At 42.8% G+C, this 131,978-nt stretch overlaps 12 protein-coding genes, 1 long non-coding RNA gene and 2 pseudogenes across 25 annotated transcripts; 8 read left to right on the top strand and 7 right to left on the bottom strand.

Annotated features, from left to right (window-relative positions):
- Positions 1-2,855: 2,855 nt before the first annotated feature.
- LOC115204301 (sororin-B) lies at positions 2,856-6,521 on the bottom strand. The gene is made up of 5 exons (XM_029769759.1): positions 6,176-6,521; positions 5,660-5,727; positions 5,473-5,541; positions 4,850-5,356; positions 2,856-3,684 (listed from the first exon to the last, which is right to left on the bottom strand). Exons 1-5 carry the CDS (start codon positions 6,207-6,209, stop codon positions 3,604-3,606), a joined length of 759 nt encoding a protein of 252 aa, XP_029625619.1. The 5' UTR covers positions 6,210-6,521; the 3' UTR covers positions 2,856-3,603.
- Positions 6,522-10,847: 4,326 nt separating this feature from the next.
- On the top strand, positions 10,848-18,298 carry LOC115204300 (zinc finger protein-like 1). 2 transcript variants are annotated; one of them, XM_029769758.1, is made up of 9 exons: positions 10,848-10,999; positions 11,266-11,382; positions 11,499-11,610; positions 11,719-11,912; positions 12,173-12,248; positions 12,473-12,679; positions 12,890-13,013; positions 13,208-13,417; positions 18,254-18,298. In XM_029769758.1, the coding sequence occupies exons 2-8, from the start codon at positions 11,281-11,283 to the stop codon at positions 13,392-13,394; spliced, it is 1,002 nt and encodes a 333-aa protein (XP_029625618.1). In that variant the 5' UTR covers positions 10,848-10,999; positions 11,266-11,280; the 3' UTR covers positions 13,395-13,417; positions 18,254-18,298. The 2 variants fall into 2 exon arrangements, with proteins under 2 accessions (XP_029625618.1, XP_029625617.1); XM_029769757.1 differs by lacking the exon at positions 18,254-18,298 and having other exon boundaries at positions 10,849-10,999; positions 13,208-14,067.
- A 3,212-nt stretch (positions 18,299-21,510) lies between these two features.
- On the bottom strand, positions 21,511-26,601 carry LOC115202623 (phospholipase A and acyltransferase 3). Its single transcript, XM_029766712.1, has 4 exons — positions 26,593-26,601; positions 23,139-23,262; positions 22,608-22,876; positions 21,511-21,957 (listed from the first exon to the last, which is right to left on the bottom strand). Exons 1-4 carry the CDS (start codon positions 26,599-26,601, stop codon positions 21,844-21,846), a joined length of 516 nt encoding a protein of 171 aa, XP_029622572.1. The 3' UTR covers positions 21,511-21,843.
- Positions 26,602-26,838: 237 nt separating this feature from the next.
- On the top strand, positions 26,839-37,067 carry ganaba (glucosidase II alpha subunit a). Of its 2 annotated transcripts, XM_029769747.1 has the most exons (25): positions 26,839-27,132; positions 27,370-27,465; positions 27,645-27,753; positions 27,926-28,053; positions 28,205-28,384; positions 28,688-28,753; positions 29,477-29,543; positions 29,830-29,926; positions 30,088-30,184; positions 30,482-30,653; positions 30,766-30,886; positions 31,069-31,304; positions 31,434-31,560; positions 33,188-33,267; positions 33,499-33,639; positions 33,747-33,843; positions 33,973-34,074; positions 34,175-34,418; positions 35,208-35,272; positions 35,434-35,510; positions 35,628-35,702; positions 35,830-35,943; positions 36,046-36,158; positions 36,251-36,351; positions 36,567-37,067. In XM_029769747.1, exons 1-25 carry the CDS (start codon positions 27,113-27,115, stop codon positions 36,674-36,676), a joined length of 2,835 nt encoding a protein of 944 aa, XP_029625607.1. In that variant the 5' UTR covers positions 26,839-27,112; the 3' UTR covers positions 36,677-37,067. The 2 variants fall into 2 exon arrangements, with proteins under 2 accessions (XP_029625607.1, XP_029625608.1); XM_029769748.1 differs by lacking the exon at positions 28,688-28,753.
- Positions 37,068-38,613: 1,546 nt separating this feature from the next.
- slc25a45 (solute carrier family 25 member 45) lies at positions 38,614-57,589 on the bottom strand. 8 transcript variants are annotated; one of them, XM_029769751.1, is made up of 8 exons: positions 55,139-55,383; positions 54,755-54,867; positions 53,900-53,989; positions 53,757-53,800; positions 53,575-53,646; positions 39,894-40,082; positions 39,557-39,809; positions 38,614-39,251 (listed from the first exon to the last, which is right to left on the bottom strand). In XM_029769751.1, exons 3-8 carry the CDS (start codon positions 53,934-53,936, stop codon positions 38,968-38,970), a joined length of 879 nt encoding a protein of 292 aa, XP_029625611.1. In that variant the 5' UTR covers positions 53,937-53,989; positions 54,755-54,867; positions 55,139-55,383; the 3' UTR covers positions 38,614-38,967. The 8 variants fall into 8 exon arrangements, with proteins under 8 accessions (XP_029625611.1, XP_029625614.1, XP_029625612.1 ...); XM_029769754.1 differs by lacking the exons at positions 54,755-54,867; positions 55,139-55,383 and adding an exon at positions 57,093-57,589 and having other exon boundaries at positions 53,900-53,964; XM_029769752.1 differs by lacking the exon at positions 54,755-54,867.
- Positions 57,590-63,484: 5,895 nt separating this feature from the next.
- On the top strand, positions 63,485-71,267 carry frmd8 (FERM domain containing 8). The gene is made up of 11 exons (XM_029769746.1): positions 63,485-63,707; positions 64,043-64,130; positions 64,272-64,439; positions 64,931-65,032; positions 65,322-65,380; positions 66,878-67,044; positions 67,157-67,372; positions 67,488-67,611; positions 67,810-67,959; positions 68,080-68,308; positions 69,622-71,267. The coding sequence occupies exons 2-11, from the start codon at positions 64,043-64,045 to the stop codon at positions 69,732-69,734; spliced, it is 1,416 nt and encodes a 471-aa protein (XP_029625606.1). The 5' UTR covers positions 63,485-63,707; the 3' UTR covers positions 69,735-71,267.
- Positions 71,268-71,471: 204 nt separating this feature from the next.
- vps51 (VPS51 subunit of GARP complex) lies at positions 71,472-79,444 on the top strand. The gene is made up of 11 exons (XM_029769745.1): positions 71,472-71,669; positions 73,918-74,047; positions 74,175-74,321; positions 75,078-75,297; positions 76,190-77,111; positions 77,250-77,465; positions 77,617-77,700; positions 77,810-77,944; positions 78,112-78,233; positions 78,399-78,486; positions 78,590-79,444. The coding sequence occupies exons 1-11, from the start codon at positions 71,472-71,474 to the stop codon at positions 78,848-78,850; spliced, it is 2,523 nt and encodes an 840-aa protein (XP_029625605.1). The 3' UTR covers positions 78,851-79,444.
- A 651-nt stretch (positions 79,445-80,095) lies between these two features.
- On the top strand, positions 80,096-85,371 carry LOC115204293 (delta(14)-sterol reductase-like; annotated as a pseudogene).
- znhit2 (zinc finger, HIT-type containing 2) lies at positions 85,318-87,757 on the bottom strand. The gene is made up of 2 exons (XM_029769744.1): positions 87,576-87,757; positions 85,318-87,485 (listed from the first exon to the last, which is right to left on the bottom strand). The coding sequence occupies exon 2, from the start codon at positions 87,399-87,401 to the stop codon at positions 85,509-85,511; it is 1,893 nt and encodes a 630-aa protein (XP_029625604.1). The 5' UTR covers positions 87,402-87,485; positions 87,576-87,757; the 3' UTR covers positions 85,318-85,508.
- Positions 87,758-89,633: 1,876 nt separating this feature from the next.
- LOC115204290 (39S ribosomal protein L49, mitochondrial-like) lies at positions 89,634-90,761 on the bottom strand (annotated as a pseudogene).
- Positions 90,762-96,010: 5,249 nt separating this feature from the next.
- Positions 96,011-97,498, top strand: faub (FAU ubiquitin like and ribosomal protein S30 fusion b). Its single transcript, XM_029769742.1, has 5 exons — positions 96,011-96,095; positions 96,526-96,607; positions 96,724-96,865; positions 97,008-97,063; positions 97,201-97,498. Exons 2-5 carry the CDS (start codon positions 96,533-96,535, stop codon positions 97,324-97,326), a joined length of 399 nt encoding a protein of 132 aa, XP_029625602.1. The 5' UTR covers positions 96,011-96,095; positions 96,526-96,532; the 3' UTR covers positions 97,327-97,498.
- Positions 97,499-97,823: 325 nt separating this feature from the next.
- On the bottom strand, positions 97,824-102,859 carry uqcc3 (ubiquinol-cytochrome c reductase complex assembly factor 3). Of its 2 annotated transcripts, XR_003880345.1 has the most exons (3): positions 102,608-102,859; positions 99,999-101,283; positions 97,824-98,090 (listed from the first exon to the last, which is right to left on the bottom strand). XR_003880345.1 is itself a non-coding variant. In XM_029769743.1 (2 exons), the coding sequence occupies exons 1-2, from the start codon at positions 102,722-102,724 to the stop codon at positions 101,146-101,148; spliced, it is 255 nt and encodes an 84-aa protein (XP_029625603.1). In that variant the 5' UTR covers positions 102,725-102,859; the 3' UTR covers positions 100,621-101,145. The 2 variants fall into 2 exon arrangements, 1 of the variants encoding a protein (XP_029625603.1); XM_029769743.1 differs by lacking the exon at positions 97,824-98,090 and having other exon boundaries at positions 100,621-101,283.
- A 5,084-nt stretch (positions 102,860-107,943) lies between these two features.
- cnih2 (cornichon family AMPA receptor auxiliary protein 2) lies at positions 107,944-118,538 on the bottom strand. Of its 3 annotated transcripts, XM_029769740.1 has the most exons (7): positions 117,839-117,927; positions 116,477-117,124; positions 112,622-112,690; positions 112,159-112,206; positions 110,997-111,109; positions 110,232-110,375; positions 107,944-109,969 (listed from the first exon to the last, which is right to left on the bottom strand). In XM_029769740.1, the coding sequence occupies exons 2-7, from the start codon at positions 116,555-116,557 to the stop codon at positions 109,942-109,944; spliced, it is 483 nt and encodes a 160-aa protein (XP_029625600.1). In that variant the 5' UTR covers positions 116,558-117,124; positions 117,839-117,927; the 3' UTR covers positions 107,944-109,941. The 3 variants fall into 3 exon arrangements, with proteins under 3 accessions (XP_029625600.1, XP_029625601.1, XP_029625599.1); XM_029769741.1 differs by lacking the exon at positions 116,477-117,124 and having other exon boundaries at positions 117,839-118,538; XM_029769739.1 differs by having other exon boundaries at positions 116,477-117,924.
- Positions 118,539-119,480: 942 nt separating this feature from the next.
- wdr74 (WD repeat domain 74) lies at positions 119,481-122,936 on the top strand. The gene is made up of 10 exons (XM_029769738.1): positions 119,481-119,630; positions 119,848-119,954; positions 120,106-120,230; positions 120,567-120,630; positions 120,779-120,922; positions 121,036-121,137; positions 121,440-121,596; positions 121,931-122,073; positions 122,197-122,250; positions 122,359-122,936. Exons 1-10 carry the CDS (start codon positions 119,570-119,572, stop codon positions 122,539-122,541), a joined length of 1,140 nt encoding a protein of 379 aa, XP_029625598.1. The 5' UTR covers positions 119,481-119,569; the 3' UTR covers positions 122,542-122,936.
- A 3,404-nt stretch (positions 122,937-126,340) lies between these two features.
- Positions 126,341-130,631, top strand: LOC115204285 (uncharacterized). Its single transcript, XR_003880344.1, has 2 exons — positions 126,341-126,583; positions 129,872-130,631. It is a non-coding gene; the product is annotated as an uncharacterized LOC115204285 (long non-coding RNA).
- Positions 130,632-131,978: the final 1,347 nt, after the last annotated feature.

The raw sequence follows: 131,978 nt of genomic DNA, 5'->3' as shown, positions 1-131,978 counted from the left end.
ATTTTCTCAAATAAATTTGCCCTTAAGTTATGTATACAATTCAACTGTTTGGATTCCAGTGCTTAGGAGATTGACATAAAGTGAATGCACCAATTTGTAAGTCGCTCTGGATAAGAGTGTCTGCTAAATGACTTAAATGAAAATGTAAAAATGTACTGGTTATTAATGTCCAGCTTGCTATTGATCTGCCTGCCCCTATTGTATCACTGCAAAAGACACCATGACAACGACAATTAAGGAAAGCGTTGAGAAAACCATTGAATTACAATAGCATGTTAAGCAACCACATACCAAGAAACATGATTGTTCGCAATTAATGATCACATTCAATTACCATATCACTAGACCCTGACAGTTGGTAAGTACTGAGGGACACAAGTGCTTTCGGGATGTTTGACACCAGTTATATAGACATTCATTTTAATTAATTTCTAGCTCTGAGGTTATAGCAATACAATCCTATTGTCTGTAGTTGTCCATCGCCCGCAGCCCCTTTCCCCGAATCGATTGACAATTGTGTGATACAGCACAGCCCTCCACTCACAATCAATGGCAGTACTGCATTGAGACCCTCCAGCAAAGAGAAGGGAAGGACAAAGCAGTGTGGGGCTAATGTGAGACCCAACCCAAATATAGGTTACATAACTCAGAAATCAAGTGACTCCTTAAGTTCTAAGGACAATCTTTTTTTCAGACACCTAGAACATTGATACTTAATATAAACAAATTGACATTCAGTATCACTGGGCTGGTAAAATGTTTCTTCAAAAAGTATGTAAAAAAAAAAAAAATGAATTACCTTATTGATGGCATCATGCAACAGTTCTAATACCAAACACATACAAAAGGACAAAACATCTACAACTCAGTGTTTCGTACAACCATTATTAGACAGAATATAGCTCAAACTATTTATTATATTCGTGAAACAGAAATTTGCAAAAAAGCAGCCACTATAAGCTAGTCCTTACAACAACAAAAATACAATATACTGGAGTCAGTCATGGAGAAGTCAGCCAATAAGAAGTGTTAAATCTGATCAGATTGTCTTAAATCACTAAAATCTAAACCATCATACAGTTGAAGTCAGATGTTTACATACACTTAGGTTGGAGTCATTAAAACTCGTTTTTCAGCCACTCCACAAATTTCTTAACAAACTATAATTTTGACAAGTCGGTTAGGACATCTACTTTGTGCATGACACAAGTAATTTTCCCAACAATTGTTTAGAGATTATTTCACTGTATCACAACCCAGTGGGTCTTAAGTTTACATGCACTAAGTTGACTGTGCCTTTAAACAGCCCCCCCCAATTGATGTATGGATGACTTAGTGAAGACTGGGTTCGTGCAGATAACAATTTACGTTTGGAATGAGACTGGACGCAAGGTAATAACATCATTAAAACAAGAAGATAATAGATCAGATCTTACAATATATATAATGTTATAATATCTGACAGCGATATTAGGAAAATTATAACGGTGTAATCTGAATATTTTCCTTGGTGCCCCGACCTCCTAGTTAATTACAGTTACACGATTAATCAGTTAATTGCGTAATAATAATTACAGAGTTATTTGATAAACATGTCTTCAAGTTAATGATGCCCAAAGACACGACACTTCTGATAGGCTAATTGACATCATTTGAGTCAATTGGAGGTGTACCTGTGGATGTATTTCAATGCCTACCTTCAAACTCAGTGCCTCTTCGCTTGACATCATGGGAAAATCAAAAGAAATCAGCCAAGACCTCAGAAAAAAATTGTAGACCTCCACAAGTCTGGTTCATCCTTGGGAGCAATTTCCAAATGCCTGAAGGTACCACATTCATCTGTACAAACAATAGTACGCAAGTATAAACACCATGGTACCACGCAGCCTTCATACCGCTCAGGAAGGAGACACGTCTCCTAGAGATGAACATACTTTTGTGCGAAAAGTGCAAATCAATCCCAGAACAACAAAGGACCTTGTGAAGATGCTGGAGGAAACCAGTACAAAAGTATCTTTATCCACAGTAAAACGAGTCCTATATTGACATAACCTGAAAGGCCGCTCAGCACGGAAGAAGCCACTGCTCCAAAACCGCCATAAAAAAGGCAGACTACGGTTTGCAACTGCACATGGGGACAAAGATCATACTTTTTGGAGAAGTGTCCTTTAAGTCTGCTGAAACAAAAAATAGAACTGTTTGGCCATAATGACCATTGTTATGTTTGGAGGAAAAAAGGGGGAGGCTTGCCAGCCGAAGGACACCATCCCAACCGTGAAGCACGGGGGTGGCAGCATCATGTTGTGGGGGTGCTTTGAACAGAAGAGACTTGTGCACTCCACAAAATAGATGGCATCATGAGGGAGGAAAATTATGTGGATATATTGAAGCAACATCTCAAGACATCAGTCAGGAAGTTAAAGCTTGGTCGCAAATGGGTCTTCCAAATGGACAACGACCCCAAACACACTTCCAAAGTTGTGGCAAAATGGCTTAAGGACACCAATTCAAGGTATTGGAGTTGCCATCACAAAGCCCTGACCTCAATCAAATAGAACATTTGTGGGCAGAACTGAAAAAGTGTGTGCGAGCAAGGAGGCCTACAAACCTGACTCAGTTATACCAGCTAAGTCAGGAGGAATGGGACAAAATTCTAAAAGCTGAAATAAATAATTCTCTCTACTGTTATTCTGACATTTTACATTCTTAAAATAAAGTGGTGATCCTAACAGACCTAAGACAGGGAATTTTTACTAGGATTAAATGTCAGGAATTGTAAAAAAGTGAGTTTAAATGTATTTGGCCAAGGTGTATGTAAACTTCTGACTTCAACTCTATATGAGAGGAATAAATAATGACATTTAAACTAATATTTTATATGTAAAAACGGTGATGGAAGAAGCCACAATGAGAGGGTGAGAGCACCCTCTAGAGAACAAATGTGATAAGGGAATGCATGACATACAGGCTTCAATCAAATCCAAAAGCACAAGTTCTGAAATCATAGAAGGACATGACAATCTGCCATGATAAAGATTCTTAGTTTGGACATCTTCTGTCCCAAATTCTAACACTTAAGAAATGAACAAAGTAAAAAGCAAAAAACAAACAGCTATAATCTCAACATCACAGAAAATGCTTTGTAAATAAATCTTACAAGTTAAAACACACCTGATGTCTATAATCCAATTTACAATGATTTAACAATCATTTAAAATATAAAAAGGGTGCTCCTCAAGACAAGATAATGTCCCTGTGACCTAATGAAGTTGTCACCTCAAAAAGAAAATAAATATCAACCTATCAAAGTGACAGGAACATCAGTGAAGATAGAAACTGGCTTTAAGATTACACAACTCGTATTAGGTCACTTTTTAAACCAATCTCACATTTAGAACTTTGAAAAAGCCTACATTTACATTTCTGTATTGTACATTAATCCTGTTTGTTGTTCCCATAGGTGCCATATTTATGCAAATATCAACTACTTTCACGCCTCATCACCTTTGAAATGCAATCATAGAAGTGTAAAAAGTTTACTTTCTCCATCTTGGCAAAAAGGATTTCTAGTTACATGTCAAAGACTTTGAGGATGACCTGAGTTTATTCCACCACCAAATCAAATCCTTCCGCCTCTTCAAACTCTGCATTCATCTTTGCCGCAAGGTCGTCCAGCTCCGCCAGCTGGGTAGGAAGGAAATGGAAAAGTAGATCAACACAAAGGTACATATGCTATAAGGTCTTACACATCTCCATCTTGAAAATAGTTCAAGCGAGCAATAAGTGTTACTTTTCATATCTTGATGGTGTTTGACCCTGTCTGGGGGTATCGTCGGACAGGGCCTTAGTGTCTCCCAACCCCTCCTGTCTCAGCCTCCAGTATTTATGCTGCAATAGTTTGTGTGTCCGGGGGCTAGTATCAGTCTGTTATATCTGGAGTATTTCTCCTGTCTTATCCGGTGTCCTGTGTGAATTTAAGTATGCTCTCTCTAATTCTCTCTCGGAGGACCTGAGCCCTAGAACCATGCATCAGGACTACCTGGCCTGATGTCTCCTTGCTGTCCCTAGTCCACCTGGTCATGGTGCTGCTCCAGTTTCAACTGTTCTGCCTGCGGCTATGGAACCCCGACCTGTTCACCGGACGTGCTACCTGTCCCAGACCTGCTCTTTTCAACTCTCTAGAGACAGCAGGAGCGGTAGAGACACTGAATGATCGGCTATGAAAAGCCAACTGACATTTACTCCTCGACAATCACTGTGGCGATTATTATTATTATTTGACCCTGCTGGTCATCTATGAACATTTGAACATCTTGGCCATGTTCTGTTATAATCTCCACCCGGCACAGCCAGAAGAGGACTGGCCACCCCTCATAGCCTGGTTCCTCTCTAGGTTTCTTCCTAGGTTCTAGCCTTTCTAGGGAGTTTTTCCTGCTTCTACACCTGCGTTGCTTGCCGTTTAGGGTTTTAGGCTGGGTTTCTGTACAGCACTTTGTGACATCAGCTGATGTAAGAAGGGCTTCATGAATACATTTGACTGAACGTACACTGTAGTCTACTATGGTTACGTTGTTTATCAATGTTGTCAACAGTGACCGCAGTAGTATCATATGCCCTCTTCTCACAGAATCACATTATTGGAAACCAAGACTGTTCTCAGGCAGGCGTGGTTATAGCTAGATATGGTCAAGTTGTGGAAAATTTTAGCTAACCCTATTCATAATTGTCCTGACCTGCTGCATAAGTTATCCTAACCTCCTACATAGTCACTTCTGCTTGTCAAATCCCTCAAATCTGCCCTGAGAGCAGTGGGTATCCACTAATGCGATACAGTTATGGTCTAACTTACTTTTATTTGAGGAACCTTCTTCCTCCTCCTCCTCTCCTTTACCACAGCAACTCCAGGGATGTTGACATCTGGCTCAGGAGAAGCAGCAGCACTGTCGTCCCCTTCTAGCAGGGTGAAGGAGCTAACCCCACAGAATGACTTGGAGGCCTCAGGGCCCACCCTGGACTGCTCCACCTTGCGAAGAACCTGGGGTGTCTGAAGCTTCTCAAACCCAAACAGGGTCTCCCGACGCAGAGATGGGGTGGACAGGTCCTGGCCTTGGGGACGCTCAAACGAACAATCCCCTAGGCTTAGGCGGCTGTAGGACCGACGCACCTTCTGTGACCATGCTGACTCCTCAGGGTTCGCTGCAGCTTGGAGACAGGGTGGTGAGGGGGCCAAGATCGGGAAGAGCATGGTGGCTTTTGGTGGAGGAACCTGGGCAGGTCCTGGGATAGAAATTTTGGCCTTCTTCAGACTGCCTTCAGACAATATTTGTTCATTTTCTTTGTTGTCCTCTGAGGGTACCTGAAACAAAAGCAATTGTGCACATATGACTGGGCTGATATGAAATAACAGGACCAAACATATTAAAACTATGCAGCTTATTCTGTAAATGAATTTGCTGTGTTCTTTCAACTCACATTGAATTGTGTTTTCTTGGGTGCAATCTTCCTCACAGTGATGCTGCGTTTCACAGTGTCTGTAGGAGCCTGTGGATTACGGTAACATTATATATGCTTAGACAAAGATGCTTGCAGGATGCAGTTTGACTACGTCAAAAGGTAAATTGAAATGTTACTGGTTGTGTTGACAAAAGGTACTACTTACTGAGTTGGGGACATTTTGATTTGGAGAGTTCAACCGCGCTGACCTCCTTCGTGGCTGGCTGGTAGAATCTAGTATAAGACAAAGAATGGCCCAACCATCAACAATATTGGCTCATTGGCTTTCCTTTATACAGCTAACAATGATGTGAGATCTTTAGTTAGCAACATGACTTGACATGTCCCTTGACTGATAAAGTCAATTGACTGGTAAAGTTGAAGTGACGTTTTTTTTTGTTATCTAAAAACTTGGGAGTAATGTCGAGATGTTGTGAAGATCCAGCTGTATGCCTCAATATGAAGACTACCATCTATTTCCATAATTGTAATGTCCATCTTCGCCATTGATTTGAGATTGGTGCATATAGATAGCTGTCTAACTGAGTCTGCACAATAGGCATCATTTGACATTTTGACTGATTTAGAATAATCTCGCCATTGGAGTGAACCACACATCTGCTAATTACAGACGCACTTCTCTAAATTAAGAAATAAAGAACAAAATAGCAAACATACTGACCAGCCAAAAAGGTTTGATGTGTCTCGTTGCTCATCCTTGCCGTCTGTCCAAGTTATTTACTAGCGTTAATACATGAATTCGGTGGGTGATTAGCTAGCAAGAATACACATGAACGTTATCTGGCTAGTAGCTATCGACAACAAGCTAGCTGACTTGATTAATTAGTAAAACAAATTATTAATTCATCAGCAAATAAATATATCACACAAGCTAACTAGGCAACAAATAACTAATGCAAAATTACGACTGAATAACTTGATAGTAGTTAATTTTGATTTAACTTGTCAGTCCTCAAAATTTTCAAAATTGCCCGCCTGGATGTACCGGAAGTGACATTGGAGTGCAGTTCCTGTCCATTATTTTATCTTTCTTTTTAATTTTATTTAACCTTTATTTAACTAGGCAAGTCAGTTAAGAACAAATTCTTATTTACAATGACGGCCCACCAAAAGACCTCCTGCAGGCGGGACTAAAAATACAAACTTAAATAAAATATATAGGATAAAACACACATCACGACAAGAGAGACAACAAATCAAATCAAATCAAAGTTTATTCGTCACGTGCGCTGAATACAGCAGGTATTACAGTGAAGTGCTTACTTACAGGCTCTAACCAATAGTGCAAAAAAGGTGAAAAAACACATAATAGAACAATTGGTTGGGCGCCCGTAAAACTGCTGCCATTTCTTCCGCCGCCATTTTAGATCCTCCAAACACAATGCTATCTAAAGAGAGACCTAAAACAACAACATAGCATGGCAGCAACACATGACAACATAGCATGGTACTGTAGCAACACAACACAACATGACAACAACATGGTAGCAACACAACATGGCAGCAGCACAAACATGGTACAAACATTATTGGGCACAGACAACAATACATCATGAAAAGCAGTGTTGGGGCTGCGTCAATTCAATCTGGTATCAGAACAGAATTTAACACTAGGCTACTGAATATATTTTCAGCTGTTTATTAATAGAATTAGTCAAGCAGAATAAATGGTAAATACAATCTTCGTATATACGGATTCACTGTAACACCTCGCAGGGCAAACAGAGAACTGAGTGACACATCCTTTGCTTTTCATTAACTACTCTGACAGAGATAGTTCCTTCTCACTGCTGGCCTGTCAGAGGGAGGATGAGCGTGGTTTAAACTTACTCATCCTATCGTTGGCGTGCAGGCTGGTCCCAGCCTCTAGACGCATCTTTGTTGCCAAGCATAGTTGTCTTCTAGCTTATCTTCATGTGTGTACCCGAGAGTCAGACACCCAAGGACAGTGCCTGTTTTTATGCTACAGTTAGGACAGTTTCTGCTTTTGTGCTACAGCTATCATTCTACCAGCCCCTCCCATACACCTGTTCTTGAGCGGCCCCACAACCAGGCATTGTGTGTGTGTGTCACGAGTCTACTCAGCCTACACTCCTACTAGCCAGCAACCCTCCAGTTAGTCATGTCTATTATATGTTGCTCAATCTATGTTAATACAATATAAACCTCTTAGTGCATTACAGTCCGTTCATACTTAGGCCTACATCTACTGTAAATGGTAATGCATCACATCTAATAAGTGAAATAAAACCCAACAGCAGACACAACTGTCAGTAAGAGTGTCCATGATTGAGTCTTGAATGAAGAGATTGAGATTGAGATAAAACTGTCCAGATTGAGTGTTTGTTGCAGCTCGTTCCAGTCGCTAGCTGCAGTGAACTGAAAAGAGGAGCGACCCAGGGATGTGTGTGCTTTGGGGACCTTTAACACACTAGAGCTTGAGGTAGGGTTAAGAGAGCTTGAGGTAGTCACCTCATACAAGTACTTGGGAGTATGGCTAGACAGTACACTGTCCTTCTCTCAGCACATACCAAACCTGCAGGCTAAAGTTAAATCTGGACTTGATTTCATCTATAATAATCGCTCCTCTCCTCTTTCACCCCAGCTGCCAAACTAACCCTGATTCAGACTATCCTACCTATGCTAGATTACAGAGACGTAATTTATAGATCGGCAGGTAAGGGTGCTCTCCATTCGGCCATCAGATTTGCCACCAATGCTCCTTATAGGACACATCACTGCACTCTATACTCCTCTGTAACTGGTCATCTCTGTATACCCGTCGCAAGACCCACTGCTTGATGCTTATTTATAAAACTGCCTCACTCCCCCTATCTGAGATATTTACTGCAGCCCTCATGCTCAACATACAACACCTGTTCTGCCAGTCACGGGGAGAGGGGCATTCTTACCAAATCACATGTATTTTTTTATTTAACCTATATTTAACTCGGCAAGTCAGTTAAAGAACAAATTCTTATTTACAATGACGGCCTACACCGGCCAAACCTGGATGACGCTGGGTCAATTGTGCACCACTCTATGGGACTCCCAATAACGGCCGGTTGTGATACAGCCTGGCCTTTCTTTTGGAGGTGTTCTTCAGAACCTTTTACTTCAGCACTGCACAGATACTAAATTAATGATAAATATGTGATTCTATCTAAATAAATATACAAGTGTATTAGAATTAGACAGATTTATTATTTTATTTTACTAGGCAAGTCAGTTAAGAACAAATTCTTATTTTCAATGACAGCCTAGGAAGAATGGGTTAACTGCCTTGTTCAGGGGCAGTTAGGGGCAGTTAACCCCGGGGCAGTTAACCCCGGGACAGTTAACCCCAAATCCCCCAGCTGATTCAAACTTGCAATCTTTCGGTTACTAGTCCAACGCTCTAACCACTAGGCTACGCTGCTGCCCCAGGGCTTGCAAACTATTACAGACTACAAAGGGAAGCACAGCCGAGAGCTGCCCAGTGACACAAGCCTACCAGATGAGCTAAACAACGTCTATGCTCGCTTCGAGGCAAGTAACACTGAAACATGCATGAGAGCATCAGCTGTTCCGGACGACTGTGTGATCATGCTCTCCGCAGCAGATGTGAGTAAGACCTTTAAACAGGTCAACATTCACAAGGCCGCAGGGCCAGATGGATTACCAGGACATGTACTCCGAGCATGCGGTGACCAACTGGCAAGTGTCTTCAATGACATTTTCAACCTCTCCTTGTCTGAGTCTGTGATACTAACATGTTTCAAGCAGACCACCATAGTCCCTGTGCCCAAGAACACTAAGGTAATCTGCCTAAATGACTACCGACCCATGGCACTCACGTCTGTAGCCATGAATTGCTTTGAAAGGCTGGTCACCCATTCCAATTTGCATACCGCTCCAACAGATCCACAGATGATACAATCTCTATTGCACTCCACACTGCCCTTTCACACCTGGACAAAAGGAACACCCATGTGAGAATGTTATTCATTGACTGCAGCTCAGCATTCAACACCATAGTGCCCTCAAAGCTCATCACTAAGCTAAGGACCCTGGGACTAAACACATCCCTCTGCAACTGGATCCTGGACTTCCTGACGGACCACCCCCAGGTGGTAAGGGTAGGTGACAACACATCCGCCACGCTGATCCTCAACGAGGGCCACTCAGAGGTGCGCGCTCAGTCCCCTCCTGTACTCCTGGTTCACTCATGACTGCATGGCCAGGCACGACTCCAACACCATCATTAAGGACCGAGCACGCCCCCATTCTCATCGATGGGGCTGCAGTGGAGCAGGTTGAGAGTTCCTTGGCGTGAAGAGGGCACGACAAAACCTATTACCCCTCAGGAGACTGAAAGGATTTGGCATGTGTCCTCAGATCCTCAACAGGTTCTACAGCTGCACCATCAAGAGCATCCTGATGGGTTGCATCACTGCCTGGTATGGCAACTGCTCGGCCTCCGACCGCAAGGCACTACAGAGGGTAGTGCATTCGGCCCAGTACATCACTGGGGCCAAGCTTCCTGCCATCCAGGACCTCTATACCAGGCGGAGTCAGAGGAAGGCCCTAAAAATTGTCAAAGACTCCAGCCACCCTAGTCATAGACTGTTCTCTCTGCTACCGCATGGCAAGCGGTACCGGAGCGCCAAGTCTAGGTCCAAGAGGCTTCTAAACAGAGGCTTCTACCCCTAAGCTATAAGACTCCTGAACATCTATATTACCTCAATTAACTCGACTAACCGGTGCCCCGCACATTGGCTCTGTAATGGTACACCTTTATATAGCCTCACTATTGTTATTTTACTGCTGCTTTTTAATTGTTTGTTACTTTTTTGTAACTTTTTTTTAGGTATTTTATTATAACTGCATTGTTGGTTAATAAGGGCTTGCAAGTAAGAATTTCACTGTAGGGTCTACACTTGTTGTATTCGGCGCATGTGACATAACATTTGATTTGATTTTGATTTGAATTAGTGAATAAATCGAACTTTAATGTGGGTGAGGCTGACACGCCCATTAAGTGCGCCAACGTTTCTTTCTAAAGTAAAATAAAATCTAATTGATGATCAGCTCTCGCCAAACCAATCGTAACATGACAACCTAAATTCAAACTGTAAAACCTGACCGTGGACCAGCTGGTATAAAATGTGGGTCCCTGGCTAGAAGGGATCCATCTTTTGTCAAATTAACGTCAGATTAGATTTTTCGAAGCAGGTTAGGATAATTAACGTAGCAGGTTAGGATAATTAGGTTTAACTAAAATGCAAAAAAATATAAACTTTTGACTTTTAATTTGAATAAAAGCTGGATCCTTTCTAAACATTACCGTAGATGTTCCGCGTTTGTGACATCATTATACTGCGACTGCCGGAAGAGACGTGGCAAAATATCCGCTTCTGAAAACATTCGCATTTTCTAGCTTTAGTTATTTGTACAACCTTTTCCTTCAAACGATAAATCATCGAGGAGAAAACTTGTGTGACAGGTAAGGTTCAGTTAACTTACAACTAAAGCCACCCGAAACGCATCTGATGCTCGTGAACTAGCTTAGCTAACGTTAGCTCTAACTATAAATCTACATTATCAATACATACAAGTAGTGTCTTGCACCTATGCAATATGTAATAATCAAACTACATTTGAACCATGAGTAGATTTGCCTTGGCTATCAGACTATTGCTTAGTTAATAGCTATAACGTTAACTAGTTATGTCGTTGCTGAAGCTTGTTTTGGTGATCACTTGTCTACAGAACGACAGACAGACCATGGGTCTGTGCAAGTGTCCTAAGAGGAAGGTGACCAACTTGTTCTGCTTTGAACATCGGGTGAATGTGTGTGAGCATTGCCTGGTCTCCAACCACAACAAGGTCAGTGGATGGGCAGCTCTAAGTACCCAATGTGTCATGTTAAATTAAATATAGACCACATAGTAGCTGTGTTTGCCACTAAACTAAAGTATTTTTTCTACCTGTCTGATCACAAGTGTATAGTGCAGTCCTACCTCCAGTGGCTTCAGGATAGTGATTACAACCCTAACTGTCGACTGTGTAATAACCCACTGATCTCCCAGGATACTGTCAGATTGGTCTGCTATGGTAAGAATGTCAACATCTAGGATATATCCTTATTGCTGTTGCTTGATATTACTGCTGTATGGGATTTGCTCAAACCCTCTGGTTCATTGCTCTTTCTCTCTATCCAAGATGTATTCCACTGGGCCTGTCTTCATCACCTGGCAGCCCGGTTGCCCCTACACACGGCTCCTGCAGGATACCAGTGCCCCAGCTGCCAGGGTCCAGTGTTCCCCCCCTCCAACCTGGCCAGCCCAATAGCTGACATGCTGAGGGAACAGTTGTCCTTAGTCAACTGGGCCAGAGCTGGACTAGGCCTACCTCTGGTGAGGAATATGGGTGGGCTGAGTCACACTAGCAGTCAGGGACATTGAAGAGTGACAAGGGGGATACTGGTTCAAATGCTGGCTGACATTCAGTTGTGTATTATATTAGTGTAAAATACTGTATGTTAGAGCTTAAACAGAATTAACTTTTTAGGACCCCATAAATCAAGTGTTTCTTTTAGAGAGAAGACACATATATTATGAAATAGGTATTCTGTGACAATTCAACTCTAACAGGTACATAATTTCTCCACTGCAAGATTGAAGAACCTGTAAAAGCTATTCAAGACAGCACACATGATGTCACTGATTATGCTGACTGGTCCACGGTTGATGGTAAGTAATTGTTTCTGCTGTTGATACTACCTTATTGGTCCACAGTAAGGGAGCATGTATTGCAACTGAATGCTGCAATACATAATAATATATGCCATTTTATCAGATATGTTTTTTATTTATCCAGGGCGTCATGACATATGCTAAGCTAAATGTTGGAATTGTTTGTTTGAATCTGGGAGTTTACTGTAACATTTTCCTTCCCTTCTCCCCTACTCTGCTAGCACCAGCATTGGAGCCTACTGAAGCTTACCCCACCCACTCCTACGCCTCCCAACCACACCCTAGCCTCGCCCCTACTCCAGTTCCAACCACAGTACAGGAAGATCATGGAAGTCTCCACAACAACGGGGAGATGGTGGCTCATGAACAACACTCTTTGGTCGACATGATCACTGCAACCACCAGTGACACCATCACCCTACACACAGGTAAAGAACTATGAATGGTACCCAGGTTTAGTGGAGCTATCTTAATCCTAACCATTACCAGCCACACAGTGTTGTCATGCCATACATGTTAGTCCAAACCTTAGCCTCAACTCTAATCCTAGTTCCTGACATTTTTGATGACGCATCTGATATTCCTCATGTATCCTCATATATTTGGTTTATTCATTTAATGTGAATTATTGCTTCCAGCATCATCCCCAAGGAAGATCTATGACACTAGGGACTCTGGACACAGCTCTGTGACACAGATCGACTTTGATGACGACAAGTACCGGCGACGACCAGCACTCAGCTGGTTTGCACGGATTCTCAAGTCAGTAGTGTTACTAGTTATTTAAAGTTTTGCTTCATTTTGTTATTACACAGCAAGTACATATTTCCTAGCAAACCTCCTTACATTTGACTTACATTTTATAGATCTGATTATCTATTACTCTGTCTCCAAAGGTAGAGTCCTTTTTCCAATTTCTTTTAACTCTGAAAATGTAACTTATTTTGTGTTCTCAGAAACCGGGCAGGTTCCAAGAGGACAGGCCTGTCCTGGAAGCAGAGGGTCTTCATGCTCCTTCTGGTTGGAGTTCTGGGATTCTTTACCTTGATCATCATTATGGCTAAACTGGGCCGTGCTTCAGCCGACTCCGACCCCAACTTAGACCCCCTACTAAACCCCAACATCCGAGTGGGCAACAACTGACCAGCACCCACCTCCAAGTCCTAGTGAGTGTTGAACATGGGGCCGATATAAGTCCATCTAAGAATGGTAGGACCAGTAAAGGCAGAGAGATACCTTCTCTCTCTCTCAGACATGAAAGAAAAGAGGATGGGATGGTGCATTTTGTCCTGGAAATGATGGCAACCTTACACCCTTCTTCCTTCTTTGGGATAGGCAGGTGCAGATTTCCTAAGCATCTACTTCTCAGAACTAATAGGATATATAACTGACGTGTGTGTGTGTGTGTGTGTGTGTGTGTGTGTACACACTTTCAAACTTATTATTTACATTGCTTTTAGAGCTATATGTACAATTAATTTATATATATTTTGACCCACTCCACATCAAATGAGATTGCAATGTTGGAATGAATGGTGATGGGGAAAACAGATTTTCACAACAGAAATACTGTATTCTATGACACACATGGCTTTTTGCAATATCTGCTAAAACAAAGGTATTTTTGAAGGGGGCATCAATAAGTTCAAGTTAATTGACTGAGTGTGAGGTTTGTGTTGAATTGGAAGAATGCTACGTCTGACATTCACATACTGTATTGTATGGTGATTAAATGAGTCTGTAAATATAGAAATGTAATGACATGGTAGTGTGTGTGTTGTGTTGAACTGGAATAAATGTTTAACCAATTCTCAAATTCTGTATGCAATATACGTTCATATTTTGTGGATAAACAAAATGTACAACAGATACTGTGAGGATATTCAAGTAGTGGTTAACTAATTGGACATTGGTCTTGGTTTAGCATTAAAATGGCAAATGCAGTCTTAAATCCACAAGTGCCCTGTGCTCAGACACTCTTTGATAGAGTAATCTACTTTCTCCTGAGTTTGAAGTGTTACGAAAGGTATTAGTGGGTGGGTGTGTTGATGGGACCTCTAAAATAAGTACAGTGCATTCAGACAGTATTCAGACCCCTCAACTTATTTTCCACCTTTTTTATGTTAGTTATTTTAAAAGGATTAAAGTTGTTTTTTTTTTTTTTTCTTCTCCAATCTACACACAATACCCCATAATGACAAAGCCAAAACAGGTTTTTAGACATTTTTGCAAATGTATTAAAAATAAACTGATATCAAATGTACATATGTATTCTGACCCTTTACTCTGTAGTTTGAAGGACCTTTGGCAGTGATTACAGCCTTGAGTCTTATTGGGTACAAGCTTGGCACACCTGTATTTGGGGAGTTTCTTCCATTCATCTCTGCAGGTCCTCTCAAGCTCTGTCCTGGTTGGATTGGGGGGGGTGTCACTGCATAGCTATTATCAGAGATGTTTCATCGGTTCGGGCTCTGGCTGGGCCACTCAAGGACATTCAGAGACTTGTCCTGAAGCCAGTCATGCATTGTCTTGGCTGTGTGCTTTGGGTCGTTGTCCTGTTGGAAGGTGAACCGTTGCCACAGTCTGATCTTCTGAGTGCCCTAGAACAGGTTTCCTCAAGGATCTCTCTGTACTTTGCTCCGTTCATCTTTCCCTAGATCCTGACAAGTCTCCCAGTCCCTGCTGCTCAAAATGATGTTGACACCACCATGCTTCACCATAGGGATGGTGCCAGGTTTCCTCCAGATGTGACGCTTGGCATTCAGGCCAAAGAGTTCAATCTTGGTTTCGTCAGACCAGAGAATCTTATTTCTCATGGTCTGAGAATCCTTTAGGTTCCTTTTTGACAAACTCCAAGCGGGCTGCCATGTGCCTTTATTTACTGAGGAGTGGCTTCCTTCTGGCTACTCTACCATAAAGGCCTGATTGGTGGAGTGCTGCAGAGATGGTAGTCCTTCTGGAATGTTCTCCCGTCTCCACAGAGGATCTCTGGAGCTCCGTCAGAGTGATCATTGGGTTCTTGGTCACCTCCCTGACCAAGGTCCTTCTTCCCCGATTGCTCAGTTTGGCCGGGCGACCAGCTCTGGTAAGGGTCTTGGTGGTTCCGAACTTCTTCCAATTAAGAATGAGGGAGGCCACTGTGTTCTTGGGTACCTTCAATGCTGCAGAACTTTTTTGGTACCCTTCCCCAGATCTGTGCCTCGGCACAATTTTGTCTCGGCGCTTTACGGACAATTCCTTCGACCTCATTGCTTGGTTTTTGCTCTGACGTGCAATGTCAACTGTGGGACCTTATATAGACCGGTGTGTGCCTTTTCTAAATCATGTCCAATCAATTGAATTTACCACAGGTGGACTCCACTCAAGTTGTAGAAACATCTCAAGGATGATCAATGGAAACAGGATGCACCTGAGCTCAATTTCTAGTCTCATAGCAAAAGGTCTGAATACTTGTGTAAATAAGGTATTTGTTTTTAATCTTTTTAATAAATTAGCAAAAAAATTCTAAAAACGGTTTAGGCTTTGTCATTATGGGGTATTGTGTGTAGGTTGAGAAATTGTTTTTATTTTATCAATTTCAGAATAAGGCTGTAATGTAACAAAATGTGGAAAAAGACAAGGGGTCTGAATACTTTCCGAATGCACTGTATATATGTTTGAGAAGTCACATTTCTGTATTGAAATCAAATTTCTACACCACCTATATCAGTCTGCTGTTAGTATATATCTCTGCACTTTTCTCCAAGTGACATTAAACACGTAAAAAATGTTGAGGAACAAACATCTCTCTTGCTGATGCTTACTCTGCAGAAGACAATTCTGTCAGTGTAACAATATGTAGTTTTTGAGGAATATGTGCTTTTGCTAAAGCAAGCATACACAAAAAAATCCCAACCATTACGTTTTTCTATACTGTTCACATATTTCTCAATTAAAATATATGTAAATACTTCATTTATGTGCTTGGCCCTCCTATGTTGAACATAATAAACGGCTCTCTATCCACCGGATGTGTACCAAGTTCACTAAAAGTGGCAGTAATAAAGCCTCTCTTGAAAAAGCCGAATCTTGACCCAGAAATTATAAAAAAACTATCGGCCTATATCGAATCTTCCATTCCTCTCAATTTTTAGAAAAAGCTGTTGCACAGCAACTCACTGCCTTCCTGAAGACAAACAATGTATACGAAACGCTTCAGTCTGGTTTTAGACCCCATCATAGCACTGAGACTGCACTTGTGAAGGTGGTAAATGACCTTTTAATGACGTCAGACCGAGGCTCTGCATCTGTCCTCGTGCTCCTAGATCTTAGTGCCGCTTTTGATACCATCGATCACCACATTCTTTTGGAGAGATTGGAAACCCAAATTGGTCTACATGGACAAGTTCTGGCCTGGTTTAGATCTTATCTGTCGGAAAGATATCAGTTTGTCTCTGTGAATGGTTTGTCCTCTGACAAATCAATTGTAAATTTCGGTGTTCCTCAAGGTTCCGTTTTAGGACCACTATTGTTTTCACTATATATTTTACCTCTTGGGGATGTCATTCGAAAACATAATGTTAAATTTCACTGCTATGCGGATGACACACAGCTGTACATTTCAATGAAACATGGTGAAGCTCCAAAATTGCCCTCGCTAGAAGCCTGTGTTTCAGACATAAGGAAGTGGATGGATGCAAACTTTCTACTTTTAAACTCGGACAAAACAGAGATGCTTGTTCTGGGTCCCAAGAAACAAAGAGATCTTCTGTTCAATCTGACAATTAATCTGGATGGTTGTACAGTCGTCTCAAATAAAACTGTGAAGGACCTCGGCGTTACTCTGGACCCTGATCTCTCTTTTGAAGAACATATCAAGACTGTTTCAAGGACAGCTTTTTTCCATCTACGTAACATTGCAAAAATCAGAAACTTTCTGTCCAAAAATGACGCAGAAAAATTAATCCATGCTTTTGTTACTTCTAGGCTGGACTACTGCAATGCTCTACTTTCCGGCTACCCGGATAAAGCACTAAACAAACTTCAGTTAGTGCTAAATACGGCTGCTAGAATCCTGACTAGAACCAAAAAATTTGATCATATTACTCCAGTGCTAGCCTCCCTACACTGGCTTCCTGTTAAGGCAAGGGCTGATTTCAAGGTTTTACTGCTAACCTACAAAGCATTACATGGGCTTGCTCCTACCTATCTTTCCGATTTGGTCCTGCCGTACATACCTACACGTACGCTACGGTCACAAGACGCAGGCCTCCTAATTGTCCCTAGAATTTCTAAGCAAACGGCTGGAGGTAGGGCTTTCTCCTATAGAGCTACATTTTTATGGAATAGTCTGCCTACCCATGTGAGAGACGCAGACTCAGTCTCAACCTTTAAGTCTTTACTGAAGACTTATCTCTTCAGTAGGTCCTATGATTAAGTGTAGTCTGGCCCAGGAGTGTGAAGGTGAACGGAAAGGCTGGAGCAACGAACCGCCCTTGCTGTCTCTGCCTTGCCGGTTCCCCTCTTTCCACTGGGATTCTCTGCCTCTAACCCTATTACAGGGGCTGAGTCACTGACTTACTGGTGTTCTTCCATGCCGTCCATGGGAGGGGTGCGTCACTTGAGTGGGTTGAGTCACTGACGTGGTCTTCCTGTCTGGGTTGGCGCCCCCCCCTTGGGTTGTGCCATGGCGGAGATTTTTGTGGGCTATACTCGGCCTTGTCTTCGGACGGTAAGTTGATGGTTGTAGACATCCCTCTAGTGGTGTGGGGGCTGTGCTTTGGCAAAGTGGGTGGGGTTATATCCTGCCTGTTTGGCCGTGTCCGGGGGTATCATCGGATGGGGCCACAGTGTCTTCTGATCCCTCCTGTCTCAGCCTCCAGTATTTATGCTGCAGTAGTTTATGTGCCGGGGGGCTAGGGTCAGTCTGTTTCATCTGGAGTATTCTCTTGTCTTATCCGGTGTCCTGTGTGAATTTAAATATGCTCTCTAATTCTCTCTTTCTTTCTTTCTTTCTCTCGGAGGACCTGAGCCCTAGGACCATGCCTCGGGACTACCTGGCATGATGACTCCTTGCTGTCCCCAGTCCACCTGGCCATGCTGCTGCTCCAGTTTCAACTGTTCTGCCTGCGGCTACGGAACCCTGACCTGTTCACCGGACGTGCTTGTTGCACCCTCGACAACTACAATGATTATTATTATTTGACCATGCTGGTCATTTATGAACATTTTAACATCTTGACCATGTTCTGTTATAATATCCACCCGGCACAGCCAGAAGAGGACTGGCCACCCCTCATAGCCTGGTTCCTCTCTAGGTTTCTTCCTAGGTTTTTGGCCTTTCTAGGGAGTTTTTCCTAGGGAGTTTTTCCTAGCCACCGTGCCTCTTTCACATGCATTGCTTGCTGTTTGGGGTTTTAGGCTGGGTTTCTGTACAGCACTTTGAGATTTCAGCTGATATACGAAGGGCTATATAAATAAATTTGATTTGATTTTGATTTGATTTATCTATGAACACACACTTGTAGGCCTTATATCATGTCATATTGATCATTTTCACATGGCAACATGTCCTCTGAGAAATAATGATGACCCTTGCAAGTGGTCTCTGTTTCCTGAGGTTGAGGTGATTCATTTATTGGTATCTCAGAACTGCTCTCTTCTGTACTGGATCATAAGTAACTCATAACAGAAGCGAGTGATGAAAATGACCAAGTTAAAAACTAGAAAAAAGAGAGAAATGAAGGCGCTCATGTCAAACAGTAACTGGGGCATGCAAAACAAATAAGCTCTGTATCTCTAAAATTAGGAGTGATGAACATGCAGACATTGATTGACTCACAGACTGACAGTAGGGCAATGAAGCCCATCTTGCGATTTCCTGCTTGAAGTGAATACACTGAGCCCATCAGTGACCAGTAGAAACTCACCACCTGAAACAACTGAGTAACAAATAAATATCAGGGATTGTCTTAATATCAACCTGATATCAATACCCAGACAAAATATCTCAATTTTCATATATCAATGATAATTATCAAGTGAGAAGTAGCCACCAGTATGGCCTCTGTGTGGTGCTGGCTTGGAAAGCTGTTGTCCTTGATAACAAAGTGCAGGATGACATCAGCGACCAGTAGGCCTAGCTGAAAGATGCAGAGGAGCAGCGACATGGTTGTGTACAGCCCTCTCTTTGACACAGACAGGGAAAACAGCCATGCCATCAAAGCAGAGGTGTTGCCCTGCTCACAAAATGGATGAGATTAGAACAAGCATTTTCTGTATTTGAATATAAAATAAGGATCATGAGTAACTGGATCTAGGATAAATATCATTATATGATTAGATTTGTAAAGCATCGTCTTTGTCCAGCAGATTGTAAGACATTTACTATTTATGTATGTGTGCATTGATTTGTGTGTAAAAGGAGAAACAGAACATAGTTTACATTCTCGAAGAGGTCACCACTTTCTGCCATGTCACAGACTACTGGTGGCCCAGTCTTGAGAGACCTAGACCGACACTTGCACAATGATAAAGATTCTTGGACTGGATAAAATTGTCCCAACTTGTAATCTGGCAGCACACCTACTGTGATGAAGTGTGGATCTGTCTGAAGGTAATAGAATGTTCATATTCTCCAGCTATGACATCACAGAAACGTCAAGAACCAAGATTCTAAATATTTGACCAAAATAAACATTTTTGTCTTGAATCTTTTCATTGTAATGAACATAAGCCTATTTACAAATAAATAGAAGGCTCTGGGCATGGAAAGGGGGATACCTAGTCAGTTGTACAACTGAATGCATTCAATTGAAATGTGTCTTTCGCATTTAACCCAACCCCTCTGAATCAGAGAGGTGCGGAAGTGATAAGAGAATTATCTAATAAAGGTAAATGAATCAATAAACCATGATGAATTATTAGTCATACAGCAGGTTTAATGAATAATCAATGTAATGATCAATGTAGGGATCGATTAGTCTGATTAGTTCCAGAAAGTCCAGGAACCACTGGAGAGGGAAAGAAATGTGTGTATGCCTTTAGGAGGGACAGCAGGAGACAGATGGTCAAGGGAGTAAAAGCTTTAAAGAGTTCCTAACCTTGAGGGAAAAGAACAGGCTGAGCTCTGGATAGTGATAAACAAGTGTGTGAAGTCTATGGGGGATGCATGTCACCAACAGTTTGTGTGTAAATGCATATGCGTAAGTAAGAACTATATAATGACTGTTTTGTTATCCTGACCTCAGAACGTTCTCTGAATAAAGCTACAGAAACCTTTTGCAGAAAGCTGAGTCCTTGCCTAATTATTTTAACCCATTGTCTTACAAACCTTGGGCATTAGTCAAGGCAAATTGATTATTGATTATTATCATCAAGATATAAAATTCCTATAACAGGAAGGCTGCCTTAATCCACATCCACGTCATCGGCTATAATGTGTGTAGTGAAGGGTCCTCTAAATTAGAAATATGTACTGTAGTCATACCAAGGGTGTAGTTTTTAATGAACAAAATTGAAGACTCACCATTCAGAAGAATGAAAATGACATTTGATTCACCATCATAGAGTTTAATGTGATTAGACAAAAAGCTACCTTTTCATGTGTCAATAAAACAAAACATTAAGAAATTCATCATGTACAATCTGTCAACAATCATGCATGGAATCACACCACATATTTAGGCCTAGACACTGTCTGTGTAACAATACATAGGACAACAGGATAGGCACTCAATCTCCTTATTGTTCTGAAAAGCTGTAGTTTTCCTAAAGAGGGCCAATCAATAAGATTAGCATGTACACTATTGTATCTTTGACAAGAGGCACACTGTCAACTAGAAATGTATGCATTAATTCTATAAATGTATGACATTATCCTGGTGAGCAGGGTTTCCCAAACGCGGTCCTGGTGCCCCCCTCACCCGGGTGCACGTTTTGGTTTTTGCCCTGGCACTACAAAGCTGGTTCAAATAATCAACTCATAATCAAGCTTTGATTATGTGAATCAGCTGTGTAGTGCTACGGCAAAAACCAAAATGTGCACCCAGGGGGAGGCCCCAGGTGTCACGCCCTGACCTGAGAGAGCCGTTTTTCTCGGTTTGGTTAGGTCAGGGTGTGACATGGGGTGGGCATTCTATGTGTTGTATGTCTATGTTGTCTTTTTCTTTGATTGGCCGTGTATGGTTTCCAATCAGAGGCAGCTGTCATTCGTTGTCTCTGATTGGGAATCATACTTTGGCATCCCTTTTTCCCCACAGTCAGTTGTGGGATCTTGTGTTTGTGTTGCATGTGTTTGCACGCTTAGCGTTTCGTTCGTTTTATTGTTTTTGCTGGTTCTCATTTATCAATAAATATGATGAACCCAACTCACGCTGCGCCTTGGTCTCCTCCTAATGACGAACGTCACACCAGGACCAAGTTTGAGAAACCCTGTTCTACGGGGCAACTAGTAGGCGAAGGGCAGAAAAGAAAATGCATGTATCTAATTTTAGACTAATTGACTTACAAATAGCTTACCAAATGTTGGGAATTATACCCCCTGTCCAAAAAATGTTTTTTTGCTGTCTCTGCATTCACCCCAGAGGTAGATGGAGGAGGGTGACTCGAAGGTTCAAAGGAGTATCCTCTTTTGTTTTGACTTCACACAAGAGATGTTTGACGCTGCATTCAGGGCCTTCATGCCAATCTCCACTGCTCTAACACCTACGCCCAGAGCATAATATACCTGCAAAAAGAGATTAGATCATAACAGTAACCACTAAGCGATGAGAAACACCTATCCCCAAATAAACTTGTTTTCAAATGCAAATAGAGACCTCATGTCCTAAACAGAATGATTCTGATTTTTTTTCTCCCACTAATAGATCAGCTCTGATGTGATTAGTGGAAAAAATATCAGAATTGGGCTGCCTGTCTAAACGCAGCCATGTGGGCTTTAATATGTAACATGCATCTTCCATTTTACAAGGTAGTGTCTGATTATCCGACTAGTCTCCTTGGTCAGGTCAACTGTTCCTAAACTGAATACATTTTTATTTAACCAGGCAAGTCAGTTAAGAACAAATTCTTATTTACAATGACAGCCTACACCGGCCAAACCCGGACCATGCTGGGCCAATTGTACGCCGCCCTATGGGACTCCCAATCACGGCCGGTTGTGATACAGCCTGGATTCAAACCAGGGTGTCTGTAGTGACACCTCTTGCACTGAGATGCAGTGCCTTAGACCGCTGTGCCACTCGGGAGCCCATTAGTCCAGCTTGGCAACTGGCACAAACAATAAACCAAGGCATAGACCAAAAGTATTGCTTTACCAACATCACAGGATATGTCATGATATCCTCAGAAGGATATCATGAATGTCAGCACACACACCTGCCGGGACTCTCCCTTCCCATATCTCAGCTCTGTGACAAAGTGTTCACAGTTTCCCCTCAGGATGCAGTAAGGCATCTCCAGGCCCAGCAAGCTGCGGGCATCCCTCAGTATGTCATAAACACTCCGGGGTTTGTGTTTGCCATCCAGCAGGTTGTTGACAAGGAACCTGTCCTTCCCCACTATCTCCTCCAGGCTCTCCTTGGTCACAACGGCTGTGTCACACAACACAGACACTAGGCTGTAGGCACCAGCCCCAGCTGCCTCAGCTTAGGTAAGAGAGGTAGGATCAGTGGGGTGAAGCAGGGGCACGTGAGAGTGGAGGAAAGAGCAGAAAGGAAAATCTTAGGAGGGTGTCAGAATCAGATCAGTGATGTGTACTATGTTTTTCTGATAGAGTTTATATACAATTTTATAAACATAATCATAAGCATATTTTTTCTAGGTCCATAAATCCCTTATATGTGTACTTTATAGGCTTCTCTGTGCCATGACATCCAGTATTAAAGATTAGGAGCAAATTGTACTTACTGGGGGGACAGAGATGGACGATGTAACCTTCTCCAACATACAAGGCCCAGTGCTGATAGGCCCCCCGGAATATCTCAATCAGGTCCCCAGGTTGAGGCTTTGTTTGATATTGACAACACAATTTCTGATTTTTACATTACAACTGGCAATTAGTACACTACATAATCAAGTCTATATTCAATGTTAATTCGGTATTTGACAAAGATTACCCCACAAGCACAACAAAAATACCAAAGCAGGTCTGTCATCAAGTCAAATACACTGCACGTTGTTACTGACTTACCATTATTGAGACAATGTCATTCCTTTTGATAAAATTGTGGCAAAAACATAACATATCCAGGTTTTGATTTGTTCTTGTGTATACTGTATTTATCCAGCATGTGAAAAAAGTTCATACTTGCAATATGCTCCCCTGTTGATTAAAACAGACATGCTAACCTAAAGGCTACTGTGTTTTGCTTAGGCTACTGTGGATCAAGCCATTAATTGGATTTTCACAGTCTATTTTGGGTAGTAAACACTGATCTCTGACTGTTGGAGTAGTACTTGTGAGTTGTGTTGAGCGGACCTCTCAACATATGGATGGTCTTCAACTAGAGTTTCCTTTGTCAATGAGATAATCTATGTAAATGTTTCATGGTAATGAGTGATTGGTGCCTTCCTGGAACCATCACATTCCACTGTTAGATCAGGTTTGGCATTGAAATGATGTAACATGTCTGGTGTAGTATGGCTGGCTTCTTTTATGAAACTTTCTTCTTGCCTGTTATGGACTGTTCATAAAGTGATCATAAAAAGTAACAACAATCCATACCAGGCAAGAAGGAAGCAGCAACGATTTAAGCGCTGCAATACAAATTACAAATGTACATATAATTAGTATTTTTTAAATATATATTGAAAATGTTCAGACCTGAATTTGGAAAGCAAATATGGTTATATCAACTATAGTTCAACTTTATTTTTTCTTTAACCTTTATGTAACTAGGCAAGTCACTTAAGAACAAATTCTTATTTACAATGATGGCCTACCCCGGCCAAACACTAACCCAGACAACTCTGGGCCAATTGTGCGCCGTCCTATGGGACTCCCAATCACGGCTGGTTGTAATACAGCCTGGAATCAAACCAGGGTCTGTAATGACACCTCTAGCATTGAGATGCAGTGCCTTAGACCGCTGAGCCACTCGGAAGCCTATACTCACAACGAGTTTTAAACCTGAAAGCCTTTCTATACAATGTGTGCTCATAATGTTGCTAATGGCTATCCAATAGTAGAAGGAATTCAATTAACCATAATAAAAAGCCATTGTACAACAATCTTTAAAAAATATACATATATATTTCACCTTTATTTAAACCAGGTAGGCTAGTTGAGAACAAGTTCTCATTCACAACTTCAACCTGGCCAAGATAAAGCAAAGCAGTGCGACACAAACAACAACACAGTTACACATGGCATAAACAAGCGTACAGTCAATAACACAATAGAAGAAAAAAAAATAAAGAAAGTCTATATACAATGTGTGCAAATGGCGTGAGGATGTAAGGCAATAAATAGGCCATAGTAGCGAAGTAATTACAATTTAGCAAATTAACACTGGAGTGATAGATGTGCAGATGATGATGTGCAAGTAGAAATACTGGTGTGCAAAAGAGCAGAAAAGTAAATAAAAACAATACCGGGATGTAGTAGGTAGATTGGATGGGCTATGTACAGCTGCAGCTATGTACATCAGTTAGCTGCTCAGATAGCTGATGTTTAAAGTTAGTGAGGGAAATATAAGTCTCCAGCTTCAGCGATTTTTGCAATTCGTTCCAGTCATTGGCAGCAGAGAACTGGAAGGAAAGGCGGCCATCGAGGTGTTGGCTTTGGGGTTGACCAGTGAGATATACCTGCTGGAGCGCGTGCTACGGGTGGGTGTTGTTATCGTGACCAGTGAGCTGAGATAAGGCGGGGCTTTACCTAGCAAAGACTTATAGATGACCTGGAGCCAGTGGGTCTGGCGACGAATATGTAGCGAGGGCCAGCCGACTAGAGCATACAGGTCGCAGTGGTGGGTGGTATATGGGGCTTTGGTGACAAAACGGATGTCACTGTGATAGACTGCATCCAGTTTGCTGAGTAGAGTGTTGGAGGCTATTTTGTAAATGACATCGCCGAAGTCGAGGATCGGTAGGATAGTCAGTTTTACTAGGGTATGTTTGGCGGCGTGAGTGAAGGAGGCTTTGTTGTGAAATAGGAAGCCGATTCTAAATTTAATTTTAGATTGGAGATGTTTAATATGAGTCTGGAAGGAGAGTTTATAGTCTAGCCAGACATGTAGGTATTTGTAGTTGTCCACATATTCTAAGTCAGAACCGTCCAGAGTAGTGATGCTAGTTGGGCGGGCAGGTGCGGGCAGCGAACAGTTGAAAAGCATGCATTTAGTTTTACTAGCATTTAAGAGGAGTTGGAGGCCACGGAAGGAGTGTTGTATGGCATTGAAGCTCGTTTGGAGGTTTGTTAACACAGTGTCCAAAGAAGGGCCAGATGTATACAGAATGGTGTTGTCTACTTAGAGGTGGATCAGGGAATCACCCGCAGCAAGAGCGACATTGTTGATATATACAGAGAAAAGAGTCGGCCTGACAATTGAACCCTGTGGTACCCCCATAGAGACTGCCAGAAGTCCAGACAACAGGCCCTCCGATTTGACACACTGAAATCTGTCTGAGAAGTAGTTGGTCAACCAGGCGAGGCAGTCATTTGAGAAACCAAGGCTGTTGAGTCTGCCGATAAGAATGCGGTGATTGACAGAGTCGAAAGCCTTGGCCAGGTCGATGAAGACGGCTGCACAGTACAATATTTTATCAATGGCTGAGGTGCACCCGTGACCAGCTTGGAAACCGGATTGCACAGCGGAGAAGGTACGGTGGCATTCGAAATGGTCAGTGATCTGTTTATTAACTTGGCTTTCGAAGACTTTAGAAAGGCAGGGCAGGATGGATATAGGTCTATAACAGTTTGGGTCTAGAGTGTCACCCCCTTTGAAGAGGGTGATGACCGCGGCAGCTTTCCAATCTTTAGGCATCTCGGACGATACGAAAGAGAGGTTGAACAGACTGGTAATAGGGGTTGCAAAAATGGCGGCAGATAATTTTAGAAAGAGAGGGTCCAGATTGTCTAGCCCAGCTGATTTGTACAGGTAAAGGTTTTGCAGCCCTTTCAGAACATCTGCTATCTGGATTTGGGTGAAGGAGAAGCTGAGGAGGCTTGGGCAATTAGCTGCGTGGGGTGCGGAACTGTTGGCCGGGGTTGGGGTAGCCAGGAGGAAAGCATGGCCAGCCGTAGAAATTGAAATTCTCGATTATCATGGATTTACCGGTGGTGACAGTGTCAAACTTCAGAAATAGTCTACTGTTGAGTCCATGTCACATGGTATCTTTCTCATTTCATTTTAGACAGTACCATACCCATCTTTTCCATTAATTTGGGATGGACTCCTGGGCTACTTTCAGTCGCCAAAAGTTGCAAATAGAAATGACATGAACGAATAGAGCCGACGTGCTTCCTGTTCTACATAGTATATTTATATCAGAACGTTCCAAAACCCCAACGTGTTTAACGCGCCTTTGCTATGCACACGCGCCTCCCTCGTCAAATTGAACTGACCAATCATTGAATGACTCGCGGCAATGTGGGGCGCATTCAAGATCGAAACGCTAAGCAACGGTTAACAGAAAGCACCATGTTTAGAGCGTTTATTATTATAGCATCCCACTATCATTTCAAGTTAAGGCAATAACAGGAGTTCGTCTAATTCGAAAATGAGCTAATACGTCTACAAGATGGACAGGGTTGGCCCTGACTGTCCCCCAAATAACACATTTTGTTGCTTAGAAGCATCTATGCTTTCTATTTGTCAAATCATCTGCGTCCACATGATTTGAAGGGGCGAGGCTTGAGAGCGTATGCAAGCTGAATCAAGATGGCGAGCTTCATTGAACGGTAGTTATTTCAGAATTCAGGTTCAGTTAGCCTGCTAGCTAGCCATTGCAGTTGTATCAGTCTTTGTGAATATTATCTATAAATGCCGCATTTGGTCAGTTGTCTTTTGTCACGGGTAGCTTGCTATCTAGAGGAAAACTACTTACCTAACTAATCAGTTCAGCAGCAACATGACTTAGCTAGCTGGAATATGATAATTGCAAACGTAGTTAACTGTTTATTTCCATTCTTCCCTAGGATGTGCCTATATCTTGTGCTGTCTGTTTTCCTGAGCATCACTCAAGCTGTGGATCGCAGTAACTTCAAAACATGTGACCAGAGTGCCTTCTGCAGGTGATGGCTGCCTACCATCAATTCACTTGTAGAAAAATGTGTAACAGCAATAACGTTACCTAGATGGACATTTTGAGACCAAAACGAAATAACGTTAGTATGTAATGTAATTTGTGTGTGTGTGTGTGTGTGTGTGTGTGTGTGTGTGTGTGTGTGTGTGTGTGTGTGTGTGTGTGTAGTCGTCAAAGGGCGCTGAAGCCAGGCCAGTCATCATACAGAGCCTTACTGGAGACCCTGGAACTCAGTGACTCCCACCTCACAGTGCAGCTCCTGAATAACAATAATAAGGTCAGAATGAACAAGACCTGCTGCACATGTAAATAAGTTGTCATGGAGTTTGGGTGAAATAACTTCGCTTTGATAATGGATTACTTGGATGGCACACAATGGAAATCCACCATACACTTTGGGTTCTTCCACATCGTGCAAACCGTGTGATCATTTCATTGCCTGTGTTCAGGTGCTTTTGCTGCTCGAGCTGTATCGCCTTCAGGGGAACATGACCAGAGTGAAGATCAATGAGCTGAAGCCCATCAAGCCTCGATATGAGGTGCCTGATGTTCTCATCACTGACCCTCCCACTGAACTGTGAGTGTGTCCATTTATTTTATATATGTCAATATCAGCCCACTATTGATGTCTCACATTCTAGGGTGGTTTTGTAACAGATGTAAAGTATAGAGAAGGTCCATAGTGGGTGTGTTGGCATGGGTGTGATGGCTGCTTCTCTCCAATGCAGTATGTCAGTGGTGGCCCAGGATGAGCACAGGGTGGTGCTGTCTCTGGGTGGGGAGGACTGGAGGCTCATCCTCAGTGCCCAGCCCTTCCGCCTAGACATCATGGAGGGCCCACAGGTGCTGCTGTCCCTCAACTCCCGGGGCCTGCTGGCCTTCGAGCAGCTCCGCATACGCAAGGACACGTGAGTCGCTTATGCAGTCTTGCATGTACAGGACGAAACCATGCATTTATATCACATGGAACAATGCAATTGAATGCGTATACTAGACCTGTGATGGACTTTGACGGAATATTGCCGTGTAATATATGTTGTGTAATTTCATGGAAGGCTTTTAATGAAGGCTTCCACTTGTGCTCTCCTGCTGAATTTGATAATTGTCTCAAAGGTTTTCTAAAATGCACTTAGGTGTGCTGTACTGATCTGTTTTCCTGTCCTATTCTGTTCCTTTCCTTTCCCTCTCCTGTTTCTCACTATGTCCTCCAGTATTTCCCACAAAATAAGTAGCACAGTCGGTAGCATGTGGGATAAGATCAAGAGCGTTTTCTCTAGGTAACTGGTCTTAGCTTGCCTCTTGATGTAATGTTTGTGTGACACCTGAGTTGAACTACTGAAATAGCTTACGGCTGTATTGTCTTATAGTAGAAATGCCACAAGTCAAAAATGAAGTCAACAGATTTTTACTTTTGATCTTAACTTTACCAGAGCAACAATAAATATATGTAAACATGTTGCTGTGTGCAATTTCTCCATAAGTCTGTACAGCCTCTACTGCTCAGTGTAGTGTACATATATTTACTAAGCTTCCCACCACCCTCTAAACTTAACAAATTATTGCATGTCATATTTTATTGTTCAGTGATTTGATTGGTTTACCCACTGATAATTATTAACAAATAAAAAATCTTCTGAATCATTGTCCTGCAAAGTTTAGAAATTTGGGCATATCTGTACCCATTACCAAGTCATTTTCTATGGGCTGAATCCTAACTTAAAATCTGCACATTTTTGTGCAACCCCCACATTAAGATCAATGCAAACATAAATTAAGATGAACTGCTATGTCAACAAGATGCCAGTACATAATGCATGTTTAACTCAATGACAATTATCAAATTGAAAGAGTTTGTCCTTTTAATCGATCACTAACAACATGTCAATCCAGGTGATGAGATGCAGTTTATATTGCTTTACTTGTCCTTCACATTTCTCCATGTGGTTTCTATAGCAATCAACCACTCTTTTGACATTGATATGTATTATTGTGTGATGCAGCAAAAGCCAAACAGACACAGAGGAAGCTGGGGAGAAAGAGGACACAGAGAAGCATGACAAGGAAAAGGTGTGTGGTGTTATATTCCAAAGACCTTATTGTTCTGATAAAAACACTGCATGGGTTTATTGGTGCATTTATAGACCCTGTTCTGTCCATTGTTTGTGTTCAAAGTGTGTAGAGATAACAGGTTGTGAGTAGTAGCCTAGTAGGGTGAGAGAAGAGCTCCAACTTCTGGTATCAATTTGATGTGAACTTTGAACTAGGGTGTGTACATGTAGCACCTTTCTGAGACACTTGAGCTACATGTTTGGCCTCTCTTCTGGTTCTTCACAAAACCCCTCTCACTTTCCAGGTGTCAGAAGGAGAGGAGGAGGAGGCAGAAGAAGAGGTGGATCAGCCAGGAATGTGGGAGGAGACGTTCAAGACCCATACCGACACCAAGCCTAATGGTACGTCATTGTACTGTACACTACAATTCCATAGTAAAACAAACTGTTACTCAAGTCCATTTATTTGTTTTCACCTATTTACTTACATTGACATCATGTGTTTAACATTTTTTATATAAATATAAACACTGCTCTGGTGTAACCTGCCTCCTGTCCTCCAGGTCCCTCCTCCATCAGTCTGGACTTCTCCCTGCCTGGAGTAGAACACGTCTACGGCATTCCTGAACACGCAGACGGCCTCAGACTGAAAAACACAGAGTGAGACTATAAACGGCCTTTGCCCCAATGTCATTTGCACTCAGCTCATCAAAGTGTAGTTTTCAGATTTCTTTTTTATTTATGTAAAGAACAAATTCTTATTTTCAATGACGGCCTAGGAACAGTGGGTTAACTGCCTTGTTCAGGGGCAGAAGGACAGATGTTTACCATGTCAGCTCGGGGATTCGATCTTGCAACCTTCCGGTTACTAGTCCAACGCTCTAACCACTAGGCTACCTGCCGTCCCTTTTGTTGGCCATCCAGTGCTAAACCAGTGATTTCTGTTCCTTTCCTCAGTGGAGGAGACCCCTACAGGCTTTATAACCTGGATGTGTTCCAGTATGAGCTCTTTAACCCTATGGCTCTGTATGGAGCAGTGCCTGTCCTCCTCTCACACAACACCCACAGGACTATGGGTCTCTTCTGGCTCAACGCAGCAGAGACATGGGTGGACGTCAGCTCTGGACAGGTGGGTGTGTGTGTGACTGGATCTCACACACTGTCTTGCCTTTCCTTCTTTGCCCTTGGATCCACTTGGTTTGATCTCTGAATCCTCTTTGTGCATGTTTGATTGCGTTCAGGGCTCCAGTGAGGTCCCTCAAACGGACGTCCGATGGATCTCTGAGAGTGGCATCATTGACGTCTTCATCATGCTGGGACCACGACCTAATGATGTGTTCACACAGTACGCTTCCTTAACAGGTACACTACTTAGACACTCACTAACAGGACACAGGTACACGTCACTCACGGTATATTCTACACATTCACACCAAGCACATTTTAATGTTCAACACATGGTCGGTTTATAGCTCCACTGCTCCCTATCCCAGAAGTGTTACCTTCACTTTAGAAATGACCCTTCTGTTCTCTGGTTGTCGTAGGCACTCAGGCTTTCCCCCCTCTCTCTTCGCTGGCCTACCACCAGTGCCGTTGGAACTACAACGACCAGGAAGATGTGAGTGCGGTGGACCAGGGCTTTGATGAACACGACATCCCCTATGACTTCATCTGGCTGGATATTGAGCACACGGACGGCAAGCGCTACTTCACCTGGGACAACAACAAGTTCCCACAGCCCAAAGACATGCTGCAGGGCCTCCTGGATAAGAGACGCAAGGTGAACTTAATGATGGAAACATAGAATTTTGAAATGGTGTGTGTGGTAATGAGAAGAGAATTTACATTTTTGGCACTCTTCTCTCCCTCCTCCACTCACTGCGCCCTCTCCTGTCCCGGCTGTCCACAGATGGTGACCATAGTGGACCCTCACATTAAGGTGGACAGCAGCTATAAGATCCACACTGAGATTCGCTCTCGAGGCTACTACATCAAAAACAAAGATGGCGGAGACTATGAGGGCTGGTGCTGGCCAGGTAGGAACATGTCAATATGTACACTATATGTACAAAAGTATGTGGACACACCTTCAAATTAGTGGATTCGGCTATTTCAGTCACACCCGTTGCTGACGGGTGTATAAAATTGAGCACACAGCCATACAATCTCCATAGACAAACATTGACAGTAGAATGGCCTCACTGAAGAGCTCAGTGACTTTCAACATGGCACCGTCATATGATGCCACCTTTCCAACAAGTCAGTTCCTCAAATTTCTGCCCTGTTCGAGCTGCCCTAGTCAACTGTAAGTGCTGATATTGTGAAGTGGAAACGTCTTGGAGGAACAGCGGCTCAGCCGCGAAGTGGTAGGCCACACAATCTCACAGAACGGGACCGCCGAGTGCTGAGGCGCATAGCACATAAATTGTCTGTTCTCGGTTGCAACACTCACTACAGAGTTCCAAACTGCCTTTGGAAGCAACGTCAGCACAAGAACTGTTTGTCAGGAGCGTCATGAAATGGGTTTTCATGGCTGAGCAGCCGCACACAAGCCTAAGATCACCATGTGCAATGCCAAGCGTCGGCTGGAATGGTGTAAGGCTTTCTGCCATTGGACTCTGAAGCAGTGGAAACGCATTCTCTGGAGTGATGAATCACGATTCACCATCTGGCAGTCCGACGGATAAATCTGGGTTTGGCGGACGCTACCTGCCCCAATGCATAGTGCCAACTGTACAGTTTGGTGGAGGAGGAATGAATAATGGTCTTGGGCTGTTTTTCATGGTTCGGGCTAGGCCCCTTAGTTCCAGTGAAGGGAAATCTTAATGCTACAGCATACAATTACATTCTAGACGATTCTGTGCTTCCAACTTTGTGGCAACAGTTTGAGGAAGTTCCTGTTTCAGCATAACAATGTCCCCGCGCACATAGCGAGGTCCACACAGAAGTGGTTTGTTGAGATCGGTGACGACTGGCCTGCACAGAGCACTGACCTCAACCCCATCGAACACCTTTGGGATGAACTGGAATGCCGACTGCAAATGAGGCCTAATCGCCCAACATCAGTGCCCAACCTCACTAATACTCTTGTGGCTGAATGGAAGCAATTCCCCACAGCAATGTTCCAACATCTAGTGGAAAGCCTTCCCAGAAGAGTGGAGGCTGTTATAGCAGCAAAGGGGGAACCAACTCCCTATTAATGCCCATGATTTTGGAATGGGATGTTAGACGAGCAGGTGTCCACATACTTTTGGTAATTTAGTGTATTTATGGATTGATAAATTCTAAAACTTATCAGACAACACAGTGCAGGTTAGCATTTTTCATGAATGTTGCCCTGGAAGCAGCTCTGTAGAGTGTTCACTAGCTGGCACAGCCACAGTCATGAAATCTGATTTAAACCTAACCTTAACCACACCGCTAACCCTAATGCCTAACACTAACCTTTTAAATTAAGACCAAAAAGCTAAATCATACGTTTTTCTGAAATAGCCAATTTGCCCCATCTAACGGAAATCGCTCAGTTCTGCCTCCAGGGCAATATTTTGACAATAAATGTCAACGCAGTATAAGATTTGCCTGTTTTTATACTGATTCAGTCACCCAAAGGCTAGAATTGTTTAGAACTGTTATGTATATGTACTCTATATTTTCTTGTAAAAGGGAATGCAGGTTACCCAGATTTTACCAACCCTGAGATGAGGAAGTGGTGGGCCAGCATGTTTGCCTATGACCAGTATGAGGTGAGTAAACCCCGTATCAGTTCGTCTCGCCTCCACATTTTAAACGCAGTTACTTTTTTCTCTTTCCTTCTCCTTTCTTGACTTCCTTTGGATACTTTGTCCTCTTCACTGAGTCAGTTAGCATTGATGTCACTGGTTAACTAGTAAAGCTACTGGAGCCTTGAGCTACTGATTTACCTATACGACCCCAGATGTACTGACACATCTTTATCTCCTGTCTCTCTTCTCCAGGGCTCGATGGGCAACCTGTACACGTGGAACGACATGAACGAGCCGTCTGTGTTCAACGGTCCAGAGGTCACCATGCACAAGGATGCCCTCCATGGACCCTGGGAGCACAGAGACATCCACAACCTCTACGGCTTCTACGTGGTGAGGAAGGGTGTTACTAGGACTAGAGAGATTGTTTTTGGATTAGCTACAGCATCCTTACTTATTTACTGCCATCTACTCTGTCTTCCCTTCTTTCCCTCTCTCAGCAAATGGCGACAGCAGAGGGTCAGATCCAGCGCTCCGGGGGGTTGGAGAGGCCTTTTGTCCTGACCAGGGCCTTTTTCGCTGGGTCTCAGCGCTATGGTTAGACCCTTCAACAACGCCTCCCTCTGGTTACCATAAATGTTGTATAATGTATGTCTTCACTGACCCCCAACCCACTCTTGAAGTGTTCACTCTCTCACACACACGCATTTACCCACTCTCCTCCAGGTGCAGTTTGGACGGGTGATAATGCAGCAGAGTGGGGCCACTTGAAGATGTCCATCCCCATGTGTCTCAGCCTGGGCCTGGTTGGCATCTCCTTCTGTGGAGGTGAGGCTGGCAGGGATTGGTGCTGCACAGATTGGATGGCTCGGTCTATCCTAGTTTGATGGTCATTTTTTAAGTATCCTAATCACTCCTCTCATCCCAGCTGACGTGGGGGGTTTCTTTAAGACTCCCAGTGCGGAGCTGCTGGTGCGTTGGTACCAGGCGGGGGCCTACCAGCCCTTCTTCCGTGCCCACGCCCACCTGGACACCCCGCGGAGGGAGCCCTGGCTTTTTGGCCCTGACAACACAGCTCTCATCCGGGAGGCTGTGCGTCAGCGCTACACCCTTCTGCCCTACTGGTACCTGCAGTTCTACCACTCCCAACGCACTGGCCAGCCTGTCATGAGGTAGGCTCATCAGCCCCATGCAGGGCTTGACAGTCACTTTTTTTTTTGACACTTTTTTTGTTGAGCTGATAAGTAAAAAGTTAAGTCACTAGTGCAAAAATAAACAATCTTCTGTAACACCATAATAACCATTATTATCACTGGTATTGACAATGGAAGGCTGCTCTGATCCCATGTATTATGTCTCCTGCCGTTGTGGCCTTGAGCAACGCACTTAACCCCCCACAAAGTAAAATACTGCACTGATAGGCTACTGTATAAAACCCATATGTGGAGAGCTACTGGGTGTGCAGGTTTTTGATCCAGTCCTGCTCTAACACACCCGAGTCAGTTTATCAAGGGACTGTTGAGAAGCTGTTTTTTGTCTCACAATGTGTTAGAGCAGGGCTGGAGCAAAAGCCTGCACACCCAGTAGCTCTCCTGGCAACCCTGCGACATTACAATTAAAACCAAATACTTTATAGGTCTTAAATTATTCTCTCATTCAATAAACCAGTAATCAAATGGCTATGGTGGGTGACTTCATAGCAAGGTAGATTACTAAGACATGTACATCTACACTGTTTTGATCTAATTTTGATCTAATTTTTTTTACTCTCCATGCGGAAAACTTAACTCTATAATCGTCTTTCTGACCATTTGTTTTACATGCCCGGACAAGCGTTAATGTCGAGCCCTGCCACGTCTATGTTTTGAAGATCTATAGCTGGCACTAGTCTTTAAGAAGATATTAGACAGAGTCCTTGTATTTTGATTCACCTTGGATTGTATTCTCTCTCTGTACTATAGGCCCCTGTGGGTGGAGTATCCAGAGGATATTGCCACGTTTTCCATTGACGATGAGTTCCTGATTGGTAAGTAGGTTAGGGAGAGTGGCCTTTAGATCGGTATGTACTTCTAAACCTTTTATGGTACAATACTTTTGAATACCTAAATGTTTGGATGAAGTTGAGCTCTTCAACCTGGTGAGGATGATGCATTACCCCAGACTACCTCTCCCCCGTGTGTTCATCAGGCAGAGATCTTCTGGTTCACCCTGTAACAGATGAAGGGTCTAGTGGGGTCACAGCCTACTTACCTGGGAATGGAGAGGTGAGTTTTGAGGGGGAAGGCTGACTTGTAGTTTTGCCTGTTGAAATATACCACATGTTCAATCAACCTGATAACTTCTCGTCCTCTGACCTCCTCGCGCTTCTCTCCCCGTCACAGGTCTGGTATGACGTCCACACGTTCCAGAGACATGACGGAGCTCAGAACCTCTCTATCCCTGTCACCATGAGCTCAGTAGGTTCTCTGTTTCTCTCAACTCCTATGGTCTTTAGCCATCACCCACCTCTCAGCACCTTTCCCACAAATAACTCTCCTGCTTTTCACTCTCTTTTCTCTGTCCCACCACCTCTTCCTCTCACAGATTCCAGTGTTCCAGCGAGGAGGTTCCATTATCTGCCGGAAGAACCGTGTTCGCAGGTCCTCATCCTGCATGGAGAACGATCCCTACACCCTCTACGTGGCCCTCGACTCACAGGTATAACCTTCGTTTACACCACTATGATATCACTACCATTGTTGTTGCACCATTTTACTTGCAGGGGCTTTGTCATCATTTAAATGTTTCTCTTTGTTCCAGGGCAATGCAGAAGGAGAGCTTTACATAGACGATGGTCACACCTTTAAACATGAGACAGACAAGCAGTTTATTCACAGACGCCTGAGTTTCACTGGGAACAGCCTCTCATCGAGGTCTGTCCCTCTAACATTATCATTCCAACCAGGCCATGTTCTCCCTGTGTTTCTGTATCGAGTGTAACCTGTCTCTTTCTCTGATGCTGCAGTGACCTGTCTCCTGACTCCCAGTTTCCCACGGCCTCCTGGGTAGAGCAAGTGAACATCCTGGGAGCTCAGAAGCCTGATGCTGTCACCCTCACAACGACAGGTTAGTCATGTACCGTCAATAACCAGGCAACATGGTGTCACGTGTAGAGCCAGGAGTTTCCCCTGAACGTCCTTCTGGTCTGGTAATGTAATGGAAAAATAACTTGTTGCAGTGAAGTTATTTTTGTGTTGGCAGGCTAGTGCAGAAAGTGGTAAGGGTTGTGAACATTAGGGTTTGTTACAATGTGCCTGATGTTCTTCACCCATCCTCCACAGATGGTGGGGAGTCTTCTGTGGGGTTTGAGTTTGACCCGGACACGGCAGTCTTAACTCTTCGTAAGCCAGGCGTGAACGCAGGGGTTAACTGGACATTACATCTGCGGTAACACAGGACACACATATAGAAGTCAAGAGACAAATGAAATGTCTCACACAGACTTTTGGACAAACAAGTAAACATACCACTACAGAAAAGCACACAACCAGATTCAAAAGTGTGGCTAGGATTTGGAGCAGTTACCTGAACCCTGAGAAAGAAACCGCAGGAGAAATGGAACAGGGTTGTTGAGAGTATGAAACTCAGGACCACAAATGGTGTTAGTCAGGAGAAATTCTGCACCACTAACAAGAGGCTGAATTTTTGATACTTAATTTTAATAAATATTTTTTCCAGGGTTGAAATTATGACAATGATGATAATGACTCCCTATAAGACTCTATATGACTAGCTGTGTTAAATAAAATAAATAAATGATGACAATGAATGTCCAAATGTAATGTTTGTATTTTTTTCCTTTCCATTTTTGTTACAAGTTAATGAATTTGCTCTTACATGGGTTAGCAATGTGAATAGACAAGTATGAAGAAGAGATTACCTTCTATCGGACATTATGAAATACAGTGGGTATTATAAGTATTCACCCCCTTGGATCTTTTCCACATTTTGTTGCGTTACAAAGTGTGATTGAAATAAAAAAAAAAAATTGTAATTGATCTACACAAAATGCTCTGTCAAAGTGGAATCTTTTTTTATTACTTAAAATGTAAATAAAAAATAACTAATATTCCTTGAATAGATAAGTATTCACTCCCCTGAATCACCTTTGGCAGCAATTTACAGCTGTGATTTTCTTAGGTAAGTCTCTTAAGAGCTTTGCAGACCTGGATTGTGCAAGATCTGGGAAGGTGTTGAGGATCATGGCTAGACAGCAATTTTCAAGTCTTGCCATAGATTTCCAAGCAGATTTAAGTCAAAACTGTAACTTACTTGGCCACTTGGACCATCCACTGTCTACAGTGTAGATTTGGCCTTGTTGTATGTTATTGTCCTGCTACAGTGTCGATTTGGCCTTGTTGGTTATTGTCCTGCTGAAAGGTGAATTCCTCTGTGTTTGGTGTAAAGCTTAGCTCCATGCCTTTTATTTTTATCCTGAAACTCCCGTCTTTGCCAACGTCAAGCATACCCATACCATGTGGCCACCACCATGCTTGAAAATAAGGAGGCAGTTACTCAGTGACGTGTTGGATTTGTCTCAAGCATAAGGCTTTGCATTTAGGGCAAAAAGGTTATTCCTTTTATTTGTATTCTTTACATTTCATGAAATGTTGATCCATCCTCAGTTTTCTCCCTTCACAGCCATTTACCTGGAGCTGTTTTAAAAGCACCAATGGTGACATCCCTTAGCAGTTTCCTTCCTGTCTTGCAGCTCAGTTCAGAAGAACGACTATCTTTGTGTGTGTGTGGTTTAATACATCATCCACTGCATCATTAACTTGACCATGCTTAAAGAGAGAGAAAATGTCTGATTTGGTATTGTTACCCATCTACCAATCACTGCCCTTCTCTGAGGCTTTTGAAAAGCCTCTTAGTCTTTGTAGTTCAATGTATGTATTGGGGACAGAGGAAGAGGTAGTCATTTAAAAAAAATAATGTCAACCCCTATTATTTCACACAGGATGAGTCCATGTAACTTGTGATTTGTTAAGCCGCATTTTACTCCTGAACTAATTTAGGCTTGTCTAAACAAAAGGGCTGAAAACAACATTTAACAAAAACAGTTGTTGCAAAAGTAAACATTTGTAGAATTCTTTTCACTTTGGTATTCTGTGATGCTCAATCACAACTCAATCCATTTCAATCCCAATGTGTCAAGCAACAACGTGAATAAATCCAAGGGGGTGAATACAATGACTTATGCAAGAAGTAAAATATGCATCATTTTACTAAATGTTTACATGTTGGAGAAAGGGTTTATTTAACTAAAAAAGTCAGAATGATTTGAATTGAGGATTGGTTGTCAGCAATAAACCAACTACATTCCCATTTGCTTCACATTTTGTTTATTACAAAGTTATTATAAATGAAGGCTATGAAGTTCATACAGTATACCAGTACATAAATACACCATGTCTTGGCATAAACGTTTGGTTTCCAGGTGTTTTCATATTCAAGGTTTTGTGTCATGATATAAAATACTGATGGTATCAAACAGCATCATGAGCCCTGTCTAAGTGCCCACATTGAGGATAACACAAAGTGTAAAATTCAGAGTATAGCATGCTAAGCTATACTGTATATACCAGTTCATTTCACATAATGGTTTGCCCATCCAATGTTGGTATTCTTTCCATCATTTGGTCCGACCGGAGAGTATCCAGGAGATGCATAGTCTTGTGGTCAGTCTGCAGGCGGCCGGGTGAGGATCCGCATCAGGCTCTCATAGCTGAGGAAGGTGATGGCGTTGACAGGGAAGGCCCTCAGGCTGTTCAGGAGGAGCCCCTTAAAGAACACTCTCACCCCCTCCTCCTTCAGACTTACACTCATGCAGTGCAGGACCCCCTGGTACACCCGGCCCCCAGCACCGGACATCTGCAGCCGCGCTTTCACCACATCCATGGGTGTGGCAAAGGCCCACGTCACCACGCCTGCGACCCCACCCGCCATCACTACTGCAAATGTGCCTGCAGATACAAACCAAATAATTACCTGAAAATCTGTAATTGCACTAGCACTCAAACCATCAGCAATAAATGGTCAAACACAGACTCACTCTCTCTCTTCTCAGACTAGCATGGCCTTTGAAATGTTAATGACACACACACCAAGTCATCTCTACTGCAGTGACGTATCACAGTTGATCATATCTCAAAGTGCCTGTAGATGACTAACATCTCAGGAACCACATTCATATAATATAGCAATCTTTTCATATGTGCAGCGCAATTGCAAAAAAAGATGGCCTGGAACACATCTCTCTCCGACTGACCTGTCCGTTGGCCTTCTTCAGTCAGAAACCTGCAGGTGATTTCGTAAGGCAAGAAGTAGATTCCATAGCAGGGTACATCTCTCAGGGTAAGAGCCAACCCCCCTCGAAACAATCCCCTTAGCCCCTCCTCCCTCAGGATGACAGTCACACAGTGAATGGGACCTCGATACCCGTCACCACCAACCCCAGCCCAGCCCTTGGTCTGGGACTGCAAGCGTACCTTCACCAGGTCAACAGGCGCAGTAACCACCACCTGGCAGCAAAGACAAGCTTGGTGTTAAAAAGTACACATAACAATGCCATACTTCAGGGCCATTTAAAGCACATTCCATATTACCTGTGCCAGACCTGAGAAACAGCCAGCTGCGAAGATTGCTGATGCCGAGGCAGGGTTGCCTTGGATTCGGTCATTCCGTTGGGACTGGGTGAGGCAGTCTAAAGCATTGCTATAGGAACCAAAGACCACAGCGTTGGTGATGCCAGTAGTCAGGACAGGAAATGTCATGCCCTTGAAGAACCCAGGGATCTGATCCAACAAATGCAAAAATAGTATAGTTAAGGAATTACTGATGGTACAACAATGTAGCAAAAATATAAAAACACACATTGACAAATCCCACTGGGCACTAACTGGTTGAATCAACATTGTTTCAACGTAATTTGTCAACGTATTGTGACGTGAAATCTACGAGGAAAATACATTAGATTTGAAAAAAGTAATCAACTGTTGTTTTCTGGGTAAGATTTCAACCACAGGATTATGTCATCACGATAACCAAATTCCAACAGACAAACCTTGAATAAAATATGTTGAATTTGTAACTTTAAAAGAACTTCAGATCTTCAACGATAAAATCCACTATCAGAAGAAAAAAAACTATAGGCTGGGCAGCACCTCCTCCTGGAGAATTGATCTATCAGAAGCTACCCTTTGGTATCCCATCCAGGGTTTTAACCAAGCCCATCGCTGCTTATCTAGGATATTTGCCACTGACTATTACCAATGTGCTATCATGACATTGATTGTTGTGAGAGCTCCCCTAAAAACGAATAGATTTACTGGACTCTACAAGGTGTTGAAAGCGTTCCACAGGGATGCTGGCCAATGTTGAATCCAGTGCTTCCCACAGTTGTGTCAAGTTGTCTGGATGTCACACAGGAAACTTTTGAGTGTGAAAAACCCAGCAGCGTTGTAGCTCTTGACACAAACCGGTGCACCTGGGCTGGCACCTACTACCATACCCTGTTGAAAGGCACTTATATTTTTTGTCTTGCCCATTTACCCTCTGAATGGCACACATACACAATCGAGTCTCAAGGCTTAAAAAGTTGTCTTTAACCTGTCTCCTCCCCTTCATCTACACTGATTGAAGTGGATTTAACAAGTGACATCAATAAAGGATCATAGCTTTCACCTGGATTCACCTGGTCAGTCTGTCATAGAAAGAGCAGGTGTTCGTAATGTTTTCTGTACTCAGTGAGGTGCATTAAAACTACAGTACCATTCAAAAGTTTGGACACACGTATTAATTCAAGGGTTTTTCTTTATTTTTGCTATTATCTACATTGTAGAATAATAGTGAAGACATCAAAACTATGAAAAAACACATGCAATCATGTAGTAACCAAGAAAGTGTTAATCAAATATTTTTTAATTTAGATTATTCTTGCCATTCTCTCAACCAGCTTCACCTGGAATGCTTTTCCAACAGTTTTGAAGGAGTTCCCACAAATGCTGAGCACTTGCTGGCTGTTTTTCCTTCACTCTGCGGTCCAACTCATCCCAAACTATCTCAATTGGGTTGAGGTCGAGTGATTGTGGAGGCCAGGTCATCTGATGCAGCACTCCATCGCTCTCCTTCTTGGTCAAATAGCCCGTACACAGCCTGAAGGTGTGTTGGGTCATTGTCCTGTTGAAAAACAAATGATTGTCCCACTAAGCGCAAACCAGATGAGATGGCGTATCCCTGCAGAATGCTGTGGTAGCCATGCTGGTAAATTTGCCTTGAATTCTAAATAAATCACCAACAATGTCACCAGCAAAGCACCCCCACACCATCACACCTCCTCCTCCATGCTTCACGGTGGGAACCACAGATACGGAGATCATCCATTCACCTACTCTGCGTCTCACAAAGACACGGCGGTTGGAACCAAAAATCTCAAATTTAGACCATATCAGACCAAAGGACATACTTCCACTGGTCTAATGTCCATTGCTTGTGTTTCTTGGCCCAAGCAAGTCTCTTCTTCTTATTGGTGTCCTTTAGTAGTGGTTTCTTTGCAGCAATAAGACCATAAAGGCCTGATTCACGCAGTCTTCTCTGAACAGTTGATGTTAAGATGTGTCTGTTACTTGAACTCTGTGAAGCATTAATTTGGGCTACAATCTGAGGTGCAGTTAACTCTAACAAACTTATCCTCTGTAGCAGAGGTAACTCTGGATCTTCCTTTCCTGTGGCGATCCTCATGATAGCCAGTTTCATCATAGCGCTTGATGGTTTTTGTGAGTGAACTTCAAGAAACTTTCAAAGTTGTTGAAATTTTCCGTATTGACTGACCTTCATGTCTTAAAGTAATGATGGGCTGTCATTTCTCTTTGCTTATTTGAGCTGTTCTTGCCATAATATGGACTTGGTCTTTTACCAAATAGGGCTATCTTCTGTATGCCATCCTTACCTTGTCACAACACAACTGATTGACTCAAACGTATCAAGAAGGAAAGAAACTCCACAAATTAATATTTAACAAGGCACACCTGTTAATTGAAATGCATTCCAGGTGACTACATCATGAAGCTGGTTGAGAGAATGCCAAGAGTGTGCAAAGCTGTCATCAAGGCAAAGGGTGGCTACTTTGAAGAATCTCAAATATAAAATATATTTTGATTTGTTTAACACTTGTTTGGTTACTACATGATTCCATAGGTGTTATTTCATAGTTTTGATGTCTTCACTATTATTCTACAATGTAGAAAATAGTGAAAAATGGAGAAAACCCCTTGAATGAGTAGGTGTGTCCAAACTTTTGATTGGTACTGTAATTCGGTGGAGACCCGAGGAACCTCAAGAGTTAACCAATACTTTGTTTTTATACTTCAACAACGAAGATATGTAATCTTACGTAGCGTTTTAACAAGCTCATCAATATGTTTTTTACACGTTAAATCCTTGTCAATCCAAATGGCCAGATATTTAAAGCGGGAACCCGATCAATGAGAGAACCATTCGATGAATAAATACACTGAGTGTACAAAACATTAAGAGGTTGGGGTAATGGCATTTATTTATTTATTTAATTTCACCTTTATTTAACCAGGTAGGCTAGTTGAGAACAAGTTCTCATTTGCAACTGCGACCTGGCCAAGATAAAGCATAGCAATTCGACACATACAACAACACAGAGTTACACATGGAATAAACAAAACATACAGTAAATAATACAGTAGAACAAAAGAAAACAAAAAGTCTATGTACAGTGAGTGCAAATGAGGTAAGTTAAGGCAATAAATAGGCCATGGTGGCGAAGTAATTACAATATAGCAATTAAACACTGGAATGGAAGATGTGCAGAAGATTAATGTGCAAATAGAGATACTGGGGTGCAAAGGAGCAAGATAAATAAATAAATACAGTATGGGGATGAGGTAGGTAGATAGATGGGCTGTTTACAGATGGGCTATGTACAGGTGCAGTGATCTGTGAGCTGCTCTGACAGCTAGTGCTTAAAGCTAGTGAGGGAGATATGAGTCTCCAGCTTCAGAGATGTTTGCAGTTCGTTCCAGTCATTGGCAGCAGAGAACTGGAAGGAAAGATGACCAAAGGAGGAATTGGCTTTGGGGGTGACAAGTGAGATATACCTGCTGGAGCGCGTGCTACGAGTGGGTGCTGCTATGGTGACCAGTGAGCTGAGATAAGGCGGGGCTTTACCTAGCAGAGACTTGTAGATAACCTGTAGCCAGTGGGTTTGGCGACGAGTATGAAGCGAGGGCCAACCAACGAGAGCGTACAGGTCGCAATGGTGGGTAGTGTATGGGGCTTTGGTGACAAAACGGATGGCACTGTGATAGACTGCATCCAGTTTGTTGAGTAGAGTGTTGGAGGCTATTTTACAGATGACATCACCGAAGTCGAGGATCGGTAGGATGGTCAGTTTTACGAGGGTATGTTTGGCAGCATGAGTGAAGGATGCTTTGTTGCGATATAGGAAGCCGATACTAAATTTAATTTTGGATTGGAGATGCTTAATGTGAGTCTGGAAGGAGAGTTTACAGTCTAACCAGACACCCAGGTATTTGTAGTTGTCCACGTATTCTAAGTCAGAGCCGTCCAGAGTAGTGATGCTGGACGGGCGAGCAGGTGCGGACAGTGATCAATTGAATAGCATGCATTTAGTTTTACTTGTGTTTAAGAGCAGTTGGAGGCCACGGAAGGACTGTTGTATGGCACTGAAGCTCGTCTGGATGTTAGTTAACACAGTGTCCAAAGAGGGGCCAGAAGTATACAGAATGGTGTCGTCTGCGTAGAGGTGGATCAGAGAATCACCAGCAGCAAGAGCAACATCATTGATGTTTTCAGAGAAGAGAGTCGGCCCGAGAATTGAACCCTGTGGCACACCCATAGAGACTGCCAGAGGTCCGGACAACAGGCCCTCCGATTTGACACACTGAACTCTAACAGAGAAGTAGTTGGTAAACCAGGCGAGGCAATCATTTGAGAAACCAAGGCTGTCGAGTCTGCCAATAAGAATCTGGTGATTGACAGAGTCGAAAGCCTTGGCCAGGTCGATGAATATGGTTGCACAGTAATGTCTCTTATCGATGGCGGTTATGATGTCATTTAGGACCTTGAGCGTGGCTGCGGTGCACCCATGACCAGCTCTGAAACCAGATTGCATAGCGGAGAAGGTACGGTGGGATTCGAAATGGTCGGTAATCTGTTTGTTAACTTGGCTTTCGAAGACCTTAGAAAGATAGGGTAGGGTAGATATAGGTCTGTAGTAGTTTGGGTCTAGAGCAGTGGTTCTTAACCTTGTTGGAGGTACTGACCCCCACCAGTTTCATATGCGCATTCACCGAACCCTTCTTAATTGGAAAAATAAAATTCAAAACATAGGTATATATTTTACTGGTGCACAAAATGAACCGTGCATCAACATCAGTGTTCAAAGAACAAAACCATTAAAACATGATTTTCACACAAAAACAAAAACATAATAATGAATATTTACTGCAAATCAGTGTGACTTCTGCTGTTGCCTTTCAGAGACCAGTTCAGAAATGCGTGGCTTCACCTTGGCAAGTGCCACTCTCATGTCATTTTCGCAACAAAGTCTGTTCCTTTTCTTCGTTTTTATGTCCAGCATCCTCGAAAAGGATTGCTCGCAAAGATATGTTGTAACAAACGGTATGAAAATCTCCAGAGCTTTCTTAGCAATAACAGGGTACGTTACCATTTGTTGACACCAAAACGTTGAGAGCGTTGTTGTTCTGAAGAGTTGCTGTTGAACCTGGCTCTGCTGAATTTCAATGATTTCATCGAGGTATTCATCATTGACATCTGTTGTCTCAACACTAAACGTGAACGGCTGTCTCACCCATGCTGGATATGACTCTCTTGTAGGGAAGTATCCGTCGAGAGACTTTGCAAGCTCATCTAAGTGCGTGGCAATTGCTTGCTTCAGTTCCGCGGGTACAGAAATGTCTCCGATTCCAGATACATCTTCGATCTTACTTACACAGTCGTCCAGCAGGGGAAAGTTTGCGAAGTTATCGTTCTCTGTTCGTCGTTTCCATAACGGTAGCTTTTTTTGAAAAGCCTTCAGGTTTTCTTCCGCTTCGATGATGTTGACTCCACCGCCCTGCATCTGTTGATTGAGATGATTGAGAGCTGCGAAGATATCAGTCATGTACGCTAAAATGAGAATGAACTCAGAATTTTTTAAGCAATCTGCATGACGATGTTGGTGCTCTTGCAAAAACAGGGCTAATTCCACACGCACGGCAAAAACACGATTCAGCACCTGTCCCCGGGATAACCACCGAACGTTAGAATGGTACAGAAGTACCTCGAATTCAGAGCCCATTTCTTTACACAGCTCACTGAAGATGCGGTGCCTCAGAGCACTATTTCGCACATAGTTCACGCATTCCACTACAATTTTTAATACTTCTGCCAGTTTTGGAGGCAAGGTTTTTGTTGCCAACGCATGCCTGTGCAGAATACAATGCGTAACAATGATGTGTGGTGCATCGGCTTTCACTAGCGCACCAAAACCAGACTTTCTTCCCAGCATGACTGGAGCTCCGTCCGAACAAACTGCAGAAACCATATCCCACGAAAGATTGTTGTCTTTGAAGAAGTCATCCACAAGTTTCTTCACATCGGCTGCCTTAGTTGTTGTCGTAAGAGGCTTACAAAATAAAAAATCTTCCTTTATCACGTCGTCTTTCACATAGCGCACAAATACAGCAAGCTGGCTTAGATTGGAAACGTCTGTGGTCTCGTCGAGTTGAAGGCTGAATTTTGCCGGGCTTGAAATCAGATCTGCAACTACTTGAGCCAAGATGTCTTTGCTCATGTCCTCTATTCTGTCGCTAATGGTGTCGTTTGAAAGAGGAATTTGGGATAACTTAACTTCAGCCGCTTTTCCCAGCATGATAATCGCCATCTTCAACACAGCTGGTTTTATGAGTGTTTCACCAATGGTGTGTGGTTTGCCCTGCTTTGCGATCAGGTAAGCAACTTCGTACGATGCTGTGAGGATCGGTTTGTTGATGGGTACAAAGCCGAGAACAGGCAGAGTAGCCTTTTCATCGAATCTGGCTCTCTTCACCTTGAATTCAGCGAGCGTTGTGTTCTTGTATTGTCCATCTCCATGCAGCTTAAGGAAGTGTTCTCTTAGTTTTGCCGGTGCTAAACTAGAATTGCTCAACTTGGCATTGCAAATCATGCAGTTAGGACGCTGACTCTCATCACGTTCCGTTATACATGTGAATCCATATTGTACATATTCGTCCGACCACTTTCTTTTTTTGCTCGACATAGTTAGTATGAAGGGATTAAAATATTAAGAACGAAATCACACGACGTACCATCACGACAGTCACAATTCGACTACTGAGCGCGCCAAATTCCCTGTAGCACAGATAGGCCAAGCGATGTTGCGTGATCACCTGCAGCCAATAAATGGCCAAGCGGGGCGTGTCATCACGAATCATATGAGTCGGGTGTGTGTCTTGACCTCCGCCGAACCCCTGAGACTGACTCACCGAACCCCTGGGGTTCGATCGAACCCAGGTTAAGAACCACTGGTCTAGAGTGTCACCCCCTTTGAAGAGGGGGATGACCGCGGCAGCGTTCCAATCTTTGGGAATCTCAGACGATACGAAAGAGGTTGAACAGGCTAGTAATAGGGGTTACAACAATTTCGGCAGATACTTTTAGAAAGAGAGGGTCCAGATTGTCTAGCCCGGCTGATTTGTATGGGTCCAGATTTTGCAGCTCTTTCAGAACATCAGCTATCTGGATTTGGGTGAAGGAGAAATGGTGGGGGCTTTGGCGGGTTGCTGTGGAGGGTGCCGGGCAGTTGACCGGGGTAGGGGTAGTCAGGTGGAAAGCATGGCCAGCCGTAGAGAAATGCTTATTGAAATTCTCAATTGTAGTGGATTTATCAGTGGTAACAGTGTTTCCTAGCCTCAGAGCAGTGGGCAGCTGGGAGGAGGTGCTCTTATTCTCCATGGACTTTACAGTGTCCCAGAACTTTGAGTTAGTACTACAGGATGCAAATTTCTGTTTGAAAAAGCTAGCCTTAACTTTTCTAACTGCCTGTGTATATTTGTTCCTAACTTCCCTGAAAAGTTGCATATCACGGGGGCTATTCGATGCTAATGCCACAGGATGTTTTTGTGCTTGTCAAGGGCAGACAGGTCTGGAGGACTATATCTATTCCTAGTTCTACATTTTTTGAGTGGGGCATGCTTATTTAAGATGGTGAGGAAGGCACTTTTAAAGAATAGCCAGGCATCATCTACTGACGGGATGAGGTCAATGTCATTCCAGGATACCCCGGCCAGGTTGATTAGAAAGGCAGAAGTGTTTTAGGGAGCGTTTGACAGTGATGAGGGGTGGTCGTTTGGTCGCAGACCCATGAAAACAGCAGAGGTGTATTTGGAGGGCGAGTTAGTTAGGATGACATCTATGAGGGTGCCCGTGTTTACGGATTTGGGGTTGTACCTGGTAGGTTCATTGATAATTTGTGTGAGATTGAGGGCATCAAGCTTAGATTGTAGGATGGCCGGGGTGTTAAGCATGTCCCACTTTAGGTCACCTAGTAGCACGAGCTCAGAAGATAGATGGGGCAATCAATTCACATATGGTATCGAGGGCACAGCTGGGGGCAGAGGAAGGTCTATAGCAAGCGGCAACAGTGAGAGACTTGTTTCTGGAAAGGTGAATTTTTAGAAGTAGAAGCTCGAATTGTTTGGGTACAGACTTGGATAGTAATACAGAACTCTGCAGGCTATCTTTGCAGTAGATTGCAACACCGCCCCCTTTGGCAGTTCTATCTTGGTGGAAAATGTTATAGTTAGTGATGGAGATTTCAGGGTTTTTGGTGGTTTTCCTAAGCCAGGATTCAGACATGGCTAAGACATCCGGGTTGGCAGAGTGTGCTAAAGCAGTGAGTAAAACAAACTTAGGGAGTAGGCTTCTAATGTTAACATTCATGAAACCAAGGCTTTTACGGTTACAGAAGTCAAGAAATGAGAGCACCTGGGAAGTGGGAGTGGAGCTAGGTACTGCAGGACCTGGATTAACCTCCACATCACCAGAGGAACAGAGGAGAAGTAGGATAAGGGTACGGCTAAAGGCTATATGAACTGGCCGTCTAGCACGTTCGGAACAGAGAGTAAAAGGAGCAGGTTTCTGGGCACGATAGCATAGATTCAAGGCATAGTGTACAGACAACGTTAAGGTAGGATGTGAGTACATTGGAGATAAACCTAGGCATTGAGTAATGATGAAAGAGATATAGTCTCTAGAGACGTTTAAACCAGGTGATGTCATCGCATATGTAGGAGGTGGAACAACATGGTTGGTTAAGGCATATTGAGCAGGGCTAGAGGCTCTACAGTGAAATAAGACAGTAATCACTAACCAGGACAGTAATGGATGAGGCATATTGATATTAGAGAGAGGCATGCGTAGCCAAGTGAAGATATGAGTCCAGTGAGTGGTTGGGCTGACTGGGGACACGGCAATTCAGACAGTTAGCAGGCCGATGCTAACAAGCTAACAGTTAGTAGGCCGGGGCTAAACAAGCTAGCAGTTAGCAGACCGGGGCTGGCAAGCTAGCAGTTAGCAGACCGGGTTAGCAAGCAAGCAGTTGGCAGACCGGGGCTAGCAGTTAGCAGACCAGGGCAGGCAAGCTAGCAGTTAGCAGACCGGGGCAAGCAAGCTAGCAGTTAACAGACCGGGGCTAGCAAGTTAGCCTTTGGGGGACGTCGCGATGGGGGTAAGTCTGTTTTTGCCTCTTCGTGCGGTGACGTCGATAGACCAGTCGTGGAATTAGTAGGGTTCCAAGTAGCTCTAGGTAGCTAGTAGGCCGCGGTTAGCAGAATGGGCCTTCAGCGGATGTCACACCTGAGGGGCCTGTTGGAATCCTCGGGCAGATTATGTCGGTATTCCAGTTGTAGAGGATCGGCGGGGTTCCGTGCCCCGTACCAGCAGTAGAAGGGGTCCGGATATTGTAGCCCAGGAGTGGGCTTCGGTGGTAGCACAGGAGCCCTGGCCGGGATAGCTTCAGGCTAATTGGTGCTTGCTCCGGGATGGAAACGCTAGCCAGGAGTAGTCACCCGGGATTGCGGTTAGCTAGTTGCGAAGATCCAGATGAAAATGTTCAGGGTATGCGGTAGGAATCCGGGGATATGGGGGAAAAAAATAAAAAATAATAATAGGTCCGTTATGCTCTGGTTTGAGTCACGTTGTTCGAACTGGCGAGAGCTTTCCGAGGTAAAGGTTAGCTGATGACCGCTAGCAATGGTTTGCTGACTGATAGCTGGTAGCTAGATAGCTGGCTAGCTTCAGTTGAGGGATTCCAGATCCGAAGTAAATACAAATACTTTAGAAGAAAAAAAACAGATCCACGCCACATTGGGTGAGGCGGGTTGCAGGAGAGTATTTAGAAGTTGAGGTTTAGGAAAATATTTTTAAAAGATATGCGAAGAAAAATATGTAAAAAGATACACGACAGGACAAAGACGTCTGACTGCTACGCCATCTTGGATTCTTGGATATTTAACATACAGATAAATATTACATTTTTTGTGTTTGGTTGTCAACACAAGCATATATCAACATTTGAAGGAGATGTATATTCTGCTTGGATAGTTCCATCTGTGCCACTGACTTTAATTCAAGTTTGTTTTCAAATTGATATGTTGGATTCACGTCTTTATCTCAACCAAAAATCTAGTTAAAGAATAGGACTAAATCAAATCAAACTTTATTTAAAGTGCATTTCAAGTTTGTTTTGATTCAGTCCTATTCTTTAAATTAGATTTTTGGTTTAGATGGAGACATAAATCCAACATATTGATTATTAATTCATAAACAAACTGGAATTAAAGCCAGACAGCTGCACAGATGGAACTATCCAAGCAGAAGATAAATCTCCTTCAAATGTTGATATTTGGTTGTGTTGACAACCAATGAGCTTAACACCTTGATAAGCTAATTTCACGACGACGGCTCACCACTCATCGTACTGGGTGACTTTAACCTCCCGACAAGGACTTCAATTCATTTATTTCCACCTCTTTCTTTCCACTCCTTTCCTTGTGACCTCACCCTTTCCCAGTCACCTCGTACTCACAAGGCAGAAAATATGCTTGACCTCATCTTTACTAGAGGCTGTTTGCCTACTGATCTCACTACAACCCCCCTCCAGGTCTCTGATAACTACTTTGTTTTCTTTTCTCTCCATCTCTCCTTCAACCCTAACCACTCAGCCCCTACCCAGATGGTCATGCGCCACCGCAATCTTTGCTCTCTCTCTCCCGGTACTCTCTCCTCTTCTATCCTATCCTCTCTTCCATCTGCTAAATCCTTCTCCCACCTGTCTCCTGACTCTGCCTCTTCGACCCTCCTCTCCTCTCCTCCCTTTCCGCATCCTTTGACTCACTGTCCCCTTACCTCCCAGCCGGCCTGACCTTCCCCTCCCACTCCGTGGCTGGATGACTCACTGCACTCTAACAGAACAAGGCTGAGGGCAGCTGAGTGGAAATGGAGGAAAATAAACTTCTGGAGGACCTATCATCCTTCCACAGTCTCCTCTGTAACTTCTCTTCCTCTGTATCCACTGCTAAAGCCTCTTTCTATCACTCTAAATGTCACTATAAATGTCAAGCTTCTGCCGCCAACCCTGGGAAACCTTTCTCCACTTTTTCCTCCCTCCTTAATCCTCCACCTCCTCCCCCTTTCCTCTCTGTGGACGACTTTGTCAACCACTTTGAAAAAAGGTTGACAACATCCGCCCCTCATTCACTCAGCCTACCAAGTCCACTAGTCCCACTCACACAGAACTACCCTACGCCTTGAGCTCTTTCTCACCTCTCTCCAGATGAAATCCTGTGACTAGTGATGTCCAGCCGCCCAACAACCTGCCCACCTTCTGACACACAGGTGGCGACACACATTTCTGTGTGCCTGGCAGACATCTCAGCTTGGATGTTAGCCCACCACCTCAAGCTCAAATTCAACAAAACTGAGCTACTCTTCCTCCAGGGGAAGATCTGCCTGCTCCAAGACCTCTCCATCACTGTTAACAACTCCACGGTGTCCCCCTCTCAGAGTGCAAAGAAGCTTGGCGTGACACTGGACTACAACCTGTCGTTCTCTGCAAACATCAAAGCAGTGACTCGCTCCTACAGGTTCATGCTCTACAACATCTGTAGAGTCCGACCGTTCCTCACACAGGAAGCGGCGCAGGTCCTATTCCAGGCAGTTGTCATCTCCCGTCTAGACTCCTGCAACTCTCTGTTGGCTGGGCTCTACACTTGTGCCATCAAACCCCTGCAACTTATCTAGAATGCTGAAGCCCACCTGGTGTTCAACCTTCCTATGTTCTCCCATATCACTCCTCCGCACACTCCAATGGCTTCCAGTCGAAGCCCTGGTGCTTGCCTACGGAGCAGCAAGGGGAACTGCACCTCCTTACCTTCAGGCTATGCTCAAACCCTACATCCTAAACCAAGCACTCCTTTCCTCCACCTTGGATCTCTTGGCCCTCCCACCCCTACGGGAGGACAGCTCCTGCTCAGCCCAGTCAAAGCTCTTCTCTGCCCTGGCACTGTCACGACACCGACGGATGGTGGCGCCCCTCCTCGACCGGGCGGCGCTCGGCGCTCGTCGTCGCCGGCCTACTAGCTGCCATCGATCCTTTTTGTTTCACTTTCTGTTGGTTAGGTCTAGGTAGGCACGCACCTGTTTTGGTTTAGTTATTAGTAGGGGGTGTTATTTAGTCTAGCAAGGTATGTCTGTGTTTGTGCGTGATTATTTTCGTCAGGTTGTACATCTGGGGAACAGGTGTTTTTTCCTTCTGCCTGTGGGTTTTGTGGCAGTGTGTTTTGGGCTGCGTCCCTACGCTGTGTTCGGGCTGTTTATGGGTATTTGTTTTACCTTGCCCTGCCCTACCTGTTTTTGGCAAGTGTGGATTGTTTATTAAAGACGAGTGTTCACAGACTTGTGTCTCCTGCGCCTGACTTCAACCCTCCTGCTTCCTTGAGCATTCTGACAGGCACCCCAATGGTGGAACAAATTTCTCCCTAAAGTCAGGACAGCGGAGTCCCTTCCTATTTTGGGGAAAACATCTGAAACCCTACCTCTTTGATGAGCATCTTAAATAACTCTCACCGCGCGCCCCGACGCCCCCTCCTCCCAATTTTGTTTTTTTTAAAAAGGCACTTCTCTTTTCCCACTAACACTGACCTTGATGATAAATACTTTGTTGAGGGAAAATGTACTTGATACAATTGTGATGTTGTTGTCTTACCTAGCTATCTTAAGATGAATGCACTAATTGTAAGTTGCTCTTGATAGGAGCCTCTACTAAATAACTAAAATGTAAACATTTTAAATGTAATCAAATACAATTCAATATTTGAAATACAATAAATAGCCTATTAACTTGTCGACAAGTTAACAAATTATATGTTGGATTTACGTCTCCAACTCAACCAAAAATAAAAGTTAAAGAATGGGCATAAGCCAGTTGCTCAGATGGAACTATCCAACCAGTAGGTCTCCTTTAAATGTTAATATTTGGTTGTGTTGTCAACCAAATACAATTTAATATTACTTTTGTAATACAGGAAATAGCCTACGTTAAGGCTATCTTACAAACTAATGTAACATTTTACCTCAAAATGAGTAACACATCCATGGCCACATTTTGAGGTTACTGTAACTATACATGTATTTTTATGTAATAATTTAAAGTGTGGATGTTCAAGATAACATGCATAGGTCATCACAGGTCTGTGGAGATCTTCACCTTTGTGTAATAATCTGTGCAGAATCTTGAACGGCGTAGATCACCTGCACTATGTACTTTTAATGTAATCTCAACAGTAATCCAGGTCATTTGGTTCTGCTATTAGATGAAGCACAGTGATAACACATTAAATATATTGTATAAATAAACTAAAATCCTGACATTGTATTCCCACTTGAACTTTGCTGTGCATGGTTGAAAGCGCAGTGATAAACATTTGAGTGAAAACTAAACTAAAAAGGAGACATTGTTTTTTCATTGGAAATTGGTTGTGCTTTTAGATGGTTGAAAGACTAGTGATAACACATTGGAAATTCAACTAACTTTTAGCTGTCTTTTTGAGTGGGTGAATATAGGTTGTAATCTCATTGTTCGTCTCAACCAAATATCACCCAATTATTGACATTGAAATTACGTGCTATGCACAGTGGGATGAGTCATATAATACAAAGTATTCAAAACCTTACCCCTTCACGAGTGTATGTCCTAGCCACACAGTCAAAAATCCCCTTGTATTTAACCTGGGTCTGCAGACGCACCTACATATGGAGTATAATATACATGTTATGTGACTTGTCAACAAGTTTAGATTCCTTGGTCTAAATGAGTGGATATAATCATCAAGTTTGAGTGAGTCCAATACTTGTACCTTCACTGTGTCCATTGGATGACCAAAAGCCAACCCTACTGCTCCTAGAACATATTCATATATGCCTAGTCAAATTCACCCTCCATATTCATGTCCAAAAATGTTTTTATACACAAAAGATCTATGTTACCCCTATACATTACCTGAGATGCATCCTGCTATGAATTCCACAAACGGCATGGTAGGCTTGCTCAGTTGCTTGTTCACACTAAAACAGATAAATTACAGAACAACTATCCATCCCAGGTTAATCAAGGTAGTTGGGTTTACAATCTCGCACCTTGTAACCATCTAGTCAGAATTCAGCATTGTTTTATGACGATACATGAATAGCCATTAGTTTAGGGGAAAATATAAAATGATTAATAATTTTCTCTGATGACATTACCCAGTCGGCACAGACGTCAATTCAATGTATCAACGTTGGATCAACATAATTTAATTGAAATGACGTGTAAACAACGTTGATTCAACCAGTGTGTGCCCAGTGGATAGACTCATTCAACTTTAATACAGATTTCACAGCACATGGTTCTGGATCTCAGAGTGATCTTTGAGCTTGAGAGCGCAATCATTGCAGTCTTGTGCACGTCAATGTTTTTTTTTTATTATTTCAGGACGACGACGACGACTAACAGACAATAATATGCATTCACTGCTACTTACAGCTATTTTCGCTCACATACAGTACACGGCAATCTTAATTCCAACCCTCAGAAACTAACAAACTAACCCATCATCCACAAACTAACCCATCTTTCCCAGTACATTACCATTTTACTGTTTCCTTTGACAATACATCCTTCTATTTTACTGTGATGTCTAACGAGGTTCTTGAACCTCTGTATTTGTACAGTTTCAACCTAGATTGCCCTAAAAATAAATACTTTATCGAAGAGTATAATCATGTTTCCCATTGGTTGATCTTGGTTTTTCAGATCCCCTAACAGTAGGCCTATTGTTTGTAGGTCCATCTGAACACAGACAATATCACTTACCCGTCTTCAAAAGCAAGCCAGTACCAAAAAAGAGAATCTATTGATTCTGTTTCCTCGGCGCAGTCTGCACAGGGTTGACTGTTCAATGTCAAGATATCTATTGGAGTCCCATTCTAAATCATTGATAGAAAATATAGGTCGCTAAAGCATATAGCATTGCTTATATGGCTTGTATATGGCTAGTGATACGCTGCTATTCAACCTGTGCAGAATTAATAAACGCACCCATCAGTCTGGAGCAGTAAACCAGTTAGAAAATATACAAAATGAATTGGGGCGAACATCCACGTTGCTTTTTGCGCTTAAAAGAATGAAAGCAAATATTTTGAAGAGTGGGTTCGACTAGAACATTTGGTCGGTGACCTAGATCAGAGGAAGATTTACCTGATTTGAGCGTTACCTCATCGTAGAATACACACCAACACAAGTTATATCGGAGCATTATACTTTCTTGATCGACCCGCACTATTGTATGACTGCCTACAAAGTACTATATCTCAAGGCAAATCGTCTTTGATACATTTTTCTAAGGTAGGGTTTTGCTGGCCTTTAGCGGTAAAAAATGTGCACTGTCCGCTATAAATATATATATTTTAAAGTGCAGTCCATGCAACGGACGACGCAACGCTGAGTGCCTGAATAAAGCCCTTAGTCGTGGTATATTGGCCATATACCACAACCCCCGAGGTGCCTTATTGCTATTATAAACTGTTTAACAACGTAATTAAAAGAGAAAAAGGAATGTTTTGTCATACTCGTGGTATATGGTCTATTATAAAATTGGTGGTTCAAGTCCTGAATGCTGATTGGCTGACAGCTGTGGTATATCAGACTGTATACCACGGGTATGACAAAACATGTATTTTTACTGCTCTAATTACATTGGTAACCAGTTTATAATAGCAATAAGGCACCTCAGAGGTTTGTGATATATGGCCAATATACCACGGCTAAGGGCTGTGTCCAGGCACTCTGCATTACGTTGTGCATAAGAACAGTCCTTAGCCATGGTTTATTGGCCATATATAACAAACCTAATCTGGCCTTATTGTTAAAATATACCACGGCTGTCAGCCAATCAGCATTCAGGGCTCGAACCACCCAGTTTATAATTAAGCAATAAGGCCCGAGGGGGGTGTGGTATATGGACAATATACCATGGGTCAGGGCTGTTCTTAAGCACGATGCAATGCGGAGTGCCTGAATACAGCCCTTAGCCGTGGTATATTGGCCAAATATCACAAACCCCTAAGGTGCCTTATTGCTATTATAAACTGGTTACCAAAGTAATTAGAGCAGTAAAAATAAATGCTTTGTCATACACATGGTATACGGTCTGATATACCATGGCTGTTGCAAAGCCCTTAGTGTCACACCCTGATCTGTTTCACCTGTCTTGTGCTTGTCTCCACCCCCCACCAGGTGTCTCCCATTTTCCTCCATTATCCCCTGTGTATTCATACCTGTGTTTTCTGTTGGTCTGTTGCCAGTTCGTCTTGTCAAGTCTTACTAGTGTGTTTTCTCGTCCTTCTGGTTCTGACCATTCTGCCTGCCTGACATTCTGTCCCTTATTGATGCTGTTTTGGATTACCGACCTCTGCCTGCCTGCCTGCCGTCCTGTACCTGTCGGACTCTGACCTGCCCTTTGCCCCCTCTCCCCCATGTTATAATAAATTATCTAAGAACTGAATACTTAGCCATGGTATATTGGTCATATACCACAAACTGCTGAGGTGCCTTATCGCTATTATAAACTGGTTACCAACATAATTACAACAGTAAAAATAAATGTTTTGTCATACCTGTGGTATACAGTCTGATATACCACGGCTGTCAGCCAATCAGCATTCAGGGCTCAAAACCACCCAGTTTATAATTGCAGGTATATTTGCAAGTAGAATTCAATGGTTAAAGTTCATTTTTACATGTTCTATGAGCTGCTTTTGAAAGCGAAAGTCCAATTGAAAACATTACTGTAAGGTGACCAGATTTCTGAAATGAAAACCGGGGACATTTCCAGTTCGGCGGTCAATATATAATTAAAATATCCAATGTTATTATCTATGAAATAAAAAAGGGGGCCAATTCCGGTTTCATGTATTTAGTCTAACAGGCACACTGTGATAGACAGAGAAAACAACTATATTACAGAAACACTACAGACAAGACAGAACTGTCCGTTCTGAACAGCCATTCAGTGGTCCTGGTAGAATAAGAGCAGAAGAGAACATGAGCAAAATTTAAAAAACAGACAATAGTATATGTGAAATACTTAACAACATAATAAAGAAATAAGATGCTGATGAGATTGGTAACTACATAATATACTTATACCAACCTAATCTGTATATTTCTCAGAAGAATGTATCTTCTTCAGGATTGTTCCTTCTTTGGCCAGCTTCTCCATGAACTCCTGGCAGGGGAGGTTGAAGTTTGTCTTCACAATAAGCATGGCCTTGATGGTAGGAACAGTGAACCTATTTCTTGCTGCTGTCCATATATCATTCATTTGGGAGAACACTCTCTCGACTGGTGCATTACTTCCAGGTAAGCACATGATAACAGACGCTAATCTAGCTAGGTTAGTGTGTGGGATGTCACTCTCTTTGAAGTGGGTAACCACCGTGCTCCCTCTCTGACTAAGCGGTGTCTCAGATGTTTTCCATTCTTCAAGCGATCCCCCCTTTAGGAACTCTTGCAGGCCAGTAACCTCATCACACAATGCATCCTCATTGATGGTCACATTGGGGCATTTTTCCTGCAGTGTGCCTGCTGCCTTCTGGATCTCTTCACGCAGAGGTTGCCTTTTTAAAAGGAGACAATGGCAAGCTTGGACTGATGGTTTGGTTAGCTAAACTAAGCAAGAGTCTGTTTGTTTGGTTACCACGGCAACTACTGTAGCTATGTAGTCAAATTGCTAGCTAGCTACTTCAGTGGATGTTGAACACATTTCTACCGGCAAATGAACACATTTCTGGCGACAAATGTGTTAAATTATAGCAATGGTTAAATCAACTCTGGGGTCAATGCGTTGTATGGAAAATAATGCAACTCAGTAGAAGTTCAGTTCCACTCTAGAAAGTCGTGGAACACGCCTTCCACGTGGTTCATTATTTTCTATAGAACGCATAGCCCCTCGTTGATTATCCCTTACGTAATGTATACATTGCTCAAAAAAATAAAGGGAACACTTAAACAACATAATGTAACTCCAAGTTGATCACACTTCTGTGAAATCAAACTGTCCACTTAGGAAGCAACACTGATTGACAATAAATTTCACATGCTGTTGTGCAGATGGAATAGACAACAGGTGGAAATTATAGGCAATTAGGAAGACACCTCCAATAAAGGAGTGGTTCTGCAGGTGGTGACCACAGACCACTTCTCAGTTCCTATGCTTCCTGGCTGATGTTTTGGTCACTTTTGAATGCTGGCGGTGCTTTCACTCTAGTGGTAGCATGAGACGGAGTCTACAACCCACACAAGTGGCTCAGGTAGTGCAGCTCATCCAGGATGGCACATCAATGCGAGCTGTGGCAAGAAGGTTTGCTGTGTCTGTCAGCATAGTGCACAGAGCATGGAGGCGCTACCAGGAGACAGGCCAGTACATCAGGAGACGTGGAGAAGGCCGTAGGAGGGCAACAACCCAGCAGCAGGACCGTTACCTCCGCCTTTGTGCAAGGAGGAGCAGGAGGAGCACTGCCAGAGCCCTGCAAAATGACCTCCAGCAGGCCACAAATGTGCATGTGTCTGCTCAAACGGTCAGAAACAGACTCCATGAGGGTGGTATGAGGGCCCAACGTCCACAGGTGGGGGTTGTGCTTACAGCCCAACACCGTGCAGGACGTTTGGCATTTGCCAGAGAACACCAAGATTGGCAAATTCACCACTGGCGCCCTGTGCTCTTCACAGATGAAAGCAGGTTCACACTGAGCACATGTGACAGATGTGACAGAGTCTGGAGACGCAGTGGAGAACGTTCTGCTGCCTGCAACATCCTCCAGCATGACCGGTTTGGCGGTGGGTCAGTCATGGTGTGGGGTGGCATTTCTTTGGGGGGCCGCACAGCCCTCCATGTGCTCGCCAGAGGTAGCCTGACTGCCATTAGGTACCGAGATGAGATCCTCAGACCCCTTGTGAGACCATATGCTGGTGCGGTTGGCCCTGGGTTCCTCCTAATGCAAGACAATGCTAGACCTCATGTGGCTGGAGTGTGTCAGCAGTTCCTGCAAGCGGAAGGCATTGATGCTATGGACTGGCCCGTCCGTTCCCCAGACCTGAATCCAATTGAGCACATCTGGGACATCATGTCTCGCTCCATCCACCAACGCCACGTTGCACCACAGACTGTCCAGGAGTTGGCGGATGCTTTAGTCCCGGTCTAGGAGGAGATCCCTCAGGAGACCATCCGCCACCTCATCAGGAACATGCCCAGGCGTTGTAGGGAGGTCATACAGGCACGTGGAGGCCACACACACTACTGAGCCTCATTTTGACTTGTTTTAAGGATATTACATCAAAGTTGGATCAGCCTGTAGTGTGGTTTTCCACTTTAATTTTGAGTGTGACTCCAAATCCAGACCTCCATGGGTTGATAAATTGGATTTCCATTGATTATTTTTGTGTGATTTTGTTGTCAACACATTCAACTATGTAAAGAATCTAGGATGTGTTATTTTAGTGTTCCCTTGTTTTTTTGAGCAGTGTATTTCTATCAAGTAGCGATATAACCCTAATTTATTTCGAATAGGCTAGACAGTGTTCCCCTATCCCATTAGGCCTATAAGGCAAGTTCAATGGTATTGCTTTTGCTCTAGACACAGTGCTCACACTGCCTCTGGTTTTAGCATAATTGATCAATTATATCTAGAATAATAGTTACGCAACATACTACAATTCCAGAACGATAGATGGCGGTAATGCACCATAAAAGTTGAGCTGCACAACAACAAAAATATGAACATTTTTTACCACAGAACAATGAGACAGATATTTCACTGGATGTATAAATGTGAAGCATCTACTTGGCATTTTCACTCACTACCAAATATGGTAGTGAGAGGAAGCCCGATGGCGGGCAGTGGGAGAAGATGGAACGAGATGGATTTTGTCCGACATTCTGTACATTTTCTCATCTAGGAATCATTTGATCTCAATACAGTTTTCTGTTCCCAAAACTACAATCTATTATGAAAAGATTGGATTAAGTTTTTTCGATTTATCCTTTGCAAAAGTGTTAAGAAATCGCGTTGTTTAGAAATTGTGCAAAGGCGAATTGAGCTATTGCACACGCGCACTGCACAGAGTAGGGGTTTCCTAACGCGACTTTCTTTTCCCCAACGCAGTTAAGCCAAAACCACTCCCCGTTATTCAGAGGGGCGTTCTACAACGCTTTGAGCGCTCACCAAGTCCAGAAGTGAATATCACCTAGCGCGAAATTTCAGTCACTGATTAATAACATTTGCCCTTGTATTTTAAGATTGAAAAATATAACAACATAACGTCGTGGACCGAGCTAGCCATTAACGTCCCTTAACGCTCAAAGACAGATTCAATGGCTGTAGCACAGCGTGTTACATTTACATTACATTTAAGTCATTTAGCAGACGCTCTTATCCAGAGCGACTTATAAATTGGTGCATTCACCTTAAGATATCCAGTGGAACAACCACTTTACAATAGTGCATCTAAATCTTTTGGGGGGGGGGGTTAGAAGGATTACTTTATCCTATCCCAGGTATTCCTTAAAGAGGTGGGGTTTCAGGTGTCTCCGGAAGGTGGTGATAGACTCCGCTGTCCTGGCGTCGTGAGGGAGCTTGTTCCACCATTGGGGTGCCAGAGCACCGAACAGTTTTGACTGGGCTGAGCGGGAACTGTGCTTCCTCAGAGGTAGGGAGGCGAGCAGGCCAGAGGTGGATGAACGCAGTGCCCTTGTTTGGGTGTAGGGCCTGATCAGAGCCTGAAGGTACGGAGGTGCCGTTCCCCTCACAGCTCCGTAGGCAAGCACCATGGACTTGTAGCGGATGCGAGCTTCAACTGGAAGCCAGTGGAGAGAGCGGAGGAGCGGGGTGACGTGAGAGAACTTGGGAAGGTTGAACACCAGACGGGCTGCGGCGTTCTGGATGAGTTGTAGGGGTTTAATGGCACAGGCAGGGAGCCCAGCCAACAGCGAGTTGCAGTAATCCAGACGGGAGATGACAAGTGCCTGGACTAGGACCTGCGCCGCTTCCTGTGTGAGGCAGGGTCGTACTCTGCGAATGTTGTAGAGCATGAACCTACAGGATCGGGTCACCGCCTTGATGTTAGTGGAGAACGACAGGGTGTTGTCCAGGGTCACGCCAAGGTTCTTAGCACTCTGGGAGGAGGACACAAGGGAGTTGTCAACCGTGATGGTGAGATCATGGAACGGGCAGTCCTTCCCCGGGAGGAGGAGCAGCTCCGTCTTGCCGAGGTTCAGCTTGAGGTGGTGAGCCGTCATCCACACTGATATGTCTGCCAGACATGCAGAGATGCGATTCGCCACCTGGTTATCAGAAGGGGGAAAGGAGAAGATTAATTGTGTGTCGTCTGCGTAGCAATGATAGGAGAGACCATGTGAGGATATGACCGAGCCAAGTGACTTGGTGTATAGTGAGAATAGGAGAGGGCCTAGAACAGAGCCCTGGGGGACACCAGTGGTGAGAGCACGTGGTGCGGAGACAGATTCTCGCCACGCCACCTGGTAGGAGCGACCTGTCAGGTAGGACGCAATCCAAGCGTGGGCCGCGCCGGAGATGCCCAGCTCGGAGAGGGTGGAGAGGAGGATCTGATGGTTCACGGTATCAAAGGCAGCAGATAGGTCTAGAAGGATGAGAGCAGAGGAGAGAGAGTTAGCTTTAGCAGTGCGGAGAGCCTCCGTGACACAGAGAAGAGCAGTCTCGGTTGAATGCCCAGTCTTGAAACCTGACTGATTAGGATCAAGAAGGTCATTCTGAGAGAGATAGCAGGAGAGCTGGCCAAGGACGGCACGTTCAAGAGTTTTGGAGAGAAAAGAAAGAAGGGATACTGGTCTGTAGTTGTTGATATCGGAGGGATCGAGTGTAGGTTTTTTCAGAAGGGGTGCAACTCTCGCTCTCTTGAAGACGGAAGGGACGTAGCCAGCGGTCAAGGATGAGTTGATGAGCGAGGTGAGGTAGGGGAGAAGGTCTCCGGAAATGGTCTGGAGAAGAGAGGAGGGGATAGGGTCAAGTGGGCAGGTTGTTGGGCGGCCGGCCGTCACGAGACGCGAGATTTCATCTGGAGAGAGAGGGGAGAAAGAGGTCAAAGCACAGGGTAGGGCAGTGTGAGCAGGACCAGCGGTGTCGTTTGGCTTAGCAAATGAGGATCGGATGTCATCAGCCTTCTTTTCAAAATGGTTGACGAAGTCATCCGCAGAGAGAGAGGAGGGGGGGAGGGGGAGGAGGATTCAGGAGGGAGGAGAAGGTAGCAAAGAGGTTCCTAGGGTTAGAGGCAGATGCTTGGAATTTAGAGTGGTAGAAAGTGGCTTTAGCAGCAAAGACAGAAGAGGTAAATGTAGAGAGGAGGGCGTGAAAGGATGCCAGGTCCGCAGGGAGGCGAGTTTTCCTCCATTTCCGCTCGGCTGCCCGGAGCCCTGTTCTGTGAGCTCGCAGTGAGTCGTCGAGCCATGGCGCAGGAGTGGAGGACCGAGCCGGCCTGGAGGATAGGGGACAGAGAAAATCGAAGGATGCAGAAAGGGAGGAGAGGAGGGTTGAGGAGGCAGAATCAGGAGATAGGTTGGAGAAGGTTTGAGCAGAGGGAAGAGATGATAGGATGGAAGAGGAGAGAGTAGCGGGAGAGAGAGAGCGAAGGTTGGGACGGCGCAATACCATCCGAGTAGGGGCAGAGTGAGAAGTGTTGGATGAGAGCGAGAGGGAAAAGGATACAAGGTAGTGGTCGGAGACTTGGAGGGGAGTTGCAATGAGATTAGTGGAAGAACAGCATCTAGTAAAGATGAGGTCAAGCGTATTGCCTGCCTTGTGAGTAGGGGGGAAGGTGAGAGGGTGAGGTCAAAGGAGGAGAGGAGTGGAAAGAAGGAGGCAGAGAGGAATGAGTCAAAGGTAGACGTGGGGAGGTTAAAGTCACCCAGAACTGTGAGAGGTGAGCCATCCTCAGGGAAGGAACTTATCAAGGCATCAAGCTCATTGATGAACTCTCCAAGGGAACCTGGAGGGCGATAAATGATAAGGATGTTAAGCTTGAAAGGGCTGGTAACTGTGACAGCATGGAATTCAAATGAGGAGATAGACAGATGGGTCAGGGGAGAAAGAGAGAATGTCCACTTGGGAGAGATGAGGATTCCAGTGCCACCACCCCGCTGGCTCGATGCTCTGATTAGATAATACATTTTTGAGAAATTATGAATAATACGCATATGCTTTTACCGGAAAATAGACTACTAACGATAATGTAACAACTTCAAATCCCGAGCTGGTAACGTTAAGTAGCCACCGTCTCAGCGCTGATTGCCTGTGAGTGAGACAACGGTGAGACAACGCTAACTAGCCAATGGGAGCGTAGTAGAACGTCTCTTTGAATAACGGGGCGTGGTTTTGGCGTAACTGCGTTGGGAAAAGACAGACTCTTCCCGCGTCCCTAATGGACATGTGCAGATATACGCTAGTAGAACACGCCAATAGGAGCTCGCTAGCTCGTGTTTGGCTCTGCCCACCTCCTTGCTTGTTCTGCCTACTATGACTAGTTTGTTACAATTGGAGACGACAGGCTGTGGTTTATCTTGGTTTACGTATAAAATATTTGTTTTTACTGTCTCGACACTTCCGGATTGGAGTCTGGACCGCGGTGGGCGCAATTCCCCAGAGTTGTCAGTTTGCTGGTAAACTGTTGAAGTTGTTGTTTTGACAAACTACTGAGTTGTTATACACTGTCAACACCACCTCGTCAGTAAAAGAAGGTAATTGAATCCTACTGGTTTAGCGTACCGCTAACTTCTTGCTACTAGTAAATAGCTAGCTAACATAGCTCGTGTACCAAATACCTACTGTTCGCGCAGGGTGCTAGATGTGAAATCGCAGTCCCGCCTGTCAAAAGCTGGTGGCTAACGTTAGCTGTAACTATTTTCTTTCGACTAAACAACGACGAGTAAATCAAAGCCTTGATATGGAATATAATTAGCAGCTAGCAACCAACGTAGCTTCTGAAATGTCTAACGTTAAGTGTGTCAGTGAATTTGCTGGATAACCTTCAAAATAAAAATAAAACTCAATTTAATTTTTGTGTCCCACATAGATGGAAGGAGATGAGTGTGGGAGGTTTCCTCCAGAACCATCGGAGGGTAAATCACAGAGGGGAAGTGTGGCCTCCTCAGTCACCCGCGGTCAGTTCCCTTCTTTCTTTCAGTCTGGTGTTTACAATAGAATATTGTTTTGTCCCTCTGTGTTTCTTATTTGGAAGATCTAAGATTGTGTTTTGCGTTAGTGTTATGTCAACTTCCCTCCCTGTGTGTTTTCTCCTACAGCTCAAGATGTGCTTGTGTACCTGGTGGGTGACAGTGCCGTACACCTGTGTGTGGAGGGGGTTGGCTGTGTGAGTGTCCAGGAGCTAGGCCACAGTGTCCGGGAGGCTCTCCACATTCCTGATTCGGCAATGGATGTCTTTTCCTTCTGGCTCTGCTCTCCTCTGCTTGGTAATGACAGCTCTTTCTGTAACGCCCCCCTCTTCCTCCTCCCCTAGCCCTCAAACAGCTGTGCTGCACATGCTGTGCTGTTATTTTAATATAAGAAATTGGGTCATTTGACATTTTTGTTGATTTGATCAGGGGGAGGGCTGATTTGTATTACAAAGGAATAGTGTTGTGGCTGGTCTGGTTCCCTGTATCATGTATGTGTGGAGATTGTAGAGAGTCCCTGGGCCATAAGTGGAACATTGCCCATTTGTAGGCTTCTCTCTTGAACTACTGTCTTGTTGGAAGACTGGCATTGTTTGTAAAATATGGAAGAGATCACTACAGCAAAATTAGTCTAGGCCAAGTCTATAGCTTGTGGATATAGTGTGAAAGATTAGCATGCTTTGTCATGCCAATCATTTGATCTTTGTTATACCATGAGAATGTTTATTCATCCTTTCATAAATAATGACATTTGGTTGTCTACATCCTGCCTTTTCCTCCTCTCTCAGAACTGCAGTTAAAGCCGAAGCATCAGCCTTACAAACTGTGCCGCCAATGGCAGGACCTTCTGTATCGCTTCACTGAGGCCTCGGAGGAGGACATAGCTCAAGGTGAGACAGCCTGTGTCTCTGTGTGTAGGGATGACCGTGTTTTTTAAAATCTTTTTTGTTGTTGTATTTGTTTCTGTATTTTGTGCAGATTCATATTTTGTCTCCCATGTTATTTTCCCCCCAAATTGTTTAGTTTTTTCATCCCCACTGCTGAATTCAATTTGCTTTGTCAACCTGACCTCCTGTTAACTCTGACCCAATGTCACTAATCCTAAACTGTACATCTGCCATCATATAAAATGTTCTGTTATACCTTCTACATGCTGTATTTTTTTATTTTTTTCTCCAGATGAGCCGAGCCTGCAGTACAGAAGGAATGTGTTTTATCCCAAGTCTAAAGAGCTGCAGGTACTGCTTGTTCCATTTTCTCAAACTTTACATGAAGCTGTTGGAAAACATTTTCCTTAATAATATCAGGAAGGTTGTATTGTCAAATGGATAGATTATACTTTCCTGGTCGTAGACACATACCCCGAGTACTCTAGCACCAACCCTCAGACAAAAGTTTGTTTGTTACAAGAATGATGAACTCCACGGTAATTCCGCTGAGACTAAGATTCTTCACTTAAAATGTATGCTAAACAATCATGCAAAACTACTTTTAACAATCTACACTGGACATTTTACCAAAACAATTTTGGATGAACTGTGCAGATGCTGAGTTTGGTAACAGAATTACGGTAAAATCTCCCTCCGTTATTTTGTTTCCACGTTTTCCAAAAACTGTTAAATATGGGGTGTCGGCTATGACATGAAACATTAACTTTGAAAAAGTCTATTTTGGTTATTGAACTACTGTAGTCGAAGTGAAGGGGATTTACAACCGGTAATGGAATTTCATCATGAGTCCCTGATCTGTACTAAACATAAATGCATAATTATGGTTATGAATTTCCTTTTCTTCATGGTGATGTCTCTAAATGGGTAGACAAATGTATAAATATGCAATATCCTCCTTTGCATATTTGGGTATTATTCTACACACTGGCTATTATTTTAATGAGATCTGTCCCTTAACAAGACCAAATTTAGTTGGACTGGACCAAATCTGACCCGAAAGTTTGGACATCAAGGTAAATTACAATAGAGTACGTTATAGTGTACTGAACTTTACTCTACTGTACATTACTATGCTACTTTTCTTTACTGTACTAAACTATACTCATATTTACTGTCTAAGCTTGTGAACACAACTGTGGTTTGATTACTAATGATTTCCCATTATAGCCAATTCAATTGTCGAAATTCCGTTACCAAATCGTTAACGGAATTGAGTTTTAATCACTTAATAATTAATCAACAAAATTGATATCAGTAAAAACACTAACTAATTGATAGGTCTGCCTTTATTTGTTACTTCTGTGAACTTTCATTATCCTTCCTCCTCATGATGGAGAGAAATTAGAAAATATCTTAAAGATATGTGGGGTTTTGGTAATGGAATTTTAAGGCACAATGCAATGTTTCTTAAATTTACAGAAGGCAGAACAATTTCTCTAACTAAATATGTGTTTATTCGTTGGCATGGGTCTTCAACATTGTGTTTTACATTTATTTCTAATACCTTTTTTAAGCCTTTCTGGTAGATGTTTTTCTATTTGTTTGACCAGAAATCAAAGCCATTGCTTATTCTTAATTTTAGGGTGAAAAATGGTTTAAAAGTATGTATATACCTTAATTTCTCAAATGTAACTTAGCTTTCATTTGACACCCAATTTGAGATGCTCTTATGAACTTCACATGTTGGTGCTCATGGGTCCTTTTACATGGAAATTACCCAAATTCCCTTCTTTCTGTTTAAATCCTCCTATATTCCACCTGTCATTGCGTGGTCTTTCCCTCTAGATTGAAGACGAGGGGGTGTTGAGACTCCTTTATGATGAGGCACGGGTTAACATCCTCGCGGGCCGCTTCCCCTGTGACCCTGAGACCTGGATGGGTTTGGGCGCACTGTCTTTTGCTCTGGAGCTGGGAATCGGTCTGGATGACCAGAAAGCCACTGCTGCTTTAAGGTAAACTATGCCAGGGATTTGAACATCTGCCTCTTGCTGAAGTTGTGTTGTATAACTTTCAATACCTGGCTGCATACCCTGATTATTGCCCCTCTTCTCCCAACTCCCTCAGGGAGAAGAAGCTGATATCCTTCCTGCCTGCACATGTTTCAGGGGGAGGTGGGGGGCTGTTCTCTACCCTGAGGGGGAAAGGGGGCCGTCAGGCAGAGCTAGAGCACAACCTGTTGGAGGAATATCGCAAGATCAGCACCTCAGGCAGCACCCCCCTGGCGCCAACTCAGCGTCTACGCCAGTACCTCACCACATGCCACTCTCTGCCTTACTACGGGTAAGGAACAAGCTGGACAAAATGGCCTCAACTGCATGGAACACATTCGGTTTCTATCTTCATGTGCCACTTGCATCACGTCTCGCTGATGTGAGTTTGATTTTTTTCTGGGCAGGTGTGCTTTCTTCTCGGGGGAGATCGACAAGCCAGCCCAGGGGATTCTTCATAGAGCAGGACGGAAAGCTGTCAATGTGGGGATCAGTCTGGAGGGGGTGTATGTAATGGACGTCAAAGAGAAGGTGAGACCTGGAATAATGTGAAGTTAAAATGAATGATAACTCCTATCCATAACAAGCAGAATATTACCTATTTTGTGTGTGATTTTAAGTATTGGCATGAACCAGAGGGATCCTTTATCAATGCAAAAATACTTTTCACTGAATGACCCAACCCTCTCCCTTTCTGCCTGCCTCTGATGCATCCCTACTCCATGACAGCACGTGCTCCTGGGTCTGCGCTTCAGTGAGCTGTCTTGGGACCACAGCTACCCTGAAGGGGAGGGTGACTCACACATCCTGTGGATTGAATTCGATGGGGAGGAGGCTGGCACACCTGTCAACAAGTTACTGAAGATCTACTCAAAACAAGTAATAAAACCTAAACCTAACTTCTCTATTTCCATTGTGCTTTTCCTTAGTAGACGGTCATAGATTCCCTTGAAGTGACCAGAATACCTACTAGTCTTTGTTCCCTCCTTGTACCTCTAGGCAGAGCTTATGAGCGGCCTTATCGAGTTCTGTGTGGAGCTACGTTCTGCAGCCGAAGGAGGGATGACAACGGAAACAGACGGCGATGTCGGTCCATCCCATCAGCCTGCTGGACAGGCGGGGGGCAGTGGCGGAGAAGGGAATGGTCGCCGTGGGAAACTGCGTAGGCAGAGCAGTGTGGTGTGCAGTCGGGTCCATACACTGAACACCATCAGCTATGTGGACAACGGTTAGTCTGGGGAGGGAGAATCATGCATGCCATTCATTTAGTCCGTATTAACCATCCATATACACAACTAGTATGTGGACACCCCTTCAAATTAGTGGATTCGGCCATTTCAGCCACACCGTTGCTGACCGATGTATAAAATCGAGCACACAGCCATGCAATCTCCATAGACAAACATGGGCCGTAGAATGGCCTGTACTGAAGAGCTCAGTGACTTTCAATGTGGCACCAGCATAGGATACGACCTTTCCAACAAGTCAATTCATCAAATTTCTGCCCTGCTAGAGCTGCCGCTGTCAACTGTGTAAGTGCTGTTATTGTAAAGCGGAAACGTCTAAGAGCAACAACGGCTCCTTCACAAAGTGGTAGGCCACACAAATTCACAGAACGGGACCGCCGAGTCCTGAAGCGTGTAGCACGTTAAAAACCGTCTGTCATCAGTTGCAACACTCACTACAGAGTTCCAAACTGCCTCTGGAAGCGACGTCAACACTAACTGTTTGTCGGGAGCTTCATGAAATGGGTTTCCATGGCCGAGCAGCCGCACACAAGCCTAAGATCACCATGCACAATGCCAAGCGTCGGCTGGAGTGGTATAAAGCTCGCCGCCATTGGACTCTGGCGCATTAGAAACGCGTTATCTGGAGTGATGAATTGCGCTTCACCATCTGGCAGTCCGACGGACAAATCTGGGTTTGGCGGTTGCCAGGAGAACGCTAACTGTAAAGTTTGGAGGCGTAATAATGGTCTGGGGCTGTTTTTCATGTTTCAGGCTAGGCCCGTTAGCGTTAAGATTTCCCTTCACTGGAACTATGACGATTCTGTGCTTCCAATTTTGTGGTAACAGTTTGGGGAAGTCCCTTTCCTGTTTCAGCATAATATATATATTTTTTCTTCTTAAACGCCCACGTGCACAAAGGGAGGTCAATACAGAAATGGTTTGTCAAGATCGATGTAGAAGGACTTGACTGCACAGAGCCCTCACCTCAACCCCATCAAACACCTTTGGGATGAATTGGAACGCCGACTGCAAATGAGGCCTAATCGCCCAACAGTGCCCGACCTCACTAATGCCCTTGTAGCAAGTTCCCGCAGCAATGTTCCAACATCTAGTGGAAAGCCTTCCAAGAAGAGTTGAGGCTGTTATCGCAGCAAAAGGGGGGACCAACTCCATATTAATGCCAATGATTTTGGAATTAGATATTTGATTAGCAGGTGTCCACATTCTTTTGGCCAGGTAGTGTAAGTTTCACTTGTTTGATCTCAGGTAAGGTTGTAAAACTAACTGTTAAATGTATTTGTTGACCTGGCAGGTAAAGAAATCAAACGTCTGAAGCCAAAGAGGGCTGCTTCCTTCTTCACCAGGCAGGCACAGCCACCAACATATTCCGCAGTACAAGTGCAAGAGAGTTTGGAGCAACGGTGATTCTCCAGTATAGGCACTGCTCTATGCTAACTGGAGACCAAAACTGAACATGCACGTTAAGATTGAGAGAGGAAAAAGATATGCAAGGAGTTGACGTTTATCTTGTTGTTTGCGACAACACAATGGACCAAGAGTGGGATTTAAGTGTGAATAAATATTTATGCATAATTGTGTGTGTATATGAAGTTAGATGAGAATATTGGCATTCTTTAGGTGCTGCAAAGTGATGTTGAGTGTCGTTGCTTCACAGGTTAAGTTGAACCGGCTACCTATTGGTAGTTTAATATGAAATTGTGGAGTAATGGTAACATTCAGTTGCACCACTTGTATCTTTACCCTTGTGATAAGGGACCTTTTTTACTGTTTTCCCTCAGATGGAATTGATCTACTATGTACAGTATCACCCATTGAGACATATGCAACACTCTTGGGAAACCAAACAGCACTGGGCATTGTATTGTCTAAAAGGAGGGTGATATTGAAGGCTCTGCAACTATATATTGCTCAAACCTCAGTCTTTGTACCAAAACAAACATGTCTCCTGCAGTAATCTATGCTGCTCTGTGCTAAACATACAGTCCATGAGAGACTGAATCTGTGTCCTCCTCCCAGAAATCACAATGTCAACTATATTCCAGACTGCACCCTTTTCCAAGTGGCTTTAGATTTCACTTTTTGTTATTGTTATATTGTACAACATGCAAGGTCAGTTTGATTTAGGAGCTGTCCATTCAAGAAGAGGATGTTTCCTGCTGGCATCTCCTCAGTATGAGAGGAGCGATTCTACTGTATATCTCTGATGCAATTGAGTGTTTATACAAACTGAAGAATGTGGTTTCCACTGTTATAACTGATATTGTCAATTATGCAAACCTACAAAAGAATCAGAACAACAAAATGGTCTAAGTCAAGCTCTCTCTATTCTTTTAAAACAATTGTAGTGTACTCTCTTGCTTTTATGTGCACATGACTCTATCTTAGACGGCACTGTTGATATATCTGGAATACTGTAGTGTTTTTACATTTGGTAATTATTGATATTATTGGAGTAATACCTTTTGACTCTCATACACCTTTCTTTCTCACACAAATTAGGCATTGGGTCATTAGAAACCTTATTCATTTACAATGCAGTCTCTCTAAAAAGACCAAGTGCCTTTTGTTTCAGTATTAATTTGGCATTGAGAGACTAACCTGGTATTTGTGTTGGCTTGCTTGTCTGTTAAACATGATCACCAGAATGTTACTATATTCCTTTTTATCTGCTCGTTTTGCTATAAATTTACATGACCTCGTGTGTACACATTGAGACAGTCAAATATATCAAACCCTTTAACTTCACTGTTTTCTTTGTAATTTATATCATGTGCATTACCAAACTAAACAAGGGGCTGTAGGTTTAGTCAAACCCATAAAACCTTTTTATTCAGCTTTATACTGTTTTGACAAAACGGTGAAACTGAGATTTTTATATTGTTTTTATTTGAAACATTTTTTTGTTCATTTTTACAATAAAAACGTTTGTCCATTTCAGAGCCGTAATGTCTTGATTTTGTGTTCCTTGAGTCCTTGCTGCCACCTACTGGCTCGTGTTTTACGAGCATCTCGTCATGACAGTACGGTAATTCACTTGCAGGTTTGGTAGTGTCGGGGCACATAGCTGGTTGTCTGTTTAGATGTCTGTCAGTTGTATTTAGCTAGCTATTATTTGGTTTGTTTCGCAGATATTTGGTCGAAATGGACGGGGATATTAATGCTACGGCTCCGGGCACCACCCCACCTGACTCCGACCCAGCGCGGAAGCGCAGAGTGCACGGTATGTTGAAGCTCTACTATGGGCTGAACGAGGAAGGAAAGACCGTGGATCAAGCTGAGTCGATGGATCCTTGCGATATAAACGGGCCGCATTTCGATCCTGAGGTTTATCTCAATAAGGTAAAATCCAGTTTCTGTGTCTGGATGCAACATATATAGTTCGCTATTCACTGACGATAAGGCAATAAGTGAAAGGCAAAACGTGCTTTTACAGTGGCAAAGGATTGCTATTATTTTACCGTACGAGGGACCCAACTGCTTGTCTGTCATTGGCGTCACCAAGTGGAGTATATAAACAAGACCCTAGATTGCTGACACTATGTATTGCCCAATGACAAGCTTCGAAGGCACCGGTCGGCCATATTGGCACTCCCCAGAAGACGCAGTCCTCCATAGGAAAGAATATAATTCTACAGTATTTTAATTAAATATATTATAAAAATTACATGTATTTAAGTATTTTTTTGGTGTAGTTGGCACAGAAAGATTTGAACTTTCCAAAAAGTATACTTTGTATATACACTACCGTTCAAATTTTTGGGGTCACTTAGAAATGTCGTTGTTTTGAAAGAAAATCACATTTTTGTCCATTGAAATAACATAAAATTGATCAGCAATACAGTGTAGACATTGGTAATGTTGTAAATTACTATTGTAGCTGGAAATGGCTGATTTTTAATGGAATATCTACATAGGCGTACAGAGGCCCATTATCAGCAACCATCACTCCTGTGTTCCAATGACATGTTGTGTTAACTAATCCAAGGTTATCATTTTAAAAGGCTAATTGATCATTAGAAAACCATTTTGCAATTAAGTTAGCACAGCTGAAAACTGTTATGCTGATTAAAGAAGCAAAACTGTCCTTCTTTAGACTAGTTGAGTATCTGGAGCATCAGCATTTGTGGGTTCAGAAACAAAGCCCTTTCTTCTGAAACTCGTCAGTCTATTCGTGTACTGAGAAATTAAGGCTATTCCATGTGAGAAATTGCCGAGAAACGGAATATCTCTTACAACGCTGTGTACTACTCCCTTCACAGAACAGCGAACTGGCTCTAACCAGAATAGAAAGAGGAGTGGGAGGCCCCGGTGCACAATTGAGCAAGAGGACAAGTACATTAGAGTGTCTAGTTTGAGAAACAGACGCCTCACAAGTCCTCAACTGGCAGCTTCGTTAAATAGTACCCGTAAAACACCAGTCTCAACGTCAACAGTGAAGAGGCGACTCCGGGATGCTGGCCTTCTAGGCAGAGTTGCAAAGAAAAAGCCATATCTCAGATTGACCAATAAAAAGAAAAGATTAAGATGGGCAAAAGAACACAGACACTGGACAGAGGAGCTCTGCCAGAAGGCCAGCATCCCGGAGTTGCCTCATCAATGTTGATGTTGAGACTGGTGTTTAGCGGGTACTATTTAATGAAGCTGCTAGTTGAGGACTTGTGAGGCATCTGTTTCTCAAACTAGACACTCTAATGTACTTGTCCTCTTGCCTAATTGTGCACCGGGGCCTCCCACTCCGCTTTCTATTCAGGTTAGACACAGTTTGCGCTGTTCTGTGAAGGGAGTAGTACACAGCATTGTACGAGATCTTCAGTTTCTTGACAATTTCTCGCATGGAATAGCCTTCATTTCTCATAACAAGAATAGACTGACGAGTTTCAGAAGAAAGGTCTTTGTTTCTGGCCATTTTGAGCCTGTAATCGAACCCACAAATGCTGATGCTCCAGATACTCAACTAGTCTAAAGAAGGACAGTTTTATTGCTTCTTTAGTCAGAACAACAGTTTTCAGCTGTGCTAACATAATTGCAAAAGGGTTTTCTAATGATCAATTAGCCTTTTAAAATGATAAACTTGGATGAGCTAACACAACGTGCCATTGGAACACAGGAGTGATGGTTGCTGATAATGGGCCTCTGCACGCCTATGTAGATATTCCATTAAAAATCTGCCGTTTCCAGCTACAATAGTCATTTACAACAGTAGCAATGTCTACACTGTATATCTGATCAATTTTATGTTATTTTTATGGACAAAAAAATATCTTTTCTTTCAAAAACAAGGACGTTTCTAAGTGACCCCAAACTTTTTAATGGTAGTGTATATGTATATTTAATTTGTATAGTATCATTTAAAAGTATACATTAAGGTGTCTGTAATAGAATAAATGTGGCAAAAGCAAATGTAGATATTAATAAATACATTTATATAGCTTCCAAAATATGTTTTACAATGGTGAGGGAGTGCCAAGATAGAGGCTACAAAACACCTGTCATCTAGTGTATATAGAAATGATTGGTGTCATCCAGGGAGTACAGTAGCTGTCTGTTGTCTTAAAAACTGACCTTTGAGTCCTATTGGTGTCTGCAGCTCAGGAGAGAATGTTCCCTTGGAGAGCTGATGGACCAGGAGAGCTACATGGTCAAGCAGATCCGCTCTTTGGACAGTGACATGCAGACATTGGTGTATGAGAACTACAACAAATTCATCTCTGCCACAGGTAAGACAATAGGTGATATTGTATGCAATGCGATGTTGTTGAATTGGATCATGTTGGTCTCACTCTGTTCTGAGCACATACTGTACCATGTGATGAATTAATGAATGTCCTCATCTTCTCCTACTAGACACAATCAGAAAAATGAAGAATGATTTTAAGAAGATGGAGGATGAAATGGACTGTCTCTCTACCAACATGGCTTCTATCACAGATTTCAGTGCACGCATCAGTGGGACTCTTCAGGACCAGCATGCACAGATAACCAAACTGTCAGGTTGGTAATGAAACCCGAGGTGACGCCTGCACCGCCTGAAATGAAAACTAGATAAACAAATCGTATTTCTTGGTCATATATCTATTATTGTAAGACTATTTGTGTGGACTGTGAACCACTTCATAATACGCTACTACTAATTATGTATATAAACCCTAGATTGCTGATGCTATGTATTGGCCATTGAGGCTTTGAAGCCACCGGTCAGCCATATTGGCACTCCCCAGTAGGAGCAGTCCTCCATAGGAATTAATGGAATTCTACAGTATTTCAATGAAATGTTTTAAGGACAAAAGTACATGTATTTAAGACATTTTTATTGAAGTGGGGATGGTAACAATAGTACAAAAAATAAAAAATACTTTTAGGAAAATGTTTATATATACATTTTACATTTTTATTTTTAGCTCACATAATATCATTAAAGTATGCATTTAGCTGTCTGTAATAGAGTAAACGTGTCAATAACGAATGTAGACATTAATAAATGCATTTTTATAGCTTTACAATGGAGGACGAGTATCAAGATGGCTGGGCAGTGTCTTCAATACAGCGCCCCGTCAGTCATCCAGGGTTTATACACATTATTGGCTACTACGGTGTTAAGACAGGCAGACCAATTCTGATATTTTTTTCACTAATTGGTCATTTGACCATCAGATCAGCTCTGAAAAAAATGTGATTGGTGAAAAGACCAATTAGCGGGAAAAATATCTGAATTGGGCAGCCTGTCTAAATGCAGCCCCCCTCACCCAGGAGTCCACACTCTCCTGAGGAAGTTGCAGTTCCTGTTTGAGCTGCCTGCCAGGCTGAATAAGTGTCTGGAGCTGCAGGCCTATGCCCAGGCAGTGAGCTCCCATCGCCGTGCCCGCTGCGTGCTGCTGCAGTACAGCCACATGCCCTCCTTCAGGGGCATCCAGGATGACTGTCATGCCATCATGGACAAGTTGGCACAGGAGCTTAGGCAGAAATTCAGGTAGGAGTCTCAGGAAACGTTCAGTTGGTATTAACTTTGGTATGGTTGCAAAACAATGGTGTTTTAATTTAAATTTCTGGTTCATATTATATAGCAGTAGCTAGGTTTCTATTCACATAGAGGAAATATGCGCATCTTCCCACCAGTGGTGTGTTTCTACCAAATTGACATGTTGTGGATTAAAAATCAGTGCTTGATGACGTAGTGCACACAAAATGTACGTTTTCATGTACCAAATAAAAATATAAAGTTAAATGTGTTTCCATCGTATTTTCAACTCTACCGATAGTTTTGTAAAAAAAACGGTTTTGTTAAATAGCAAATGTGCCTTCTCTGGTCTTGGCACATGTGCTCTAGTCAACAGCTCACAGACACAGTGTGGTTGATGAGATTATTATGGATACGAGCGAGAATATTTTTATTTTTCAAACGGCAGTCGATCATCATGTCAATAAGACCGTCGATATTTATTGGAAAGGAGCATCAAGCTCGTCACCGTGCACTTTCAGCACCCTATGAATTTCATAAAAACATATTTAATCTGTAGCCTAATAAACTACATGATTTCCCGAGTCGTAGTGGGAGGACCACACACCCTATCATCGCACGACTCCAAGTTTACTTCCATATGATGGTTATTATATTAATATTTGTGCATAAAGGCGTTTCCACCGCCATTTCTCACATAATTAATTTTAATTAACAAAAAGATCCCACCATGTCGCCATTTTTAAAATGTAATCAAAACTTCCTGTTTCCATCACAGTTGTCATGATTTTGTTTTGTACGTTATGACTTCACTCGCATAAAAATTGTGAATGGAAACGTGGTTAATACTACACTATAACTGCATGAATGCCTCATTTTTGTTTGATGTTGCATGTGTTTGCAGAGATGGAGGTTCGAGTGCGAAGGACCTTTCAGAGTGTGTGGAGCTTCTGCTGCAGCTGGATGAGCCGGCAGAGGAACTCTGTGACAAGTTCCTGAGTCACGCCCAGTCACGATTGGAAGCAGACCTCCTAGGACTGGAGGCGGAGCTGAGACCACCATTGTCCTCTGGACCCACAGCAGTGACAGATCCCTACACTGGCCCAGCCCGCAGATTGTCAGTTGAACCCACTGCTGGATCTCCCACTGGCCCCACCTCTCTAAACAATCCCTTCCTCTCTCCCAGCTCAAGGACTGATATTTTGGAATTCATAGACAGAGGTTGCAATGAATTCGTCAGCAGCCTTTGCTTGGTCATTGCCTCGTACCAAGAGTTGTTTGTCAACCGTCCACAAGAGGGTGAGCTGGCCTCCAAAAACATCCCCCAGATGGCTATTGGCAAGCTGCATGCTTTTGTGGATGCCCTGGCCACCCACTACTTCTCCCTGGTTGAGAGGAGGATACAGGAGGAGAAAAGTGTTGGAGACAACTCTCTTCTGGTCCGTGCTCTGGACCGTTTCCACCGCAGGCTCCAGGCCGTGGCCAAACTGCTGCCTGGGTCTGCTGTGCCCAGCCAGGGGACTGAGATCGTAGTGCGAGCAGCCAGGGAGAGGATCAAGCAGTACCTGGCAGCTCTGCAGAGCTTCTACCTGAACAGCCTGACAGACGTGAGGCAGGCCCTAGCAGCCCCTCGGCTGGGTGGAAGCTCAGCCGGAGGTGGGTCTCATCTAGGGGGGCCAGCCACTGGGAAAGATGCTCCGGCCAGCTTGCCAGAGCTCCTCTCCACTCTGTCTGCCACCATTCTCAATCAGATCAAGTCAGTCCTGGCATCTGTGCACCTCTTTACTGCAAAGGACATCACCTTCTCCAACAAGCCTTACTTCAAGGTGAGCTAGATGAATATTCATGCTATTGGTGGTTAGTTAGTTGGCCCCATGTATTTTTTTTTAATGCCATTTATGTAACTAACTGTATGTTAACATTGACATCCCGGTTTGATCTTTTTCTCCTCTCTCTTTCTTCAGGGGGAGTTTTGTAGCCACGGTGTGCGTGAGAGCCTGGTGGTTAACTTCATTAAGTTTGTGTGCCAGTCCTCGCGTCAGTTCTGTGAGAGTGCAGGAGACCGGGGCGGCTCTACACCCCCTGCCCTCCTACTGCTGCTGTCACGCCTCTGCCTGGACTATGAAACCTCCACCATCACCTACATCCTCACCCTCACAGACGAACAGTTCCTCGTGCAGGTAAATGTGCCAGTGAACCTCTGAAGGCTTCTTGAAGGCAATTGATGGGAATGTAAGAAAAAAATTTGCAAATCCTCTTTAGTCATGAGAAATGTGTATCACATGCTACTACACATGCTGTTATATCCTCTCGTTTCTCTTGTGTTCACAGCATCACTCTCCTGTAACTGCAGTCACAGCTTTATGTGGAGAGGCCAGAGAGGCAGCACAGAAGCTACTGAACCATTATGTCAAGGTACACATTTTCCCACCTTCTTACCAACAAATGACTATTGCTGCAAATGGCCACTTCCCGCCTCGTCCTTCTATTTCTCTGCTGACCCCTTCTCTGTTGCTGTGGACAGGTTCAGGGCCTGATCATATCCCAGATGCTGAGAAAGAGTGTGGAGACACGAGACTGGGTCAACACCATCGAACCACGGAATGTCCGTGCTGTGATGAAGAGAGTGGTGGAGGATACCACCTCTATTGATGTGCAGGTAACGCCCGTTATCTATTTAAAACCCTTTGGTAAACATGCTTTACAATGTGGGAAATCTGTAATTACTGTATAATTGTGAGTGGACAAAAGCAACATCAGTGCGAGGAATCTTAACAGCTTTACTACCTCCCTGATCTGTCTCTCTCTCCCTGTGTTTCCCTACAGGTGGGTCTTCTCTATGAGGAGGGGGTGAGGAAAGCCCACAGCAGTGACTCCAGCAAAAGGACGTTCTCCGTCTATAGCAGTTCGAGGCAGCAAACCCGCTATGCCCCTAGCTACACACCTAGGTACCAGAACTACAGTTGCCTAACACACAATATGTTTATAATAACATAATATACACTGCATCACAATGTGTGGAGGTTTGGCAGAGGCAGGGTCAGTCAAATGTTAGGATGATTGCTATCTTCCCCAATGGATAAAGATTTAAGAACGGTTTTGTCTCTCTTCAGTGCTCCTATGGATACCAATCTCCTGAGTAACATACACAAGCTCTTCTCTGAGCGGGTTGAAATATTCAGTCCTGTGGAGTTTAACAAGGTGGGTAGTGAGTGGTTTGGACGCAGAGCTCTGGTTCCCTGCCCCCCCTCCGTTAGCCTTTTTATTGCCTCAACTCTGTCTGTCTTGATCTCTCTGCTCTCAGGTCTCTGTGTTGACGGGGATCATAAAGATCAGTCTGAAGACATTCCTGGAGTGTGTCCGCCTGCGTACCTTTGGTCGTTATGGCCTGCAACAGATCCAGGTGGACTGCCACTACCTGCAGATGTACCTCTGGCGCTTCGTCTCCGATGAGAACCTGGTCCACTTCCTGCTCGATGAGATAGTGGGCAGCACTGCCCACCGCTGCCTGGACCCCGCTCCCATGGAGCAGAGCGTCATCGAGGTCATCTGTGAGAGAGGTTAAAGGCTAGAGGTCACATTGGTTGAGGAACTGGTGAAATGCGATGGTGAAATTGAATGGTGTGTAACGGAGTTTAAAACCAAAAAAAAAAACATTGAAGTCAACTGAACTGGAAGACTTAAAAAATAGATATTTTGCTGGATACACTGGATTCCCATGATGTAAATGTGGGATCAGTAGGAGGATTAAGGTTACTTACTATTGCTGCATGTAGACAGCCAGACCAATTCTGATCTTTAATTGGTATTTTTACCAATCGGATCAGCTCTGAAAACGATCTGATGTGAAATAACCTAATGTGGCGCCTGAGCGGAGTTCCCACATCTGTTTTTTCAGGGGAAATGGAAGCTTTGGTTAAAAATATTGTATCCCTGAAAAACGGGAAACATCCACTTTGTACCAACCCCCTGGAGAGAGGATGTGAAAATATCTGATGTGATTGGTCAAAAGACCAATTAGTGTAAAAAAATATCAGAATTGGGCTGCCTGTCTAAATTTTGATGTTTGGGTGGGGTGCATCTATAATCATTTGTTTGCTAATTACTAAAATTGTAATGTGGTAATATGGTGTAATAAAAAAAGTTAAATTCATAAACAGATGAGGTACTGAGTTGCCTCGCCTACCTTCAAGGTCATGTGATCTCAATTATTTTATTTCTCTTGTTCTCCGTTTTGCACACTTAATTCTGCGTACAAAATTATAATGATTGTGTTACAATTATTCATCTCTGTAAAGTATTCTATATAAAGTGTCTGTATTCCAAGTGGGGCGGCAAGTAACCTAGTGGTTAGAGCGTTGGACTATTAACCCGAAAGGTTGCAAGATCGAATCCCCGAGCTTTCGTTCTGTCCCTAAACAAGGCTGTTAACCCACTGTTCCTAGACTCGTCATTGAAAATAAGAATGTGTTATTAACTGACTTACATAGTAAAATAAATAAAAAATATTTGTGTTTCAATTTATTTTTCAATCATGATTGATTGATCGTAGTTTGAATCAATGACTGGAATCATTTGAAATAATTGGAAATGTGTAACATCAGTACTTCCTCAAATTTCATAAGCATGAGTCCCGTCTCTAGCAACCAATAAGCGCGCAGTCGAGTAAAAAAGTGTACAGTAGAAATTTGACCATCACTTTTCTCATCCATTTGATAAAGGTGGTCACCGCGCTAGCGTAAATTTGATTGGTTTAACACTCCCCTCTCCACGCTCTTCTGATGGCCATGGCTTAATCTCATTGGTTTAGAAATGGGACATGTTCAAAGGGGCGGTTCGGTGAACTCGTTCTTATGGTCGCACTGTGCTTATTGTTTGGAGGATGCATACATGAGGAATACAGGTGAGTGATGCTAGAAATTATGCTACGATGAAAAACCCTTTAATGTTGTTGGTTTACGTCCAACGCAAAACTGTTTACTGTTCCTGGTATCTATTAAAGCGCATGTAATTGTTTTTCTGCGGTGATATAACCTATATATGTTGTATAACCTGTCTATGACTTTGGTAATTCAATCGAATCGTATCCTTATTACGCTAGAGAAACTATTTTGGCTCTGAGTTGTTTTTATTTCTCAACATCAACAATACCAGTCTATACTAGTCCAAATACATTAAGAGGCTCCGAAATGGAGCTGCCTATACAGACTGCTCTTTAGCATGCTCTCTACCAGTGTCCTCCTTTTAAAATGCTCACAGGCAACAGATCATGAAGCTAAACAAACAAAAATCCTCACAAGCAGAAAGGGAATTTGGAGGGACTTTGGGTGAGTCCAATAGTGTGTGTTTTATTAAAAATAATACAAATTTTGTATGTTCATTTTAAAAAGGGATATTGCGCAATCCCATCTCGAGCTCACTCTGTCAGTCTTCTCAACTCACCTCACTTCTTCTCCCCTGAAGGTGCCGCCTGCATCCCTGTCTTCCTGCCCCTGACGGTGCTTTACCTGCTGTGTGTATGTCGCTCCCCTGCGGCCAGCGTGCTCCAGTGGCCCCCTGTCCTGCCCACCACAGCCCAGCTATGGGACCCTTTGGCCCCTGTTCTCATACTGGGCTGGATGACCCTCCAGATCTTCCTTTACCTGCTGCCTATGGGGAAGGTGAGACCAGCTATTAATTAGGAATACCTTTGAGTTCTTGTCGATTGACTGTGTTGTCATGTGAGATTTGGCTGATATACTTGTCTCTGTCTTGCCTGCAGCTGTCTGAGGGTATGGTGCTGAAAGATGGATCGAGACTCAAGTACCCCATAAACGGTATTGTAGGGTTGGCGGGTGCAATAGAGCTCGCCAGCTTGTAGTCCTAAATTAGTTACTCTGATTCGTTCAGCCATTCCTATGGGGAAAATGTATGAAGAAAGAATTGGGTTTTTGGATAAACACTTAAAATAAGGTCTGAGGTTAACACAGGCTTATGAGATCTCAGACATTTTGGTCTATGATATAATATCAGTCAGTAAACGTGACCTTTATGAATATTGAAGACTTTGTTTTTTTTTATTACATTTACATTTTAGTCATTTAGCAGACGCTCTTATCCAGAGCGACTTACAGTAGTGAATGCATACATTTCAATTCATTTCATACATTTTTTTTTTTCCGTACTGGCCCCCCGTGGGAATCGAACCCACAACCCTGGCGTTGCAAACACCATGCTTCAAAATGGCAAACATGCATAAAGATGGCGGAATTAAGTTATGACATCATTGTGTTAACACTATCCAGATTTTTTTTTAAACTACGGATTTTTTTTTAAACTACGGATTTTTTTTTAAACTATGGTTCAATGTGCCAACAAATCATCACAATCTACTTTTTTTTTCAAATTGCTGCTGTCTTGGAGCTAGAATTGGGATGTATACCCTGCTAATCACCGTACAAGAAAAGAGTAACGGATAGCAAAGTACAATACGGCGAACTGAGTAAAAGAAGGAATTTGTGGTAAGTGCACAAAGTCTTGTTTAACTGACCTTGTGGGGACACAATTCAATCTCATTCAAAATACAATTTTCCCTAAACCTTACCATAACCCTAACCCTTACCCTATCCCTAACCTTACCCCTAATATTAACCTGAAAACCTTAAACCTAACCCTAGCTCCTGACCCTAAAACTAACCCTAGCTCCTAACCTTAACCCTAATTCTAACACTAATGCTAACCTTAACGCTAAACCCCCTCAAAATAGCATTTGACCTTGTGGGGACTAACAAAATGTCCCCAGTTGGTTAAATGTTTTTTTGTTCACTATTCTTGTGGGGACTTCTGGTCCCCACAAGTATAGTTAAACACGTCCATGGGGGCCGCCATCTTTATGCACCTCCGCTATTCACAAAAAGTGACGTTAGCTGATGAAGATTATCTCATATGTATAAGATCTCCTAAACCTGTGTTTACCACAGACCTTATTTTTGGCGTTTATAGAAAAACCCTTCAAAAACTTAATTCCTAAATTGCCCAACGAACCATGGCGGAGTTAGTGCCCACAAAAAGACTCCATTACTATTGCTCTCTATAGTAATGCTTTTTAAGCAGTGGGTTCCAATGTCAATCGTCAGTTACCCCTGTGTGTGTATAGTTTCAATTTCTGGCAGGTTTGATTGATCTGGGTGGAAGGAGTTAACTGGTTATGTTTTCCTTTTATCTACTGCCAGGTGTCCTTGACCTTGAGCTATGCATGCCATTGGTCCAAAGACTAATTTATATTTTTGTAAGCTACTCAGTCCAAACTCTACCTCTTTTTTTATGATTCCCTCTCCCAACTAATTCTTGTTTTTGTATCTCTTTCTCTCTCTGATCCCCACCCTTTCTAGCTCTGTTTCTATCGTTCTATCTTCCTCAGGTTTTCATGCCCTGTGCATCACAGCTGTGCTGTTGACATTGCCACTATGGCTAGGGATGCCTCTGGGGTATCTCTTTGAGCTGTTGTTGCCCCTGGCAGTGTGTGCTATTGGGGTGTCATTCCTCCTCTCCCTCTACCTCTACATATGCTCCTTCTGGGCCCCTCACCATGCCCTCGCCCAGGGGGGAAACACAGGTAAGGGTGGAGGATGAGGGAAATAATAAATGGAAAATATATAGTTAACAAAATTATACATGAACATGTATCAGAGGTTTTTCTGTATAGGCTCAAGCCTGCTATATCTCACACAGGAAACCCTCTGTATGACTTCTTTATGGGACGAGAGCTGAACCCACGGATTGGAAGCTTTGATCTGAAATACTTTTGTGAGCTGAGACCAGGTCTGATTGGCTGGGTGAGGGGAAAAGGATGACTAGATTTTATCAAGTTAAATGTAATTGTGTTGATATATTTTTTTAAATCTGATCCAACATACTCTCTTCCAATTAGGTGGTGATTAACCTTGGGATGCTGATGAAAGAGGTGGAGCTACGGGACTCTGCCTCCCTGGCCATGATACTGGTCAACAGCTTCCAGCTGCTCTATGTGGCGGATGCTCTGTGGCATGAGGTGAGAGGAGGACGGTCCACAGGAACAGTCCACAGGAACAGTCCACAGAAAATAACAGTGGTATAAGTGGTAGCAGAGTGATCTCCGATGATGATGCCAATTGAATTTGTGGTGGTACACTACGAATGTATCATTGAGCCCTGAATTAATTTATTACATTTATGCAGTGCTGTATAATGTTTCATTTGAAAGTAGAATATGTGATATTGCAGGAGGCTGTACTGACCACCATGGACATAGTGCATGATGGCTTTGGGTTTATGTTAGCCTTTGGGGACCTGGCCTGGGTTCCTTTCACATACGGCATGCAGGCTGCCTTCCTGGTGGTGCACCCACAGTCCTCTAGGAGCCACAGCTATAGTCACATTGAATGGTAAATCAAGTTTCAAGGTGTGGGGTGGGGCAGTGTGAATGTACCCTTATTCATGGATGTAATTTTTCTCTTTCTGTTTCCGGTTTTCTCTTCCTTTTTCCCTGGCATTAGGTGTTGTGTATTATATCTTCAGAAAATCCAACTCCCAGAAGAACCAATTCAGACGGGACCCTATGCATCCCAGTGTTGCAAGTCGGTATTCAAATTGTTGATTAAGTTCTGGTATCTCCTGGCATGACAACATCCACACATTTTTTGTTAATACATTTTTCTTAAATCAGTTTAACAGTTTTGAGAGGATAGATAGAATTTGGTCTTCTCTCTGGCGACAACTTTATTACTGTCCGTTTCAAATTGTATTTTCCATAATGGATCGAAGTGCAGATATGAATACAGTGGATGGTAGGAAGCACCAGAGTAGAATCTGGGCCCATTAGAAAGAGCAGATGGAGTGTGAATAATTTGTAATCTGAGCTCTCTCAAATGACTGCCAAAACTGAAAAAAGACTATCTTCCCCCGTGCCTTACTGTAGACCTGGAGACTATTGCCACAGCAACGGGGAAGCGCCTTTTGGTGTCAGGCTGGTGGGGCCTCGTCCGCCATCCTAACTACTTAGGAGACCTTCTCATGGCCCTGGCATGGTCCCTGCCGTGTGGTAAGTACCTAGAAAATACATAAGATCCTCTCTGCAGCCACCCTGCACATGTGTCCGTAACCAGTGGCTGTTCCAGAATAGAATGTCAGTGATACACTATCTCTCCTGCTACCGACAGTATTCTGATTCCCATGTACTATATGTCTTTCCCCAGGATTCAACCATTTTCTACCTTACTTCTATGTTGTGTACTTCACTGTCCTGCTGATACACCGAGAGGCCCGTGATGAGAGGCACTGCAGGGCCAAGTATGGCCTGGCCTGGGACGCCTACTGCAGATGTGTGCCCTACAGGATATTCCCCTATGTCTACTGAGCTGAGCTGGACCGGTCAGGGCAGAACCGGGGCCCAGGGACATGCAATAGGATAGCCAGCTTTGTTGTATTAAGTGAACGTTCTGAACCTCAACAGACTGGACAAAACAAATACTAGTGAAATGCTGTCTTTTTTCTGTCATAAAGAATATGTACTTTAAACGTGAACACTGTGGAGAAAATGACACTCCTAACTGGATGAACAGACCAGACAAGCTGACACACCAGCCCAGCATCTTTAAGTTGTTCACAGTAGTGATGTCTGTCCAGTGAGTCTCTAACACAATTCATCTTGACCATCACCTTTTGTACTGATCTAGCCATACTTCCTCAAGATTGGACACTATGGGCCGGTTTCCCAGACAGATTAAGTCTAGTCCTGGACTAAAAAACACACTCAATAGAGAATCTCCATTGAAAGTGCTTTTTAGTCGAGAAGTAGGCTTAATCTCTGTCCGGGCAACCAGCCCTAAACTCAATTTCAAATGAATAGATTAGTCACATTTCAGTAACTGATGTATAAATAGCACTAATCTGAAGTATATTCAAATTATCATGACAATTTATGCGTGATGAAATTAAGGTAATGTTGGACAATTTCTTTTAGAATGACAGTATAGGCCTATTTCTTTAATATTGATACCTGAAATGTAAGCCTTATTAGTTTACATGACCTTTATTGCATAACTGAATTGTAATTAAAAAACAAAACATTAAATATGTCTCAATGGTAATTGCAGTCAAAATACATTTTGACAAAATGGTATACAAACAAATACCAGGCTTGCCCTGAAAACAAGATAATAAAGAGACTCATATTTACTTAACTGTCATAAAATACCAAAATGTTATCAATCTATTTCTTGAATCAACACACCTTTCGCTTTTCCTCTTCCCTTCTTCCAGCTTTCTTCAACTCTTCTCTTCTCCTTCTGCAAAGCACTCCTCTCATCCTCCCTCTTCCTGTGCTCTCTCCATAACCCAGCAGCCAGTCTTCTCACCTCCTGGGCATTGTCAGACACCCAAGCTTGAAAGAACTCACATTTCTTCCCTGCGAGGAAATACTTCTTTCTCATGTCCCCTTCATCTCCCTCTTTGGACAGAGCTGCCCTGGCTTGGGATAGCACCATACTGAGTTGGCTCAAAGCTGCCAAGGAGTATCCAATGACATCCTGCTTACTTCTCCCAGTCAGAATATGAGCCACAGCCTCCACAGCCCTGGCTGGGGAACTGGGGTCCTCTCGGTCAAAGTAGCCCCCGGCCAAAATGGCTGCCTCCCCTCCCTCAAGGGTCTCCTGAAGGGAGCTGAACACCCTGCCTGAGCTCAGGGCCTCAGACACAGTGAGAACCATTTGACAAAACTCTTGAGTTAGGTCTGACTCAATGTCACCATTGAACAGGCGTAGGGCGAATGTGTAGCCAAACAGTGCATCGACCAAGCCATGGCGAACAAGAGGGGATGGGTGGGATGACAAGGAGCTCAGAGGTGGGATTTTGACATTGATTGGAGGCACACCAGGGGTTGATTTTGGTCCCTTAGCCTTGCTCGCCTCTTTTCTGTATTTTCCCTTACCCTTTCTCTGTCCCTGCTCCTTCCCTGATTTACCCACACTCTCAAGTCTTTTCCCAGAATCCTTGACTTCATTATCCGCATTGATCACAATTTGACTTTCTTCCTCTCTTTTTTCACAACTGAATAAACCTGCGCCTTTTTCCTTCCGCAGACTCCCCCCCTGTCCTTCTTTATTTGTCTTCACTGTTTCTCTTGTCCTGCTCCCTCCCTGTCCTGCTGCATCATCTCCTTCTTGCTCGCCCATCTCCTCCTTCAGTACCTCCATCAGAGCCTTTTCCCCCTCCTCGTGCTGCTCCCACCAGGGTCTCCACAGGGGGACCAGAGCTCCTACAGCGCCACCCTTCACCAGACTCCTAAACTTCTCCTTCTCCTGGCTGCTCAACAGGTCCCACAACGCCTCCTCAGAGAGAGCATCGATATCCAGCCCCGAGAGCCTGTCAGCCAAGTCTAGCTCCTCGGCGTCTTCAACCCCCTCATCGACGTCTCCAAAATTTGCAGAAACCACTTGCCCTGCTTCTTCATCCTTGTCTCCTAACTCTTTGAGTTTGGTTAAAATCTCCTCAATCTCCTCCACATTCCCTTCCCCAGATGATTGAATCTCTGCTAACTTGGAGAGAAGCTCTAAAACCTGTGCGCTTTCCTTTGTCTCCTCAATACCTCCCATCTCCTCCTCAACGGTCTTTAAAACACCCTCCATCCCTCCCTCTGCCCCATCTGCCATATGTCTCAGCCTTAGCAGAATATCCTGCATCTTCTTCCTCCCCTCACACTCTGTTTCTCCCATATCTTTCAGCTCCTGTAACACAGACTCTTTATAAAATTCCTCTGAGCACACAGAATGATTTGTACTCCGGTAGCATTCCAGGCCACAGTAAGGTACATTGCATCGTGGACAGGTGTAGTAAGAGGGTTTGCATAAGCACAGCCCACACACTTTGCTTTGTGTTGTGGCATCTGTATGGTCTGCATCTCCATCCTCTTTCCCAGTAGCTGGTGTCAGAAATTCACTGTTATTGGTGGTTCCTCTGGCAGGAAGCTCAATTCCATCTCTAGTGACAGTCTCAGGCTCTGTGTCAGTCCATTCACTGCAGTGGTGCTCATCCCTTGGTCCAATGTCAGTCAACAACTTCCGCACAGATGGAGGGATTCTCTGTCTAAGTATTGGATTCATGATTTTGGGTGGGCAAATTAGTTTCTACTTCTCATTGCATGCTGATGTAATTATGTTGAGTGAAACGATGAACGTCCAATTTGCCTGAAAGGAAAGACAGATTTTACAACTCGAGTCCACTCACAGAATTGAATGTAAGATATATTATAACTTGTTTCACTGCTATGGCCGTACCTTTAGAAGACTTCTCGGTACGTCGTCAGGCACATGTAAATCCCAATACTTCAATATGTAGTACAGTAATTACAATTTGTTCGGCGTTTAATCAGCCTAAAACTATCAAAGAGCAGAACATGTGAGACTAACTATTTCGGACTAAACGTTGGTAAAACTTCTGCCGTAAATGGTTTCTGAGCTTGTCGCTATTGGATGACGTCTACCCGTCGTAAAACGCACGCAATAACAAATAACTGTCAGACACGGAAGATAGTTTCCCTTAGTTACCACAGCCAGAAAGTCAAAATGTCGTAAAAAGGTATGAAAACAAAAAACATATTTTTGGTCTTAATTTAATGTTATGGTTAGACATAAGTTTAGCAATGTGGTTAACGCAAGGGTTAGGTTTCAAATCACATTTTAAGAAGATAAATTGTAAAAAATAGGCGGGGTGTATGACTTTGTGACTGTAGTAACTAGTGACGGCCATGGAAACTAGATAATGAAATGAGCTGCATTTAAAAGTCACAGAAAACATCAGCATCTTTCGGAATATTTCCCTCCAAGTTTAAATTCCTATAAAAAAAATCCATCAAGAGCGATGAAAACTATGTGTAAAATACCAAATCCTAAATGAACTTACCAGTATTGACTACACCACTAAACAATGAACACCACTGGCGGTCGGTGCCGTTTTTTTAATGAGCATGGCCTTATCTCTATTACAGCATATTGGATGACTGTCATTCATATTCCATTCACCCAGTACAATGTAACAGTGATAGTTTTAGGCTACTGCATGAGGTTGCTAAAACCTAGCCTATGAATGAAAGTTTACACAGGTCGTTCCATTTATTTTTTCTACAGAATTGGCCGTATGAATACACCCCTTATCACGTAAACCCAGCTCACTATCATAGCAGCCACGTTGTATTCCTTCTCGCGTCTATGTGCTCTCCTCCTCTCACCTTTTCCCTTCACTTGTGGACTTCAATGCAGAACACATCAGCTGTATGTGACCAGGCAAAAAAAACTTTCCAAGCCAAACCATATCTTAACCACTATACACAGCCTACACCGTTATCACCATATTAGCTAAAGTAACGTCATAGTCAACATAGCTAATAGAACTAATGAGTTAGTAAACACGTTACAATCATGCAGTAACGTTAGTACACAGTCAGTAAGCAGTTTAGTTAGCACTTACACCCGCAGGCCCTGGTGGCAATACATTTGTAAAACCAAAAGCTTACCCTGACTTGGAAGAGTTTCAGTGTTGTGTTGGATAGTCATAGCCAGCTAGCTAACATAGCATCCATTTGTTTGAGCAGGGTGTTTGAGTAGGCTAAACTAGCTAGTTGCATTTGCTAGCTAAGTAAGTGAAAATGAAACTACATTTTTTAAAACAAAATCTCTCTCTTGCGGCTCCTTCATTTTAGAAGAAATGTATTTGTTCAAAACTGTTCAACTATTGTCTTTATCTTTTCGAGTCAACTACTCGCCACATTTGATGCACTGCAGTGCTAGCTAGGTGTAGCTTATGCTTCCAGTACTAAATTATTTATTTGATCCTTTGATTGGTTGGACAACATGTCAGTTCATGCTGCAAGAGCTCTGATAGGTTGGCGGACTTCCTCTGGAAGTTGTCATAATTACTATGTAAGTCTATGGAAGGGGGTGAGAACCATGAGTCTCCTAGGTTTTGTATTGGAGTCAATGTACCCAGAGGAGGACGGAAGCTAGCTGTCCTCCGGCTACACCATGGTGCTATGCTACCCTAGTGCTGTTGAGGCTACTGTAGACCTTCATTGCAAAACAGTGTTTTAATCAATTATTTGGTTACATGTGAATATTCTTAGTATAGTTTTATCTAAAAATGATAACTTTAAATATTTTACAATTTAATTTTTATGAAATTCACTGAGGATGGTTCTCCTCTTCCTCAGCTGAGGAACTTCCACTGATAAGCTGTGGTATTATTTTACAGCAATGAATACATGAATCACATATCAAACTTACAACTGATATTGTTCCTGTGGATATAAAAACAACTTTTAAAAATAAAGAAGACATCCCCTATAGCAATTGGCCATTTAATGATTCAAATTTGAAGAACTCTTGTCATCTGAGCGTAAGGTGTAACATACAAACAAATATAATTGACATGGACATAAATAAACAACTGTCTCTTATTTATCCACTCATTTCAAAATGTTGGGTGCATATAGAAAAGTAAGCACTATTTTTCTTTGACAACTGTTCTGCGACAGTTTACCTCCTCGCCAACGGTCCACTTAGAATCCCTTCTTCACCAGCCACTCCTTCAGCGCTGTATCAAAGTGACCTTTGACTCGAATTGTCATGGTCACTTCATTGACCTGGGTTGGCAGGTCTTTGCCAGTAAGCTGTTGCAGGTTAACATCCTTCTCAAGAGCCTGACAGGAGACACAAAAGTAGCAGCATTAATCAGGGGGAAACAACTGCACAGTGACAGGAAAACATAACATTCAACCCAAAGTTGTTGCTAGATAAATACAAGAGCTCTTCTACTTCTACTCTGGTTTCCAGCCAGTCATACTTACTGATATGTAATTCTGCAGAGGTTTCAACAATGCTTTGACAGAAGAACCCTAGAAATTCTGTCTCAGTCACCCAGATGTCCCCTTCAACCTTGTCTTGCGGCTGCCATGGGTGAGGTAAGTGTAGACAGGAACATTGTGCATTCGGGAGCGACAGATCATGTATGGTAAAGCAAAAGGCACCTCTATAAAATGTTGGGCTAAAGGGGGTGAGAAAAATAGGAAAAATATTTAATTGAGGTTAATCATACCCAAGGTGTGTTTGCTGAGACTATGGTCTCATTTGGGAAAAAGTCTATCCTCTTACCTCTCTCCTCCATGACGTGGAGACTGACATGGTCGAGGAGTGTGTTCATTTGTTTATAGGCTAATGGAAGAGTGTCCGGCCCTCCTTGACAGCTACTTTCATCGAGGATAGTCATGTGTATCCTACCGAGTTCTGTGTAACCTACCGTAGTTCTTTGCGGAAGAGTTTTGAAATCTGCCACACCCCATTTGAATCAGATATTTCTTTCTCAAAGGAGAAAAGCATGCAAACATTTAAAAACGATCTATAAAATGTCTAGCACAACATCTAAATGTGTTTTTATCACTTTACACATTTCTTTTGGGATTCCACCCCTGTAAACTTAATTTGCCTGATGACGTGCAGTGGAGAAGGACCGTTTCATTTCAAAAGAGCACATCTTCATACACCTTCCCTCTACTCGCCAGCCCTCCTTCATTTTCTTTGACTTTTTTCAAAAGGAGGCGAGAGAGGACGGAGAGAGGGCACAGGAGTTCAGCAAATCCAATTGAGAAAAGGCCTATGAGATATGTGTATATGAGACTATAAACGACTAAGTGTTGGCAGATAAATCATGTACAGAACATTAGAAGCGAAAAACAACTCGAACAACAAATTTAAATGTAGTAAGGTATTTGAAGCAGAAGTTGAATCAGTGTGAGAAACCAAACCATTGCTCTCCATTTGCCTTAAAACAAAGGATAACGTAAGGTGTCAAGCTTTACCTGATGGAGGAGTCCAGCCAAATGGGGAAGGACCATCATGTTTAGGGGGAAAGGGCACTCGTGAAGGTGGTATCAGTCGTTCCACAAATTTGTATTCTTCTGTAGATGCTAATATCCCACTCTTGGCTTCTCCAGCTGGGCTACACAATGTCTGTTTTTGAAGGGAAAGTGACAGGGAGAAATGTATTCTCGCGTGCTCTTGATAACTCATTCATGAAAAAAAATAATTGACAAATGCATTGAAAATGGAAAAGAAGTAGTGTCTGTCATTCAGTCCATCCCAATTCCACACATTTATGCAGGGCAGGCCCTAGGGCCCTCACTTTCTAAAATGATCTGCCAAAATTGTTATAACCCCTATTACTAGCCTATTCAACCTCGCTTTTGTATTGTCTGAGATCCCCAAATATTGGAAAGCTGCCGTGATCATCCCCCTCTTCAAAGGGGGAGACACTAGACCCAAACTGTTATAGACGTATATCCATTCTGCCCTGCCTTTCTAAAATCTTCGAAAGCCAAGTTAATAAACAGATCACCGACCATTTAGAATCCCACCGTACCTTCTCCACTATGCAATCTGGTTTCCGAGCTGGTCATGGGTGCACCTCAGCCATGCTCAAGGTCCTAAACGATATCATAACTGCCATTGATAAAAGACAGTACTGTGCAGCCGTCTTCATCGACCTGGCCAAGGCTTTCGACTCTGTCAATCACCGCATTGTTATCGGCAGACTCAATAGCCTTGGCTTCTCAAATGACTGCCTCGCCTGGTTCACCAACTACTTCTCAGATAGAGTTCAGTGTGTGAAATCGGAGGGTCTTTTGTCCGTACCTCTGGCAGTCTCTATGGGGGTGCCACAGGGTTCAATTCTCGGGCCGACTCTTTTCTCTGTATATATCAATGATGTCGCTCTTGCTGCTGGTGATTCTCTGATCCACCTCTACGCAGACGACACCATTCTGTATACATCTGGCCCTTCTTTGGACACTGTGTTAACAAACCTCCAAACGAGCTTCAATGCCATACAACACTCCTTCCGTGGCCTCCAACTGCTTTTAAATTCTAGTAAAACTAAATGCATGCTATTCAACCGATCGCTGCCTGCACCCTCCTACCTGACTAGCATCACTACTCTGGACGGTTCTGACCTAGAATATGTGGACAACTACAAATACCTAGGTGTCTGCTTAGCCTGTAAACTCTCCTTCCAGACTCACATTAAGCATCTCCAATCCAAAATTACATCTAGAATTGGCTTCCTATTTCACAACAAAGCTTCCTTCACTCATGCCGCCAAACATACCCTCGTAAAACTGACTATCCTACCAATCCTTGACTTCGGCGAGGTCATTTACAAAATAGCCTCCAACACTCTACTCAGCAAACTGGATGTAGTCTATCACAGTGCCATCCGTTTTATCACCAAAGCCCCATATACTACCCACCACTGTGAGCTCTATGCTCTCGTTGGCTGGCCCTCACTACATATCCGTCGCCAAACCCACTGGCTCCAGGTCATCTATAAGTCTTTGCTAGGTAAAGCCCTTGCCTTATCTCAGCTCACTGGTCACCATAGCAACACCCACCCGTAGCACACGCTCCAGCAGGTATTTTACACTGGTCATCCCCAAAGTCAACACTTCCTTTGGCCGCCTCTCCTTCCAGTTCTCTGCTGCCAATGACTGGAAGGAATTGCAAAAATCTCTGAAGCTGGAGTCTTATATCTCCTTCTCTAACTTTAAGCATCAGCTGTCAGAGCAGCTTATCTAGTCCTGTACCTGTACACAGCCAATCTGTGAATAGCACACCTGACTACCTCATCCCCATATTACTACCTACCCTCTTGCTCTTTTGCACCCCAGTATCTCTACTTGCACATCATCATCTGCACATATATCACTCCAGTATTAATGCTAAATTGTAATTATTTTTGCCTCTATGGCCTATTTATTCCTTACTCTTCTACATTTGCACACACTGTACATAGATCTTTCTATTTTTCTTTTCTTTTGCGTTATTGACTGTACGTTTATTTGTAACTCTGTGTTGTTGTTTTTGTCGCACTGCTATGCTTTATCTTGGCCAGGTCGCAGTTGTAAATGAGAACTTGCTCTCAACTGGCCTACCTGGTTAAATAATGGTGAAATAAATAAATAAATAAATAGGGGATATTTGGTTTGGCCCCACCCCCCCTCTTGAATGCGGAGAGAAAAAGTTTAATAGTTATTTTGCTGCAATTCTGTACATTTTGCAATGGGGTGCAGATTTTTTTTCGAGTTTTAAAGCTTATTTCCTGAAATTCTACACATTTTGTCATGTTAATATGTTATCTGAGTGACTAACAAAATCAAATGGGGTTCAAACAGGGAAATGGTTCCCATTGTTTTTCCACCAATCATTTTTCCCATTGGGGATTTTAGAAACACTTAAAATAAGGGGTGTGCTTTGTGTAGGCTCACCCTGGCGTGACGTTTTGATAACCATGTAAATCTCTCTCAGACAAGGTGACTATCAATATATTCTGCTCTATTTACTCTCAGATTCGAAAATGCTCATTTGCATCAAAGTAGACCGAGAGACTGAAAAACAGCTTCTATCTCAAGGCCATCAGACCGTTAAACAGCCATCACTAACATTGAGTGGCTGCTGCCTACATACAGACTCAAATCTCTAGCCAATTTAATAATTAATAATTGGATGTAATAAATGTATCACTTGTCACTTTAAACAATGCCACTTTATGTAATGTTTAATACCCTACATTACTCATCTCATATGTATATACTGTACTCTATACCATCTACTGCATCTTTCCTATGCCGCACAGACATCGCTCATCCATACATTTATATGTACATATTCTTATTCATCCCTTTACACTTGTGTGCATAAGGTAGTTGTTGTGAAATTGTTAGATTACTTGTTAGACATTACTGCACTGTCGGAACTAGAAGCACAAGCATTTCGCTACACTCGCATTAACATCTGATAACCATGTGTATGTGACAAATAAAATTTGATTTAACATCATGCAAAACTACAAATCCCTGCAAGCTCCTGCACATCATCTCTAGCTGACATCTTTGCTAACAGGTATTGTGTCAATTTAAAACTTGCACAAGACAGTTCACAGAATTGTCAATTTTAAGAAATGTAGCCAATGTATTCATTACTACATTTAGCTAGCTAGCTAATGTTTGTTACTTCGATTTTAACAATTTCGGCCACGTAAATTATTTTTGAAAGAAGATACAGTATCAGTCAAAAGTTGACAACCTATTCATTCAAGGGTTTTTCTTTATTTTGACCATTTTCTACATTGTACAATAATAGTGAAGACATAAAAACTATTACATAACGCATATGAAAAAAGTTTTAAACAAATCAAAATATATTTAATATTTGAGATAATTCAAAGTAGCCACCCTTTGGCTTGATAACAGCTTTGCCTACTCTTGGCATTCTCTCAACCAGCTTCACGAGGTAGTCATCTGGAATTCATTTCAATTAACAGGTACGCCTTGTTAAAAGTTAATTTGTGGAATTTCTTTCCTTCATAATGCCAATCAGTTGTGTTGTGACAAGGTAGGGGTGGTATACAGAAGATAGCCCTATTTGTTAAAATATCAAGTCCATATTATGGCAAGAACAGCTCAAATAAGCAAAGAGAAACAACAGCATCATTACTTTATGACATGAAGGTCAGTCAATTTGGGAACATTTCAAGAACTTTCTTCAAGTGCAGTCGCAAAACCATCAAGCGCTACGATGAAACTGGTTCTCACGAGGACCGCCACAGGAAAGGAAGACCCAGTTACCTCTGCTGCAGAGGATAAGTTCATTACAGTGACCAGCCTCAGATTGCAGCCCAAATAAATTCTTCACAGAATTCAAGTAACAGACACATCTCAACATCAACTGTTCAGAGGAGACTGCGTGAATCAGACCTTCATGGTCAATTTGCTGCAAAGAAACCACTACTAAAGGACACCAATAAGAAGAGACTTGCTTGGGTCTAGAAACATGAGCAATGGACATTAGACCGGTGGAAATCTGTCCTTTGGTCTGATGATTACAAATGAGTTTTTTGGTTCCAACAGCCTAGTCTTTGTGAGAAGCAGAGTAGATGAACGGTTGATCTCTGCATGTGTGGTTCCCACCGTGAAGCATGAAGTAGGAGGTGTGATGGTGACACTGTCTGTGATTTATTTAGAATTCAAGGCACACTTAACCAGCATGGCTACCACACCATTCTGCAGCGATACGCCATCCCATCTGGTTTGTGCTTGGTGGGACTGTCATTTGCTTTTCAACAGGACAATAACCCGGCCTCCACAATCACCCGACCTCAACCCATTTGAGATGGTTTGGGATGAGTTAGACTGCAGAGAGAAGGAAACTCCTTCAAGACTGTTGGAAAAGTATTCCAGGTGAAGCTGGTTGAGAGAATGCCAAGAGTGTGCAAAGCTGTCATCAAGGCAAAGGGTGGCTACTTTGAAGAATATAAAATATATTTTATTTGTTTAACACTATTTTTTGGTTACTACATGAGTCCATATGTGTTATTTCATAGTTTTGATGTCTTCACTATTGTTCTACAATGTAGAAAATAATCAAAATAAAGAAAAACCCTTGAATGAGTAGGTGTGTCCAAACTTTTGACTGGTACTGTATATGGGTATCAAATAGCCAACTCACTCGTAACCGTATCGTAGTATTTGGTATTCTTGCCGTGTGGTCGTATAGCTTGAAACTTTCCCTAAATCATCTGCATAACATTGTGGTCCTGTTTATGAAGGAGCGCAACATAATTTTTCTTGTCCACCACACGTGGGCGGGATCAGAGAATACCACGTCACAGGTATGCGCAGTGAAATGCTTCCTGTTTTCAATCTCCAGACCAAACACCATTGGCGAAGCACACGATCATTACACTGCGAGACTTTGGTGAGCTATGAAATAAGTTTCAGTTCTGTTTTGTAACTCATAACAAAGGGACTCAAAAGTTTCATGACATTTTAAACATTGTCTCTTAAAAAAAGTTGTCTTTGTTGATGTCGACAGGAAATAGAAATAGTTTTACCGCTCTGGCTAGTCTAGCTATAACGTCAGTTACTAATGATTAACCACAAACTACTAATCTTTGCACTAGTTGTTGGACATTTGATTCACCGTTTATTCTGGCATACGTCTGAAGAAACAAACTAATACATACCTTGCCTAGTTAAATAAAAGTTAAATAAATTAAACCCTGTTGGTAACCATGTTTGAATCAGGTGTTTTAGTGCTAGGCTGGAACAAAACCCTGCACAACCCTTTGGGTCTTTCAGGATTGTAGGACCCACTGACCTAACATCATCCATCTTATTTTGAACAGGTTGACCATGCAGCTGTTTGTGCGTGCTCAGACTCTCCACACCTTTCAGGTGTCTGGGTTAGAAACTGTCGCTGACATCAAGGTAAAGTATAGCACTACTGTCCCTTGGTCTGCCAACTTTTTTTGGTTTAAAAGTTAATTGATGACCATGAAAGGTTAACCACATTCAGCTCTTTGTTCTCTTCCCTTCCCCACAAGGCTCATATTGAGGCATTGGAGGGACTCTCCTGTGATGACCAGGTGGTTTTTCTGTGCGGGGAACCCCTGCAGGATGATGCTGTGATTGGCCAATCGGCACTGGAGTTCAGCACTCTTGAGGTTACCCCCCGACTGTTGGGAGGTAAGTGATCAATAATTAAACATTATTGAACATTATTGTAAATATGTGAAATTATTAAGGTCTGAGACATTTTGTTTCTGTACCATTATTTGAAGAGAATTTGGAGGGGCTTGCTTTGATTAATTTCCATTTCCTATCCCAGGCAAAGTCCATGGCTCCTTGGCCAGAGCGGGGAAAGTCAGGGGACAGACTCCCAAGGTGGGCGTTTGTGTTTTAATAGAAATGAAATTGTGGCATATTCAACATGACTTGCTCTTCTGGCAAGTTTACTTTGTCTCTATTGTGCACGTCAAGACACCACACCTCTGACTCTCTGTTTATAACCATTCTCACAGGTGGATAAGCAGGAGAAGAAGAAAAAGAAGACTGGTAGGGCTAAAAGGAGGATCCAGTATAATAGGCGCTTTGTGAATGTGGTACCAACATTTGGCAAGAAGAAGGGACCCAACGCCAACTCATAAAACTATTTGCCCAAAGCCTTGTGTCTGCTGTCTCATCACAGTTCAACATTGACATGACCATTCATGCAGTGTGAGCAATGGATCTGTCATTTATAATTACATTTGTCACTGGACTGATTGTCACTGTGATGAAATACAATAAAACTCAGTGAGGAAAGAGTGGTACTCTGGACCAATTGGATGGTTCCTTTACATTGGGAGAATTGAGCAGTTGTATGATTGGCTGTCTTTCTGATGGTTCAGAAGTAGATGAAATGGACTCAGGATTCCAATTCTGATATTTTTTTCCACTAACTGGTCTTTTGACGAATCTGATCTTTTCACTTCAGATATTTCACTTCAGATATTTTTCAGAGATGATCTGATTGGTCAAAAGACCAATTTAGTGAAAATGATCAGATTTGGGCTGCCTGTCTAAATACAGCCATGGTGGCATGAACACAAGGTAGTTCAAGTTGTATGTACAGGATACGCATGGTAAATATCATCCAACAAAATTCTTACTTGCACAAGGTAGTTCCAAGTGCACATGTTCTCAATTTATTTAATGTATTATAGACAAGTCACACTGACAGATGAGAATAGTCTTTGGCATGTTCTCATCCATTATGCCAAGATCACTATCTGCCAAAGTGATCTTGGATATGACCATGGCTTATACTTCAGCAGCTTCAAATAATTCCATCTGTCAGAGCATCTTCACGCCTTCCTGTGTGATTTCCCCACAGGGTCAGCGATGACCACGACTCCCCAAGCAGCCAAACCTGAAACAGAAATATTGAGTTGACTGCACCTCAGAGGCCCTGCTAGAATACTTTGAATAGCATCAACTCATCATAGCTCTTGCCTTTGCTTTCACCTTCTTAGTAATGTTGGATAAATTGCTGCTGCTACTACAATGCAGGAGATAGTGGCAAGAAAAAGTATGTGAACCTTTTGTAATTACCTGGATTTCTGCATAAATTGGTAATCAAATTTGATCTGAGCATCTAAGTCACAACAATAGTGTGCTTAAACTAATAACACTCATTATTGTATTTCTTGTCTATTGAATACATAATTTAAACATTCACAGTGTATGTTGGAAAAATATGTTAACCCCTAGGCTAATGACTTCTCCAAAAGCTAATTGGAGTCAGGAGACCAATCTGCTAACCTGGAGTCCAATCAATGAGATTGGAGATGTTGGTTAGAGCTGCCTTGCCCTATAAAAAACACTCACAAAATTTGAGATTGCTATTTACAAGAAGCATTGCCTAATGTGAGCCATGCTTCGAACAAAATAGATCAAGAATTGTTGACTTGCATAAAGCTGGAAAGGGTTACAAAAGTACCTCTAAAAGCCTTGATGTTCATCAGTCCACTGTAAGACAATTTGTCTATAAATGGAGAAAGTTCAGCACTGTTGCTACTCTCCCTAGGAGTGGCCGTCCTGCAAAGATGACTGCGAGAGCACAGCGCAGAATGCTCATTGAGGTTAAGAAGAATCCTAGAGTGTTAGCTAAAGACTTAAAGAAATCTCTGGAACATGCTTACATCTCTGACAAGTCTACGATACGTAAAACACTAAACAAGAATGGTGTTCATGGGAGGACACCAAGGAAGAAGCTACTGCTGTCCAAAAAAAACCACATTGCTGCACATCTGAAGTTTGCAAATGTGACCCTGAATGTTCCACAGCGCTACTGGCAAAATAGTTTGTGGACAGATGAAACTACAGTTGAGTTGTTTGGAAGGAACACAACACTGTGTGGAGAAAAAAAGCCACAGCACAGCACACCAACATCAAAACCTCATCCCAACTGTAAAGTATGGTGGCGGGAGCATCATGGTTTGGGGCTGCTTTGCTGCCTCAGGGCCTGGACAGTTTGCTATTCTCGACGGAAAAATGAATTCCCAAGTTTATCAAGACATTTTGCAGGATAATGTTAGGCTATCTTTCCACCAATTGAAGCTCAACAGAAGTTGTGATGCAACCGGACAACGACCCAAAACACATAAGTAAATCAACAACAGAATGGCTTCAATTGAAGAAAATACACCTTCTGGAGTGGCCCAGTCAGAGTCCTGACCTCAACCTGATTTGAGATGCTGTGGCATGACCTCAAGTTAGCAGTTCACACCAGACAAAAAAATATTGCTGAACTGAAACAGTTTTAAGAGGAATGGTCCAAAATTCCTCCTGACTGTTGTGTAGGTCTGATCTGCAATTACAGAAAACGTTTGGTTGAGGTTATTGCTGCCAAAGGAGGGTCAAACAGTTAAATGCAAGGCTTCACATACTTTTCCCACCCTGCACGGTGAATGTTTACAGTGTGTTCCATAAAGACATGCAACCATATCATTGTGTGTTAGTTTAAGCAGACGGTCTATTGTGACCTAGGTGACTAGGACATGGATGCTATGGTTATACCAGGCCAAACCCTGCTGCTACCTGGTCTGTCATTCTGCCTGACTAAAGTGGACAGCCAGCTGGATGTGTAACAACCACACTCTAACCTTGATTGATTTTAGAGCTGTAATTTAATGTCTCCTCCATTCTCAGTGGGTTAGCTTCGGGTAGATTACATTATGACTAATTTATGCAGAAATCTGGGTATTTCCAAAGGGTTCACATACTTTTTCTTGCCACTATACATTTATACATGCTGCCAATAAATCACAATACTCACTTGCTGCAAACGCGACTTGTGCGACAGTTCCTATAGAGGTTGTCCCACCTTGGCGCATTACTTTTCGGGCGGCTAGGAAGACATATCCAGCTCCTAACAGCAGACCTCCACCTGAAAGAATCCGACAACTCCAGCAGCTCCCAAACATTTGACCCGCTGCCGGTGATACTGAGCCCGGTGGTACGGGCAATGTCTCTGGTGTTGACATTGCCAAAAAAAATCTATGGATTTATGCTAACAAGCTCGTTAGCTGTGCTTGGCTTGATGTGATAACTACCAAGCAGCTAACTTGACAAATTACTATAATCGCTTATTCTTAAAACGTACATCAGTTAAAAACGTAATCCCGATCCCAGTTACGAACACTGAGGTATGTCGATTACCACTGCATGTGTTGCGCATGAATCTGACCGCAACCTTTGACATCAGTTGAAAATTAACGTCATTTTCTCAAGCCGGAAATGGGTGCAACCGGTAAAAGGGTCCCCAACACTGGTCCGCTGACAAGTGACAACAGAACTATATTCATGATCATATAAACATAATTTAAAAACGTTACTCTATCCATGAAATCGAATTGATCTTACAAAATGTAACAGAAGATATCCAATAATAAAAAAAATAGGCAGAACTGTTTACATTTTATTTGCCATACATTGTTGTGATCATCACAAGCACTTTCAGCTAGCAAAATTGGTTAATGAATTATATACAACCCTTATTGTAATAAATATGCTTTGTTTCAATGTAACAGAGCATGTGTTCAAGTCATGACGTTTGGGAACCATTGCCTCTTATTTTCAACACTTTCTCATTCAGTGAAACAAAGTACTTAACGCCCCTTAAACTCATTCATACTCAACATAAATGAACACACTTAAGAGGAAGTGGTGAAACTCAAGTCTACTGGTGTGTCATCTGTAATTGTATGGTCTCTTCCACTTGACTTTCAAATCAATGTGAAGACAATGCTCGTGTTCCCCTGCACAGACGTCGCATGTCAGATCTGGATAGGTTAAAAAAAACTATCAGCTAACCACGTTATAGCAATCTGGTGCCCGGCGGCACAGTCGATGACGTGGCACACAACCATTGGATGATGCATGTGACGTCTGAGCAGGAGAACATGACCAGCATGTGAGCAGGACTATTTCTGGGATCTCATAGGGCCCAATCCTCTCGCAATGTTGTCATCGGTCTCTGCAGCTTCCTTCAGCACCTGCATCATGAGGGCGTTCCTCTTCCTCGTCTCCTCCATTCTCAGTGGGTTAGCTTCGGGTAGATTCTGATGGTCAGATTGGGAAAAAGAGCAGGTCAAATCAAATGTATTTATAAAGCCCTTCTTACATGAGCTGATATCTCAAAGTGCTGTACAGAAACCCAGCCTAAAACCCCAAACAGCAAGCAATGCAGGAGTAGAAGCACGGTGGCTAGGAAAAACTCCCTAGAAAGGCCAGAACCTAGGAAGAAACCTAGAGAGGAACCAGGCTATGAAGGGTGGCCAGTCCTCTTCTGGCTGTGTCAGGTGGCAATTAACAGAACATGGCCAAGATGCTCAAATGTTCATAGATGACCAGCGGGGCCAAATAATAATAAATCCCAGTGGTTGTCGAGGGTGCAACAGGTCAGCACCTCAGGAGTAAATGTCAGTTGGCTTTTCATAGCCGAGGTGAATGTAAAGCTGATAATGCATACAGATAATGCAACAGAAGTTGACACCAAAACAAAGCTGGGTATAATGTTATTGAAGACTGTCTGTTCTGCTGGTTCTTATTCCTTTCGCCGTTTGATCAGTTGACTAAATGATTTACAAATCACATCATGCCTCAGATGGTGTAAATCAGACCAGGAAACCATCAGGGGGCCTTTTTCAGTGGGAGGCAATTGCAGATGGTTGCAGATAGAAATTAAATATATAGAACGGACATGATTCCATGTTCCAATCCACATGACACATTTCTATCAGCACTTTCTCTTCTGTCTCTGGTGAGTGTTAGTGAGACTATGCCATTCTATGGCTCGTCAATTAGCCCAGTGGTTCGCAAACTTTTCACTCAGGCCCCCCTTCCGTCATTTTGCAAGTTTAACGCTTATTTCCTGAAATTCTACACATTTTCCATGTCTTATGTGTGTTCATGTGATATCCGAGTGACAAACATTACAACAAAATCAATGGGCTTAAAAAACTAGCAAAAAAAACAGCTGACATGGGCTAGTTGATCTGGACATTTCTGACAAGTTATAAATAGTTCTCCAAGGACTGCAATGACTGACATAAGAGGAAAGCTGTTGATGCACTGCCCAATTTCGAAATTGCACCTTGTGCATTCTCACACTGACCCCTCGCACCCCCCAGTTTGGGAACCACTGAATTGAGCAATAAACACCACTAGGAGAACCTTCTCCCAGACAAGTGCGCAAAGAGAGAACCACAGCGTCATGTACCTATCTATGTCTGATAGGTGAAACTACTGACAAGCCATTTACCATTTACAAAAACAAAATGTAATGCACAAATCCTACACATCTGACTAACAAAGGACAAGGAGTCCTTTGCTCGGTTTAAAAAGTCAGTGCTGTGCAAGTCAAGTGCATTGTTAGCGGCCTACCTTGAGCATTTCCCTCTTCCTTTCCTCTCCTGGTGTAATCACTGACCACATTCCATATCCAATGCCCACCACACCGACAAACCCAGTAGAGACCAGGACAGTGCGTAGACCACTCATTATGTTAGGCTTGTTTGAAGACGTATTGCGAGTATGTTCTTATTTAGCAATACACTGTTCTGTTTTTGCTGTGACTGTTAGCTTGTAAGTTATTTAAGAGGTGCTCAATGTCCGCTGACAGGCATTTGCAGTGCATTATGGGATAGCCTACCCTTTTTTATAAAACCTTTTTTGGTGACTTATGGGATGTCATGTCAAACCACGTTTTTCTTTTTTAATTCAAGAAGTGAACCATATTCCTGTTTCTGTTGACCAATATTTTAATGTAAATGTAAGACGGTGCATTATTAACACATTAATGCGCAGGGACCACTGACGATAAGCTTAATTGTGCAATTTCCATTCAAAACCACCAGGTGTCAGTCAAGTAGCGTCTTCTTTGTCAAATACAGTACTGTTCGGTACTTTCCCTTCAGAAAATCACCTGTGTCGCCGTGTGCACATTGGCAGAAAGTGTGTGTGTGTGTGTGTGTGTGTGTGTGTGTGTGTGTGTGTGTGTGTGTGTGTGTGTGTGTGTGTGTGTGTGTGTGTGTGTGTGTGTGTGTGTGAGTCATAGTGTGTGGGGGTGCATTGAGTGCTGATAAGTGCTGATAATATGCATTCATCAGTGTCAGGTAGGGTGGAAGGAGAAAGCATTGTTAAGGTTCAGTGCCAGCTAATGTAACTTGCTAAAAATACATAATAGAACTCGCAGTTCTGCTGTGATATTATGCGCTAAAATGTACACCTAACTCTTCAAGAGTTGGTGACACTGTGACCAATTATCATTTTCAAAACTAGAGACCCCCGTGACATTTTTTTGTACTGTTTAAAGGTCCATCACTGATAATAAAATGTGTATACCATTTTATACACAATTCAACAATATAAGATAACTAATGTCTTACCAATCTGCCTTTTTAAATGTTATTAGAAATACATGTTGCTGTAAGTGAGGCAATGTGCTTTATTGCTTTATAAGATAAGTATTTTTTCTCAGAACTTTGTACTTTGTCTTTCTTTTCCAAAATATCTCTTAGCCCTAGGCGTACTGTAACACTCTGACCCTTTAGAATTATGTGTAACATTTTGCACAAAATACATAACAGCACATTACATTTCCCGCTCACTCTTTTTCCCTCCCTCCCTTCTTCCTTGATAGCTGAGTCAATAATGACACTTTTATCCACCCCCCCACACCTACCCCATCCCATCCTCCATCCCACCCCCCCACACCTACCCCATCCCATCCTCCATCCCATCCCATCCCACCTACCCCATCCCATCCTCCATCCCACCCCCCCACACCTACCCCATCCCATCCTCCATCCCATCCCACCTACCCCATCCCATCCTCCATCCCATCCCCCCACACCTACCCCATCCCATCCTCCATCCCACCCCCCCACACCTACCCCATCCCATCCTCCATCCCACCCCCCACCCCCCACACCTACCCCGTCCCATCCTCCATCCCATCCCACCTACCCCATCCCATCCTCCATCCCACCCCTCCACACCTACCCCATCCCATCCTCCATCCCACCCCCTACCTACCCCATCCCATCCTCCATCCCACCCCCCCACACCTACCCCATCCCATCCTCCATCACACCCCCCCACTTACCCCATTCCATCCTCCATCCCACCCCCCACCTACCCCATCCCATCCTCCATCCCACCCCCCACACCTACCCCATCCCATCCTCCATCCCATCCCATCCCACCTACCCCCCCTACCTACCCCATCCCATCCTCCATCCTCCATCCCACCCCCCCACCTACCCCATCCCATCCTCCATCCCACCCCCCACCTACCCCATCCCATCCTCCATTCCACCCCCCCACCTACCCCATCCCATCCTCCATCCCATCCCACCTACCCCATCCCATCCTCCATCCCATCCCAACCCCCACCCCCACCCCTACCCCATCCTCCGCCCTCCCACACACCTACCTCATCCCATTCTCCACCCCACCCCCACAACTACCTCATCCCACCCCCACAACTACCTCATCCCATCCTCCACCCCAACCCCACAACTACCTCATCCCATCCTCCACCTCACCACCACCCCTACCTCATCCCATCCTCCATCCCCCCCACACCCCTACACCATTCCATCCTCCACCCATCCCATCTTCCATACCCCATCCTCCATCCTCCATCCCCCCACACCCCTACCCCTACCCCATCCCATCCTCCACCCCCCCACACCCCTACCCCATTCCATCCTCCGTCCCACCCACACACCTACCCCAGCTGATCTTCCATTCCTTTCCTCTCTGATTGCAACATTAACGCTTGCAGATGCCAGTTCCCGTTGCCATGACACCCGTGTTTCCCGAAGGTGCTATGTGCACAAGAGTCAACATCCATGTGTACATTCTTTGTCTGATTGTGGTTTAAATCCTGTCCCACTCTGTTTGTCCTAGTGCATTTTTGTCTGAGAGTATTCTAGTATTCTTGAATATTAATGCTTGTGTGTTTGTGCATAGCTCAGAAACAGAATCGGTAGCATTCTTCACACCAACACGTAGCCCCATTCCCCAGCTGTTCCAGTGTTATATTTCACAGCATGACACAGCATCAAACAGATGAGACTGAAAGAGAGGACATACCTATTGTTGTTTTCAACTACTGTATGTTTGCTATAGTCTGAGACACATACATGCTCATTGATGGATCTGGGCTCTCTTCAGTATGCATTTCTGGGTACAAATGGGAAGCAGTGGTGTGTGTTTGTGCATGCGTGTGTGTGTGTGTGTGTGTGTGTGTGTGTGTGCGTGTGTGTGTGTGTGTGTTAGAGAGAGATAAGGTGGGAGGGAATACAGTATGTGTTAATGTACCTCTCTTGGCATATTAGTGAGCATGTGCCTTTTACTGAGAGATTTAGTAGAAAACAAGCCCCAGTGAAGAAGTCTTGCTTCTTCAGTTGCATGTTGCAGATTTGGCTGCAGATTGAGGAAATCTATTTGTGAGTTAGTATAGCATTTACTGCTGCCAAAAAAAGTGATGATATGCAGATGTTATGCATAGGCTGCGTTTCTTATTCAGGGAACCATGCTTGTCTCCAGACATATTGACTCACTGGGAACATAGTACATGACACACATACAGTACATCTTTAGTTTACTGAGTCTGGTATCAACCAGTTTAGTTCAGTCATCTCAGACATGCATTGCTCATAGATTACATGTAACCTGCATATTTAAACTAGGCTGTCGCATCATGACAGATCCTCAACTGACACAGCCCAAATGGACAGTATTTAATGCCCTCATTTGTCTTTACAGTCCATGTTCATCTCACCCAGATATCTCCACGGCGCCCTGTCTTTTCTAACCCCCAGTAATTTGTCACCCTTTTCTCTATCCACTTCCCCATCTCTCCTTCCCTACCAGTTAAGGTCTTTTCTTATTTCTGGCCAGGTGTAACTATCAGAAATCTTCTCTAATGTATAATTCATATCTCCCCCCAATTTTGCCTCCCCCCTTCTCTCTGACTATTCCCGTGGAATTAATTCCAAATATAGGTGATGGGTTCACTTCTAGAAACCCAATCATTTAGCAAAGTGTTAATCAGCCATTTTACCAATTATACATCAATGGGCATGACATACCACCAATTACTTTTACTATTCCCTGTTTGTGAGGACACACAATGTCTGAGTCATAATATTGCCTGATGTCTTGCTTTGCTTACACTTTATAAGGTGGGGAGTAGAGTATATGCACCATGTAGAAATCCTAGTGTATTTTCATTTGTGTGTTTGAGTGTGTGTGTGTGTGTGTGTGTGTGTGTGTGCGTGTGTGTGTGTGTGCATGCGTGTGTGTGTGTGAGAAAGAGTGAGAGGGTGTGTGTGAGAATGTGTGTGTGTGAGAGAGAGAAAGAGAAAGACAAAGAGAGTGAGAGTGAGAGTGTGTGTGTGTGTGTGTGTGTGTGTGTGTGTGTGTGTGTGTGTGTGTGTGTGTGTGTGTGTGTGTGTGTGTGTGTGTGCGTGTGTGTGAGAGAGAGAAAGAGAGAGTGTGTGTGTGTGTGTGTGTGAAAGAGAAAGAGAGTGTGTGTGTGTGTGTGTGTGAAAGAGAAAGAGAGTGTGTGTGTGCATATGCCAAGCGCGTACTTTATGTTTCAAACTTATCAATTGTAACCAGTTTCCATGGCAACTACTCTCTGGAGGCAGAGAGGAGGGAGAGAGTGCAGGGACGGAGTTGAGAAAATGATTATTACGGAGGGTGGGGGGGGCCCTAGAATGAATGAAATATGAAATATATGGTATGGACTGTCAAGTATCTGAGAGAGGGGAAGGAGAGAGGACATTTATGTGCATGCTTACATAAACCTGTGGTGTGTATATAATATGACTTGTGTGTGTGTGTGTGTGTGTGTCTGTGCGTATGTGTGTTTGTGGATGTGTGTGTTTGTGGATTTGTGTGTGTGTGTGTCTGTGCGTATGTGTGTTTGTGTGTGTGTTTGTGGATGTGTGTGTTTGTGTGTGTGTGCGTGAGTGAGTGCGTGTGTTTGTGTGTGTGTGTGTGTTTGTGGGTGTAGGTGAATAGTGTAGAGAGATGGTTTGCTGTGCATCTGAGTTGAATAAGATAAGTAATAATAATGTATTTGCTGTATCATGCATCTACCTATACTTCAGTGCTGCTATGCATGTAAAGCCTATTTTGGATTTGATTCTGAGTTTTGAGTGAGAGCAAGAGAGTGAGGCAGAGACAGGGTGAGTCAATAGGAATCTAACACAATTATGTTGCCATGGTGACACCGTATAATGAGATGCAGTCTATGTCCGGTTGCCTGTCTCTACCTCTCCAACTCTCCCTCACCCACTCTCCCCTCCAACCCCCATAATTAACACACTCACTTCCTCCATCATAGTTGCTCTCTTGTAGATGTACAATCCTGAGCTCCTGTTTATTGTATTATTCCAGGTCCCCTCGAGTCCATAGCAAACAGAATATCTTGGGATAGAGACATAACAAAGTATGGCCTTCAGAATACGTCTCCTTTTCGATCTTCCAATGTTCTTTTGATCACCTGTTACAGCTATTGAGGCAGATCCGTCACCTCACAATCACGCATTGAATTTCTTTCATTTACATTTGACCTATGAACACCCAGTGCACGACAACCTGACCAATGAATCAAATTCTTAACAAAATAGGCTTTTGAATGATATGCTCAAGAAAATATAGATTTAGACAAGAGAAAACACAGTAGTTGTACCACATAATATTTTAACACATAGCTATTTTATTATAATATGTGAATTGCTGTTTGTGACCTGTATATTATATTGTATTCTAATGAATACAAACTACCGCACCAACAAATATAGCATACAGTGATGAGAGATGTATAGAAGACAGTTACAAATAGTTATTCTTAAATATATATTAATTCATTCATTCTGATGAACTGCATTATGACAGTCATTGATGGTCAGCCTTGCTATATTTCCCCTCCTCTGTGACCCGCCATTTTGTGCTTTAGCAATTGTCTGTGATTGACTCACATTGTTGGCAGGGGTTGAGGAGTTGTTGTCCTTTTTTAGAGGGAACTGTCAGGATCAACATACTGTATGTGTCTTGGCACAAGAAACCTCGCTGAACAATATTGACACATTACTAAAATGTGAGTGGCTCCATTATAATGCAGGGCTCTGTGTGTGTTCAGATGCCAACTGATCACAACTGTTGTAAACAATTCATTACTACAATTATGGTCAGCTTATAATAAATCATTACTCAGTTTTACATGTATTTTTCAAGTTCCAGTATTACCCACTTTTCTAATGATTTTAACATCACACAGTCCGATCATTATCAATTATCTACACATAGCGCTATGGATCCATGACGATGAGGGCAGCACCAGCTAAGTCACGGCTTTGAAATGAACCGAAGACTAGTGTCTGACAACATTCACTATGACACCTATGAGTGAGAACAATGACAGTATGTAAGTCCCACCATAATGTTCTATGTGAGACGCGTTTCTGTGCTTGACACAGTCATCATTGGAACCCTATCAACATCAGCATCTTCATCATCCTCATCAGTTATTTGTGTCACACAGTATTAGTCCACAGAGGAAATATGATCCCATGTACAGTAATCACTCCTAGCTATTGCTTTTCTTGAATGAGATTTCTAGAATCTAGAATCACTGAGCACAGAGCATGGAAAGTCCAGGTGAAATTATCCCTTCCTGCCTAGAACAGAACAGACAAACACAGAATACTTAAACACCCAAGTACCAACTCGGTCAGAGCTAAAACATCCCCTTCAATCCTGAATAATTTTCTGTTGGAATGAAATCCGCCTGTTTGCCCTGGGCAGGAACGGGGGCTGGGAGATAGTGCCTTGATTGGGATGGACCTAGACTCAAACATTGCTCCAGGGTGTCCGCGATCCTTCGCAGAAGCTTATGGCCATTGCATCATAATCAAAACAGTGTTACAGCTTGTTATTTCTCCACTTGGCTTGCTCCATTGGTTCATGTTGTGTTCATATGTTCAGTTCATATTGTGTGTTTGTGTTGTTGACTTCATAAATGACGTATATTAGATATTTGTGAATAACACAATTACTATCCCTCTGGATCAAAATAGTAGCATTGAACTGTGTATTTATTTGCTTAAACAACTAACTATTCATATCCTCGGAATATGATTTACCACAAGTACTGAATTATTGAAATAATTAATAATAACCAAATTAGTAGAATAACTAAATACATGTTTATTTTCTAAAATGGTGAGGTTTGTGGGAATGGAAGGATATTGAATCCGCAACATCTATGCTAGGACTTAGGCAACACAAACGTTATAAATTCACAGTTGAGTGACAGTATCACTAAGAATAGCAGACCCGCCGCAGCCCTTAAGACGTGATGTGGTCAGATCAAGGCATCCCGTACACAGGCTAAGATGTGTTCTCTTTCTCTTCATTATTTCATTCCTCCTCTCTGTCTGCGCCTCCTCTTCTATGTCTCGTCAGTGTCTGAGCAGCCTCAAAAAAGTCTCTTTACTTTGCCTAATTTCCTCACGATGTCCTCCGATGTTTGTCCCTCCATCCAAAAATTTGAGGAGAGCAAAACAGGGTCTGTGATGGAGTAATGGGTGGTGAGAAAGAAGGGTGAGTGACATCACCCAGTCTTAGTCTTGCATGCTCTTTCTCTTTTACTGTCTTTCAATCTCCTCTTTGTCGCTTTGTCTTCTATTCTGTGTTTAGAAACTCACCAAGGCGTAGACCATACTGCCAAGGACAGAGAGAGGCAGAAAATAGGAAAGAAGGACAGCAATGTTAGAAGGAATTTGATGTTGCCAAGCAATAACATCATGTCCCCTGTCACTCTTTTTTTTTAGGTCTGAGTGACAGCAGTTATTGTGCAGTAAGAAGAGGAGGCTCCCATTCATACAGATCACCATTCACCAATGAACTTGGCTGGACTGATGATATATAGTTTGATTAATATGACCTCACCTGTAATATGACCTCACCTGTAATATGACCTCACCTGTACAGGTAGTAGAAGAAGGAGAGCAGGTAGAAGCCCAGCTTACACCAGGACTCCTTCTGACAGTAGTTCAGGATGTCTGCATTCATCACACTGACAGGATCATACATTACCTCTGACCCATCTGCCGGCCGGTGGAAAAACCTGACGAGAGAGAGAGAGCATTCTTACAACAGAAGCAACTAAAAAGCATCCTGTTTGAGAGAGTGGTGGGAGTTGGTTGTGTCGTTTATGTTGTGTTGTGTCATGCTGTTTGTGTTGTGTTGTATCATGTTGTTCATTTTGCTTTGTGTCCTTCGTGTTGTGTCGTGTTGTGTCGTGTCGTTTGTGTTGTGTCGTGTCGTGTTGTTCGTTTTGTGTCGTATTGTGTTGTTGTGTCGATTTGTGTCGTGTCTTGTTGTGTTGTGTCATGTTGTTCGTGTTGTGTCGTGTCATGTTGTGTTGTGTTGTTCGTGTTGTTAGTGTTGTTTGTGTTGTCATGTCATGTTGTTTGTGTTGTGTCGTGTCATGTTGTGTCATCTTGTGTCATGTCTTGTTGCGTCGTGTCTTGTTGTGTTGTGTCGTGTTGTTCGTGTTGTGTCATGTTGTGTCGTGTTGTGTCATCTTGTGTCATGTCTTGTTGCGTCGTGTCTTGTTGTGTTGTGTCGTGTTGTTCGTGTTGTGTCATGTTGTGTCGTGTTGTGTCGTATGGTGTTGTGTCGTCTTGTGTCATGTCTTTTTGTATGGTGTTGTGTCATGTTGTGTCGTCTTGTGTCGTGTGTGTACCTCCAGAGATGGTAGAAGAGCAGGGGGATGTTTAGGCCCAGGGTGACCCACTCCCCAGCACACATGAACATCAGGCAGAACAGCCCATGGATGGAGTACTCTGGCACCACCAGCTAGAAATAAAACATACAAATAGGGTGCACACCACACAAATGCAAATGTCGTTATCAGAAACACTTCAGGACAAAATGCTTTGAAAAAGCTGCAATTTTCATATGGAATGAGAGTGGCAGGAATCAGTTCTGATTTTCATATGGAATGAGAGTGGCAGGAATCAGTTCTGATTTTCATATGGAATGAGAGTGGCAGGGATCAGTTCTGATTTTCATATGGAATGAGAGTGGCAGGAATCAGTTCTGATTTTCATATGGAATGAGAGTGGCAGGAATCAGTTCTGATTTTCATATGGAATGAGAGTGGCAGGAATCAGTTCTGATTTTCATATGGAATGAGAGTGGCAGGGATCAGTTCTGATTTTCATATGGAATGAGAGTGGCAGGAATCAGTTCTGATTTTCATATGGAATGAGAGTGGCAGGAATCAGTTCTGATTTTCATATGGAATGAGAGTGGCAGGAATCAGTTCTGATTTTCATATGGAATGAGAGTGGCAGGGATCAGTTCTGATTTTCATATGGAATGAGAGTGGCAGGAATCAGTTCTGATTTTCATATGGAATGAGAGTGGCAGGAATCAGTTCTGATTTTCATATGGAATGAGAGTGGCAGGGATCAGTTCTGATTTTCATAAAAGCCTGCTGGCCTCCAGGTGTTCCCTCCTTCAATCTCCCCTCATCAGCTCTACAGCTTGTCCATTAACACTGACAGAGAACATTAGGGAGTGGTGGCAGTATAGAAAGCCAGGTAATTATAATGTGTGTGTGTGTGTGTGTGTGTGTGTGTGTGTGTGTGTGTGTGTGTGTGTGTGTGTGTGTGTGTGTGTGTGTGTGTGTGTGTGTGTGTGTGTGTGTGTGTGTGTGTGTGTGTGTGTGTGTGTCTAAGAAAAAGAGAGAGAATGAGAAGGTGGGCTACAGGCAGGAAGGGAAGATGTGAATCAATCCGTCTCAGTCCTGTAAATAGATGCGTAGATCTTTTCTCCCACAAGGTGTGTGTGTGTGTGTGTGTGTGTGAGTGTGTGTGCGTGCCTTGGAGCCACTTACTGACCTTCCGCAGCAAGTTGCATATTCTTTCAATATTCAGAATTCTTTCCCTCTGAAAAGTGAACAGAGAGAAAGGAGAGTCAGATATGGGGAGTCAGATGCAGAACGTTATTGTGTAGCTATATGAGATGAAGGAACCCTCAGCAAAAATATCACTGGCAAAATAGAAGCTACGTTACATTGAGTAAATGCTTCACACATGATAAATAAATAGATCAAACATGATAAAAAAAACCGTTCAAAATAAGACTAAGGTTTTTCTATTTGAATAAGTAGCCATGGTCTATGTGTGTCTGTCTGTCTGCCTGTCTGTCTGTCTGTCTGTCTGTCTGTCTGTCTGTCTGTCTGCCTGTCTGTCTATGGTGCTCTACTCTTCACAGCTGAGTGGCCGTGACTGTAGATGGGCTCATAGAACTGGGTCACACTTCACAGAACTCCAGTCCCTTTCATAAAGCAGGGGGCCTTACCGCTCTGGTGGGGTTGCTCTGATCGATTGGGTTCTTGAAGTCTGTGCACAGCTCGTCAAACGCAATAATCTAAAAACACATGTACAGTGGATAATATGGTTAAACTTTCTGTCATTTGCATTAGATAAAGATAAATTAATATTGAACATAAATGGATGGTGTTTTCTTTCACATTCACAATGTGTTATTCTCGTGAAATTCCAATCATATCCCTTTTAGCCTCTTTTCACAAGATTTCTTATCATCTTAAAGAGGTAATCTGCAGTTGCTGCAACCATTTTTGGACTTGTAAATGAATGATATGTACCCATTGATTCTTGCAGAATATAATTTATAATGCCTCATGAGTTTAGCTCAACTGTCATACCCCATCAGAACCCAAAATATAAGCTTGTTTTACTCCAATGTTTTTAAACAAAGTCAATGTAAACAAACACTATATAGCCTCAAAACATGGTTAAAGCTAGAATTTTGGTCAGTCCTTGCATCCATAGCTACATTTTTCCAGCTCCATCCCTCAGCTTTTTACCAAACGAGGGGCGGGGAGTTATTTTGTTATTGTTTCAACTGCTGATTGCCGCATTAAGTTTGCAATTCCCATACCTCCATTCATCCTTTTATATCTTTCAAATTCTTAGTCTCTCTCAGTTTCTCTCTGTTTCTTAGATCTCCATCTAAGCATCCCTCTCTGCCTCTCAACATTCCTCTCTCCCTGTGACATCCATCTTTCCCTTTCAGAGACCAATGTAACTCTCCACATCTGTATTTTACTTTCAACAACACCTTTCCCCCTTATAGATCTAAACCACTCCCTCTTCTCGGCCCATGCTATCTGGGATCCTTGGAACGTCCCTACCCCTTTGAAGTTGAAATGTAAAATGGTTAAGGTAAGCGTTAGCGTTAGGTAAGGTTTATGGTTAGGGTAGGGGTTAAGGTTAGGGTTTAGGGTAGGGGGTAAGGTTTATGGTTAGGGTAGGGGTTAAGGTTAGGGTTTAGGGTAGGGGTGTCCCAAGGATCCCGGAGAGCACAACCCCCTATTCTCTGTTTCACGCTCCTCTTCGTAGTAAACAGATACAGTTTCCATAGTGATCTGATGAGCCCCTTAGCGGGCACCATGGTTACTATAGAAGTGAACAAGCCATCTCATTGGTTGAAAGACACACAGCGATGGGGGGGGGGGGGGGGCGCAAACCATGGATGGAGGCAGATGGGGGTAAGGGGTGGAACAAAATGATAGTTTGATAAGCATTCTAAATAACATGGTTCGTTGCTGACGCATACACACACTCTATCCCACCTTTTACCTTCCCCTTCTCTCACACAGGCACTTACACACGCATCTCTCCCACAAACACAGACACATACACACACATTGACTGACTCACATGCAGTGCAGTCTCACCCACAAGTCAATTTAGTAGTCAATACTTACAGTAATTTCAAACCAGTCTTTTGTAATGATCTGATAATGCTGTGTTGAATTTGAAATGAACAATGTCTCCCTCGACAGAAGGCTATAGCTGAGAGAGATGAGCTCTGGCCTTTGTGCAGTCTGTGTCTGAGGCTTTAGACATGTAGAATACTGATTGTGAAGAAGTCTCCAGTGACGCCTGTACAAATTCCTATCATAGTTCTGCAGTCAGTAGGCTGGTCCTTATGATGAGGTTTGCATTAATGCACCTATATCTCTCTCGCCCTCCATCTGTCTCCCCATTCATACTCAAATTTAAATTCCTTTTCACTAGCTCATATTAATAAACTTCCTGTTTGTGGTGCCATACAGTGCCATCGGAAAGTACTCAGACCCCTAAAGTTTGTGCTCCCGAGTGGCGCAGCAGTCTAACGCACTGCATCTCAGTGCAAGAGGCGTCACTACAGTCTCTGGTTTGAATCCAGGCTGTATCACATCCGGCCGTGATTGGGAGTCCCATAGGGCGGTGCATAATCAATCAATTAAATGTATTTATAAAGCCCATCTTACATCAGCTGATGTCACAAAGTGCTGTACAGAAACCCAGCCTAAAACCCCAAACAGCAAGCAATGCAGGTGTAGAAGCACGGTGGCTAGAAAAAACTCCCTAGAAAGAAGCGTTGTCCGGGTTTGGCCTTAGTAGGCAGTCATTATAAATACGAATTTTTTCTTAACTGACTTGCCTAGTTAAATAAATAAATGTCCACATTTTGTTACATTACAGACTTATTCTAAAATGGATTTAAAAAATAAGAATCCTCAGCAATCTACACACAATACCCCATAATAACAAAGCAAAAACCGATTTTTTTTAAATGTTTTTGCTAATTTATTTTTTTTTTTTTTTTTTTAAAAACAACATTATTTACATAAGTATTCAGATCCTTTGCTATGAGACTCGAAATTGAGTTCAGGTGCATCCTGTTTCCATTGATCCTCTTTGAGATGTTTCTACAACTTGATTGGAGTCCACATGTGGTAAATTCAATTGATTGGACATGATTTGGAAAGGCACCTGTCTATATAAGGTCCCACAGTTGACAATGCATGTCAGAGCAAAAACCAAGTCATGAGGTTGAAGAAATTGTCCGTAGAGCTCTGAGACAGGATTGTGTCGAGGCACAGATCTGGAGAAGGATACCTAAAACAGTTCTGCAGCATTAAAGGTCCCCAAGAACAGTGGCCTTCCTCATTCTTAAATGGAAGAAGTTTGGAACCACCAAGACTTTCTTAGAGCTGGCCGTAATCGGTGGAGAAGGGCCTTGGTCAGGGAGGTGACCAAGAACCCAATGGTCAGTCTGACAGAGCTCTAGAGTTCCTCTGTGGAGATAGGAGAATCTTCCATAAGGACAACCATCTCTGCAGCACTCTACTCCTCAGTAAAAGGCACATGACAGCCCGCTTGGAGTTTGCCAAAAGGCACCTAAAGACTCTAAGATCATGAAAAATAAGATTCTCTGGTCTGATGAAACCAAGATTGAACTCTTTGGCCTGAATACCAAGTGACACATCTGGAGGAAACCTAACTAGTCAGGATCAAGGCAAAGATGAACGGAGCAAAATACAGAGAGATCCTTGATGAAAACCTGCTCCAGAGCGCTCAGGACCTTAGACTGGGGCAAAGGTTCATCTTCCTCCAACAGGACAACGACCCTAAGCACACAGTCAAGACAACGCAGGAGTGGCTTCGGGACAGGTGTCTGAACTTGAACTCGATTGAACATCTTTGGAGAGACCTGAAAATTGCTGTGCAGCAATGATCCCCATCCAACCTGACAGAGCTTGAGAGGATCTGCAGAGAAGAATGGGAGCAACTCCCCAAATACAGGTGTGCCAAGCTTGTAGTGTCATACCCAAGAAGACTCAAGGCTGTAATCACTGCCAAAGGTGCTTCAACAAAGTACTGAGCAAAGGGTCTGTTTTTGCTTTGTCATTCTTGGGTATTGTGTGTAGATTGATGTGGGGAAAAAACAATTTAATCAATTTTAGAATAAGGCTGTAACCTAACAAAATGTGGAAAAAGTCAAGGGGTCTGAATACTTTCCGAAGGCACTGTACATGTGCTTATTATAACAACAGAGAGAGAGAGAGAGACACTTACAGTACTGATATTAATAAAATAAATTGTGAGTCACAGATGGGCACGTGGGCACACATTCACACCAACCACTGGCTAGACTACAGTGATTACATTGTCTCATACTACTATTACGTTCAGTAGTCTTCACCCAGAATTCTAGGTATTTCTCAGACCAACCAATTCTTTATTTCAGGTATGAGTCACAAAGCAAACAAGAGAATATTGCTGAAACATGGTTTAACCGCCATCACCCAGAGTTTATAAACATGGTTAAGGTGAGTGAGTGTGTGTGAGCTCAACTCACCTGCCAGATGACGAAGAAGATGAGTGCGGCACACAGCACTAAGGTGAGCATGTAGCAGAAGGCCGCGAAGGTGAAAGCCATGGCTGTGTCAGCCAGCCTGACAACGAGTTGGGTCGAGAGAGGGGGAACTTCCCCTCCTCTCTCTCTCTATTGATGACTGTCTCTCCTTCCTCAGGAGGTTTTTGTCTGTTCTTCCACTCCCTGCCCTTGACTCTATGACTCCCTTCCTTCTTACGTTGTATTGAGAGCCCGTATTGTCCAGGTGAGGAGCTGAAGGACTGTGTTGAAAGAAAAAATCCCTGCTCCACTCTCCAGTCTATCAGCTGTGGTCTCTCTATTTCTGCTTATCTAGGTTGCTCCTTCTGCTTGAGTTCCTCTTTCCTTTTCATGAGTCTGTGCAAAATATTTTCTTCTCTGTCACACATACAATTTGCAAAGTGTTCAACAGGCACAGTTGTTCATGGAGAACAGCTACAGCTGAGTAATGTTCTTTCCTCTGGTCCCAGCCTCCTCTGATTCTGACAGACAGGGGTTTTGTGCACTTTATGTGTCTGTTCCCTCCCCCTTCCAGTAACCTCCACTTTGCACAATATCCACACACCTTGCTCACAGTGACACAGCTAGTAAGTGGCTCCCTGACACACTGGACTGTATGTAAAGTAAAGAGAGGAGTGATTATTGTGAGGTGGGAGACAGTATGGCTTGTGGTTGTTATAGCAGAAGTTTGTAGTGTTATGGCTTATTATTATTATTATTCAGTTGCTTAGAAAAAAATCATGATGGCACATATTTCAAGAACAATATAATTGTTAGCGCACATCTGTAATAGGCAAATGTATTTATTTATTTACATTTTAACTACAAACATTGATAGTTGTAATTGGTATTAGAGATTATTCAAAAGAGATTTGTTTTTGGTATATTCTGATATTTCTGTTTTTAAATGGAGCAGATATGCTGTCAAGAGAGAAAGGACTGTTTTGTAGGCATATAATAATTGTCCACTAATGTAAAGAGAGAAGATATTTTGTTTTTCATACAATAACAGCAATTCATACATGTGCCCCATGAATATTCTTACGATGACAGTTATTAGTGATAATTTATAATAACAAAATAAGCAAAAATCACTATCTTACAATCAAATGATTAATTTGATAATAATAGCTTGCAATGATTTGATAAATGGTGCTGTAATGTATAGAGTAGAATATAAATAAACAGCAATATGATAGAATACTTAGGCACTCCACACTGAGGTCTCAAATCAATAAAGACTGATGAACGATGTATCAGGATAATGATAATCTGTGATGATGACGATGGATATTTGGATTGATCTTAATATTGATCAGAGTGTACCTGTGTTTGGTGGTAGATGCGTCTATCATTGAATATCCAACTCCTTCCTCTTCCCACTCTGTCAATTTGGGTCGACACCATGTCAGTATTCTCTGCCTTGCCTTTCTCTATCTATCTCAGTCGCGTCCATCAGATTTCTTCACGCATATGCTTTTCAGTGCTCACTTGCAGGGTGGAAAAACAACATTTAGAGAATCAACAATGTTTAGATGTTAAGACATTTTTGGTTCTTATTTGGGTACAAGTCTTTTTCTTAAGAAAGGAAAAACATCACAGCCCTTAGAAGTCTCTAAGTTAATTAATTCCCCTCTTTCTCTTGTCCCCCTCCATCCTCTTTCGCTTTTCTCTCTCCAAAGCTCCCCCTTATGTTTTCTCTTCTCTTTCTCTAAAAAAGAATGGAACGATTTTGAAAACAGACCGAGAAAGACTCTCCCTCATGTTCTGTCCTCCTCAGTCTCTTCTTCTTCTCTCTCTCAGACGGTCTGATAAAGCAAGATTTGGATCACCTTAGAATATACCGGCCAAGTGCATTCAACAGTCTCTTCCTCGCTCGCTCTTTCTCTCTCTCTTTCTCTCTCGGTCCCTCTCTCCCTGGCTTTGAACCGTTGCCGTTTTCCCTTGTTCCCCAGAGATGGTTGAGGGGGCAGGGGAAGCTCCAAATATTTTTTTTGTCGGCTTCCCTTGTTTGTCTCTATCTACCCCTCCCTCTGCTCCCTTTTTCTCTCAATACCGCTCTCTCTCTATCACTCTCTCTTTCTCCTCTCTCTCCCTCTCTCGCTATCACTCTCTCTTTCTCCTCTCTCTCTGTATCACTCTCTCTCTATCTCTCTCTCACTCTCTCCTGCTCTCTCTCTTTGTCTCTCCCTCTTCCCCTCTCATTGTGTCATGATGCTGTATCTCCTATTCTTCTGTAATTTCCAGAAAGATGAAAAGGCTCTCTCTCTTTCTTTTAAGTATATGATTATTTCTCTTACTTTCTTTCCCTCCCCTTCTCTGTTCTCTCAAAGCTACCTCTATCTTTCTGTGGTCTTGCAGTTTTCGCTCTCATCCTTTTCTACCCTGCTATTACCAGTCTCTCTGGCACTCTTATTCTCTTTGGAGTATTTCTACAACTTTTTAATTCCCACAGTTCTTTGGCTTTGGATATTAAAGTGCCCATGCTGTTTTCCCCTAATCCCTATCCCTGTCCCCTCTTTTGTCACCCACTAAATCCATGCCAATAGCTCATCTCTAGTAAATCCTCCAGGGTGACCTGAAGTCCAATTTTCTCTTCTCTTCCTTCTCCTCTGCCTGTCCCCTGCTCTACCTCACTCCTGAGTGCCACTCTAATGATTACAAACTTGAACATTTGAAAAACACCAATAGCATCAGAAAAAACACCCTTTTGAAAATGAAGTCAGTGAATCTTACATAATGTAAAAACAACAGCAAAATGAATGTGTTCTCCTTTAGTGTCTTGTGGGTTGCTTCTGTGTACAACCCTTATCTATTAGTCTGACTGATACTGTAAATATTATACTTTGTCTGCAATACTGACTGTGGATTTTGAATAGATGCAGTGATGTAAAATGTAAAGTTCAAGAGCACCATCTCCTGGAAATTGTATACAAGATCATTTTGGTCGGAGCAGAAGTACGATGACTAGTGTTTCCCTACGGAGGACATTCTGGACACACCATAACGTGTTAGAATTTTGGTTTTGTTTTCTTGAATTTTTTTTCGTTCTTTTTCATGGCAGACAAAAGTCAAGTGTGCTCAGTATGGTTGGGATCGGAAACAGGGATATTAAAGGGTAAAAATGATGTATCTCAGTAAACTTAGCCATGCTGTGCTTATGTGATGGTTTGTTAGCGCTAGCTAACAACCCCACGTGTTTGCTAGCTAGCTGTAGCTAGCTGTAGCTAGCTTGATAGTACATTACCCAATGCGACACAGATTGTTTTGGGAATGATGATCATCATCAGGATATTTAAATGTCTATCATTTACTCTGTCTGTCTGTTTCGTTAGGAGTGAGCCTATCCAAAAAACAGGCTTTCAACTTCTGTGAGATGAGCTGCCTGAGCCGGGACCAGGAAGTGTGTGTCCTAGGCTGGGGAGATCAACATGAGACTGAGGTGTGTGTGGGGGCTCTAGAAAGTAAAGGAGCCCTTGATGATGTCTGATCTGTTGGTCATTGATGTGTTGGCTAAGAGTGGACGTAGGTCGGAAAGTTTGCATCATGAGTGTTGTGCCATTCAGTTATTTACCTGAGTGTCTCTGTTCTAGGTACTGGTGGGGTCTGTGAATGGCACAGTGAAGACATTTAGCACAGAGAAGGGCATCTTCACTGAGACCAGACAGTGTGGGGAGAGCACCCAGGGCAGGTTCACAGGACTTGCTGTCACAGACAGGTATAGTCTTGTAGATGAAGACATAACAAAACCGTACACACCAGCAGCTTCGGGGTCATGTGTTGAGGATACTGGGGTGTATTCATTTGTCGCAGGCAGTAGTAAAACATTTGGTCTGTTTCAATGTTTTGTTACCATAAACAGAAAATGTTTTGCAACTAAAACTAGAGTTTCTATTGGACAAATGGACCCTCCCCGTTTCGTTTGCTTCCTACAGTAAACGGTTTTCATTGCAAAACGTTTTGCAATAAGTTAAATGTTTTGCTACGGTCTGAGACTAATGAATACACCCCTGATGTTGACACTGGACTACACACTCCCTTTGTGTCTCTGCAGTGCTCTGATCACGTGTGTGGAGACAGGACTGCTGAGGGTCTGGAAGGAGGGCAGCACAGACACAGTGAGTGACACTGCCAGAATACCACTTGGGCCCCTAGGGGTTGTTACATTGCTGATGGATACTAGATACTTATTAATGAACAAGGTTCACTGTCTGCCATTTTGTGCACTGCCAGTTTCTTGAACATAACCTCTGTCCCTATATCCAGGTTGAGATAAATGCTGGGACGAATGTTTGTCGGATGCGGCAGAATCCCTCACAGCGCAACCAAGTGGCCACAGGAGGGAAGGAGAATGGCCTAAAGGTCTGGGATCTGGAGAGGCCTGAAACACCCATTTTCACCTCCAAGAATGTAAGAGTGTTAACAACTACATGTCAATGAATTACAGTGGGAATGTCTACATAGTATGTTGTTATTGTTAGGTGATTTTGCATTAAGACAGTGCTGTGTTTTTGATGTTGCAGGTACGTAATGACTGGCTGGACTTGCGAGTGCCAGAGTGGGTCAGAGACATGGCTTTCATCCCAGACTCCAACAAGATCGTCACCTGCACAGGTCACCACCAGGTATGTCTGTCTGCATGTCTGTCTCTTCCTGTACAAGCCCTGCTCTTAGACTAGGTCTGCTGGTGTTCTCAGCCACTGACCCAGAGAAAAGTACTCAAATCATATTTCCAGCTGCAGTTTGCTCAGTAGTGTGAAAAGGGACTCTTTAAGGTTTTAATAGTCCCTTTTCTGTAAAGATTTAAATTCATATTGGTCAAGTTCAGGTACCAGGATGAATGACTTGGATCACGTCTCTTTGCCTCATTTATCTAATGACGTTACAAAAGCCATCTATTTTTACTCATCTGTTTGTTCTCTGTTAGGTGCGAGTGTATGATCCAGCCTCTCCCCAGAGGCGTCCGGTTCTGGAAGCTCATTTTGGGGAGTACCCCCTCACAGCCCTCTCCCTCCCTGCCAACCAAGACAGTGTTGTAGTGGGCAACACACATGGAGAACTCGCCATCTTAGATTTGCGGAAAGGTGAATGAGGCAAAGGATGTCTACTTGTTGACATGATTGTGCATTTGCTTAGCCATCTGCTTAGAACATTTCCATGTTAGCCTCTATCAGTTTGCCCATGTATTTATTTGTCATTGTACTACATTAGAGAGGCATTTTGCTATATTTGCTCTTTGAAGCGTCTATTTGGCTTTATCGTTCTTTGCCTGTAGTGATCAGAATGATTGTCTTCTGATAGTCATGTAGAGATGGAGCTTTTTATGTGTGCAAGTGCATGTTGCGTGAGATCCTCTCCTTGACTACAGTCTGTTGGTTGTATAACCCTGCCGCCTCTTCTCCTCTCCATTTGCTGCAGGTCTGGTGCGTGGGTGTTTGAAGGGGCTGGCAGGAGGAGTGCGGGGGCTGCAGTGCCACCCCTCTCTCCCTCTGGTGGCTTCCTGTGGTTTGGATCGCTTTCTGAGAGTACACAGCCTGGAGGACCGCTCCCTACAGCACAAGGTACACTATCTCTCTCTTACACTCTCAGTACACTTGAAGCCAGCTACACAAACCATCATTAGGGAAGCATTCTAGTTGTTTTTAATAATTGTGTTAAAGATGTTTTCTCCATCTCCCTTGCAGGTGTATCTGAAGTCACGACTCAACTGTGTGCTTCTGTCCAGCAAAGATCTAGAGGTAGGGGAGAATTTAAAGTGCTATGAATTATACTTTTGCTGTGAACATGTGATATTGCTGCAACAATATACTGTAGTGTGTTTACAGTCTCTCCGTCCTCCGTTTCAGCTGAGCAGTTCAGCAGCAACCGGAGATGTGGAGGAAGTGAAAGAAGAGGGAGGTGAAGTGGATGAGGTGTGGGACACTATGGAGATGATAAATGACCAGGCTAAGAAGAGAGCAACAGACGAAGAGGAAGCCGTAGTTACAGGTGTAGAGAAGACTACGAAGAAAAGAAAAGTGGTCAAATGACCTGCAGTGGAGAGCTTAAGGAAAGGGCTGTGTTCTCTATGAGAAACGCGGAAGCTCTAGAGGTCTGCCAAAAGTCTGTGTTGCGGATGTACAGACTGTTTTCCTGTTGAGTCTGTACTGAAATAGCTGTAGTTTTCCTATTAAAACTAAACTCACTCTGGAGTTGTTTGCATGCCCTTCTATACCAACTTCCTTGAAATGTAGCTAACATAAATAATATAATACTTTTGGCACACAAAAAAAGTGTATTGTATGTACAATATCCCCAGGGCTATTACAATATCTCATAGAACCCTGAACAGGACTGGTTCTTTTAAGTGTGTGTGTGACAGCGAGAGTGCAACGCCCCTAATAAAAAGACCGATGGCGTCTGGTACCATTGGTTGGCTTGTTTCTGTTTTGGTGTCTGCTGGAATGGAGTAGAAGGTACTGATTAGGAAAATCACTCAGCATGATGGGTGTCTTTTTAAAGGGGGGCTGAACTTCCTGATATGACCTCGTTTCTTGGCTTAGTCGTTAAGAAATGCAACGGCCGTGACTTAAGCCAAGCGAGTTGTCTTGGGGGTGTGATTTAATGTGTGTGTTCATGCGTAGTGAGCGTTTGTACATTCACTCTGCTAAGTTCAGTAGTTACAGTCACTCACCCTCCTAGATAACTTGAAACAGTCCAACCAGGTCTTGTCTTGAAGTCGCCTAGCTAGCCAACTTCGCCAATTAGTTTGAGCCGGCTGGTGTGTGACCGTGGCAAAGTCGGTTTGAAGTTGGATAGCCTATCTCTGGGGGTCGTTAGGAACAGTCAATCATTTACACAATGTAAATGGGACAATGTGTTCATGTTGTACATATTTTAGTTGTCGCTTTAATTATTTGTATATGAATTTCTACAATGTGTATCATCTTTAGGTTTTTTTTGTTTAAGAGCTATTGACATGTAAATGTTGTCCCTTGTACATTGTGTAATTGACTGATGCTCCTTAACTAGCACCATAGGGATATCGACTATCAAACCAAATATACTTGGGTTAATTTGACCAAATGGACCATGGGTATTATGATCGGGTCGCGTGCAGCTGCGCTCACAATTTATGATTACTTGGGTGTTGTGAGCAGGATTAAAATAAACCCAGCCAAAGGAAAAGTGTCACGGTAACCTTCATTCTGTTACAGTACCCTTCATTCTGTGACATACCATGTTTTCCTATCTCAGTTTTGGAAGAGACTGACTTTATGACCAAAATTATCCTATTTACACTAGTACATTTTGACACTAGTATAAATGTTTCTGACTCATATCAATTCCACATAAGCCGATTTCAAAATTAGAAGTTGCTTTTTAGGGGAGTTGTTCTTTAAAACTGTGAACCTAGCCCAGAAGTGTTTTATAATTTGTGTTTGTCAGTTTGAGTAAATATATCTCTGTTAATTGTTTAGATTTTAGCCAGTGTGTTCTGTGGAAATTGATGTTTGTAAGCCTAGGGGGTAAGGGTCTAATGAATGATTCAATTTAATTGCTACCTTATTCAAGAGATAGGCCTGTCTTACATTTAGGGAATCAAGGTATAATAAACCTTGGTGTAACGATAAGTGTTGGTTGAATGGATTAGTTAGAACCATGATTGAGCAATCACTTGTGTAACCTATCACTGTGGTTGACAAAGTACATTATTGCAGTGTGAGTTTCATTAGGTTTTATGTCTTAAAATTGACATGCTGGGATTTAAGAGTTGCTTGTGACCTTGTGGGTGTATTGAAGACAGCACCACGTTTCTCTAATTTCATGGAGAGCAGTGTGTGTTAGATAAGATACCTGTGTTCGACTCATTCTGAGACTGGACTCTGTGCACAGACACACCCATTCCTTAACTCCCGATAAGATAAGACCAGCCTGAATAAAGGAGGAAACAACTTAAAAGAAAGAAGAGTTTTCTCTTTATTTGTCAGTTGCAAATAAATTGCTGCTCAGCATTTACTTTCAGTTCAAAAATGACATTCAAGGATAAGTACTTTTTTTGGTCCCAAAAGAAATAATACCCTGAAGAGGTGTCATGTTCTCTCAGGGAAATAATACATCCACACAGGCTTTTGCAACATGCCATGTGTCTAATAAAATGTGAATGACGTTTGTCACCTGATTGTCGATAGACCGCAATAAGGACAAGTTAGAAAGGGTAAGTAGTTTAGGATGCAGATGGCACAAAAATGAAAAGATTGTTGCTAAACTGGCCAAATGATGTACTTGATCCTAAGACCTCATAGGGTGGAGGAAGGAATGTTTAAGTATTACAAACCTATTGGAGGGGAGGGGGCCTCAACACAAACCGTGTGTTTGTGAGACTCATGTTTTCAGTGTCCTCATATCAATGGTGTGGAGCTTATTTAGTGTTTTCTTTCTGCTCGTCTAAGCAGGGATTCATCTTTTTTATACATGACGATAAACGATGCAGTGGGAAGTTTTCATTACAATTATTTCTCAGTAGACATTCACACTTTATGAGGAGAGATGAAATTTTACTGCAATGGCCTGTTGGATTAAGTAGGAACTGAGAAACCAGAGGATGTTGCTGAATTGAATTGTAAAAGGTCTGTGCTATTAGAAATGAAGTAAAATATATACGTAACTTTAGATATGTTTTATATCTCTGCACTGATAAAAGAAATGTGTACCCTTTAACCCTGTTGTTAACAAACATTAACACTTCAAAAGCATTTTTATTATGCTATTATAAAATCTGTTTCCCTTGTTCAGTGTTTAGAGTCCAGAGTCTTGTGCTTCCTCCTGCACTATTGCCTCATGATCTCACTGAGTTTCATCTTTGCTTACTCCAGTAATTAAGAGCAGTGACTGTGTGTGTGTGTGTGTGTGTGTGTGTGTGTGTGTGTGTGTGTGTGTGTGTGTGTGTGTGTGTATTTTTGGTTTTAATATCCTTGTGGGGACCAGAAGTTCGGACATTTCGCCGGTCCCCACGAGGAAAAGGCTATTTTATTCTTAGGAGTTAGGTTTAGGTTTAGAATTAGGATTAGGGTAGGGTTAGGAGTTAGGGTTAGGGGTTAGCGAAAATAGGATTTTGAATGGGAATCAATTGTTTGGTCCCCACAAGAATAGTTAAACAAGCATGTGTGTGTGTTGTGTGTGCGTGAATTTGTTTCACCCCTTTTGCATTTCTTTCACAGTATGTAACAAACATTTTTGACAAAACGCCGCCAGCTTGTCGACCACTGAATAGTTTGGGATGTTTCTGACTCTAGTCTAGTGACTCCAAAAAACACAAACTAGAACAAATTTTTTTATCCAACCACACCAGTGTTTTTTCATTGAAACATTTTATATTTTCGCTCAGAGCACTGATTCAGAGTTGGTGGAGAAATCTGACATTGATCAAGGTGCAGAGTTCCACTCATTTGTATACTTTAGTACGGGTTTAATGATAAATCAGTGCTGCCACATAACACGGAGCTCACACTGACGAGCCAATGAGATCAAGTGCATTCATGGGAAGTCACGTTGAGGTCAAATAATCATACATTCAGTGGTAGTGACAAATGGAATGGTGGATTTACAAATGCGTTTTACAATGTGTGCTATGCTGTCATTGGCACCGTTTTTGTGTGTTGACTGTGTGTTTGTGAATGGAACAAATGAGAATTACGAGTGTGTTTCACTGTAGCCCTACCTTGAGTGTGAGTCTGTGGAATCAGGATGTTGGATTGAGGGGCAGGGCATTGAGACTGTTAAATATTGACTGGGAGTGTAATAATTAACTTGGCTCCCACTCCTGATCTCTCTTAAACTGGCCACTCTCTCTGACATGGCATTGCTGACAAACGCACCCTAAACTCCTTCTCCTTTCTACCTCTCCTCTTAGTGAGGCTGTCTTTGTATATGTTCATCACTGTTTTGCCTTCTATCAGATGTTTCTGCTACATTAGACTGCTCTTTCCTTATTTCTGCCTTTCTATCCTTGCACCCCCCAAAAGCTGACGCTCCCTAACCTCTGGCCTCGTGCTATGAAAGCCACCGGGCCAGGCTCGGCTGCATCTGAAGGTGAGTACTGCGCTTGTATGATGTTTGTCTGTGTGAATGTGTTAGCACATATTCAGGACTTACATTTCCTACAACTGTACATTCACAAGACATGTTAGATAGGATAAGAATAATGTAAAGGCCTAGTTCAGTCAAAAACGTGATTATCCTGTGTTTCATATATATTTCCACATTATGATGTTGGAATAATACTGTGAAAGTAAAAATTATGATAATGCTCTTTTAATGTAAGAGCTGCTTGAAAAGACCGGCTAAAATTTTAGCCTGTTTTGTAAGGATGGCATTTTGGCCAATTCGTTAATAGACCAATAAGAAAGAGAGTTCCAAACCTCTCTGCCAATAACAGCTATTTTTCCCCTCCCCACTCAGACCTCTCCCAGACAGTTCTAGCTAAATTCTTGCATGAGAAATTGCTCTTTGCTAAGAAGCTAAATTTGTTTCTTTTTGACCATTTTAATTGAAGACAATCACAGTAAGGTAGTTAATTATAACCCAGAAATGATTTGATATTGAGATAAAAATGTCTGCATTGGACCTGTAAAGGCATGAAACTGAGATTCCTATGTATCCATCCACAAAAGGTGCCAACCCATCCCATGCCAACCTTTGTTCGTAAGATAAACTCTCAACATCAGTCTTTGCCTTAAAATGGAAAACATAACGTTATTATCTTACAAACCTCAGTACTTGATTTTTCAACTTCCAGTTTCAAAGGGTAAACGGCTGTCCTAACAAGAGGCTGTTTGAATAAGGGGACAAGTTTCGCCACATAGGCCTACAAACATCATTTAACATTCCACTGTTTTATACAGTGACAGCTGGAGTAGAGCAGTTTCAGGGAAAACAGAAAATCAGTTCCCTACAAACGGAGAGTATTTCGAGATATACATTTAACAGATTTAATTATATTTCTGTCATTCTGTGTGTGTGTGTGTGTGTGTGTGTGTGTGTGTGTGTGTGTGTGTGTGTGTGTGTGTGTGTGTGTGTGTGTGACAGAGAGTGCAGGAGAATGGCATGTAATACATTATATCTATTTTAAAGCATTTGAACTAACCCTAAGCTGGGCCGGCGTTTAAACATGAAGACCAATTGACAAAGTTGTTAATATATAAGAAGAAGGGTCGCTCTTGCTGCTGGTGATTCTCTGATCCACCTCTACGCAGACGACACCATTCTGTAAACTTCTGGCCCTTCTTGGACACTGTGTTAACAACCCTCCAGACGAGATTCAATGCCATACAACTCTCCTTCCGTGGCCTCCAAATGTTCTTAAATGCAAGTAAAACTAAATGCATGCTCTTCAACCGATCGCTGCCCGCACCCGCCCGCCCGTCTAGCATCACTACTCTGGACGGTTCTGACTTAGAATATGTAGACAACTACAAATACCTAGGTGTCTGGTTAGACTGTAAACTCTCCTTCCTGACTCACATAAAGCATCTCCAATCCAAAATGAAATCTAGAATCGGCTAAAAGATTTCGCAACAAAGCATTCTTCACTCATGCTGCCAAACATACCCTCGTAAAACTGACTATCCTACCAATCGTTGACATCGGCGATGTCATTTACAAAATAACATCCAACCCTCTACTCAGCAAATTGGATGTAGTCTATCACAGTGCCATCCGTTTTGTCACCAAAGCCCCATATACTACCCACCACTGCGACCTGTATGTTCTCGTTGGCTGGCCCTCGCTTCATATTCGTCGCCAAACCCACTGGCTCCAGGTCATCTATAAGTCTTTGCTAGGTAAAGCCCCGCCTTATCTCAGCTCACTGGTCACCATAGCAGCACCCACTCGTAGCACGCGCTCCAGCAGGTATATTTCACTGGTCATCCCCAAAGCCAACTCCTCCATTGGCCTCCTTTCCTTCCAGTTCTCTGCTGCCAATGACTGGAACAAATTGCAAAAATCACTGAAGCTGGAGTCCTATATTTCCCTCACTAACTTTAAGCATCAGCTGTCAGAGCAGCTTACCGATCATTGCATCTGTAAATAGCCCATCTATAAATAGCCACCCAACTACCTCATCCCCATATTGTTATTATTTTTTCTCCTTTGCACCCACAGTATCTCTACTTGCACGTTCATCTTCTGCACATCTATCACTCCAGTGTTTAATTGCAAAATTGTAATTATTTTGCCACTATGGCCTATTTATTGCCTTACCTCCCAACTCTTCTACATTTACACACACTGTATATAGATTTTTCTATTGTGTTATTGACTGTACGTTTGTCTATCCAATGTGTAACTCTGTGTTGTTTGTGTCGCACTGCTTTGCATTATCTTGTCCAGGTCACAGTTGTAAATGAGAACTTGTTCTCAACTAACCTACCTGGTTAAATAAAATAAAAAATAAGAAGAACGTAGGCCGTTGAGCAGAAGCTTTTAACCAAAGCGACCTACAGTCATTTTGACATTTCAGTCATTTAACAGACGCTCTTATCCAGAACAACTAGGGTTAAGTGCTTTGCTCAAGGGCACATTGACAGATTTTTCACCTAGACAGCTCAGGGGTTCGAACCAGCAACCGTTTGATTACTGGCCCAACGCTCTAAGTTACATTTCACATAGGGGTGGCCCCAGCAGGAACCAAACCCATGACATTCAGCATTGCAAGAAACATGCTCTACCGACTGAGCCACATGGCCAACACACAATGATAAATGGATGAGAGATAGAACATGTGAAAAAGGCAGTGTTTGAGAGTGTGCCTGACAACAAGTGTGATGAGTCAGACGGGGGCGTGAGGGTCAGTGTCCCCGTTTTTTAATTGCTTTATTGTTTTGTTTTTACCTAGATAGAGAGGTTTACTGCAAGGAAAAGTCTTCAGAGATATCAGAGCAGGAGAGGGAATGCTGAGCATGATAGGGAAGAGAAATAAAATAAAGAAATGAGTAACAATATTCCATCAGGAATAAATTATCAGTATACCAAACACTAAATACATTTAATGGTGAAGTAAAAGTAGGATTAAAAAGGGAACATAGTTATTGAGAAGCCAGACACACCCATTATGTTCAACTTGTGTTCACAATCCTCAATGCACCCTTATGTTGACAGCCACCATAAAAAGCCTGTTATCTAGACAGGCCTTGGCCCTTGTGTGCTATGATGTTGACTATAGCCAGTCATAAAGATGGTAGAGGGGGAATGACAGGTCAAAGTCAGTTGCTATTGCAGGCTCCTCACATGTACCAGTACCGAATGACTAAGTCAGAGTCCTAGCCTTAACCCCACGTAAATTCCCTGTAATTGACCTTATATGTACTTCTGTTTCAGGTATTTCAAAGTGAGATATCATACGCCCACCAGAAACAACTGAAGGTGTGACCTCAATATATGGGCCTAGCTAAATGTTGCATGAATGCAGTAATATCGTTATCCTGTAGGAGGCATAGTGTGCTATGAACAGCTTGTGGACAAATCTGGTGCTTGCTGGCTGTAACAGCAACTCCATGTGGAAGTTGTCTGTGTTCCAGTGGAGATGCTGTTACCTGCAGAGAGTCACCCCCTAGCCAGCTCTGACATAGAATCAATGTTTAGAATATCACAGTCCTTGTTTATTATGGCTGTTCTGATGTTTCTCCTCTTTCGGTTGAACTCAGTTATATCTGCTTTCACCACATTGTCATGGATTTTTTTATGATAAATGTTGTATTATTTAAAACAGTCTCTAGATCATTCAAGAGATATGTGCTCCTTGTTTTCTATGACAACATCATGTGAAGATATGTATGCCCTCCAAACTTTGGTTTGAATTCAGAGTAGGGATGCATGGTGATGACCTATGAATTGACAGCCAGTGTTTGCAACACAACTGCCTGTCAGTTCTGTAGGCCACTGCTGTGTCTATCCTACTGAGCACACACAGGGGTTTATATGGAGCAAAGGAACTCATTGATATGTTTGATAAATTGTCAGAAACCTATGATGTATTTATGAAACCACTGATAATATTCTGTATAGTATACATTTGCAAGTTATTTGAAGACAATACAATTGTTTTGTTGCCAACCTTGGAAATAAAGACTGAAAACACTCTCTGATTATTTAAATAATATAATTAAGCAATAAGGTCTGAGAGGGTGTGGTATATTGCCAATATACCACAGCTAAGGGCTGTTCTTAAGCACGACGCAACACGGAGTGCTTGGATACAGCCCTTAGCCATGGTATATTGGCCATATACCACAAACCCCCGAGGTGCCTTATTACAATTATAAACTGATTACCAAAGTAATTACAGCAGTAAAAATAAATGTTTTGTCATACCCGTGGTATACGGTCTGATATACCACGGCTGTCAGCCAATCAGCATTCAGGGCTCAACCACCCAGTTTATAATACCTGTTATAAGTGCATGAGAGTTAGTGAAAAAAAATGTCTCTATAAATTCAAGAATTTTACAGACGTCTGGTAGAAGCTTAGTATTCCTGAGTTGCCACAGGGTGAGGGGTGTTTTAACACAAACCTGCCAGGGAGGGGCTATTAAAAGTGAAAGCAAAAATATTCCCAGATGTACTATTATAAGACTCCACTCCCACTCCCACACCTTTTACCCAATCTTACCTTATCTCTTAGCTCTACTAATCTTCCTAAGGTCTCTTCAGTTTATATGAAATCACCATTGTGCTGGGGAAACACCCAAAAACGTCATGAACTTACTTTAATTGTCACATTGCGGTCCCTGGATGAGTCACTTCAGGAATCTCACAGTGATATTACCAGTCAGAGGAGTTTCATAGTGCACTTAATAAGAAATATATTTTGTGTGTGTGTGTGTGATATGTCAACAGTGTCAATAGTTTGACCTCAACAGTAAACTCCATGAAGAAAGAGGACTGACTAGAGTTAGAAAAATGTAAGTGTCACTGTCACAGTGATACAATAATACCAAATCCAGATTTTTTTTAAACCACATTGTAGAACACTGAAATTGAGTTTTGAGACACTAAAAACAATTATAGTCACACATGGTACAGGTGTCATCTATAATGCATGGAAAACAGAAAGGAAAACACAGCACACTGCTGCTCATGTTCCCAGGTGATATTTATTTAGCCTGTGGATCCAGAAAGATTCCCTTTGAAGAAGTTTCCGGTAATAAACGTGTCTAACAGGTCTATTTCTTCTACATGTTCACCTACCCTAGGTAAGGGATTATCATTTGTCCCAACACAGGCCAAGGACTTTGATACATTTATAGACTTTCAAACATTTTCTACAGTTTGAGATTGACTCAGTTTTTTGGTAATGGGGTTGCTACCTATGCACCTGCCAATGTTAATCTATTGAACGATATTAATAACCAGACAGGAAACAATGCTAATGTTTTTCCCATTGATAACCTGAATGACAACTGATAACCTGAATGACAACTGATAAC

The sequence above is a fragment of the Salmo trutta genome, chromosome 12 (assembly GCF_901001165.1).
Source record: "Salmo trutta chromosome 12, fSalTru1.1, whole genome shotgun sequence".
Classification (NCBI taxonomy): Eukaryota; Metazoa; Chordata; class Actinopteri; order Salmoniformes; family Salmonidae; genus Salmo; species Salmo trutta.
This window is presented reverse-complemented; position numbering and strand designations above follow the sequence as displayed.

Bases quoted from the DNA above. Each gene is read 5' to 3' on its own strand.
- LOC115204301 (XM_029769759.1), bottom strand. From the start codon at position 6,209: ATGAGCAACGAGACACATCAAACCTTTTTGGCTG. The intron at 5,357-5,472 runs GTGAGTTGAAAG...CTTTTGTTTCAG, and splicing joins CCAAGAAAACACAATTCAAT to GTACCCTCAGAGGACAACAA. The intron at 3,685-4,849 runs GTAAGTTAGACC...CTTCCTACCCAG, and splicing joins AGAAGGTTCCTCAAATAAAA to CTGGCGGAGCTGGACGACCT.
- LOC115204300 (XM_029769758.1), top strand. From the start codon at position 11,281: ATGGGTCTGTGCAAGTGTCCTAAGAGGAAGGTGACCAACTTGTTCTGC. The intron at 11,611-11,718 runs GTAAGAATGTCA...TCTCTATCCAAG, and splicing joins TGTCAGATTGGTCTGCTATG to ATGTATTCCACTGGGCCTGT. The intron at 12,249-12,472 runs GTAAGTAATTGT...CTACTCTGCTAG, and splicing joins TGACTGGTCCACGGTTGATG to CACCAGCATTGGAGCCTACT.
- LOC115202623 (XM_029766712.1), bottom strand. The intron at 22,877-23,138 runs GTAAGTACAATT...CTCTTACCTAAG, and splicing joins CGTCCATCTCTGTCCCCCCA to CTGAGGCAGCTGGGGCTGGT. The intron at 21,958-22,607 runs GTGTGTGTGCTG...CTCTTTTTGCAG, and splicing joins GGAAGGGAGAGTCCCGGCAG to GTATATTATGCTCTGGGCGT.
- ganaba (XM_029769747.1), top strand. From the start codon at position 27,113: ATGGCGAGCTTCATTGAACG. The intron at 35,703-35,829 runs GTAGGTTCTCTG...TTCCTCTCACAG, and splicing joins TCCCTGTCACCATGAGCTCA to ATTCCAGTGTTCCAGCGAGG. The intron at 35,944-36,045 runs GTATAACCTTCG...TCTTTGTTCCAG, and splicing joins ACGTGGCCCTCGACTCACAG to GGCAATGCAGAAGGAGAGCT.
- slc25a45 (XM_029769754.1), bottom strand. From the start codon at position 53,936: ATGCCGTTTGTGGAATTCATAGCAGGATGCATCTCAG. The intron at 53,647-53,756 runs GTACAAGTATTG...CTCCATATGTAG, and splicing joins ATCCAATGGACACAGTGAAG to GTGCGTCTGCAGACCCAGGT. The intron at 39,810-39,893 runs GTAATATGGAAT...CTTTGCTGCCAG, and splicing joins GTTTCTCAGGTCTGGCACAG to GTGGTGGTTACTGCGCCTGT.
- frmd8 (XM_029769746.1), top strand. From the start codon at position 64,043: ATGGAAGGAGATGAGTGTGGGAGGTTTCCTCCAGAACCATCGGAGGGT. The intron at 65,033-65,321 runs GTGAGACAGCCT...TTTTTTCTCCAG, and splicing joins GGAGGAGGACATAGCTCAAG to ATGAGCCGAGCCTGCAGTAC. The intron at 67,373-67,487 runs GTAAGGAACAAG...TTTTCTGGGCAG, and splicing joins CACTCTCTGCCTTACTACGG to GTGTGCTTTCTTCTCGGGGG.
- vps51 (XM_029769745.1), top strand. From the start codon at position 71,472: ATGGACGGGGATATTAATGCTACGGCTCCGGGCACCACCCCACCTGAC. The intron at 74,322-75,077 runs GTTGGTAATGAA...CCCCTCACCCAG, and splicing joins ACAGATAACCAAACTGTCAG to GAGTCCACACTCTCCTGAGG. The intron at 78,234-78,398 runs GTACCAGAACTA...GTCTCTCTTCAG, and splicing joins GCCCCTAGCTACACACCTAG to TGCTCCTATGGATACCAATC.
- znhit2 (XM_029769744.1), bottom strand. From the start codon at position 87,401: ATGAATCCAATACTTAGACAGAGAATCCCTCCATCTGTGCGGAAGTTG.
- faub (XM_029769742.1), top strand. From the start codon at position 96,533: ATGCAGCTGTTTGTGCGTGCTCAGACTCTCCACACCTTTCAGGTGTCT. The intron at 96,608-96,723 runs GTAAAGTATAGC...CTTCCCCACAAG, and splicing joins AAACTGTCGCTGACATCAAG to GCTCATATTGAGGCATTGGA. The intron at 96,866-97,007 runs GTAAGTGATCAA...TTCCTATCCCAG, and splicing joins TACCCCCCGACTGTTGGGAG to GCAAAGTCCATGGCTCCTTG.
- uqcc3 (XM_029769743.1), bottom strand. From the start codon at position 102,724: ATGAGTGGTCTACGCACTGTCCTGGTCTCTACTGGGTTTGTCGGTGTG. The intron at 101,284-102,607 runs GTAGGCCGCTAA...TCTGACCATCAG, and splicing joins GGAAGAGGGAAATGCTCAAG to AATCTACCCGAAGCTAACCC.
- cnih2 (XM_029769741.1), bottom strand. From the start codon at position 117,919: ATGGTGTCGACCCAAATTGACAGAGTGGGAAGAGGAAGGAGTTGGATA. The intron at 110,376-110,996 runs GTACACACACGA...CTCTCTCGTCAG, and splicing joins CTCTTCTACCATCTCTGGAG to GTTTTTCCACCGGCCGGCAG. The intron at 109,970-110,231 runs GTGAGGTCATAT...TGTCCTTGGCAG, and splicing joins TTCTTCTACTACCTGTACAG to TATGGTCTACGCCTTGGTGA.
- wdr74 (XM_029769738.1), top strand. From the start codon at position 119,570: ATGGCAGACAAAAGTCAAGTGTGCTCAGTATGGTTGGGATCGGAAACA. The intron at 120,231-120,566 runs GTATAGTCTTGT...GTGTCTCTGCAG, and splicing joins GGACTTGCTGTCACAGACAG to TGCTCTGATCACGTGTGTGG. The intron at 121,597-121,930 runs GTGAATGAGGCA...CATTTGCTGCAG, and splicing joins CATCTTAGATTTGCGGAAAG to GTCTGGTGCGTGGGTGTTTG.